The sequence below is a fragment of the Poromitra crassiceps genome (genome assembly GCF_964638095.1).
Source record: "Poromitra crassiceps genome assembly, chromosome: 6".
NCBI lineage: Eukaryota > Metazoa > Chordata > Actinopteri > Beryciformes > Melamphaidae > Poromitra > Poromitra crassiceps.
The window spans coordinates 11,593,512-11,729,669 of NC_139627.1; the positions used below are offsets into that span (position 1 = coordinate 11,593,512).

General features: G+C 44.4%; 3 protein-coding genes and 3 pseudogenes across 6 annotated transcripts in view; 3 read left to right on the top strand and 3 right to left on the bottom strand.

The window, feature by feature from the left end:
• Positions 1–2,158: 2,158 nt before the first annotated feature.
• On the top strand, positions 2,159–2,981 carry LOC310777696 (alpha-1,3-mannosyl-glycoprotein 4-beta-N-acetylglucosaminyltransferase B pseudogene; annotated as a pseudogene). Its single transcript has one exon. The product of its transcript is annotated as an alpha-1,3-mannosyl-glycoprotein 4-beta-N-acetylglucosaminyltransferase B pseudogene (transcript).
• Positions 2,982–10,561: 7,580 nt separating this feature from the next.
• On the top strand, positions 10,562–11,626 carry LOC310777697 (N-acetyllactosaminide beta-1,3-N-acetylglucosaminyltransferase 3 pseudogene; annotated as a pseudogene). The gene has a single exon. The product of its transcript is annotated as an N-acetyllactosaminide beta-1,3-N-acetylglucosaminyltransferase 3 pseudogene (transcript).
• A 2,048-nt stretch (positions 11,627–13,674) lies between these two features.
• LOC310777698 (N-acetyllactosaminide beta-1,3-N-acetylglucosaminyltransferase 3 pseudogene) lies at positions 13,675–14,787 on the top strand (annotated as a pseudogene). Its single transcript has one exon. The product of its transcript is annotated as an N-acetyllactosaminide beta-1,3-N-acetylglucosaminyltransferase 3 pseudogene (transcript).
• A 19,841-nt stretch (positions 14,788–34,628) lies between these two features.
• pum3 (pumilio RNA-binding family member 3) lies at positions 34,629–99,240 on the bottom strand. The gene is made up of 18 exons (XM_083638863.1): positions 99,175–99,240; positions 92,748–92,815; positions 88,285–88,509; positions 84,735–84,894; positions 80,598–80,673; positions 78,341–78,434; positions 77,060–77,126; positions 73,486–73,660; positions 60,669–60,772; positions 59,872–59,950; positions 58,013–58,111; positions 57,842–57,895; positions 55,613–55,693; positions 52,928–53,070; positions 40,793–41,015; positions 39,886–39,973; positions 37,530–37,620; positions 34,629–35,705 (listed from the first exon to the last, which is right to left on the bottom strand). Exons 2-18 carry the CDS (start codon positions 92,812–92,814, stop codon positions 35,582–35,584), a joined length of 1,950 nt encoding a protein of 649 aa, XP_083494989.1. The 5' UTR covers position 92,815; positions 99,175–99,240; the 3' UTR covers positions 34,629–35,581.
• Positions 99,241–105,327: 6,087 nt separating this feature from the next.
• Positions 105,328–106,632, bottom strand: LOC310777699 (uncharacterized protein; the record flags this gene model as incomplete). The annotated part of the gene is made up of 1 exon (XM_083638073.1): positions 105,328–106,632. The coding sequence occupies one exon, from the start codon at positions 106,630–106,632 to the stop codon at positions 105,328–105,330; it is 1,305 nt and encodes a 434-aa protein (XP_083494199.1).
• A 5,264-nt stretch (positions 106,633–111,896) lies between these two features.
• Positions 111,897–136,158, bottom strand: part of nars1 (asparaginyl-tRNA synthetase 1) — a 51,539-nt gene continuing 27,277 nt past the window's right edge. Inside the window, exons 10-15 of the mRNA XM_083638650.1 lie at positions 135,780–135,979; positions 134,363–134,498; positions 131,873–131,986; positions 127,529–127,660; positions 114,393–114,524; positions 111,897–112,628 (exon numbers count right to left, since the gene is read on the bottom strand). Coding sequence (XP_083494776.1) covers positions 112,497–112,628; positions 114,393–114,524; positions 127,529–127,660; positions 131,873–131,986; positions 134,363–134,498; positions 135,780–135,979 — 846 coding nt within the window. The 3' untranslated portion in view covers positions 111,897–112,496. The remainder of the gene's footprint in view (positions 112,629–114,392; positions 114,525–127,528; positions 127,661–131,872; positions 131,987–134,362; positions 134,499–135,779; positions 135,980–136,158) is intronic.

Genomic DNA, 136,158 nt, shown 5'->3' on the forward strand with positions numbered 1-136,158 from the left:
GTCAGTCTGTCTATCTCTCTGTCTGTCTGTCTGTCTGTCTGTCTGTCTGTCTGTCTATCTCTCTGTCTGTCTGTCTGTCTGTCTGTCTGTCTGTCTATCTCTCTGTCTGTCTCACTTCTACAGGTCGGCTATTGAGAGTGTGCTCACTTTCTCCATGCTTGTCTGGTTTGGTCACACAACCACTCAGCACAAGACTTGGCTGGAAAGAGTAGTACGCCGAGCAGCTAAAATTATCGGCTGTAGTCTCCCCTCACTGTCATCACTTTACTCAAAAAGAATAATCAGGAAGGCTACAAAATCATTGCCGACCATTCTCATCCGGCACACCACCTATTTAACCTCCTCGTGACACCAAGACATGTAATGCTCTTTACCATCTCAACCTCGGTGCTATTGATTCAAGATTCAAGATTCAATATTCAAGATTTTTATTGTCACTCCGTGGTACAAGTATCACGTGTGAAATTCTTGTGCTGTGGACTCCGTTTACAACATAGTACAAATATAACAGGGCATATGAGTGCAAAAACAACAAGAGACACAACAAGCAATAAGGCAGTAGAGTGATAAGACAAGTCAGAGACAGTGGCATATTCACTGCACATACTGTAGGTGCACATGTCATGTGCATACTTTAGACGTGCTTAAACATTTTAAATTCGACGTATTTGACGTACAGGTGCAAATAGCATATACCTAATTAAACATACAATTAAACATTAGACATACATAATGGTAGCAGCTACAGTACGGTACAGTACAGCTACTACACTATTTGTGTATGTTAGAGTCTCGTGGCCTGCGGGAAGAAACTGTTCCTCAAGCGATTTGTGCATGCTTTTGGGACCCTGTATCTTCTCCCTGATGGTAACAGGGAGAACAGGCTGTTGTGGGGATGGTTTGTGTCTTTGGTGATCTTCAGGGACCTCCTGAGGCACCGCTGGTTATACAGTTCCTGCAGTTCTGGCAACTCACATCCTGTTACGTGCTGGGCCGCGCGCCTCACTCTTCTTAGCGCCCTGCGGTCCATGGTGGTACAGTTCCCGTACCAGGTGGTGAAGCAGCCAGTCAGCAGGCTTTCAATGGTACCTCTGTAGAAGTCCCTAAGGATTTCTGGCCTTAGCCCAAATTTCTTCAGGCGCCTGAGTCCGTGTAGTCGCTGTTGGGCCTTTTTGACAACAGTGGCGGTGTGACCGGCCCATGTCAGGTCCTGGTGGATGTTGACTCCCAGGTACTTGAAGCTGTCCACCCTTTCCACCACTGTGCCGTTCTGTGTGATGATGTCATAGACATTGTGACATCATCAGTGATGTCATAATTCCTGCTGAGATTATAAAATTGGACAACTCATGGACCAAGCAGAAATGCAATGAGGATTCGCTCTGTCAAATTTGGATTTCTGTTGGCTTTTCTCCTATGTTTCGCTCTCACCTGGATGGTCGCAGACAGGGTAAGGCAGTCAGTGATGGTCACAGACAGGGTAAGGCAGCCAGTGATGGTCACAGACAGGGTAAGGCAGCCAGTGATGGTCACAGACAGGGTAAGGCAGCCAGTGATGGTCACAGACAGGCTAAGGCAGCCAGTGATGGTCACAGACAGGGTAAGGCAGCCAGTGATGGTCGCAGACAGGGTAAGGCAGTCAGTGATGGTCACAGACAGGGTAAGGCAGCCAGTGATGGTCACAGACAGGGTAAGGCAGTCAGTGATGGTCACAGACAGGGTAAGGCAGCCAGTGATGGTCGCAGACAGGGTAAGGCAGCCAGTGATGGTCACAGACAGGGTAAGGCAGCCAGTGATGGTCACAGACAGGGTAAGGCAGCCAGTGATGGTCACAGACAGAGTAAGGCAGCCAGTGATGGTCACAGACAGGGTAAGGCAGCCAGTGATGGTCGCAGACAGGGTAAGGCAGCCAGTGATGGTCACAGACAGGGTAAGGCAGCCAGTGATGGTCACAGACAGGGTAAGGCAGCCAGTGATGGTCACAGACAGGGTAAGGCAGTCAGTGATGGTCGCAGACAGGGTAAGGCAGCCAGTGATGGTCACAGACAGGCTAAGGCAGCCAGTGATGGTCACAGACAGGGTAAGGCAGCCAGTGATGGTCACAGACAGAGTAAGGCAGCCAGTGTTCAGTTCAGGCTTGCTTACGTACCTGCAGCCCATGATTCACCTCCACCTGCCTCACCTCAGACAGCATCCAGACAGCCTCACTCCCAACGTGATCATGGGACAGGGACGCCATGGGGTCTCCTTGGTGCTTGGCATCCCCACAGTGAAGCGGGAGGTGCAGAGCTACCTGTTCAACACTCTGAGCTCTCTGCTCGACGGCCTGACGTCCTCCCAAAGACAAGACCTCCTCATCATCGTCTTTGTTGCCGAGACGAACTCGAGCTATGTGGACAGTATAGCAGAAAGCATTAAGAAGACACTTCCCAGCGAGGTGCTGTCAGGGCTGCTGGAGGTCGTCTCCCCCTCACAGTATTACTACCCCGACTTCACCAGCATCAAAGAGACGCTGGGAGACTCCAAGGACAGAGTCAAATGGAGATCCAAGCAGAATCTGGACTACAGCTTCCTCATGCTGTATGCCCAGGACAAAGGGACCTATTATGTTCAGTTGGAGGATGACATTGTTGCAAAGGCAGACTACTACGACACCATGATGTCCTACGCCACCCAGCAGGCTGCAAACCCGTGGCTCTTCCTGGAGTTCTCCTACCTTGGATTTATAGGCAAGATGTTTCGTACCCGAGACCTCCCGATGATCGCCGAGTTCTTCCTGATGTTCCATACAGACAAACCCATCGACGGGCTGTTAGACTACATTTTGTGGTTGAAGGTCTGCCACCCCACGCAAGGTGAAACACTGCAGGGAACAGAAAGCACTGCTCGGGCGGAGGTATAAACCCTCCCTCTTCCAGCATAAAGGGGTATACTCCTCTCTTTCTGGGAAAATTCAGCTTCTGGTGGACAGTGACTTTTGAAGCAGTCTGTACCAGTGTGACGGCCCCTCTATGTGCTATGTGCTGTCGGGGCCTAATACAGAGTCGCAGGAATGAGTCCGGAAAACATCAAATGCATCGGATGTGTCACGGTGAGTAGATGGTGTGATGAGTGGACCCAAGTGCAGACAACAGCAGGAGGCGGATGATGAGTAAACCAAAAACGTATATTTAATTAAATAAACAGGTAAAGGGAGGTACGGTGGTGCAGTGGTAAGCACTATCGCCTCACAGCTCGAAGGTCGTGGGTTCGATTCCCACCTGGGCCGATGTGAACACTGAAGGAATGCGTGCCCGTCCGCATGTCCTCGAGTGCCCACCACCCGGGTGGGGGTCGGCAAAATGGCCTTTCTGTGTGGAGTTTGCATGTTCTCCCCGTGCCTCCCGGGGGTCTCCTTCATATAGGAACCCCCTTCACAAAAACATGCAACATCCTGGTTGCTTATATGGTTCCTCCTCTGATCGTTAAGGGCGCCTGTTCAGAGGGAGGGGAACTGGTTGGAATAGCGTGAACCTCCCACGTGCTATGTCCTACCGGTGAAGCTTCCTCGGGCAGGTGAAAAGAAGCGGCTGACTTGACTGCCCATGTCTCGGAGGATGCATGGAATCAGTCTCGGCTCTCCCCAGATCGGCAGAGGATGGAGTAGCAACCAGGATTGAGTAATTCAAATGAGCACTAAAACGGGGGATAAAAAATGGGATAAAAAATCGGGAAAAAACATTAAAAAAATAAAAAAAATAAACAGGTAACATAAAGACAGGTAACAGGGACAGAACACACGTGAACTTGATGATGACCAGACAAAGACTCAGAGGTGAACAGGAACCTAAATACACAGAGGGAAGTGATTACACATGGGAAACAGCTGAGTGATTACAAACAAGACACAGACTGGAGACTAACATAGATCTGCTGGACCTAGACAGTGAAACATGAGGAACCTGAGGGACTTGAGACATAGGGAAAGTCTGACAGTCACAATCGTGACAGGATGCTTCAAATAAGGTCTGTGGTTAAAGGACGGCTTTACCGTGGGGAATATGAATATATATCAATCTCACGCCCCTAAGGTTTTAGAATCCGTTGAAATATTTTGAAATTGGAGCTTCACTGCCTGACCTATCAGGCATCTCTCACATTTTTAGGGAAGCCGGATGACGCGTTACGCGTCACCCGGCTTCCCTCCCCGCTTGCGGAACTCGAGCGCCTATGAACTACAAGTCTTGTGAGCCATGGTCCCGCCTCTAGAGGTCCTCCACGCCCCTTCAGAGCTCTCGACGAAAAGCAAAAGGCAGCCATCTTGTTCACCCGCATAGCATACTGTAGCTAGGTTAGCTTTCCATAGCTCCTTGCCAAGAGACCATATCTCTGGAACGGAAGCACCAAAAGACACGGGACTGGCGGCATTGGAAAGCTCGTCAAATTTTACATCTAGTAGTAGGTGATTTGAAGTAACGAAATCAACGCTGAGCAATGTACCCATTTTTACACATTTTTACAGAAAATAGTTACAACATCAGATGCGCGTAACTCCTACGAAAATGCCTTAAAATGCATGAAAAAAAATTTATGAAGACATCTCCCGACATATATACTACCGTTTACATTTGGTGCAATTTGGAGGCAATTTTATTTTCGATTTATTTCTTCTTCTTTGTATCTTTTATTGTCGAAGCCTTCTTCTTCTTCTTCTTCTTTGAGTTTTATGGCGGTTGGCAAACATATATGTGCATTACCGCCACCTACTGGAGTTTGATATCAGCCAAATGCCTGAGGGGTGGGCATGAAAACGAAGGCCACGCGAGCCCAGTGCATTGTGGGAAATGTAGTATTTCGGGTCCCCGCACCCGCCCCTCCCCTCCACCACCCCCCCCCCCCTCCACACAGAGTGGATTTCTGGTGATATCTCTGGCGGGAAACAACCAATTTCAAAAATTTCAACGGATTCGAAAACCTTAGGGGCGTGAGATTTAATATATATTCATATTCCCCACGGTAAAGCCGGCCTTTAACGGAAGCTTATTCAAAACGCAAACCAGTGTTCAGCAGGATCATCTTCACAAATGAGGACCACTTTTATGAGTTTGGGATCTACTCTAATCTACTTAGAGAGTCAACAACCATTTTTTGTGGATTCCTTGTCCCCAAAAATGTAAAAATGAACTAAATGTAGGTGGGTAGTTGGTGATAACAATTTAGGAGCCATGTATGTTTTTGTGTTGCACTTAGACTTAGAATTCACAGTATTTTACATGAATCTGATAGTTGAGGCACGGGGGGGGGGGGGGGGCGGGGTGTCAGTTAGTCTGAGGCAGGCAGAGAAGGGGACAGAGGACACTCACATTTTTGCCATTTGTTTCCATAACTGCCATTGTTTCAAGGATTCATTCTGTTATCCATTCCATATCAATTCCTAAGCAGTTTTAATTTTTAGCTGTTCAGATACTGATAGCTAACACTCCTTGACTGATTTACTGTCCAACTTAATTACATCTGAATTTATCTCGCTTGATTTTAATTTGGACTGGTTGAGTGGTACATCTGTTAATTTAAAGCATGTTTGTGTGATTCCATGAACTTATCCCAGCTTATCGACAGCCCTACCAGAATAAACTGTTCAACCTGATAAGGAGTCATTGATTATTCAAACTAACACCCTTGACACCCTGACGAAGGCACTGTCACCGAAACATCTTGGTGTAACCCATTAAAACACAGCAGAGGAGATCTTGAGTGTGCGACTTCTTTTCTTTATGTTACTTAGAATTTTCATTAGTCTGCACCTGTTCAAACGTTTTGGGTGTGCTCCACTCTCTATACTTTGAATTGATTATTCAAACTAATGCAGAAAATCAAAGTAACACGTTCAACTCCCGACTTTGCAGGAGGCTATATATAAACTGGGTGCTGGAACCCCAAAAACTAAGTCTAATTCAAATAACGAAAAGGACAGAACTCCAAGTTTAAGAATTGATTGGCACAGTGGACGTTTCCAGCAAAAGCATTTCAGCATGGAGTCGCAATTAATTGCGTGTAATTGCCATTACACACCGAAGAAGGGCTTTTGCTCACAACATCCACTGTGTAGCAATAAATTCTTAACGCACGCACGCGCGTGCGCACACGCACACACACACACACACACACACACACACACACACACACACACACACACACACACACACACAAAGCTGGCAGAGCAGACTCTTATAGCCCTCAAACATGATGATCACATCACAGTATGACATCATAAGTGAAATCACCAACCTTCAACAATTGTCAATGATCAATGATGACATTATCATCCATTATGACATCATCACTGCTGACATCATCATCCTCAGTGATGAGATAGTTAAAAGCTTCAACAGTGACATCATCACTGTGGCATCAACCCTCAACAGTGACATCATCAGTGAAATCATCAATGATGACATCATGATCAATTATGACATCATGTCAACTCATCACTGTGGCATCTTCACTGTTGACATCCACCTCATCATCGGCGGTGACATCATACAACAGCCATGGCTTCTCCTGGTGCAGCAAGTCTCTGAGCGTGTGTGACCGATGACCGGCACGCTCCATCTTCCATCCTAATGGAGGGTTGATTGTGCAGGTTGACCAGAGCCTTTACCTGTGCTTCCATCTTTATGGAGGATGGCATTTGCTGGTTCACCAGAACTTTTACATGCACCGAGAGCTCCTGCAGTTATTCGTGAGCAACAAACTTGCGAATAAGAACAAAAGACTGAAGGCTGTTGCTGAAGTAGATCTTAAACTGCATTTACAATCGGCTGGCAGAGCACACTCTTTATAGCCCTCGGACATGACATCACATTACAGTATGAGATCACAAGTGAAATCACTAACCTTCAACAGTGACATGTGAGGTGTAAATCATCGATGATGACATTATCATCCATTATGACATCATTAAAACCTTCAACAGTGACATCATCACTGTGGCATAACTCTCACAGTGACATTATGTCAAGAGTGACATCATCAGTGGAATCATCAATTATGACATTATCATCAGTTATGACATCATCACTGTCAGTGTCGACTAATCCCTGTGGCATCATCACTGTTGACATCCTTGGTGACCTCATCATCACACACAGTGTGATATGTCGTCACCGACGCACACTGTTGTAACAAAAAATGTAATGTGGTTTAGGAAGAACAGACCGTCCGAGGGAGATTTCACCATCTGCACCTGATCTGCACAGTAAAAGATCGGATTAAAGATATAGCGCACATGCGCAGAGTGGGAGCGCCTTGTTATGACGTTGATTTCTTCCCCAGCAGGGAATTTTATACAAACGTTGCTACAACTTTGAAAGCCACAGCCTGTCTGCATTCTTTTCATCTTTGGTAATGATGATAGTGTGATTGAAACTGGGGCGATTCCCAAATGAATCATTGTAGAATTAGCAGAGTACAGTCATGGTCCTGGCAGACAGTTGCAACAGTCTCAACTTTCCACTCGTTGACTTGGGAAAGTTACTGAAAATTGGTAATTAGTTACAGTTACTAGTTACTTCTCTCAAAAGGTAATTGAATTACTTTAAAGTTACCAGTTACTTCAAAGTAATTAGTTACTAGGGAAAGTAACTTTTGCGTTACTTTTAAAAGTCTGCTTCGATTGTTATTAATGCACACATTATGTTAGTGTTGCTGTGCTACAGTGTGGCATTGAACATTCGCTTATTGGGGAGGCTTAAGCCCAATTTATGCTTTGTCTGCCGACACTTTTGAAACGGTCGCCGACAGAAATGAAGACTTGAGTCGACACTTTAAAGTGTCTGCGAGCAGCGTCTGCTACCTGGTGAAATGTCTAGTGTCGCTGACTACGTCACATAATGTCGCGCAAGTCTGATTGGCTATATAGACGGCACGCGCGTGACTTCCTTGTTTTAGTTTTCGCTGAAATGAAATGAATGAGTCCCCGCTATTTGTATCAGCATGTCCTTGATGTATGACTTCGTGAAAATCACCTCCGACGTGGGTTCACTGACAGCATTCCCTCTCTTGGCTGTCTGCACTAGTTCTCTGCCTCCCTCTGTCTCTAGCGTCACGTGACCGTTGAGCCGAGGAGAGAAGCATAAATGCAGCAACATGAGCGACACTTTATTTTTCGTCTGCGACCATGTGCTGAGCGACACTTTCTAATAAGTATAAATTAAGCTTTATAGCCTATCAAGGTCATTAGCCTCTGGGGCTCTGGCTGCAGCTCTCTCCCCGGACTAGGTCTGAGGATCAGAAACTGGGTAATCCTCTGAAGTTGTCCATTATTTTCATGTCCTAAAGTAACTAGTAACTAGCCCAGTTACTATTTTAGTAACTGTAACTGAATTACTGAATTTGAAAAAGTAACTAGTTAGATTACTAGTTACTGAAAAAAGTAGTTAAGTTACAGTAACTAGTTACTTAGTAACTAGTTACTTAGTAACTAGTTACTCCCAACACTGACTATCAATGGAAAGTAACTGAGAATTAGTAGCCTAGTAAATTAATGTTCTTTTATTACTTATTAGTTCAGGGTCATGCTGTCGATGTCTATCCCAGCGCAGCACACATTAGGGTAAAGACGATCAAAACTATGCACCAAAGTGTGTGAATAATGTTCCATCCCTCATTCACTTCATTGTGGTCAGCATTAAAGCTGTTTCACACCGGTGCGGATCTCCGTGCCAATAATCGGCACGGACATTCGCCAAAACTCTTTTAATGAGTTGTAATTTAAACTTGGTGTTCATGTGTAATTACAAATAGTTCATTATGTAACTATAGGGTACCTGTAAAATAAAGGGTTACCAAATGGCCTTTAGGCTACTGCCCATGAAAATAACACTTTCTTCTATAAAAGAACAAGAGTATTGTGACATCACCTGACACAAGAAATCATGCACACAGACAGAAGTTGAGAATTTGTATCTAAGTTTTGACCGCATGATGATAAGCTAACCCAGCTCTATATGGCTATTATAGCTGCGTAGCTAGATAACAGTTGTACCAGGAATTGAGCCCAGGACTTTCCACCAAGCCACCCGCAGACAGTCCCCAACATCTCACCCAAAAATGTACTGAAAGATAGGAAGGCACATGACCTGTAACATCAAGTAGATGTTCTTCTGCAAGCTGGAGCTTGCCCCTGTCTGCCTGCTGTATTTTCATTGTGGTAAACCCAAGATAATTACCAATGTTCTTGTGAGTGTTCTCTGAGTTGCTGTGTTGGTTACATCACTTTATTTGGAGAACATCCCAAAAACAAGACATTAAGTGAAATGGTGGTGTTACATAGGCCAACCTAGCTGAAATTAGCCTGCTGGGCAGGGTGGGAATTACACGGAGGCCATCAGGCCATGGCCTGCTGCGTTGCCCCTCTCTCTGGCTGAGATCCATAAGGCCACCTTGGCTGGGTATATATACTCTGTCAAGCAGAGCCATCTGAACATCTACTGTCATGTGTGTCTATGACAAAGGTTTGCAATCTCTGCATAATGCACTTGTACTAAATTGACTAAAAGACTAAATTGATGGCATCTGTAAATTTAAATTTGCTGCAGGCAACATAATAATCAACAAATATGTTATTTATTTTTATTTGATTGTATTTCTTTATTTTTCTTCTTTTTTGTTTATAATAAGATGATTAGATATTGTTTACACACACACACACACACACACACACACACACACACACACACACACACACACACACACACACACACACACACACATGGGACATTATCCCATGTCCCACATTTTGAGACGATGTCCCACATTTTGATTGTCTCTAGTTTTCAAAAGCCAAACCACTGAGAGAGAGAGAGAGAGAGAGAGAGAGAGAGAGAGAGTGGACTGTTGGTCACGACAAACACTACACTCCTTGTACCCTGTAGTTATACTATAACTACACTCCTTGTACCCCGTAGTTATAGTATAACTACATGCTTATTTGCGGGCTGTATTTTAAAGCGTTACCGCGGTTTTCAATATCTGGTCGGTTGGGAGGGGCGCGGCGCCGAGGAGCACTGTTGGGTTCCTCGCCGATTCATCCTTGACGCTACGCTCATTCGGGATTTCCTTGCATCTGGCTGGGCGCCATGTAGAGGGAGGGGTACTGTTAGATGATGTCATCATTCCTACTACGATGTCGACAGTGATGAATGATGTCATATTTCGGATGTTCCCTCTGGACTGATGTCGTACAAACAACTCCACGTTATGACATCACTGATGAGGTCATAACGCAATGTGATGTCACGTTCAGGCCCTATAAGAATTGGCTCTGCTGACCCTCGGCAGTTCGTTCATAGTTTCCCCAGCTTCGAACCCTGCAGATCCACCTTATCAAGCGCTACAGCATTTCCAGTTATCCTAGTTACCTTGGCCATCAAGTGTCTGCATGTAGACCACCTGACCCCAGCTTAACAGTTGACGTGAAAACATGGTTTTGTTTTACAGCTGCAGAGTATCAAGGATGAAACCGAAGAGGGCAATTACTTTTCTGCTGACTGGAGTTTTCTTCTTCGTCGTCTATCTCTGGATGCATGATGCTGACCATGTAACCAACCACCTCCAGGTAAATGTGAGCAAGGATAGCGGTCAAAACAGGTCAGCCACCATTAGGAGCTCCTATGTTTATTCCTGGCCAAGTTGTCAACAAAATATGTCTGCAGCCAACATCACAGGCTTCGCCTCTCTTCCCGGTCACATCCAAGACTTTCTCTACCTCCGTCACTGTCGCCATTTCCCCATGCTGCTGGACGTTCCTGACAAGTGTGGAGGAGCTGACAAATCTGTGGAAGTCTTCCTTCTGCTGGTCATTAAAAGTTCCCCGGAGAACTACGACCGGCGAGAAGTCCTGCGCAAAACCTGGGCCAACGAGAGATTACACAATGGTGTGTGGATCAGGAAGATCTTCATCTCAGGAACGGCAGGTGCCGGATTCGAGAAGCATAGACTGAACAAGCTCCTGGAGCTGGAGCACCGTGAACACAATGACATTCTGCAATGGGACTTCCATGACTCCTTCTACAACCTCACCTTGAAGCAAATACTCTTCCTGGAATGGATGGGGAGGAACTGTCCGCAGGCTCGCTTCCTCCTAAATGGTGATGATGACGTCTTTGCCAACACAGACAACATGGTGGACTATCTCCAAAGCCAGAACAACAATAACGGTAGCAAACACCTCTTTGCCGGCGATCTGATCCAGCATGCGAGACCCAAACGAGACAGAGGGAGCAAGTACTATATCCCTGTACAGGTGCACAAGTCAGACACATACCCCCCTTACTGTGGGGGTGGAGGCTTCCTGCTGTCTGGCTATACAGCCTTGGTCATATACAACATGTCCAAGTCCATTACCATTCTTCCCATTGATGATGTTTACATGGGGATATGTATGGCCAAAGCAGGACTCGCACCTGTTTCACATGTGGCTGTCAAGACTTTAGGACTGCGCCTCCGCCTCCCCTCTAAGAAACTGGACACCTATGACCCTTGTTATTATAGAGACATTCTACTGGTACACAGATTCCAGCCATATCAGATATATCTAATGTGGCATAGAATACATGACCCTAATCTGAAATGTGCAACTTTTTAAGGCCGTTGGCGTAATGTCTCCGTGGTAAGATGCCTCTCTTCTTGTGGTGAGAGAGGAGGACATCTGCTCAGACTACTCATGGAACTGACCGACTAATCAGTAACTAATGATTAACTACTATATTCACGAGCTGACATTTAGTAATCATTAAGTATTGATTAACTACTCTACTCAGGAACTTAGATACTAATCATTAACTAATGACTACCTACTCATGAACTATGATTAACTAGTGATTGACTAATGACAAATTATTCCTTAGCCACTCATTACCTAACTATTAGTTAATGATTAGTTTACTAGTAACTACTACAGTATTTGTGTACGTTATTGTAAAGATTTGTAATGGCTTTATTAAATACACTTTTATAAGACACTTCCTGGACTCCTGCTTCTATTATTATAAATGTCTGCTCACCGGCCTTATCATTTTGGCTAGAGACACTATTTGAATCATTATGTAGCGGGATGAAGAGTGGTGAAATTCCATTCTATATCAACCCAATCAAATGCATCACCACCTATATTAGAAAGTAAGATCAACCCCCCCCATTTTTATAAATTCCTGCCATTCTGAATATACATATTCAGTAATTATTGCTTTATTATGTGCAAAGCCACCTTGCTAGACTGTTTTGGAAAATGATTTATGAACAAAGCATTCATCTTATCTTTATTATTTTCAAAGATCACTGTGATATCAAGAAGAAGAAGAAGAAGAAGAAAAAGAAAAAAAACTAATTCAAATGCTTTCATTGCTATTTCTAAATTTGAAGTGAAAGCCAGCATCACTCATATTTCCTGTTTGAATTTGTGTGATCACATCTAATCACGTTAACATCCAATATCTGAGCCTACAGCTGCAAACCTTCATACAGTGCAGTTTGTGAACTGCTGAGTGGGCTGTTGGAAGCCAGCATCTCTTTGCCCTGTTGTTCAGGTTGATATTGGGAGTGGACAGTGCTGTGAGATGGTTGCTAAGAGTAAGTAGGGCAGTTTCAGTATAGTTGAGCGTAGCTCTGGTGGCTATAGCGCAGGTATAAAGGAAACAGTGTCGGGCAAGTTAGTGCACAAAGTGTAATTCGTTACTCCTTACTTTTTACTTGGTATCAAAAGTAATTTGTTACATTGCTACTTTATTATTACTTTCGCTACGCCCGTTCAGAAAAAGTGAAAAAAAGTTTAGCCAGCTCCTTTTACAACTGAATCCACTTTATTGGAACAATAATTAGTCAGCAATCAGCCAAGCTGCATACTTTTGATGTATTTGCCTATATATGAAAGTAATGCACATGTAATAATATAGTTACTTTGGAAATTGTAAGTTACTTGGATTAGTAACTGTAATATAATTACATTGGAAATTGTAATCCCATACATTAGTAGTTACTGGGGATGGTAATACAATTTCAGTAACTAAGTTACTGCTAAGTTACTGCCCAGCACTGAAAGGAAGTGTTCAAACTAAATAGCTTACATTTGACAGTATTTTTGACACTTAGGGCTCTATCGTCGTACGGCGCTATCGTTTTGCGCTGCGTTTGCGCGCCTCTTATTGCTATCTTCCCAGCGTCTTAAGCTATCGTTTTTTGCTTGCACCTGTGTTTACCCTGCCTTTTCGACACAAAATGGCCACCGTGAGAAGGGTCTATTTATGATGTCATAGGCATTGTGACATCATCAGTGATGTCACTCGAGCAATTGTGGTTTTTGGGTACATCCGAGCAATTGTGACATCACTGATGATGTCAAGATGTACAAACAACTCCACGTTATGACATCACTGATGAGGTCATAACGCAATGTGATGTCACGTTCAGGCCCTATAAGAATTGGCTCTGCTGACCCTCGGCAGTTCGTTCATAGTTTCCCCAGCTTCGAACCCTGCAGATCCACCTTATCAAGCGCTACAGCATTTCCAGTTATCCTAGTTACCTTGGCCATCAAGTGTCTGCATGTAGACCACCTGACCCCAGCTTAACAGTTGACGTGAAAACATGGTTTTGTTTTACAGCTGCAGAGTATCAAGGATGAAACCGAAGAGGGCAATGACTTTTCTGCTGACTGGAGTTTTCTTCTTCGTCGTCTATCTCTGGATGCATGATGCTGACCATGTAACCAACCACCTCCAGGTAAATGTGAGAAAGGATAGCGGTCAAAACAGGCCAGCCACCATTAGGAGCTCCTATGTTTATTCCTGGCCAAGTTGTCAACAAAATATGTCTGCAGCCAACATCACAGGCTTCACCTCTCTTCCCGGTCACATCCAAGACTTCCTCTACCTCCGTCACTGTCGCCATTTCCCCATGCTGCTGGACGTTCCTGACAAATGTGGAGGAGCTGACAAATCTGTGGAAGTCTTCCTTCTGCTGGTCATTAAAAGTTCCCCGGAGAACTACGACCGGCGAGAAGTCCTGCGCAAAACCTGGGCCAACGAGAGATTACACAATGGTGTGTGGATCAGGAAGATCTTCATCTCAGGAACGGCAGGTGCCGGATTCGAGAAGCATAGACTGAACAAGCTCCTGGAGCTGGAGCACCGTGAACACAATGACATTCTGCAATGGGACTTCCATGACTCCTTCTACAACCTCACCTTGAAGCAAATACTCTTCCTGGAATGGATGGGGAGGAACTGTCCGCAGGCTCGCTTCCTCCTAAATGGTGATGATGACGTCTTTGCCAACACAGACAACATGGTGGACTATCTCCAAAGCCAGAACAACAATGACGGTAGCAAACACCTCTTTGCCGGCGATCTGATCCAGTATGCGAAACCCAAACGAGACAGAGGGAGCAAGTACTATATCCCTGTACAGGTGCACAAGTCAGACACATACCCCCCTTACTGTGGGGGTGGAGGCTTCCTGCTGTCTGGCTATACAGCCTTGGTCATATACAACATGTCCAAGTCCATTACCATTCTTCCCATTGATGATGTTTACATGGGGATATGTATGGCCAAAGCAGGACTCGCACCTGTTTCACATGTGGCTGTCAAGACTTTAGGACTGCGCCTCCGCCTCCCCTCTAAGAAACTGGACACCTATGACCCTTGTTATTATAGAGACATTCTACTGGTACACAGATTCCAGCCATATCAGATATATCTAATGTGGCATAGAATACATGACCCTAATCTGAAATGTACAACTTTTTAAGGCCGTTGGCGTAATGTCTCCGTGGTAAGATGCCTCTTCTTGTGGTGAGAGAGGAGGGCATCTGCTCAGACTAGACTAACGAACGATTAACTACTCTACTCATGGAACTGACCGACTAATCAGTAACTAATGATTAACTACTATATTCACGAGCTGACATTCAGTAATCATTAAGTATTGATTAACTACTCTACTCAGGAACTTAGATACTAATCATTAACTAATGACTACCTACTCATGAACTATGATTAACTAGTGATTGACTAATGACAAATTATTCCTTAGCCACTCATTAACTAACTATTAGTTAATGATTAGTTTACTAGTAACTACTACAGTATTTGTGTACGTTATTGTAAAGATTTGTAATGGCTTTATTAAATACACTTTTATAAGACACTTCCTGGACTCCTGCTTCTATTATTATAAATGTCTGCTCACCGGCCTTATCATTTTGGCTAGAGACACTATTTGAATCATTATGTAGCAGGATGAAGAGTGGTGAAATTCCATTCTATATCAACCCAATCAAATGCATCACCACCTATATTAGAAAGTAAGATCAACTCCCCCCATTTTTATAAATTCCTGCCATTCTGAATATATATATTCAGTAATTATTGCTTTATTATGTGCAAAGCCACCTTGCTAGACTGTTTTGGAAAATGATTTATGAACAAAGCATTCATCTTATCTTTATTATTTTCAAAGATCACTGTGATATCAAGAAGAAGAAGAAGAAGAAGAAAAAGAAAAAAAACGAATTCAAATGCTTTCATTGCTATTTCTAAATTTGAAGTGAAAGCCAGCATCACTCATATTTCCTGTTTGAATTTGTGTGATCACATCTAATCACGTTAACATCCAATATCTGAGCCTACAGCTGCAAACCTTCATACAGTGCAGTTTGTGAACTGCTGAGTGGGCTGTTGGAAGCCAGCATCTCTTTGCCCTGTTGTTCAGGTTGATATTGAGAGTGGACAGTGCTGTGAGATGGTTGCTAAGAGTAAGTAGGGCAGTTTCAGTATAGTTGAGCGTAGCTCTGGTGGCTATAGTGCAGGTATAAAGGAAACAGTGTCGGGCAAGTTAGTGCACAAAGTGTAATTCGTTACTCCTTACTTTTTACTTGGTATCAAAAGTAATTTGTTACATTGCTACTTTATTATTACTTTCGCTACGCCCGTTCAGAAAAAGTGAAAAAAAGTTTAGCCAGCTCCTTTTACAACTGAATCCACTTTATTGCAACAATAATTAGTCAGCAATCAGCCAAGCTGCATACTTTTGATTTATTTGCCTATATATGAAAGTAATGCACATGTAATAATATAGTTACTTTGGAAATTGTAAGTTACTTGCATTAGTAACTGTAATATAATTACATTGGAAATTGTAATCCCATACATTAGTTAGTTAGTTAGTTAGTTATTTATTTTTCAAAGTGTCATGCACCTTAAGGTGCCCAGCCCACATGGGCTTACAAGACACTAGTTTCAAAACATACAGGAGCAAGAAAAAGAAAATGAAAGAACAGAATATGATACATCTCCAAACATGTCAGACAATGAAAGAAAAGATTATACCTCAAACATAAAGTACCATCCTACGCTGTTGGTAGGCATTTAACACAAACTGAGCAACCTGGAACACTTTTTCAGTAAACAGGTACTGAAGTCTACAATCATCAGACATAGAAAACAGATCAGGACCTTCATCAAAAGAAATTTTACAGAAAAGCCTATGTCTAAGATTGTGATATAGCGGACAGTAGAACAGAAAGTGCATTTCATTTTCAACCTCTCCCAGATCACACAGGTGACATTTTCTGTCCTCCTCAGGAATTGAGTGGAAGCGCCCGGTTTCCAGAGCCAGAGGCAGGATACCACATCTCAGCTGGGCACAAACTGACCTCTGAGCTCTGCTCAGGTTAAGGGTGACATAGTGCTCTGGGTGATAAATGTGTTTAATCAGACTATACGTTCTCAGTTTTGGTTTACACAGAACTTCTTCTGACCATTTCTGTTTATAATTTTCAAATAATATTGTTTTAATTTGACTAACAGAACAAGATAATTTATTTCTATATATATATTGAAGACCTGACATATCAAATATCTTTTCAAGCGCACTTGACCAAGAGTAATTATTTGAAAAATCCCAGAGAAAAATTTGTTTAGTAAGTCTGTTATCGGGCATATTAATAAATCTATTCCACAGTCGCACCATGTCACCCCTATGTCGCACTTCACATGGCTCCCATCCCATGTCACCATATACTGCAAGTTTAGGGGCCATTTTATGCACACCCAGAAAACAGCGCATAGCTCTGTACTGAACTGTGTCACATTTTATTTGCTTACAGTAACCCCAAACCCCTGCACCATAATCTAAAATGGGACAAACACAAGAATTAAATAATTGAGTGTAGGTTTTATAACCAAGGTCTCTACATAACTTAACCTTATTAAGCACCGCTCCCAGAGCCCTACCTGCAGAGTCCGACAGAACTTTTACCCCTTCTTCAAAGGTAAGGTGGTCATCTAGTGTGAGTCCTAGGTATTTGTAATGCTCAGTGTAGGATAAGGGTGCAGAACCAAAACAAGTAGTTACTGGGGATGGTAATACAATTACAGTAACTAAGTTACTGCTAAGTTACTGCCCAGCACTGAAAGGAAGTGATCAAACTAAATAGCTTACATTTGACAGTATTTTTGACACTTAGGGCTCTATCGTCGTACGGCGCTATCGTTTGCGCTGCGTTTGCGCGCCTCTATCTTCCCAGCATCTTAAGCTATCGTTTTTTTGCTTGCACCTGTGTTTACCCTGCCTTTTCCACACAAAATGGCCACCGTGAGAAGGGTCTATTTATGATGTCATAGGTGCTTGATGATGTCATAGGCATTGTGACATCATCAGTGATGTCACTCGAGCAATTGTGACATCACTGATGATGTCATATAAATTGTGACATCATTGTGATGTCATCAGTGAGTGATGTCATCATGCAAAGTTGTGCAATTGTGCGCTGCGCATGCCACTGGGGCAGGCGAGGCCATGCAGCAGCCGAGCTGCAGGGCAGGCGAGCGAGCCCGCATAGCGGGCAAGCCTAGGAATCATGAATACAAAACTGCTCTGTTATTGTAACCAGAAAAAATCGCCCCTGCGCCAAAGTTAAAACAATGTTATAAGCAGTGGTGGAAGTAACTAATTAGTGGCCGGGCAAGCGAAGCGGCACGGCCACTTATTGTATTTGCCTGTATTCTTCTTCTCCTGGGAAGTTCGACTTCCCATGCATGAAAACTAACCAAACTTTGCACAAAGGTCCAGTCCCATGCCAAACGTCTTTGACGCAAATTTGGGGCCAATAGTCCTAACGGTGGCACTACAGCGACCGTCTAAAGTTTCAAACTTTGACAATTCATAAAAAATCAGGCATACGTGCTACGGCTTTGCAACTTTCACCGAAATGTGCGCCCAAATGAGGAGAAACAATGCAACCTATGGCCAATTATGAAGTCTCAAGACCGCAAAACTGCAAAAACTGTAAAACTAATTAAACCCTACTCCTCCCACATTTTTTCTTCAAACGACACCAAACTTCAGCATCTGATGATAAGCTAACTCAGCTCTATATGGCTATAGCTGCGTAGCTAGATAACAGTTGTACCAGGAATTGAGCCCAGGACTTTCCACCAAGCCACCCGCAGACAGTCCCCAACATCTCACCTAAAAATGTACTGAAAGATAGGAAGGCACATGACCTGTAACATCAAGTAGATGTTCTTCTGCAAGCTGGAGCTTGCCCCTGTCTGCCTGCTGTATTTTCATTGTGATAAACCCAAGATAATTACCAATGTTCTTGTGAGTGTTCTGAGTTGCTGTGTTGGTTACAACACTTTATTTGGAGAACATCCCAAAAAACAAGACATTAAGTGAAATGGTGGTGTTACATAGGCCAACCTAGCTGAAATTAGCCTGCTGGGCAGGGTGGGAATTACACGGAGGCCATCAGGCCATGGCCTGCTGCGTTGCCCCTCTCTCTGGCTGAGATCCATAAGGCCACCTTGGCTGGGTATATATACTCTGTCAAGCAGAGCCATCTGAACATCTACTGTCATGTGTGTCTATGACAAAGGTTTGCAATCTCTGCATAATGCACTTGTACTAAATTGACTAAAAGACTAAATTGACGGCATCTGTAAATTCAAATTTGCATAGACTACTGCAGGCAACATAATAATCAACAAATATGTTATTTATTTTTATTTGATTGTATTTTTTGTTTATAATAAGATGATTACATATTATGTTTACACACACACACACACACACACACACACACACACACACACACACACACACACACACATGGGACATTATCCCATGTCCCACATTTTGAGAGGATGTCCCACATTTTGATTGTCTCTAGTTTTCAAAAGCCAAACCACTGAGAGAGAGAGAGAGAGAGAGAGAGAGAGACAGAGAGAGAGAGAGAGAGAGATTACGACGATTAATCGATTAGTCTAAAATAATCGACAGATTAAAGGGATACACCACTTTTTCGGGAGTTTAGCTCATTTCCCACCCCACCCCCCCACAAGGTGGGATGAAATAATCCAAATGTGAAGAAATTATATATTTTTTATGTAAATACATAGCCGGAATGACTTTCTAAACAGCGGAAGCGCTCTATACAGGCAAACAAGGAAGTACTCGGTGTGGGGATTTAGTCCGAAAATGACGTTTCATCTAACTATGGATTAATATTTCATCTCGATCTTTTGGCGAGTACCCAAAGCACAACATGTATTTTGCCGTTAATAGATCTGTGCTTTTGGTTATTTTGAATGGGTGTACCATTGGCCTCCATTCTATGGCGATACTTACTAACTTCACTGCATTGACTGTTAGCTCACTGCATACTGCTCGGACAGTGACGGTAAAGGCATGGTGTACCTTGGTCGGGGGATGTGGCAAATGAGCTAAACTCCAGAAAAAGTGGCGTATCCCTTTAATCAATAATGAAAATAACCATTGGGTGCAGCCCAACTCAGCATTGGTGTGCCACATTGTCCCACACAAACATACTCTTTGCCACACATTCGGTTTGGCTTCCGGTCACCCTAACCCATTCTATATATATATTTTTTTTTGAACTTGTACTATAATAATCTTTTATTTTCCTATTTTCTAACCATTTGTTCCTTTATTTTCAATCTTTATTATGGCGTAAACAGGAGGGATTTGGTTGCCACTGATGTAGGGGTAGTGCGTGTACACCCGTGGCCCGGCAGCGATGGCGGGGTTGTAGTACGTTTGTGTGCTGGCGTAACCGCTGGAGGAATAGGGGGTGGAGCTGGCGTAAGCGCTGGAGGAATAGGGGGTGGAGCTGGCGTAAGCGCTGGAGGAATAGGGGGTGGAGCTGGCGTAAGCGCTGGAGGAATAGGGGGTGGAGCTGGCATAACCGCTGGAGGAATAGGGGGTGGAGCTGCCGTAGTAGCGGTAAAGACTGATGAGGGAGTAGTCGGGGTGGAGAGGAGAGAGGGGGTCAGTGGGAGGAGAGAAGGGGTTGAAGGCCTCCAGGCGCGGTGAAGGGTAGCAGTAGGTGCCAGAGACAACGCTGGTGGCGCCATCCTGCAGCGGCAGAGCGCGCCCCTGCAAACACATAATGGGACACGTCAGGAGGATGCGTCGATCCACTGGGTCTCGTGCTGAAATGCGCAGGGATTTGTTTTGGCTCACTGACGACGACGAATAACACTTAAGAATTGTTACATGTGGTTCAAGAATAGCAAAGACATCACACGCACACAGTGCAAGGGGAAAGTCAATCAGTCACACTCAGTCACACACTTGTTCATTTTCATGCTTACAGTATATTGCGTACACATGCAATCTATTATTATTACTTACTCAGTCGCTCATATTCTAACACACTCACAGACCCACCCAACCACCCACTCACTCACTCACCAACTCATTCAACCACCCACCCACCCAACCACCCACCCACTCACTCACCCACCCACCCACTCACTCACCCACCCACTCACTCACTCACTCACTCACTCACTCATACACTCAGTCACCAACTCACTCACCCACCCACTCACTCACTCACTCACTCACTCACCCACTCACTCACCCACCCACCCACTCACTCACTCACCCACTCACTCACTCACTCACCCACTCACTGACTCAACCCACCCACTCACTCAACCCACCCACTCACTCACTCACTCACTCACTCACTCTTTTACATACTAACTCACATACTCTCACTCAAATACTAATTTGTATTACCTCAGACAATTTCACTCAAATACTAATGTATTACCTCAGACAATTTCACTCAAATACTAATTTGACTCGCTCATTTGCACACTCACTGACTCACTCACTCACTGATTTACTCACTCACTCACTCACTCACCCATTTCGCTATCACAACCCTGTAAAAGTGTCATTTGATCAGCCAGGGAGAACGAGCATCCTCTGACAACACAATGTCTTTTCATGTTGTACGATCAATGACTTCGTAAGACTCTACTCTTTTTTTCCATAATGATAAAAAATGCGAAGAAAAATACTTACAGAGGCAACAGCAGAGCTCAGCAGGCAGATCAACATTGTTGCAATCCTCATTTTGACGCTGGACCTGCATAAAAAGTACACTCACTATTCAAACACATGGATGAGGATGTATTCATGTGTATTCATGAGTGGAAAACAGGTTGTTTTTGCATGATTTGGGCATACTTTGTGTTCATGGCGCATTGCGCTATTATCGGGTATCTCAATGTCAAGTTCTTCAGGAACTATACGGTAAGAAAAACAGGCTTGTTTTCAGCTATGACCACCATGCTTTTCTGAGTTTACCGAATTTTGGGAAAAGGTTTCATAAACTCAAGGGTATGAGGTTTCTACCTGATCCCAATGGTTTGTTTAATGCATGTTCTATATCTGCAATATAATCATAATGTGTACTCTGTTACAGTAATATCTATCCGGTCAATGAACAGTTTACTTATTTTGTGTAGTGTGGAGTCCTCTGCTGGCTGACAGCATATTTGGAAAAGATGAAGATGCTAAAAATGCTCATTCTTCCGTCTCCTTTAATATGGCTACACAAAATAATAATGCAATAAAATATAATTTAAACGAAAACATGTGCAGTTAAGTCTTCCAAATGTATTATCACTGTTCTTTTAAATATGTGTATATATATATATATATATAATATATATATATATATGCATACGATTTTTTATTATACCTATAATTGCACATCCTTTAGTATTTTTCATCTCCTTTCTGATGTTCCAGCATGTTTATATTTCTGTCTTAGCTGTGTTTTTTGTTGTATTGTAATTTTTGTCTATTGTGAGTCTATCAACTGTTACAAAAGTGGATCCAGAAGGTGATACACACTGTAATTGAGAAGAAATTAACTGAAAAGGGTCAACGTATAATATTATCAGAGTGTAACTATAAATTCAATTGTTTGTTTGTTGTATCTTTGTCTGAATGTATGTACTGTATGTATGCATGTAAAATGTGCATTTACACAACATACAAAAAGAAGCTTACCTTTAAATGCTCTTGTCATACGGCCCAAGTGCTGTGGATTTGAGTCAAAGTGGTCTGACATGTTATTGATTTGCTTTTTACAGTATAAACACTTTCATCTGCTCAGAATCAGCCAATCAGAGGCAAGACACCCCACTCAGCAGTTCAAATTAAAACATTGTGAAACCACACTAACAGACATCTCTGCCTTCATGGACTCTAAAGACGCATTTCCAAATCTTTCTATTCTGTGGGATTTATCAATCCCGTTACACACATAATAATAAATGAACCGCATGTTTCTCTCAAAGTCTCATTCTTTTTATGTGGTCATTTGTCTTTTATTTTTTATCTTTATTTCACCTTTATTTCACCAGGCAAGTCATTAAGAACAAATTCTTATTTACAGGCTAGGTATAGGCTTAGGATGATATCACACACGCACGCACATGCACACACATTTAAATACTTTTATTTGGATCCAAAGTAAGGCAAATATTAGAGATCACATGAAATACTAGAGAGCACAGTATATAGAACCAGACACTGGATGCATGTGCTTGTAAACATGCAGTACAGTACAGTATATAGAACCAGACGCCAGATGCATGTGCTTGTAAACATACAGTACAGTACAGTATATAGAACCAGACGCTGGATGCAGGTGCTTGTAAACATGCAGTACAGTACAGTATATAGAACCAGACACTGGATGCAGGTGCTTGTAAACATGCAGTACAGTACAGTATAGAACCAGACACTGGATGCAGGTGCTTGTAAACATGCAGTACAGTACAGTATATAGAACCAGACACTGGATGCAGGTGCTTGTAAACATGCAGTACAGTACAGTATAGAACCAGACACTGGATGCATGTGCTTGTAAACATGCAGTACAGTACAGTATATAGAACCAGACACTGGATGCAGGTGCTTGTAAACATGCAGTACAGTACAGTATAGAACCAGACACTGGATGCATGTGCTTGTAAACATGCAGTACAGTACAGTATATAGAACCAGACACTGGATGCATGCGCTTGTAAACATGCAGTACAGTACAGTATATAGAACCAGACACTGGATGCATGCGCTTGTAAACATGCAGTACAGTACAGTATATAGAACCAGACACTGGATGCATGTGCTTGTAAACATACAGTACAGTACAGTATATAGAACCAGACACTGGATGCATGCGCTTGTAAACATGCAGTACAGTACAGTATATAGAACCAGACACTGGATGCATGTGCTTGTAAACATACAGTACAGTACAGTATATAGAACCAGACACTGGATGCATGTGCTTGTAAACATGCAGTACAGTACAGTATAGAACCAGACACTGGATGCATGTGCTTGGGGTACATATCTCAAGAATATCTTACCACACCCCCATGACCACTACCAGAGTACGTCTGCGTTTTTTAATATTTTCTCACGCCATTGTTGCTGTCACACCATTGGAAAGAATGTTTTAATTTGAGTTCTCTCGCCTCACCTGCAACCCACAGCTGTGTTAGTTACCACTAAACTGCACCGTCTGTCATTTTAAAATGAAACGCGAGAGACTGGGTTTGTAGGTACGGTAGATGCACATCTGAATAATTGAAATATATCTACTTGCGAATGGAATTTGCTGCCCACATGCGGAATGATAACCGCTGCATTTCAGCATCTGAAATAAACACCACACAAGATTTGTTTTGATTTCCCATGAGGCAAGTTGAGAAATGAGAAATGACCTATAGTTGTTTGATATATTGACTGATAATAACCATTAGTGTAGTTAGTAGGTAATGATTTTTCCATCCCCGTTCTCACACCCAAGTCGGCAGATCAGGAATCCTTGGCATCACTCCCGCCTCCCAGCCCGTCATTTTCCGACATGCATGGTATAGTCCAATAGACCTCTATAGAACCCCCACATGCATGGTATAGTCCAATAGACTTCTATAGAACCCCCACATGCATGGTATAGTCCAATAGACTTCTATAGAACCCCCACATGCATGGTATAGTCCAATAGACTTCTATAGAACCCCCACATGCATGGTATAGTCCAATAGACTTCTACAGTATATAGAACCCCCACAGCATCTGAAATTGACACCACAGGAGTGTGACAATGAAATAAAATTGTGGCCAGTAGGGGCATTGTGGTCAAAAGTTCAATGTACATTTCAACCGTAAGCCACATTTACAGATTTTCTTATTTAACCCTAACCCAAATATTTTCTCTAACCTTCACCTAAGTTGTTTTAGCTTCCAAAAACCATAACCGTCCGTAACACAAGTTCTTGACGACGGTCTCGTGGTGTGGGAAAAATGGTGAAAAGGAGGTACCATAGTGCATTAAAAAGGGATGCCAAGGGTCCATGACCAAACGTCAGTATATTGGACGTTTGTTCTGATGTTGAGTTGGTAGTGAAAATGTGTTGGTTTTTCCAATATCAATTTGTAACGTTTTTGAAGAAAAATCAACTTTTTCACTGGCTTGGAGCTGTGGCGCCTGCGGTCTCCACTCTCACTTCGTTGTGGGAGGAGCCTAGGTGTTGACATCCCGTGCTCAAGCACACATCACTTAAAGAAGCGGCTGCACTGCTTTAAAAAATATATTTCTGGAAAATCACAGCTGAAATGAAGTAAAATCACTTTTATGGCTTACCATTAAAGTAATACATGATTTTAAGAAATCTTAAAGCGAGGGCGTCTGGGGAATATATCGGTAGATTCCCTGCCTACCAACATGAGGGTTGCAGGTTCGTGTTACTTCGGGCTTGGCCGGGCATCTATACAGGCACGATTGGCTGTGTCTGCGGGTGGGAAGCTGGATTGAGGGTATGTGTCCTGGTCAATGCACTAGCGCCTCCTCTGGTTGGTCTGGGAGGAAAGGAGCTGGTGGAAATAGCGTGATCCTCCCACGTGCCACGTCCTGCCGGTGAAGCTCCCTGCTGTCAGGTGGAAAGAAGCGGCTGGCAACTGTGCATGTGTCGGAGGAAGCATGGTGCTAGTCTACGGCTCTCTCCAGATCGGCAGAGGTTGGAGCAGCGACAGGGGCAGCAGTACAATTGGGGTAGAAAATGGCGGGAAAATAATGAAAAAAAATCTTAAAGCCGATATACTTGCCAAATAATGAGCCCTAAAATTCCTTGGTGAAAATTTGGGTGGAACTGATCTGAAGTGTTTTCCTTTGAGCTTCTCATCCACAGAATGAAGCAACTCCACCATCAGTGTCTAGACTTGCAGGTAAAAGTGTGAAATGAATGTCTTTCAATGTCTGTCTGACTCGTGGTGTGATTGTGTTTAATGTAGCTGCCCTCCAGCAGCTCTATAGCTCGCTCCGTCAGTTGGTCGGTCGCTCGGTTGGTCCACAAAAATGTACCCGCGGCTAGGGCTAGAGCTAGGCTTTGTTTACATGGTTGCAGCTATCCGTGCTTGTTTTACTTTGGCTTTGCTTATTTGTATTATGTAGCAATAAGCAATTCATGATATTTTTAGGAAATTCTGCAAAATAAACAATTTGCTGTGATAGAGGACAAGATTATCATCCGTTTCTAATGATGCACCAGAGATTGAGCCTATGTTTATGGTTTGAAGAAAACGTGACTGCATCATTCCATCACTCTCAAATGGAGAATAAACACTTTTCATTACGATTTAATTGTCGGTTGTCAGTACTTCTCTTGAAAATGCACTATTTGTGGGCTAGATGCAATCGTCATTTCGTTTCTGCCATGCCCTGTGTATTGCTTAAATGACAATAAAGCTGAACTTGAACTTGAACTTAACACTTTATCACAGGTTTTACTTTAACTTATGTAGTCGATAACCTACCTATAACCTACCCCCCCCCCCCAGCCAAATCTATGAATTAAGAAAGAGCAGTCTAGCACAGATACCATCTCAAAAACATTCAACCTCAAATGACACCCTTCCACTAGCGACGAGAGGGTTTTCTCTGCTGATTTGATCTGCTGACATCAAGCTTTGCGATACCTGTGATAAGACCGTCTGATTGCATTTCATCACAGCGTGTTGTGGTTACTTCCTTGATGTGGTGGAGGATGAATCTGATTGGCCAAAGAGAGAGGCTTTAATACAGCCCAGCCACGAGCAGACAGCCAGAGAGCTGTCCTGCAGATCTGACAATCAATCCATAAATCGCTCATTGAAGGTAAGATGACATCTCTGTCGACATTCATTCATCTATAGTGTCTCACTAATGCAGAGGTCCACATTCTTAACGATAGCACTTAGAAAAAAGAGAATGGAAGAGAACGTTATTGTGTTGTTGAAAGATGTCTTTGGGGTCATTTGGCAGAGTGGCCATTGTTGCAAAATATGTATGTGGAAGAGCAGTGTTGACAGTAATGCATTACTCAGTAACGTGCTAACTGCAGTTTTATTACTTTCCCCTGTAATGACTAGTGTAAGGGATCACAATTTCCAAAACAGTAATTATATTACAGTTATTAATCCAAGTAACTGCAAGTTACTGCATTACTTTCTCCAGCGTTTACACAATGCTAACGCCAAGTGTGGAGATAGGTCTGGCTATATAACGTGTAACCTAACTAATTACTTTTGATACCGACTAATAAGTAAAGCAATTTCATTATTTCTTTTGAAGGAGTAATAAAGTAATAAGTCATGTATTACACTTGCCCAACACTGTGGAAGAGTGAGACGTGTGTTTTTTCTCCTGCATCGGGAGTTAAGGGAGCAATTGTGACTCTACAAGCCGTTCTCACTCGGGCCGCGTTAACGCTGGATGCAACGCGCCCGGCATCTTTGTGCACAGATATGACACGCCCACCCACAAGCTGTCACACCTTGGACATATTATGGAACGCACATGGACGGGGTGAGGCACAGGTCAAGTTATGGTCTTCCTACCTTGGAGACCCTAACCCTTAGCCCCCCACCATATCCAAAAACCCTAAACCCAACCAAGTGGCTACCAGTGCCTAAAAGTAACACCCCTCCCCCCGTGCCTAACCCTAAGAGACCCCCTCAATGCCTAACCCTGAGGGACCCTCCCCTCAATGCCTAACTCTAAGAGACCCTCCCCTCAATGCCTAACCCTAAGAGACCCCCTCAATGCCTAACGCTAAGGGACCCTCCCCTCAATGCCTAACCCTCAATGCCTAACCCTAAGAGACCCCCTCAATGCCTAACCCTAAGAGACCCTCCCCTCAATGCCTAACCCTAAGAGACCCTCCCCTCAATGCCTAACCCTAAGAGACCCTCCCCTCAATGCCTAACCCTAAGGGACCCTCCCCTCAATGCCTAACCCTAAGAGACCCTCCCCTCAATGCCTAACCCTAAGGGACCCTCCCCTCAATGCCTAACCCTAAGAGACCCTCCCCTCAATGCCTAACCCTAAGGGACCCTCCCCCAATACCTAAACCTAAGCCCTCTCAGTTTACCCCGCTGTGCATGCCTCCCAAGACGTAACTTGGCCTTTGCCTTACCCCAACAGGTGCACAGTGTTTGTTTAACGTTGCATCTGTGGTCGTATCATATTTGTGCGCAGGGGTCTCTGCCATGGCTGTCTTTGTCAGATCAGCTGACTGGTGATATTTCTGTTTGTTTCCCGTCGTCTGCAGAGAGCCAGCGTCAGACATGAAGACAGGAGCTGTGCTGCTGCTGCTGGGGCTGCTCACTACTGCCTCTCTGGCTGCTCCTGTAAGTTCCTCCCTGAACAACTCCTTCTCACTCCCAACTCCTCAAACATTGACGTTTGGTTGTGACCCCTTGGGATCACTTTTTTTTACGCACCGGTTACCCCTTTTTATGCCTCCGCCGGCGATAGCCAGGCCGTTTCCAAGCTCGTTAACACATTATCTCTGAAACGCCTGACGGCATTTCTTCCAATTTGGCTCAAACGTCGAGTTGGAGTCAAGGATGAACCGATTAGATTTTGCTGGGCAAAGGTCAAGGTCACTGTAGTCTCGCTGGCCAGCCTCCTCTCCCTTCCGTCCGAGGAGTCTGGCGCCGCAGGTCTCCATACAGTAACTGGGATAAACCCTCCCCTGCTCTACTCTGCTCTCCCATTGGAGGCGTCAGTTTCAGACGCTGCTGGATTTCCGCTCCCCGCTTAAGAAGCTCTGTCATTGGCGCCGACCATGTCAATCAGAGTGGCTTCCGCTCCCTCCTCCCTGTGTGTCGCTGTAAATAGTCCCCTGCCGCCTCAGGTAAAACAACAACGCGAACTAGCTCGTTGCTACACGCTGAAAACGGCAAGTTGGATTGTTGGAAACTATTTTCCAAGGGCACTGCCGCTAAGCGCCCCCCATCGCAATCCCACTAAGGAGACCTGCGGCGCCAGACTCCTCGGACAGAAGGGAGAGGAGGCTGGCCAGTGAGACTTGGTCACTGTGACCTCTCAAAAGCCATTTTCAAGCTCATTAACGTGATATCTCAGGAACGCCTTGACAGAATTTCTTCCATTTTGGCTCAAACGTGGACTTGCAGTCAAGGAGGAACTGATTAGATTTTGGTGGTCAAACGTCAAAGTTCAAGGTCAGTGTGACCTCACGAACGCCATTTCCAAGCTCGTTAACACGTTATCTCAGAAACACCTTGACGGAATGTCTTCCAATTTGGCTCAAACGTCGACTTGGAGTCAAGGATGAACTGATTAGATTTTGGTGGTCAAAGGTCAAGGTCACTGTGACCTCACGACCGCTCGTTTCATGCTCGTTAACACGATATCTCACACCTGGACGGAATTTCATCAAATTTGACTCAAACGTCCACTTTGACTCAAGGATGAACGGATTACATTTTGGTGGTCAAAGGTCAAGGTCACTGTGACCTCACAAATGCCATTTTCAAGCTTGGTAACGCCATAAATAACACTTTGAAGGAATTTCTTCACATTTGACTCAAACGTCAAAGTCTGGCCAGACATGGATGTCGACTGCTCACTTGTTGTATATCCGCAGTGTGGTCATTCTAGTTTGTCATTTTTCAACGTGCAGGGTAGTCCAATAGACTAGAACTCCCACAGCATGCAGGGTAGTCCAATAGACTAGAACTCCCACAACATACAGGGTAGTCCTATAGACTTCTAACTCCCACCACGTGTAGGGTAGTCCAATAGACCTCTATAGAACTCCCACAACATGCGGGGTAGTCCAATAGACTTCTATAGAACTCCCACAATGTGCAGGGTAGGCTAGTCCAATATACTTCTATGGAACTCCCACAATGTGCAGGGTAGTCCAATAGACTTCTATAGAACTCCCACAACGTGCAGGGTAGTCCAATAGACTCCTATAGAACTCCCACAGCATGCAGGTAGTCCAATAGACTTCTATAGAACTCCCAGAGTGCAGGGTAGTCCAATAGACTTCTATAGAACTCCCACAACGTGCAGGGTAGTCCAATAGACTCCTATAGAACTCCCACAGCATGCAGGTAGTCCAATAGACTTCTATAGAACTCCCAGAGTGCAGGGTAGTCCAATAGACTTCTATAGAACTCCTACAACGTGCAGGGTAGTCCAATAGACTCCTATAGAACTCCCACAGTGTGCAGGGTAGTCCAATAGACTTCTATAGAACTCCTACAACGTGCAGGGTAGTCCAATAGACTCCTATAGAACTCCCACAGTGTGCAGGGTAGTCCAATAGACTCCTATAGAACTCCCACAGTGTGCAGGGTAGTCCAATAGACTTCTATAGAACTCCCACAACATGCAGGGTAGTCCAATAGACTTCTATAGAACTCCTACAACATGCAGGGTAGTCCAATAGACTGCTATAGAACTCCCACAATGTGCAGGGTAGTCCAATAGACTCCTATAGAACTCCCACAACGTGCAGGGTAGTCCAATAGACTCCTATAGAACTCCCACAACGAGCAGGGTAGTCCAATAGACTTCTATAGAACTCCCACAACGTGCAGGGTAGTCCAATAGACTTCTATAGAACTCCCACAACGTGCAGGGTAGTCCAATACTTCTATAGAACTCCCACAACGTGCAGGGTAGTCCAACACACTCCTATAGAACTCCCACAACATGCAGGGTAGTCCAATAGACTTCTATAGAACTCCCACAACGTGCAGGGTAGTCCAATATACTTCTATAGAACTCCCACAACGTGCAGGGTAGTCCAATAGACTCCTATAGAACTCCCACAACGTGCAGGGTAGTCCAATAGACTCCTATAGAACTCCCACAACGTGCAGGGTAGTCCAATATACTTCTATAGAACTCCCACAACGTGCAGGGTAGTCCAATAGACTCCTATAGAACTCCCACAATGTGCAGGGTAGTCCAATAGACTCCTATAGAACTCCCACAACGTGCAGGGTAGTCCAATAGACTCCTATAGAACTCCCACAACGAGCAGGGTAGTCCAATAGACTTCTATAGAACTCCCACAACGTGCAGGGTAGTCCAATAGACTTCTATAGAACTCCCACAACGTGCAGGGTAGTCCAATACTTCTATAGAACTCCCACAACGTGCAGGGTAGTCCAACACACTCCTATAGAACTCCCACAACATGCAGGGTAGTCCAATAGACTTCTATAGAACTCCCACAACGTGCAGGGTAGTCCAATAGACTTCTATAGAACTCCCACAACGTGCAGGGTAGTCCAATAGACTTCTATAGAACTCCCACAACATGCAGGGTAGTCCAATAGACTTATATAGAACTCCCACAACATGCAGGGTAGTCCAATATACTTCTATAGAACTCCCACAGCATGCAGCGTAGTCCAATAGACTCCTATAGAACTCCCACAATGTGCAGGGTAGTCCAATATACTTCTATAGAACTCCCACAACGTGCAGGGTAGTCCAATATACTTCTATAGAACTCCCACAGCGTGCAGGGTAGTCCAATATACTTCTATAGAACTCCCACAGCATGCAGCGTAGTCCAATAGACTCCTATAGAACTCCCACAATGTGCAGGGTAGTCCAATAGACTTCTATAGAACTCCCACAACGTGCAGGGTAGTCCAATAGACTTCTATAGAACTCCCACAACGTGCAGGGTAGTCCAATAGACTTCTATAGAACTCCCACAACATGCAGGGTAGTCCAATAGACTTATATAGAACTCCCACAACATGCAGGGTAGTCCAATATACTTCTATAGAACTCCCACAGCATGCAGCGTAGTCCAATAGACTCCTATAGAACTCCCACAATGTGCAGGGTAGTCCAATATACTTCTATAGAACTCCCACAGCGTGCAGGGTAGTCCAATATACTTCTATAGAACTCCCACAGCGTGCAGGGTAGTCCAATAGACTCCTATAGAACTCCCACAACGTCTAAAGTCGACACCACGGGAGTGGCCAGTAAGGGTGTTGTGGTCGGGGGGGATGGTCATTATGTTTGCTTTTGGTGCCAGCATTTTCAAAGTAGCCTACATTTCAAAGTCTACTTCAGTTTTATTTATTTGCACATATTTTAAAACAGAAACAGACCAAAGAAAACAACAAAAGAATGTGCCAGGATAGAGACAGGAAACCCTAAGTGGGCTTATTCTGGGTCTCTACCTGATAAATTAAAACCAATATTAATAAGTACACAGTCTCAGTTATTATTGGCTTCTGAGTAGTGCAACACCTGAGCGATGCTGCCACAGCTAAACATTCATTGGATCTCTTTCTCCTTTCTTACAGGTGGAAGAGCCAGGCATGAACGATGCAGTGGAGGTAAGAAAACGGCTATTATTTTTGTTTGTCTTGTATAGGCTATAGTGTCATGGTTTGTGTCTTGGGGGAAAAAAGTATAGGAATATAAAAGTATAGGAATATAGGAACAAGAAAAGCAACCCAATCACCAGATTAAAAGGTCAGCATTGTATACGTTTCTAGCAATCACGGAAACGTGAAATATGAACATTTCTGAATCAAAATAGTGGCGTTTAGGCAAAGCAACTTGTTTGGGTTTAGGCTAGTAAAACAACAGTTGGTTAGGTTAGGCAACAACATCAATTTAGTTGGGTTTTGATGAGAAAGCTGCAAGTCGGAAGCTCTATGGGTCCACCACTCCCACGTGCGACATTGACCTACTTAAACCTCAGACTGTCATTATGAAGTGTATGTTAATTATTAAGATATCTAACGTGCAATGCTACGCATTTTCATTCCGAAATTTCATAAACACATTTTGCATTTAATGTGGATTCTAGAAACATACAGACATTTTAATCTGTCGACTGGGCTGAGAAAAGATACCTTGTTTATCACCACCTGATAGCATGCAGACTAATCTGATGTTTACAGTCAAAAAAGCAGACGTTCCTCTCTTGGTCATTTTTTTGCCCAATCCCCGCGGCACGTACATCTGTTTCAGTTTGTCCACGACACGTACTGTTACATCTGCGTTTCAGTTTGTGCTCATTTCACAACTTTTTCTGAGACCAGCTTGCTTCATCACCTCCCTCTGTCTCCTTCCTCCAGAACCCTCCTCCCATCGGACCGCCGCTGGAACAGACCGCCGGAGGAACGGGCACCACAGGCACCACCAGGACCATCTACTACCCTGCCCCCTGCCCGCAGATGGTCCCGGGCGTCTACCCGGGCGTCAACAACCCCTACACCTACCCGGGCAACGTCCCCTCCTACACCGGTGGCACCTACGGGTACGGCGGATACGGCGGGTTGCCCGCCGGCGGGTACCCCTGGTATTACCCGCAGCAGCCCCAGCCCCAGCCCCAGCCCCAGCCCGCCTACACCCTGCCACCCATCGTCATCAGCCTGCCCAACAACCAACAACCAGCCAAATGAGCACACTGGTGGTGTTAACCAGTTAGTTACAGTAGGCCACGCTACAACTTAAGAGCTGAATTAGCGTGAGGTAGACTTCAAATCATTGTTGAATTGTTTTTGGGCAAACATTGGTAAATAATTGTATCATTCTTGGCATGTCCGATAAAGAGGAGACAATACTTTGAGACCTCTGTACGTTATGAGGAGGAAGTGACGCTACATGCATTAAAATGTTAAACGAAGTAAAGAGAGTCGGGTGTATTTTGTGGCTGTTGTTGTTTTAGGCCAAATATGCGCGTCCATCCACATATAATTCAGCCAGGTGTTTGGAGTCCAAGTTAACAGTTAATTTTCTGCTCAAAATCCTGAGAACTAAACACGCCAGCACTCATTTTCTTACTGCAAGAATACATGCATTACATTACACAGAGGGAATATCCTTTTGACGGCCGCCAGAGGGCGCAACAGCTCCATACATGTGTAGCCCACAGTATACCATGAGTGCCAAGGTCACACCCTCTTCCGGGTTCGGCATCCGCACCAAGGGATTTCATCTGCCGTTTATTTTTGGCAGAAATGTTTTGGGGGAAAAATATGCTTATAAACATATTTTCACTTTGTCAAACCAAGCCATACATACATACTAGGGGTGTCACGATACACTCAGTTCACGATACACTCAGTTCACGATACGATACGTATCACGATACTGGGTTCACGATAACGATACGATACGATACGATTTTAACAATATTTTTTTAAACTTGACTAATGACAATATATGACTGGAAAAGTAGTATTTTATTTGAAATGCACAAATACAAAACATGCTGTTGTGGGAAATTGTTATTACAATAACAACTAGAAAAAACATGAGATTGGAGATAAGGCTTATCTTGAAATAGAATGAGTTACACCGTCACTTAGATTTACTTTGAACTAAAAGGTTTCTCAGCAGTATAAATTCTCATTATGCATCTTCAGTTTTTCTTCAAACTCAAACAACAAGACTTTTCTTAATCTATTTTTTATGCATCTTCAGTTTTTCCTGTCAAGTAGCCTAAACAGTTTTGCCAGAAACTCAATTGAATGGTTTATCTCCTGTATAACTTCTCATGTGTCTCTTCAGAGACTTGTTCAACTGAACTACTTTCCACACAGTGAACTTCAACAAACAAAGACGTTTCTTAGTCTATTTAAAAAAAAAAAAAAAAAAAAAAAATTTTTTTTTTTTGGCGATATGAGATTTCATCTCAACGATACATATCGTGACGTTTTACTATCGCGAAATTTCGTGGGACGATATATTGTGACACCCCTAATACATACGCTGTAATAATCCTACACAATTCCTATAGGGTTGTGTAACTTTGCTGTAATAGGCCATTACTGTGAAAGTTGTCATTGTCATGATGTGATCATCAGTCTTTGTAAACACCCTCCCCCCCAATTTTTTTTTGGATATAAACCATGTCACAAAGAAACCTGGTAAAAGAAAAGTGCCATTTTGTAGCCACAATAATCTTTATTTTGTAAATACATTTTCATTCCAGCTGCACAAACAGCAATTTGCACAGCTTATATAATTATGACTCACAAGTTACAAAATCTTACAAAACAATCGGAAGCAGACATTGTTTTAACCTCTTAAAAAAACAAACTTCAAACTGCCCTTTGACCGGAGCATGTTAAAGCCCCCCTCCACTGTCCAGTCAGCTTCCCGAGCTGTGCAACTGCTGCTGTTCTATTTCAAACCTTCTCATATACATTTGTACATGTGCACATCATCCCATTCTGCGTCAAAGAACTGACGTCGATAAGAACCCAGGCCAAATACGTTCTCCCACTGCAATATCATGGCGGCAGCGCTGTTGTCACAAGCTGGTCAAAAATGCACAAGAGCTTGGTTTCTTGCCTTCAATACTCTTTGTCTGCGCTACAGCTCAGGTTAGGTCGGAAACACCTTAACGTTAGCTTAGCTGCAAACAGCTCAACAACCGGCCAATGGATTTCAAAGCTGATTTCAAAGCTAACACTAGCTGGTTAGTTAACAAGCTAGCTCGTCCTCAGTCAGAATCAAATTGACATGACGTATAATATAACTATGACTACATCCTCCATTGAGTCATACGTCATCAACATCAACTACTTCACTTTTTGAACTTGAGCACAAAATGAGGTTATTTTGTACAGAAAAAAAGGTGGTTAACAGTTTGACTAATGGTCAGGACATGACTCAGAAACACATGACATATCTTTTATCTTACCAAATACACTGGAGGGGGGCTTTAAGTCACACGTGTGTATCTTTTATCTTACCAAATACACTGGAGGGGGGCTTTAAGTCACACGTGTGTATCTTTTATCTTACAAAATACACTGGAGGGGGGCTTTAAGTCACACGCGTGTGTGTGTGTGTGTGTGTGTCTGTGTGTGTGTGTGTGTGTATGTGTGTGTGTGGTGGATGTAGTCTCTACTTGGTCAGTTTCTCCAGCAGGATCTCAGCTCCTTTGTTGTTGCTGCTGAGCTGAGGAGCGATGGACGTCAGCGCCGCCTTCACCTCCGCCGCCACCACCTTATCATCGCTGTTCAGGAGGCTGAACACACACACACACGCACACACACACAAAAGCACGTGCACACGCACACACAAGCACACACACACACAGATACACACAAGCACGTGCACACGCACACACACACACACGTGCACACACAAGCACGTGCACGCACACACACACACACACACACACGCACACACACACGCACAAGCACGTGCACACACACACACACACACACACACGCACACACGCACACGCACACACACACACACACACACAGACAAAACCAGAGAAACTAGTTAGCTTGTAAGCAAATGTTTTAATGCAGATTTAATGCAAATTCCTAATTTGTAAAAAAGTGATTCCTACACAGCAGTTTGTCATTACATTACATTGAGCACTTTGGCTGTATTGTTGCCATTACAAAATGTATTGCTGAACTTAAGAAAAAAGAGAGTTCCTATTACAAGGGGGGAAAAGGTATCTGGTCAAGCTAACCATCACTTTCTTGTTAGCGAATCTGATTAGCACACGTGTGCGACATGCATATGTGTCTGTGTGTGTGCACGTGTGCGACATGCATGTGTCTGTGTGTGTGTGCGCGCGCGTGTGCAACATGCATATGTGTCTGTGTGTGTGCACGTGTGCGACATGCATATGTGTCTGTGTGTGTGTGCGCGCGCGTGTGCAACATGCATATGTGTCTGTGTGTGCGCACGTGTGCGACATGCATATGTGTCTGTGTGTGTGCACGTGTGCGACATGCATATGTGTCTGTGTGTGCGCACGTGTGCGACATGCATATGTGTCTGTGTGTGTGCACGTGTGCGACATGCATATGTGTCTGTGTGTGTGCACGTGTGCGACATGCATGTGTGTGTGCTAGGGCTGTCACTTTTCATTCGAAATTCGAATGCAACTTCGAATGTGGGGGAGGGGTTCGTGTTCGATATGTAAATTGACTGTTCGAATTTTTATTTTTATTATTATTACCGTATTATTATTATTATTATTTTTTTTTTTAATGAACCAAAATTAACCAACTGCTGCTTGCTGGTAATGTTAATCCCATGTCAGAAAAAGTCTCCAGATTTGTCGCGTTAGTCTCTTCTGAGAAAGATTGTCTCCAGGGTCTGAAAAGTTGTCTCGAGTTGGATGCAGCCAAGTTTGTGAGGCAGTGTTGTGACTGTGAGCGTCCAAGCTAACACGTCGGGCTGATGCCCGGTGGCCTGGACTGATTTTTTTTTTTTTTTTTTTTTTAATTAACCAAAAAACTTCGAATATATTCGAACGAATTTCGGGCAATTAAAGTTCGTTCGAACTTTATTTTGGGAAAAAGTGACAGCCCTAGTGTGTGCCTGCATGTGTGACATGCATGTGTGTCTGTGTGTGTGTGTGCGCGTGTGCGACATGTATGTGTGTGTGCACGCGCACGTGTGACATGCATATGTGTCTGTGTGTGTGCGCGACATGCATGTGTGTCTGTGTGTGCGCGTGTGCGACATGCATATGTGTCTGTGTGTGTGTGCGCGCGTGTGCAACATGCATATGTGTGTGTGTGCGCGACATGCATATGTGTCTGTGTGCGCGCGTGTGCGACATGGATGTGTGTGTGCGACATGCGCGTGTGTGTGTGTGTGCGCGTGTGCGACATGCATGTGTGTGTGTGTACGCACGCGCGTGTGTGACATGCATATGTGTCTGTGTGTGCGCGTGTGCGACATGCATGTGTGTCTGTGTGTGCGCGACATGCATATGTGTCTGTGTGTGTGTATGCGCGTGTGTGCAACATGCGTGTGTGTGTGTGCGCAACATGCGACATGCATATATGTGTGTGTGTGTGTGTGTGTGCATGCTGACCTGCACAGCACCATCGCCCCTCTGTTGACTCTGACCCAGCTCTGCAGTTTGTCCATCCCGACTGTGTCCACCAGTATCCTGCCAAACCGCTCTGAGGGTGAGCGAGCACAGAGACAGACAGAGACAGAGACAGAGCGAGCACAGAGACAGGAGAGACAGAGACAGAGCGAGCACAGAGACAGGAGAGACAGAGACAGAGACAGGAGAGACAGAGACAGAGCGAGCAGAGACAGGAGAGACAGAGACAGAGCGAGCACAGAGACAGGAGAGACAGAGACAGAGCGAGCACAGAGACAGGAGAGACAGAGACAGAGCGAGCACAGAGACAGGAGAGACAGAGCGAGCACAGAGACAGGAGAGACAGAGACAGAGCGAGCACAGAGACAGGAGAGACAGAGCGAGCACAGAGACAGGAGAGACAGAGACAGAGCGAGCACAGAGACAGGAGAGACAGAGCGAGCACAGAGACAGGAGAGACAGAGACAGAGCGAGCACAGAGACAGGAGAGACAGAGCGAGCACAGAGACAGGAGAGACAGAGCGAGCACAGAGACAGGAGAGACAGAGCGAGCACAGAGACAGAGCGAGCACAGAGACAGGAGAGACAGAGCGAGCACAGAGACAGGAGAGACAGAGCGAGCACAGAGACAGAGCACAGAGACAGAGCGAGCACAGAGACAGGAGAGACAGAGCGAGACAGAGAGGGGGAATGGGGGAGTGTGTTAATATTTTGTCATCCTTTATAATTTTTCTGTTGTATGCCCATATTCATCTCTTTCCTATTCTTTCTTTTTAGTGGTGTATTATTATTTGACTGTCACCTGACACCGTTCATCACTTCTGTCACCTGACACCGTTCATCACTTCTGTCACCTGACACCGTTCATCACTTCTGTCACCTGACACCGTTCATCACTTCTGTCACATGACACCGTTCATCACTTCTGTCACATGACACCGTTCATCACTTCTGTCACCTGACACCGTTCATCACTTCTGTCACCTGACACCGTTCATCACTTCTGTCACCTGACACCGTTCATCACTTCTGTCACCTGACACCGTTCATCACTTCTGTCACATGACACCGTTCATCACTTCTGTCACCTGACACCGTTCATCACTTCTGTCACATGACACCGTTCATCACTTCTGTCACCTGACACCGTTCATCACTTCTGTCACCTGACACCGTTCATCACTTCTGTCACCTGACAGTTCCGTTCATCACTTCTGTCACATGACACCGTTCATCACTTCTGTCACATGACACCGTTCATCACTTCTGTCACCTGACACCGTTCATCACTTCTGTCACCTGACACCGTTCATCACTTCTGTCACCTGACACCGTTCATCACTTCTGTCACATGACACCGTTCATCACTTCTGTCACATGACACCGTTCATCACTTCTGTCACCTGACACCGTTCATCACTTCTGTCACCTGACACCGTTCATCACTTCTGTCACCTGACACCGTTCATCACTTCTGTCACCTGACACCGTTCATCACTTCTGTCACATGACACCGTTCATCACTTCTGTCACCTGACACCGTTCATCACTTCTGTCACATGACACCGTTCATCACTTCTGTCACCTGACACCGTTCATCACTTCTGTCACCTGACACCGTTCATCACTTCTGTCACCTGACAGTTCCGTTCATCACTTCTGTCACATGACACCGTTCATCACTTCTGTCACCTGACACCGTTCATCACTTCTGTCACCTGACACCGCCCGGGTGGGGTCGGCAAAAGGGCCTTTCTGTGTGGAGTTTGCATGTTCTCCCCGTGCCTCCCGGGGGTTTCCTTCACCAAAACATGCAATATCCTGGTTGCTAATGTGGTTCCTCCTCTGGTCGTTGAGGGCGCCTGTTCAGAGGGAGCGGTTGGAATAGCGTGAACCTCCCACGTGCTATGTCCTACCGGTGAAGCTTCCTCTGTCAGGTGAAAAGAAGCGGCTGGCTGACTGCCCATGTCTCGGAGGAAGCATGGAATCAGTCTCGGCTCTCCCCAGATCGGCAGAGGATGGAGTAGCAACCAGGATTGAGAAATCAAGTGAGCACTAATGGGGGATAAAATGGGATAAAATGCCCCCCCCCCCCACTGGCAGAAAAAACGGCTCATATCCAGTTGTTTCTTAACAAAGACCCCTCATGTTTAGAAAGGCAAAACCTGAAAATATCCTGTTCTCTGTAGCCTGACATGATCCAGAGTCCATGTTTAAAAGGCACTAGAGAGAGAGAGAGAGAGAGAGAGAGAAAGTGTGTGTGTGTGTGTGTGTGTGTGTGTGTGTGTGTGTGTGTGTGTGAGTGAGAGAGAGAGAGCGTGTGTGTGTGTGTACCTACCTTTCCTGCCGGCCTCAGCCAGCATGTAGTCCTGCTCTATGAGCCACTTGAGCACCAGGTGTCCTGCTGGGTGCTCTGCCATGTGCAGCTGCAGAGCAGAGCAGAGACCACACACACACACACACACACACACACACACACACACACACACACACACACACACACACACACACACACACACACACACACACACACACACACACACACGGTATTATAGGCTACTTGAATATTGGGGGGATGTATCCTTTATCTCACCCTGGCCTGTTGTATCTTTGCGTTCGTCATGACACTATATAAGAAGTAACACACATTACATGGAATAACAATTGCCATGACATCTCTCCATCTGTGGCTGGACCCCATCGAGCAACAACCCAGGGATGCTTGCCACACGCAGCACGTGGTCCTGGGCCCAATTTGCCCTCGTCTCTCTCACTTGGACACACTACAGCAGTGATACTCAACCTGTGTGGCCCACGATGGAATTGCAAAAAAAATAAAAATAAATTTGTGCACATGCAAGATACCCGCTGAATAAGTGTCCAAATGTTCATGTCAAATACTCCACTTCTGTTATAGCATTTCAGTCTGGAATATGGAATATCTTTCAATAATCTATGATTTAGCGAGCTGCTAAATTCTCAAATACTGCCGTCTGTTCGCTACCCAGGCACTTATGTATGTACTTAACCTAACTACCGTAACTTAACCTAACTATCCGGTGTGCACAACATTGTCAGACTAAACTCCGGCTGACACCCCAAAAACCTACAATCCGCTACAGAAAAATGTATATTGTTTGTTTATTAACTGGCCCCTGGCCTTCTATCATTTCACGAAAGTGGCCCCCGGGCAAAGCAAGTTGAGTATCGCTGCACTACAGTCTGTCCGACACACACACACATACCTGTCCATCCTTCCCGCCCGGTACTAACTCCTGATTGGCCAGCTGAGCCACGGCGGTCATGGCGGGCTGAAGGTCGCCGCAGGCCGAGGCCAGGATGTCGCTGACGGTGACGCTGGTCGCCTTGTCCATCACCATGGCGGCGGCGTTGTCACGGAGATACTCGAGCAACGGGGGAGAGACCACTTCCAGCAGCTCCTTTCGCCGAAGAGCTGTATCCTTTTTACTGAGGGGGTGAAACGGAAATCAACTTGACTGGGTTGGGTTGTAATATAATACAATCCAAAAAGGTTCATAGTGTCTATAATTTACTTAGATCGTTAGGTTTTCTTCTATATCAGACACAGGTTTTCATTTCTACCTGACATGTTTCGACGGCAATACTTCCGTCTTCATCAGAGGTGTCACTAGATGGTGTGTGACGTGTCTTAAACAGCTGATGTTGTTTACAGAGGCGTGGTCGTCCTGTCAGATTTGACAGGACGACCACGCCCCCCGCTGTCATTTCGCCGTTTGAGAACGCTGAACCGGGATGAGGGGGCTTACATGCTTTCCACCACCTGGAGCAGCGTTCTGTGTCTAATATAGAAGAAAACCTAACGATCTATGTAATATAATACGTTTCATAAAAAGGCCTGGTCTTAGAGTAAGTCATCTGTGTTGTACTGGTGAAAATGAACTGGTCTTAGAGTAAGTCATCTGTGTTGTACTGGTGAAAAGGAACTGGTCTTAGAGTAAGTCATCTGTGATGTACTGGTGAAAAGGAACTGGTCTTAGAGTAAGTCATCTGTGTTGTACTGGTGAAAAGGAACTGGTCTTAGAGTAAGTCATCTGTGATGTACTGGTGAAAAGGAACTGGTCTTAGAGTAAGTCATCTGTGTTGTACTGGTGAAAAGGAAGTGGTCTTAGAGTAAGTCATCTGTGTTGTACTGGTGAAAAGGAACTGGTCTTAGAGTAAGTCATCTGTGTTGTACTGGTGAAAAGGAACTGGTCTTAGAGTAAGTCATCTGTGTTGTACTGGTGAAAATGAACTGGTCTTAGAGTAAGTCATCTGTGTTGTACTGGTGAAAATGAACTGGTCTTAGAGTAAGTCATCTGTGTTGTACTGGTGAAAATGAACTGGTCTTAGAGTAAGTCATCTGTGATGTACTGGTGAAAAGGAACTGGTCTTAGAGTAAGTCATCTGTGATGTACTGGTGAAAATGAACTGGTCTTAGAGTAAGTCATCTGTGTTGTACTGGTGAAAAGGAACTGGTCTTAGAGTAAGTCATCTGTGATGTACTGGTGAAAAGGAAGTGGTCTTAGAGTAAGTCATCTGTGATGTACTGGTGAAAATGAACTGGTCTTAGAGTAAGTCATCTGTGTTGTACTGGTGAAAAGGAACTGGTCTTAGAGTAAGTCATCTGTGTTGTACTGGTGAAAATGAACTGGTCTTAGAGTAAGTCATCTGTGTTGTACTGGTGAAAATGAACTGGTCTTAGAGTAAGTCATCTGTGTTGTACTGGTGAAAATGAACTGGTCTTAGAGTAAGTCATCTGTGATGTACTGGTGAAAAGGAACTGGTCTTAGAGTAAGTCATCTGTGATGTACTGGTGAAAATGAACTGGTCTTAGAGTAAGTCATCTGTGTTGTACTGGTGAAAAGGAACTGGTCTTAGAGTAAGTCATCTGTGATGTACTGGTGAAAAGGAAGTGGTCTTAGAGTAAGTCATCTGTGATGTACTGGTGAAAATGAACTGGTCTTAGAGTAAGTCATCTGTGTTGTACTGGTGAAAAGGAACTGGTCTTAGAGTAAGTCATCTGTGTTGTACTGGTGAAAAGGAACTGGTCTTAGAGTAAGTCATCTGTGTTGTACTGGTGAAAATGAACTGGTCTTAGAGTAAGTCATCTGTGTTGTACTGGTGAAAATGAACTGGTCTTAGAGTAAGTCATCTGTGTTGTACTGGTGAAAATGAACTGGTCTTAGAGTAAGTCATCTGTGATGTACTGGTGAAAAGGAACTGGTCTTAGAGTAAGTCATCTGTGATGTACTGGTGAAAATGAACTGGTCTTAGAGTAAGTCATCTGTGATGTACTGGTGAAAATGAACTGGTCTTAGAGTAAGTCATCTGTGTTGTACTGGTGAAAATGAACTGGTCTTAGAGTAAGTCATCTGTGTTGTACTGGTGAAAAGGAAGTGGTCTTAGAGTAAGTCATCTGTGTTGTACTGGTGAAAATGAACTGGTCTTAGAGTAAGTCATCTGTGTTGTACTGGTGAAAAGGAACTGGTCTTAGAGTAAGTCATCTGTGATGTACTGGTGAAAATGAACTGGTCTTAGAGTAAGTCATCTGTGTTGTACTGGTGAAAAGGAACTGGTCTTAGAGTAAGTCATCTGTGTTGTACTGGTGAAAATGAACTGGTCTTAGAGTAAGTCATCTGTGTTGTACTGGTGAAAAGGAACTGGTCTTAGAGTAAGTCATCTGTGATGACGTAGAATATACGTATTTTTTTATTTTATTCTGAAAGTTGAATTGTTTTTTTTTATTAAATAATGATGTCCTTACTCAGGGTTCGAATTGGACCTTGGTTTTCGGGGGAGCCCTAATTTGCAGATGTTAACAGCTGCAAGGCGGGGAAGGGCAACTGGAGGTCACCGGCGAAAAAGTTTGGCGGTTTGAAGCCAGATTTAGAGGAATATCTAATTTTAAATTAACATTAGGATTAGACTGTTGTGATGTAAAATAACGATATGTATTTTTCCACCCCGAATCCAATGCTGCCATCATGCTGAGTCTCTACGAGTTACAGTTGTGGAGATGCGTCCGCCCTGCCTGCAGGACTACAGGAGAGAGATAGAGGACAGCGGGGGGGTGGGGGTTTCAAGTCACTGACCAAACACTCTATTTCAGTGATTGCTGTCAGAATATAGAGTGAATGCTCTGAATGCAGCTTTTCTGGATTAACGTGTAGAAAAGCCAAGTCTGACTGAGTTCGGGAAAGTTTGAAATATATTGACAGATTGGGACTTGTCGGATCAATAACTCATAAGTGGAAGATTGGTAAAGAACAAAGGAGGCCTCTTTCCTACCGTAGTAAACAACAAGCTACAACCAAAACCATCCATCCTCCAACCTGGACAAATAACACTGGCCTCTGTGAGACGTAGCCTACTTAGGGCCCGTCTAAAAAGTGCAACACCAAAACAAGATAGGCTAATACAAAAAATATACTATACTGTATTTTTCTAAACTAAGTGCAATAGTATAACCAACATGACTATTGATGTGCTGGTGATTTTGGTGAAAGAGCCCTATTTTTATATAGTTTAGTTTTGCCCCCTCTCCCCCCATATCTCAAATTATTCTTTCAGGGGAGCCCATGTCCTTTTCAATTTGAACTATGTCCTTACTGTAAGAAAGGCTCATAGGACAGGACTGTATGCCAATCAAACAGAGAGCTCGCCCCCTTGTGGCCGAGATGTCTCTGCTCCTGCGAATACCGTCATTACCGACAAGAGCACCAGTGAAGTCAATGGCACAGAAGTAGCCAGATGTGGGTTTGTGACTGCAGCCTCAGTTAGAGAGTGACTGAAAACTACTTCATACATCTGACATATTTGACAAGAGTAGTGAGGTATATAGTAATAATATCGCTTGGTTAAGTTATATATGACATTAGGCTTTGACATCAGCTTTTGCTACCGGGATAGCTAATACTATTTATACCTCATATCTCGACATTAACCTGACACTGCACGATGATTTGTTTTCACATAACCATCTGGGAACATCTGGGCTAAGATAAAACTCATCTATAAATGTATACATGAACAGGCACCACGTGGCGGGGGCACTTTAAAAAAAATACCTGGCAGGTGATTGGATGAACCGTCTATCACGGGTCGCTCTCGCTGGCGTGACACCTACAGCCCGCCCATAGCTGCCTCATAGGACACTGATTGGTCTGAACCACTGGTGGTTCAGATTCCAACCAATAGATTGGAGCGTGGCAAGATGGATTTGTCATGTGATCGTGATCTCACGTGAATCCCGCTGCCTCGTAAGGTTAATGTGTCTAGTGTTATAACTAACCTCGTAAGGTTAGTGTTATAACCTGTAGTTGTGTCTAGTGTTATAACTAACCTCGTAAGGTTAGTGTTATAACCTGTAGCTGTGTCTAGTGTTATAACTAACCTCGTAAGGTTAGTGTTATAACCTGTAGCTGTGTCTAGTGTTATAACTAACCTCGTAAGGTTAGTGTTATAACCTGTAGCTGTGTCTAGTGTTATAACTAACCTCGTAAGGTTAGTGTTATAACCTCTAGCTGTGTCTAGTGTTATAACTAACCTCGTAAGGTTAGTGTTATAACCTGTAGCTGTGTCTAGTGTTATAACTAACCTCGTAAGGTTAGTGTTATAACCTGTAGCTGTGTCTAGTGTTATAACTAACCTCGTAAGGTTAGTGTTATAACCTGTAGCTGTGTCTAGTGTTATAACTAACCTCGTAAGGTTAGTGTTATAACCTGTAGCTGTGTCTAGTGTTATAACTAACCTCGTAAGGTTAGTGTTATAACCTGTAGCTGTGTCTAGTGTTATAACTAACCTCGTAAGGTTAGTGTTATAACCTGTAGCTGTGTCTAGTGTTATAACTAACCTCGTAAGGTTAGTGTTATAACCTCTAGCTGTGTCTAGTGTTATAACTAACCTCGTAAGGTTAGTGTTATAACCTCTAGCTGTGTCTAGTGTTATAACTAACCTCGTAAGGTTAGTGTTATAACCTGTAGCTGTGTCTAGTGTTATAACTAACCTCGTAAGGTTAGTGTTATAACCTGTAGCTGTGTCTAGTGTTATAACTAACCTCGTAAGGTTAGTGTTATAACCTGTAGCTGTGTCTAGTGTTATAACTAACCTCGTAAGGTTAGTGTTATAACCTCTAGCTGTGTCTAGTGTTATAACTAACCTCGTAAGGTTAGTGTTATAACCTGTAGCTGTGTCTAGTGTTATAACTAACCTCGTAAGGTTAGTGTTATAACCTCTAGCTGTGTCTAGTGTTATAACTAACCTCGTAAGGTTAGTGTTATAACCTGTAGCTGTGTCTAGTGTTATAACTAACCTCGTAAGGTTAGTGTTATAACCTGTAGCTGTGTCTAGTGTTATAACTAACCTCGTAAGGTTAGTGTTATAACCTGTAGCTGTGTCTAGTGTTATTGTTGAGTTACAGTCACTAATGTGAGTAATAATAATAATTGTCTCTGTATACATGTTATGGTATATCGAGTAGTGAGTAGGAACCTTTGTTGTAAAGGAGTGGTTTCCGGGGGGGAGTCGTTATTGTGGTACAGGATGTTCATGGTGAACATGGCGGTGGTCGCCAAATAAAGCTGCTGTTTAACAAGAAGTAAAGTTGTCTTCTTTTCGAATAACATGGTAGCAGAGGATGGCTAACAACTACAGAGTCCCGCCTGGCTTCGATGAAGCGAAGCCATATGAAAGCTGGAAGAATGAGGTCGCGATTTGGACCAGAGTTACGGAGCTGGAGAAGAGCAAGCAAGCGCTCGCTGTGGTTTTGGCGCTGTCGGGGAGAGCGAGAGAAACGGCGATGGAAATACCGGTAGATGACTTGGATGCCGACACTGGCATGGAGACTTTACTTGCGAAGCTTGACAATTTGTTTCTAAAAGAAGAAAAAGACCGAACATATGAAGCGTATTCGAGCTTCGACCGGATTACGAGAGACGGTAGTGTATCCATGCTAGACTACATAATTGATTTTGAGCAACGTTACTCTCGGATGCGCAAATATAAGATGGAACTTCCTGACGCAGTATTGGCGTTCAAACTGCTTGATACTGCATGCTTGGACACAAAAGACCGACAGTTAGCTCTCACAGCATGTACAGAACTGACTTTTGCATCGATGAAGTCAGCATTGAAGAGGATATTTGGAGAAAAGGCGCCTGTCTCCAGCATGGGAATTAACCAAGAATCAGCATATATGACGGAGCAGCGACGACAGAGGGGCAAGTCATGGCCTCAAAAAGATCAACCAAAAATGCCACTGCCTGGCACAAACCCACTAGACAGGTACGGCCGCAGATCAAAGTGTGCTGTTTGTCAATCCACGTTTCACTGGGCCAAAGACTGTCCACATAAAGGTGAGCAAGTCAAGCTAACTGAAGATGGTGGAGCAGTAGAGGAGGTTAACATCACTCTGTACACAAAAGAGCCTGTCACTGAAGCAGAGATATTTCTGGCAGAGTGTTTTGGATCAGCAATTATCGACACAGCATGCACACGGACTGTGTGTGGACAAGCATGGCTAGATAGCTACAGCGCTGGACTAAGCCAGAAGGAGGTGAATGTTTTGAGGAAAACAGAAACACGCAGTCATAGACCATTCAGGTTTGGAGATGGAAAAGTGGTATTTTCCACTAAAAAGTTAAATATTCCTGCAAAGATTGGAGAGACTAGATGTCATATTGAAACAGAGATAGTCCCAGCTAACGTTCCACTGCTTTTGAGCAAAGCCTCCATGAAAAGAGCAGGGACGATACTAGATATGGAAAATGACAAAGCGGTCATGTTTAACAAACCTGTAAAACTTGAATTTACAAGCTCTGGTCACTATTGTGTGAACATCATGGACAATAAAGAAAAGAAAAATGAGCAGAAAGAAAGCCAATGTGAGGATGAAATTCTGATAATCACAGAAGAAATGAGCTCAGCAACAAAGCAGAAAATGTTGTTGAAGCTTCATAAACAATTTGCTCATGCTTCAGCCGACAAACTCCAGAGGCTTCTGAAGAGTTCAGGCAATAAAGATACAGAATGTGACGCCATCCTTCACAAAATTGTAAGTGAATGTGAAATATGTCAAAGATACAGTAAAACTACGCCAAAGCCTGCTGTTGGTCTACCACTGGCATCTCAGTACAATGAGACTGTAGCTGTAGATCTGCATGAACTTGAACCAGGTGTGTGGTATCTCCACATTATTGATCAGTTCACCAGGTTCAGTGCAGGCAGCGTTCTGACCACAAAGAAGTCATCTGAAATAGTGAAACATTTTGTCCATGATTGGATAAGTGTGCATGGTCCACCTCAGAAACTGTTTAGCGACAATGGGGGAGAGTTTAACAATGATGAAGTGAGAGATATGGCGGAAAACTTTGGCATTGAAATAAAGACAACAGCTGCCTACAGCCCATGGAGCAATGGACTTCTAGAGCGACACAACCAAACACTCACTGAGATCATCATGAAAGTGAAGGCAAGCCACTGTTGTGACTGGAGCACGGCAATGGACTGGGCTCTTATGGCCAAAAACACCATGCAAAGTGTCCATGGCTATAGTCCGCATCAATTAGTTTTTGGACAAAACCCCAACCTGCCCTCTGTACTGACAGATAAACCCCCAGCTCTAGAAGGAACGACAAAGAGTGAATGGGTGGCAAAACACATATCTGCTTTACATGCATCGAGGAAGGCTTTTACAGAAGCAGAATGCTCAGAAAGAATACGGAGAGCGCTGCGGAAACAACTACGTCATACAGATGAAAAATATGAAAGTGGAGACAAAGTGTACTACAAGAGAGTGGATTGCCCGGAGTGGAAAGGACCAGGAGTTGTCATCGGTCAGGACGGCGCAGTGGTGTTTGTCAGACACGGAGGCACCTGCGTTAGGGTGCATTATCTCAGATTGAGAAAAGTGAATACAGAAAATGTGGATCATAACACAAATACCGAAAATGACACAGACCTTGACCAAGGACAGGAGATTGCACAGAACATAGAGGACACAGAAGACAGTGTAACTGAGGTGCAACAAGGTCTGAGTCAAATGGAGCCGCCAGGAATAACCACTAGGGTGCAGAACGAAGAAGAGCATCACACAAATGACAATGCAGGTGATACACAGCAGGGAACAGATGTCACTCTGAAACCAGGACAAATTGTGAAATACAGAGATAAAGACAGAGGTATTTTGCACACAGCTAAAGTCTTGGGGCGTGCAGGCAAAGCCACGGGTAAATACAAAAACTGGTACAACTTGCTGTATATTGAGCCTATTAATGTTGCAGGCACTACAGATTCAACTGATATCTCAAGCGTAGAGAACCTGCATGTAGAAACAAATGTTGATACTGATGTAAGTGATGATGTATTTGTGGTGGGGGATGTCTCTTTTAACTTGGCAAAACATGAGGAGATAAAGAACTGGAATAATAACGGTGTGTATGACGAGGTTAAGGATGAGGGACAGAGGTGTATTTCCACCAGATGGGTATGTACCCTCAAAGAGACACTCACTGGGACTGTACCTAAAGCACGGCTTGTAGCTAGAGGTTTTGAGGAGCTAGAGGTGTCAGAGCTGCAAAAGGACTCACCCACATGTGCTACAGAGTCTCTTCGGCTACTTGTGGCCGTGATTTGTCAAAGACAGTGGCCACTCCATTCTATGGATATCAAATCTGCATTTCTGCAGGGAATGCAACTATCACGTGACATTTATATCAGACCCCCTCCTGAGGCTGAGACTAAAGGGATATTATGGAAACTGAAAAAGTGTGTGTATGGTCTGGCCGACGCCTCCCTGTACTGGTACAACAGAGTAAAGGAAATAGTGTTGACAGCAGGAGGACAAATGTCTCAGGTTGATCCAGCTGTTTTCTATTGGCTAGATCAGGACTATGCGGTGACTGGGGTTCTTGCCTGCCATGTAGATGATTTCATATGGGGGGGCACACATAGTTTCTCCACAACAGTGATACCTCAGCTCAGGTCTGCACTCCAAGTTGGACGTGAAGAGCATGACAACTTTTGTTATGTGGGAATAGACTTTGTGAGCGTAGACAGAAAAGTGCAAATACACCAGGAAACATACATCCAACATATGCAGCCCATACCTATAGATCCTTCACGGGCTGTAGAACAAGACTCAGCTCTTGGTGAGAAGGAAAAAGAACAGCTCAGGTCTAAGATAGGCCAAATCCTCTGGGTTGCACGACAGAGTAGGCCTGATGTAATGTTTGATGCCAGCAACTTGGCGTCAGGCATAAAAAATGCAACTGTTCAAAATATTCATGAAGCAAACAGGATTGTGTGTAAAATTAAGTCCAAGAAGGTAGCACTGAACTTCCAACACTTGGGCAGAGATAGTGCCTTGAAGATTATTGTGTTCAGTGATGCCTCTTTTGGCAATCTCTCTGACGGTGGCACTCAGGGAGGACACCTGATTCTTCTAATGGGGGAGAATGGAAAGTTCTCACCCCTTTCTTGGCAGTCAAAGAGAGTCAAGAGGGTTGTGCGTAGCACTCTTGCAGGTGAAACACTGGCAATGTCAGATGGGATTGACAATGCTATCTTTTTGGCTACTCTCTTCTCTGAACTGACTACTGGGGACACTGAACACATTACACCGATAACATGTGTCACAGATAATCATTCACTGGCTGATGCACTGAAGTCCACAAAGTCAGTCACAGAGAAAATACTTCGCCTTGAAATTAGCAGTATCAAAGAACTTATCCACACCCAGAAAGTTGAGCGAGTTCTTTGGTATAATACCAAAGAACAACTTGCGGACTGTCTCACTAAAAAGGGGGCATCAGCTCTCCTACTGCTTAAGGCGCTTAGTGAAGGACAGTGGGAACTTGGTTAGGAACAGTTTTTTTTTTTTGAGTCACCTGTTTTTGGTTTTCTCATTTTCAAAGCAGTGTAAACTTGAGTAAGAACAAAATTCTATCCTTGAGCCAAATGTTATGACTTGTTGCATTTATGTTTGTTTTTTATACAAGGGAGGCCACATGGCTCTAGTTGAGTACTTGTTATATTAATGCTACTTTAATGCATTTGTTTTTTTGTTTTTGTTTTCTTTTAAGAGAGAGGGAATTTGTTGAGTTACAGTCACTAATGTGAGTAATAATAATAATTGTCTCTGTATACATGTTATGGTATATCGAGTAGTGAGTAGGAACCTTTGTTGTAAAGGAGTGGTTTCCGGGGGGGAGTCGTTATTGTGGTACAGGATGTTCATGGTGAACATGGCGGTGGTCGCCAAATAAAGCTGCTGTTTAACAAGAAGTAAAGTTGTCTTCTTTTCGAATAACATTATAACTAACCTCGTAAGGTTAGTGTTATAACCTGTAGCTGTGTCTAGTGTTATAACTAACCTCGTAAGGTTAGTGTTATAACCTGTAGCAGTGTCTAGTGTTATAACTAACCTCGTAAGGTTAGTGTTATAACCTGTAGCTGTGTCTAGTGTTATAACTAACCTCGTAAGGTTAGTGTTATAACCTGTAGCTGTGTCTAGTGTTATAACTAACCTCGTAAGGTTAGTGTTATAACCTGTAGCTGTGTCTAGTGTTATAACTAACCTCGTAAGGTTAGTGTTATAACCTGTAGCTGTGTCTAGTGTTATAACTAACCTCGTAAGGTTAGTGTTATAACCTGTAGCTGTGTCTAGTGTTATAACTAACCTCGTAAGGTTAGTGTTATAACCTGTAGCTGTGTCTAGTGTTATAACTAACCTCGTAAGGTTAGTGTTATAACCTCTAGCTGTGTCTAGTGTTATAACTAACCTCGTAAGGTTAGTGTTATAACCTCTAGCTGTGTCCAGTGTTATAACTAACCTCGTAAGGTTAGTGTTATAACCTCTAGCTGTGTCCAGTGTTATAACTAACCTCGTAAGGTTAGTGTTATAACCTGTAGCTGTGTCTAGTGTTATAACTAACCTCGTAAGGTTAGTGTTATAACCTCTAGCTGTGTCCAGTGTTATAACTAACCTCGTAAGGTTAGTGTTATAACCTCTAGCTGTGTCTAGTGTTATAACTAACCTCGTAAGGTTAGTGTTATAACCTCTAGCTGTGTCCAGTGTTATAACTAACCTCGTAAGGTTAGTGTTATAACCTGTAGCTGTGTCTAGTGTTATAACTAACCTCGTAAGGTTAGTGTTATAACCTCTAGCTGTGTCCAGTGTTATAACTAACCTCGTAAGGTTATCTCCACATCTCCATTCTTAATCTTGTATTCTAACTTCCTGTTTCTCTTTCACCCTAAGCAATGACATCATGTAAATAGATTACCGTAAGTATTCCTGTTTTTGGAGTTCCTGGAGAATGTACACATCTACAGTATATTGCACATGGATAGCTAATTATATGTGGCTAGCCACATAGCTTGTGACAACTCAACGGCAGGTGTCCATGGTGTAGTTGTTGCATATTAAGCCCAGTAGAGGGCAGCAAACACCATACAATAATGGCAGACTGGCGTTGTTTTAGAGCAGAATGAGAGTATTGGGCAGTAGATAATTCCCATTTAAGCTATCAATGTAGATCCATTTGGATAAATTAAGTAACTGGCCTTAAGTTTATATACCTCTGTTTGATATTGAGAATCATCTATTTATAACCGAGTTTAGTTTTATTCGCATTCGCATTGTCTACTGTCTACTGCAGTGGTTCTCATTCTGGGGGCCAGGGAGCACCACTGGTCCTTGAGGGGGTCCCCATCACATTAAAGAATGATTAAACTTCACCAATATTTCATTTACAGGAGGTTAAGACGGTTGGAGAAGGTAGAAGAATGAGTGTTTTGATTATGGTTTCATGTCAAATACAAATACAGTCATGGAATTCTGGACAAAATCATATCTGACGATACAAATATTCTCAGATTTGGGTCAGAAAGACAAACTCATGAAATGGGGCTCTGTGTACCTAATATGGACTAAATGAGGGGTCCTAGATATGAAGAAGGTGGAGAATCACTGCTCTACTCTGCTGCACTATTGAAAGTTGCTGTGTAATAAATCATTGGATATCGTGTCCTGACAGACGCCCTGGGGCGAACGCCATTTCAAATACCAAAATGCAGTCCTCTGATACACCTACAGTTATTTCTCTTTTCTTTCATCTCATTGTTTCATCACTGCTTTGCATAGAAAACACTTTGAGCTGCTCCTCTGCTTGAACGGAGCTACACATTATACACATATTACTGGTCATTACCTGTGGGGGTTGCTGTCCCCTTGTCATTACCTGTGGGGGTTGCTGTCCCCTTGTCATTACCTGTGGGGGTTGCTGTCCCCTTGTCATTACCTGTGGGGGTTGCTGTCTCCTTGTCATTACCTGTGGGGGTTGCTGTCTCCTTGTCATTACCTGTGGGGGTTGCTGTCTCCTTGCTCCAACACCTTGATGATCTCAGGTAGAAGGTGGGCCGGGTCTCTGGGGCTCAGCAGGTACAACAACACCTTCTTCCCATATTTATTATTGATGACCTCATCAAGAGACGCCAGGATCTCCTGCACAGACACGGCGAGAGACTCATTAAACAAGACTCGAGCTGTGTTTCCGAATGGTTCACGCATTCACTGTTGCCCATGTAGTGTTGATCCTATAGTGAACTAGATGGGGACAGATGAAACGAGTTTCAGACACTACCTCACTCGTCTCCTCCTTTGGTTAAACACGACCGCATTGCATTGTGGTATATGGGAGAAGATGTAGGGTGGGTGCATTCTCTGTTCACTAGAAATTGCTCTGCATTGTGGGTATTTTACAGTGGACTATTATAGTGAATCAAATTAACAGTTAAGAATTCGGACACTAGTGCAAAATGGCCAACACACTACAGTCCACTATTTCTGTCATAGGGAGTGGTTTGGAACAGGGCTTAGGTCAAACCTAGATAGCTGGCCCGCAGTGTGGCCAACTCTTTTCCAAGTCAAGTAGTCATTAGCTTGCTCAGAAGGTTGCCAGACGTCACATGATAATGTGCATATCAATATATAAGGCTGCACTGATTATGCACGCCGCGCCGTAGCCCGTTCTAATATTAACTGCTGACAATTCCAAATGTGGACCCTATCCTACAGTCCCTGCTCTCAGCAGAGGGAGGGGGGCTACACTGTGTGTGAGAAGCGCTGTGGATGACGATAGACAAGACAAGCAAGCAGAGAAAACCACCATCAGCCCTACCAATTTATTTCCAAATGCTTTGGGATTCAACACATTAACACACGAGCATTTCTTCCCTCGGTCAGAAAAAGTCACCAGATTTCACTCAGCTGAGTGGACTGACTGACTCACTCTCTCTCTCTCTCTGTAAAGAGTTAGACTGACTTACTAGTTGGGCTGCACAAAAACAAAAGCCAATCGCAATATGAACTACTTCAATTTCAAAATTGGAGGAAGCTACAGAGTGCAGGCTTTTCAAAGTGGATCATAAAGATGGGGGAAATTGGCCTATAAATTAAATTACCGGTACATTAAAAAAAAAACTAAAAAAACTTTGTTTTCAAACAGAGCACATTTTAAATCAACCTAATCTCAGATTAAGAACTGAGAAAAATCTAAAATGTTCAAAAATGTGTGTGTGTGTGTGTGTGTGTGTGTATATATATATATATATACACACACACATACAGTACATACATAGATATATATATACACACACACATACATACATACATACATACATAGATATATACAGTATACACATATACCGTGATTCTTCCAATAAGCGCCAGTACTTTAATTGCCGCCGGTCTTCCATTTCCCCCCGGGGGTCCAAGTTGATTTAGCATAATAAGCGCCTGACTGTTTTTGCCGCCGGGGCGTTTATTAGAATAAATACGGTTTGTTTGTACTGTATGTTTTTGTGTTGACTAAATTCAGTCACTTACAGTAATGATGACGACGTTTTGGAGGAAGTCAAGCGGAGGTTTCTCCTCCTGTCAGACAGTTTTATATTTTATTTATACACTACATGCTGTAACCGACATGTTTCAAGTATGCATACTGCATTGTTTAATGCTACGGATTCCTGTAGGCAACGTGCTGAGACGCTGTCTAACCGGGAGCGGTGGGTAACTTACGCTAACGTAGCGTAATGTTACAGTTGTGCCTTGTAAAAGTGCATTTCTCTCAGCGGAACATCTATGGATTATACCCATTATACTGGACATGTATTTGAAAGTTGGCATTTACCTATCAGTATTTGGTAAGTCTGCTTGTTTTGTCTAGTGCTGCAGTGCTGGTTGGTTAGCTTGGTAGCTACGTTAGCATGCCTTCTACATTGCTTTGCTGAGAGAGTCTGGCAAGCGAGACTAATAACGTTGCTATGACTTCTTTCCAAAGAAAGAATGTTACTTGTTTAAAATATGGTATGGCTGTTTGGCAGAGGGAGAAGAGGAGAGCAATGAACTGTGATACTGTAACGTAGTTGGATGATGATGATGACGATGAAGGCTATCAGTTGTTTTCGTTCATTCCAGTCCGTTGTACAATACTAGGCATGTTCAAAACTGCCTGTACCTACCCTATTGTGTGTACTAAGTACTATCTCACTGGTTTAAACTGCCTGTACCTACCCTCTTGTGTGTACTAAGTACTATCTCACTGGTTTAAATAAGCAATTTGATACTTTCCGTTTTTGCTGAGCAAACATTTCTGTTCAAAAAATAATAAATCGCCTGGCTCAATTATGTCAAAATGAAAATAACCGCCTGACTCTAATTGCCGCCTGTCTTCCTTTTACCGCCCGGGGTCCAAGTTGATTTAGCATAATAAGCGCCCGGTGCTCTTATTGGCAGAATGACGGTATACATATATAATCAGAATTATTATTTGGAAATATCGTGCAGCTCTACATTCTAGCTGCTGCTACTTCGTGAAATATTGCACAGAAGGCGTGAAAAGTGAAAACAGAATGCGGCGTGAAAGTTCAATTGAATAATTTTGTTTTCCCGAAATCGAAAAACAAATATTCATGATTCATAATCGCGGTCACAATATTTAGCCAAATAAGCGGGACTGTCCTAGATGCCGTAACAGCAAACTTACTGACAACACAGCCTGCTTGACGAGCTTGGTGTCGTCCACACAGTCAAAGATGGCGAGAAGCACCAGGTGGCCAAACTCCCCCTGTGGACCAAACACAAGCCTCATTTAAACAGCTGGAACATTTAATAAAACCATCAATTCATTCATCCATCCATCAAACAGCGTTCTGTGGAGTTAGAGATGATCCAATCCTGACTCAGCCACATGCTTGTAAATTGTGGCTGTTCTTGTTTGTTCTAAGTTTCACAGATTAGCCCATAAAAAAGAACACCCAGGCGTTGAATTAACAGGTGCAGGTCGGATCTGTCCAATTCAGATTTGTGTGTGTGGCTGTTCACGTTATCTTTTTAAAAGTGGCCAATATGAGATTCCAGTGTGAACAGGTCACGGTCCTGAAGTGACCCGCGCGCGGCTGACAGCTGGGTTTATCACCCAAACACAGTCAGGCTCATTGTAAAACAGGCAGGTGATCCGATCACGACGACCACTTCGTTGGTTTGAGTCTTTAGCTTCTTTGAACTTTGAACTCTGACACTGCTGCCACGTTCTGCTGTGACCCCGTTCTGCCATTTCTTTCATACACAGACCGGTTACGATACAACCCTTTTGCTTGCACAGAACCCCAAATAATTATGAGCTCTAAAACTCAGTTGAAGTGGATCCATGTGTGCATCCGTCTGCGCGAGCGTTTGTGTGCCCGTGCGTGCGTGTGCACGTGCGTGTGTGTGCCCGTGCGTGTGTGTGCCCGTGCGTGCGTGTGTGTGCCCGTGCGTGTGTGTGCCCGTGCGTGTGTGTGCCCGTGCGTGTGTGTGCCCGTGCGTGTGTGTGCCCGTGCGTGTGTGTGCACATGCGTGTGTGTGCCAGGGATTCCGTTAGCCGGCAATTCCAGGTATGCAATGCAATAGAACAATGCAATGCAACGGAGCCCCTTTTACACTGCAGGCTTTTAGACGGTATTTGTTGCCGTGGGTCGGCAAATTGAAAGGTCAACGGCTCAAGTGACCGGCTGAAAATATGCCAGATAAATAAATTCCTTATATAAAATAGCCTAATATTGTGTGACCTATAGCCTAAGTGATGTTGCCAATAAGCTACGACTTAAGTAGAGACTTATTACATCATATTTTTTCCGCCCCCCCTGTATGTTGAGTGTTTGTGAAAAAGAGAAATATAGCAGACGCTTTCTTTACTGTAGAGCGCCGTTTAAAAGCCACACAAGCAGCATCAGTCCCGCCGGCCAGCGCTGGACCCGCTGTGAGGAAACACACAGGAGGAAACTGAAATGTCAAAACAGACATCCCTTGCTAGGCCAGTCCTTTTTTTAATCGAGATCATGCAACAAGTAGCCTACTTCAGCCGAGGCCAGCAAGATGGCAGCAAAGACAGAAGCGTGCCTGCCGCCGTCAAAAGCGAAAGAGACCCGGCGTAGGCTGTCAATTTAGCATAGTCAATCAATCAATCAATGGCTCGCGCTTGTTGCCCGACGCTCGTATGATGAGGAGATGAATCAAAATGCTTACCACAAATAAAGCCACATGGGAGCCGAGAACGAGTGCAGGAGAGCTGCCGCAGGTGCCAGGTGTGGAGTGGGAGAGATTAAGGTGCGTAGCCTATTGCTGGAGATTCAAGTTGTGCGCTGCTGCACCGACACTGTCGCACTTATTACTTTTAACTAACGCTATGTTGTTTTTTCATCACGGCAATGTCCAGAAGATATGGGTTCATGAGTGTCTGCAAATGCAGATAGATAGGCTACAGTAGGAGCATGCATGTTGTCTGTTTCAATAACGAAAGCGTCCTTACCGAGAACGACGTGCCGACCAATTAAATATTCTTGCTGCGACATCGGCCTCTTTATGACAATAGTGGCCGGTAAATATTCGATATGGCCGGAATTTTGGAACGTTACCGGCTGCACTGGCCGTCTGGGAAAATGTCTAGCGGAATCCCTGGTGTGTGCACATGAGTCACACCGGCTTGGAGCCGCGACACCTTCCGTCTCTATTCTCACGTCCTTGTGGGAGGAGCCGAGGCTAAATCTCATGCTCAAACACACAGTCACATATAGAAGAGTCTGCACCCATTAAAACTCACTTTTTGTTTTATACGGCTGTTGTTGTTGTTGTTGTTTTTTACCTTGTTTCCTGCTCTGCTAACAGTCAGTGAGGGAGTCGATCGGTCAGTCAGTCAGGGACTAAATGAAAGAATCAGACTGAAGCGGGGACTTACTGTGGCAAACTTCACCATGTATGTCTTCATGGTTTTGATGATGACTTTTCTGTCCTGAAAACAACAAATATGTTTACTGAGGGTAAAAAATATGCACTGTGATGTGGGCATATTTGTGTGTGTGTGTGTGTGTGTGTGTGTGTGTGTGTGTGTGTGTGTGTGTGTGTGTACCTTGGGCGTCCCGTTCCAGAGACAGTGCATGGCCACGCGCGCTCCGTCGTGAGTGTGCGCCATGTAGACCACCGACTCTCTGATGGACTCGATCATCTCCTGCTCCGTTCACAGCAGCCGCACAAATCAACAGACAAGACGATACAGGAGGTGAGAAGATGACCACAAACTCATCAGTGCTCATCACACATGCTGCTCAAACAAACATGCACACACACACACACACACACACATATATATATATTAGGGGTGCTCCGATCCGGCTAAGCCACGATCCGATCCGATTCCGATTCCTGGGGTCACGATCCGATTCCAGAATCGATTCTCGATTCCAACGATTCTCGATTCCAGAATCTAGAATCGATTCTCAATTATGTAGTTTTATATTGCAATAACACACAAAGGTAAATATAACAATGACAAATGTATTAATGCTGAACTTCAAATTCAACTTCTGTATTACAGTCAGGGCCTAAATTCATTTTGCAAACTAGGGGGGAATTCCCCCCTTATGTTCTTCAGATAAGATGGATTTATAGGCTGGAGGGATCTGTAGACTTTGAGAAGGATTTATAGGTTTTGGGGGGAATACATTAACCAGAGTTCTTAAGTGCAAGAGGTGGTGGCACCGTGGCAGTACAGTACACAAATGACATGAACATTTGGACACTTATTCAGCCGGTATCTTGCATGTTGCATTCAGGTGCACTGTAAAAAAAAAAAAAAATTTTTTTTTTTTTTTACGATTTTAAGAATCGATTCTTGGGAGTTTGGAATCGATCCAGGAATCGTGGCATTAAGAATCGCGATCCTTTCAGAATCTATTTTTTGGAGCACCCCTAATATATTAGGGCTGTCAGCGTTAACACGTTAATCGCGATGCGATTAAGGGCTGACCATAACACGCTTTTTTTTTTTTTATCGCGTTAATCGCATGCCGCTATTTTGTCCCTTTGTCGCACCCGTACTTGTAGTCAAGCCGTTCGCAGCTGTTTCCTGTCTGTGCAGGCATGGAAAAGAACAACAGCAATACGCTTCTAAATGGCTCGTTTTACTTTAAAAAAAAACTCCCCAAATGGCACAGTGGACAAGTCAAGAGCCGTAGTTTGCACCTTGTGTAAAACGGAATTAAAATATCACCGAAGTACATCAAGTTTGAGCTATCACCTAAAAGCTAAGCATACCGCAGCAGCTAGCGGCCAGCTAGCAGCCAGCTAGCTAGCGCGAGACTCATCACTCATTCTTCCTTCAGAGTCTCGGATGCGCGGGTCCTCTACCCACTGGGAGGTCGGCTCCAATGGCTTCACGCGATATACACGTTATCAATACACAGTTTCCAATACCGAGCCATTATTCACATGGAAGTGCCAAAGTTTTTAGCTCAGACAGCCTTCTTCGGCTGTTTCATTTTGGGTTTCGACTGCTCCACAGCGCCGCCGCCGGATGTATCGGTTCTGGAGCGTATACTGCACTGTTTACAATTGTGCATTTATTTTCTATTCAAGATACATTTTGTATACATTGTTACCTCCTTTCTACATTGCACTTCTATTGAATTGAAAATAAATCTAAAATTCAAGATCACAAAGTACATTTATCTGCATTAATTTGATTCCCAATCACGACACACTGGTAAGAATTATTAATATCTAATTAAAAATACTTTGAAATGCAAAATAATGGCATTTTAAACATGCGATACAAAGATGCGATTAATCGCGATTAACTATAGTTAATCGCAAGATTAATCGCGATTAAGAAAATAATTGTTTGACAGCCCTAATATATATATATATATAGAGAGAGAGAGAGAGAGAGAGAGAGAGAGAGAGAGAGAGAGAGAGAGAGAGAGAGCTCACTGTTTTCTGCTTGTCGGGTGCGAACAGAAAGTAGTCCAGGAAGACTTTGTGGACCAGAGAATGCTTGATCACCTGTTCTCTGACGACACAAACAACAGCAGCAGCGGTGTTAGGATGCAGTGTGTTTCAGTGTGTGTGTGACTGTGTGTGTGCGTTAGGGTGCAGTGTGTTTCAGTGTGTGTGTGACTGTGTGTGTGTGTGTGTGTGTGTGTGTTAGGGTGCAGTGTGTTTCAGTGTGTGTGTGACTGTGTGTGTGTGTTAGGGTGCAGTGTGTTTCAGTGTGTGTGTGTGTGTGTGACTGTGTGTGTGTGTGTGTGTGTTAGGGTGCAGTGTGTTTCAGTGTGGTGTGGCTGTGTGTGTGTGTGTGTTAGGGTGCAGTGTGTTTCAGTGTGTGTGTGACTGTGTGTGTGTGTGTGTGTGTGTGTGTGTTAGGGTGCAGTGTGTTTCAGTGTATGTGTGACTGTGTGTGTGTGTGTTAGGGTGCAGTTTGTTTCAGTGTGTGTGTGACTGTGTGTGTGTCAGCAGCGGTGTTAGGGTGCAGTGTGTTTCAATGTGTGTGTGACTGTGTGTGTGTGTGTCTGTGTGTGTGTGTTAGGGTGTAGTGTGTTTCAGTGTGTGTGTCTGTGTGTGTGTGTTAGGGTGCAGTGTGTTTCAGTGTGTGTGTCTGTGTGTGTGTGTGTGTTAGGGTGCAGTGTGTTTCAGTGTGTGTGTCTGTGTGTGTGTGTTAGGGTGCAGTGTGTTTCAGTGTGTGTGACTGTGTGTGCGTGTGTGTCTGTGTGTGTGCGCACAAGCCTTACTTCTGTGCCATGGGACTCAGTATCTGCTTCATCTCATCGATGATGTTGTTCAGTTTCCCTGGGTTGGCCTCCAAAACTTTCTCTATGGTGGGACAGACTGGAGACTGGAGACCAGACGTTACACACATCAGTTCAACTTTCTCTATGGTGGGACAGACCAGAGACTAGAGACGTTACACACATCAGTTCAACTTTCTCTATGGTGGGACAGACCGGAGACTAGACATTACACACATCAGTTCAACTTCCTCTATGGTGGGACAGACCGGAGACCAGACTTTACACACATCAGTTCAACTTCCTCTATGGTGGGACAGACCGGAGACCTGTTGGCAAAACTGAACTTTGGATGAACTTTTGCTCCACCACCTGCGAGGGGGCAAAGCCGACTGGAGGAGAGGAGACTCCTATTTAATCAAAATGCTATTCACCAAAGTTTTTCTATATATCCTGTGTGCACTGAAGTCACAATGTTATAACCATATGTCACGTGAAACATGGATTGTATTATATCGTTGAAATGCATTGTGTTGACTGAGGGATGTGAACACGCGTCTATGGACTTCCAAGTGGAAAATGTAATCTCAATATGAATGGATTTTAATTGTATGCTGAAATAGTCTGTGTTACATGCACAAAGTTAGAAATGACAATTGTATTAATGCATTGTTGTGTGCAGAAGTAAGCCTGTTACATAACATGTTTTCAGATGAGAGTGGGAAGAGAGTGTCATTAGGCTCTTTCACACCGGCTATGAAAGCCGTAAAATGCCTGGAAATTAGGATTCGCGGCTCCGATGTGAAAGGCATGAACGCGCGTTGGTGGGTAATTCTTGTACGCCTTTTGTCCCGGCACCAAAGGTTGTCACATCGCCGTATTGGCGGACAACCCGCCTCCACTTGAAAGGTCTCGCAGCGAGCCGGAAAAGGTGCGAATGGTCAGCTCATTCATAAAAAAATTACAGGGGAAATCACCTCATGTATCAAGAAAGTGACGAGTGAAAGTAAAAAAAGTAGACTGATAGACAGACCTATCTCCACACACCACACTTTGCACTGTGCGAGGCAGCGCTTCATACGAATCGCTCATAAGATCGTGGTGTTTTTGCAATGTCAGCGTAGGTAATTATTATGTATATTAACTTCATTACAACTTTGGCATGGCAATATCTGCTGCTTTACCTTAACACAGTGTGACTGTTACAGTTACAACAGCCAACTAGTCCGCTGCTCTCGCTTCAGGCAGCCTCGCACTGTCCCCCTGTCTAGTGCAGGCTGCGCTCGCTGAACAGAGAGCACTGAGGTGAGGTGTCAAGATTTCATCTCTGAGCACTCTGATAGGCTATTGCTTGATGTGTAACCAATCAGATAGCGCTGTGGGCGGGACATTGCTCCAGACACAGAACTACTGTAGGAGAGGATTCTTCCAGGTGCAGCAGCCGCAAATTAGCGCATTTTTTTTTATTAAGTTATGATATCGGCAAACAGCCAATGAAAATGCCGATACAGATCTCCTCAGCGGACTAGGAGAAGGAGGAAAGTCTGTTGTTGAATTTAATTCGTTCATCATACAGTAGCCTAGGCTACACTAACCTATGAAAATATTAATTTGGGCTAGGAGGAGCTGGAAATCCCTCTGCTCGCCTTTCAATCCGGGAGCAGGGGATTTCGCCTGAAAGTACACACAGCACGGGAAAGTGGCCGTGCTGCTTGGCTCTGTGTGAAAGCAATTTCTGTGGCGAGGCTGCCAAGCTTTACCGTCTTCCCGAACTACAATTTTGCGCGATCTGTGTATGAAAGAGCCTATTGAGTTCAAGACCATAGGAGGTGTCCCAGTTGATGGATGTTTTTAGATAAGGATGGTTTAGAGTATCAGTGAGTTCAAGACACCTAAGGGAGGTGGCAGAGTTGATGGGCAGGGCCACCATTAGGAGAGGGATCATGTAGCATCCAATCAGAATTGAAGTCATTGAGTCAGCAAAAACATAGACACACCTTCGATGACAATGACAGATAAAAGGAACGGAACTCAGAGCCTTTTTGCTCTCCTGCACAGGCAGGGAGTCAGACGGGAGACCGTCACTTAGACGCTCTCGAATCCACCAGGGATAGAGCATAGATGCTGTAGGCAGGTCTCATTAGATTAAGAGAAGTTCTGGAATTAGGGTAAAAGAAGCACTGTCCGAGTGCCTGTGCAGGAAAATCCCCCGTTAATACACGGTTGGAGCACAAAGACCAGATATAGACTCCACAAGGGAGAGAGAGGTGTTAGGCAGGCCATTAGATTAAGAAATAAGTTCGGAATTAGGGTAAAAGAAGCACTGTCCGAGTGCCTGTGCAGGAAAATCCCCCGTTAATACACGGTTGGAGCACAAAGACCAGATATAGACTCCACAAGGGAGAGAGAGGTGTTAAGCAGGCCATTAGATTAAGAAATAAGTTCGGAATTAGGGTAAAAGAAGCACTGTCCGAGTGCCTGTGCAGGAAAATCCCCCGTTAATACACGGTTGGAGCACAAAGACCAGATATAGACTCCACAAGGGAGAGAGAGGTGTTAGGCAGGCCATTAGATTAAGAAATAAGTTCGGAATTAGGGTAAAAGAAGCACTGTCCGAGTGCCTGTGCAGGAAAATCCCCCGTTAATACACGGTTGGAGCACAAAGACCAGATATAGACTCCACAAGGGAGAGAGAGGTGTTAGGCAGGCCATTAGATTAAGAAATAAGTTCGGAATTAGGGTAAAAGAAGCACTGTCCGAGTGCCTGTGCAGGAAAATCCCCCGTTAATACACGGTTGGAGCACAAAGACCAGATATAGACTCCACAAGGGAGAGAGAGGTGTTAAGCAGGCCATTAGATTAAGAAATAAGTTCGGAATTAGGGTAAAAGAAGCACTGTCCGAGTGCCTGTGCAGGAAAATCCCCCGTTAATACACGGTTGGAGCACAAAGACCAGATATAGACTCCACAAGGGAGAGAGAGGTGTTAGGCAGGCCATTAGATTAAGAAATAAGTTCGGAATTAGGGTAAAAGAAGCACTGTCCGAGTGCCTGTGCAGGAAAATCCCCCGTTAATACACGGTTGGAGCACAAAGACCAGATATAGACTCCACAAGGGAGAGAGAGGTGTTAGGCAGGCCATTAGATTAAGAAATAAGTTCGGAATTAGGGTAAAAGAAGCACTGTCCGAGTGCCTGTGCAGGAAAATCCCCCGTTAATACACGGTTGGAGCACAAAGACCAGATATAGACTCCACAAGGGAGAGAGAGGTGTTAGGCAGGCCATTAGATTAAGAAATAAGTTCGGAATTAGGGTAAAAGAAGCACTGTCCGAGTGCCTGTGCAGGAAAATCCCCCGTTAATACACGGTTGGAGCACAAAGACCAGATATAGACTCCACAAGGGAGAGAGAGGAGACCACCAGAGCCACATTAGATGGGAACAAGATACATATCGGAGATACACAAGGTTCCATTTAGACAGGTTGGCCATCTCAGAAAAGAAATCGTTAAAAGCCAAGAGTGATACTTAAATAGGGAGAGTATAATGAACTCCATGTTGAAAATTAAGGTAATGTACATTGGATAATGTTGTCATCTATATTGGACAGAATGTAATGGACAAAATAGTATGCTTTGTAAGGAGAAGTGTTAACTTATATATAAAACCTATAAAAACCAAGGATTTTTATTTATTTATTTTTCTTCTTCAAAACATCATTGAGAAGGGTCCACACATCCAATAAGGTAAGAGGCATGATTTTGGGTTCAGATAATTAGCCTCCTCCATGCATGTAGAAATGACAGAATGATCTCGGGCTTCAGCCCGTTTTTCTCACCAGAAAATATGTACTGGGTGATTCTACTATATAGGTTAGTCAATTCTTTCACCCTGGAGGGAAAAAGTGCCGTAAGGCCACCTGTATCGGTAGACTGCCCACCCGATGTTCGGGGAGGAGGGGGTAGAGGTCCTAGATTAAGACCCGGAGGTGGACAAAGGATTAACGTGTTGTTACTCATCGGGGGGAACTTACGTGTCTGCCTTTTACTCTGGGTATTTATAGTCGTATGGGATAGCCTCTATTAGGAAGAGATCCGCTGGTTATCACGGTCTCTCACCTCCGTGATTTGGGAGTGCTCCGATGACGCTATTCTAACTCTCAGGGGAGGGGTCATAGGTCAGAGGTCGCTCGCTAATCATTTCATGGCGCCCAGGACGCGGGGCACGGGGAAGGCAAGAAGTCTTTCCGTGTTAAAATTCAAGAATCCATATATTTATAATGTTGCGCTTTCATACCGCGTCAGACTGAACTTGACCTTGGGTGAGGGAAAACCAGCTAAACTCATCTAAAATAGTGCAAGTCTATCTGATAAACTCAGAAAGAAGCCGCAAATATCGCACCAAGAACTCTCGCGGGGGAGACGGTGGATAATTTGTGGGCTTCTGCCTCAAACCTGAGGAGGATGGAAGTGCAGCAAATCACACGGTATATAGGTAGGAATCCGTACCTAATACAGGGGAAAAGTCCAGGCCAATAAAACGGCCGACTTCGCACTTAGAGTACTCTCGTATTGTATCCGGTAAGAGTAGCTTCGAGATGTACTGTATTTTATTCACAGGGGCTATATAGCTAATAGCATTCAAACCCGCTGATTTAATACAGGTGTGATAAAATTCTCACTAAATCCTACTGAAATCCTCTCAAGTCACCACCACCACGAGTCAAAAGGTCAGAAGCCTAACGGCTGGTCGTAAAGACGAGGGGCGGACGACAGAGACTTGGGGATCGGGGATCCCCCGCCGTATGCGTTAGACACAGTACCCCTCTTAGCATCAGTGAGGAGGGGGGAGATGAAATGGCAGAGCCAGAACTTAGCTCAAGAAAGGACGATGTTGAGCGATGCAGAAAGAGAGCTGCAAAAATATTTGTGAATGTGAAATATGGACATTTATTATCAGCCAGCGCTACCGTTGATAGAAGCGCTGTGCTGTAAATTAACCCTATTAGAGAGGGAAATGCAGCCCTTCAAAGGCACTTAGATGTGATAAGGAATGGGGACGGAGCTGCACTAAAACCTTGAAAGAGGAATGAGAGATAAGGGGGCGAGTGGGAGTAACATTCCAATAAGAGAGAGGGACTCCGAAAGCAACTTTGAAAATGTGGATGGATGGATGGATGAATGGATCTCGCTGACATACAAAAAAGACAAAAAGGAAAAAGAGAATGCATATGATTTGATATGATTTCCAGATAGGAAAATGCACATAGTCTATTGTGATTTTTTGATTTAAGGGAAATCATTGTCAGGATGCCATGTCAGAATGTCTTCCTCCAAACACGCAGCTGCTTAGCCCGCTAGGAAAACAACTAATTGGCACAGTGCCCGGGAGTCGGGGGCACCGAGTAGCTGCTAGAGACCAACGGTGGGAGGGGAGGACGAGATAAGACAGTGACTCTGACACCCAAGACAGATGGGGCCAGCAAAGATGCCTGGCAAGGGGCCAGCTCAAAAAGATGAATATGCCTTCGCACCAGATAGCAACGTGACAAACTACAAATTGAGTATAGAGAAACTTATTGACACAACAGTTCCTCCACTAAGTTAAGGGAAGAGCTGTGAGCCACAGCAGTGGTCACTAGCAGAAAGCTAAAAAACCCAAGAAGGTGAAACTAAATAATAATAATAATAATAATAACAACAGGAAAATTAGTAAAATAAGCTAAGAGTGGTGAGCCACCGACACACGCGACTACGTGGCACGAGGATAATCGTGGAGTCGAAGCGTCAGCATAAAGAGACGCGGCAGGTATGGTGGTGCGAGACTGAGGGGTATCACGCTACGTGTCCAAAGAGTTGGACTAGCGTGGATGGTGTGACACGCGTACCGGGGAACAGAGGTAGCCCAGGTCGCGACGAACATTCATCATGCTTTAGGCCACGCGGGGGGAGCTCGAGTGAAACAGTTGTGTGAATCGAGTATAGGTCCCTCAGGTCTAGTAAAAGGCTGCACAAAGGAGTGCAAAATGTACAAATACAGGGAGGCTGACTGTCAGAAGCATGACAGCTAGTTTTTATGTGTGTGACATGATTCATTCTTACTTTCTACCGAAAGCTGGAGGAGGCAACCCAAATTACCTCTATTGTATATAGATAAGAGCAACAGGCGTACTAGACAATGCAAAAAAGAAGTAGCCTGTTTGAAAATAAATAGTAGGGAAAAGACAAGGTGGTGTAGTAGACCACAATAGGAGCCCGCGAGACTGCTGTTACTTTCTCTGTCATGCTACTAAACACTGCTATGTGTGGATGGACAGAGAGGGCTAAGAGACTCGGGGCTTATAGCCAGGAGGGCTATGGGTTATGTACTATACATGTAGACTGCACTGAAGTGCCTGGCTCAAAGGGAATCCATGAAGTCAGTAAAAAAGGGAGGGCTATTGATGCCTTGCTCATCCTGTAGGGAAGACATTCCATATAATAAGATGGTTTATTGCTGGCAGCATAGGAGGGAGATTAGAATTTATGGGCCACCTGGGCAGCAGGTCAGAGACTCTGGCAGAACGCCCAGGAGATCTTATCAGAGAAATGATTGATAGAGAAGAGGTCTGCAGCAGAAAGAGATCTACTGTAAAAGACAGATCAAAAAAATGCCAAGTGCAAGCCAATCTATATAATATAGTGATCATCTCATTAGTCTATTGATCATCTGCACATAGTATATATAGTATATGAATAAGAAGAAATAAATAGGAATTTACCGTTAAAGCGGTGCACAATGTAATGAGCAAAATAATAGAGTAAAAGTTTACAGTAGTTGGAACGGCTGTGACCCCTTCAAGAAGAGGAGGGGCAGGGGTGAAAGAGATAAGGGGAGCTTCATGAGCAGGACGGTGTGGGAAAGCCATTTGTTCTGAACTAAAGAGCTTGCAGACAGTCACTGACTGTTATTCTGATTTATCGGGCAGTGTTAGGATAATCAACACTTACCCTACCAATACTGAAATGTCTAATAGACCTATTGAACCCTTAGAGGGGGAGGGAGAGGGAAACACAGGCTCACCCATAGAGGTAAGATACTTCTTACCAAGTAATCCAAATTAATTTGAATTTATACACAACAGTAAATAAGTAAGTAAAGCAACACGCCTTCCATAAGAAATAGATGGGAGGGAAAACAAGCTAATAGAGAATACTGTGAAGTCTGTTATGAAATCCCCATGTGGCAACAGGGGAATATAGGGCTTCAGTTATCGGGAGGCGTTAGGCCCCCTGCTCACATCTCTACCTCGGTTGCTCCCCACAGAAGCCAAAGGAGACAGGAGGGAAGCGAAGGTGGAGGGCAGCATTCCAAATGGAAGGCGAGAAGTATACAGAGGAATACCCCCTGTCCGAATCCCTACCCAACAGCACCGAGACGGTCAGTGAGACTGGACAGCCAGATGGGGGACCTGTTGGGGAACCACTTTCCCAGAAAATGGATGCTGTCCTAGCTGAGTTAGAGGGGGTGGATTTGTCAGCTACTCAAGATGGTGATGTGTTAGAGGTAACGAGTGCTGACTATGATCTTGATTTTGGGTTAAAAGGGGTAGATTTGGGCCAGGATAATTCGAGCAAAATAAATGAACAAGGTGGAAAAATGGAGGGAATGCACTATGGAGGAGAAGAAGATATGAGAAATAATGAGAGAAATAAGGAGCACAGAATAGAGCCTAGCTCTACTACACACCATGGAGCGATTATACGAGTTGAGGTGAAAGGTAAAATGAAAACCCCTGTAAGGACGATCAAGGGGGAACCAATAGCTGTACAGAAGAGGGGAAGTGGGGGACCAGATGATAGGTCCATCGTTCTGGAGCAAAGTGGAAATATGAGAGTGGTTATAAAGCAGGGGAAAAGGGGAATAATTGAACAGGAGAAAATAATGGAGCTTTACGACTATAGGGGAAGAAGGTTTACAGACTACCAATTGGAAAATCCATTTAATTGGCTGAAAATAGTGTCAGGCCGGTGGGGAAGAATACCTAAGGAACCCCCTTATTGGGAAGTGGGAGAAGAGCTTCTAGCCAAATGGTGGAATGAATCGAAACTGGGGTGGGGACCGGTAGGGAAATGGAAATGTGGTCCTATTGGCCTATTCCCCAACGTCCAGATGCCAGGCAGAATGCCGTATCCCACTGCGGTTCCTCTGAGAGTCACCCTGCTGGAAAGCCCTTTTGGGCCATGGTGTGAAATCCGAGAGCTGGGAGGAGCAGTGATGGGTCACCTGGTCCCATGGATGCACAACACAGCGGGGGCTCGCACCATGCCGCTGGAGCCACGTTACCGGGTTCCGGATCGCCAGTTCCCCTTAAGCGGTGGGGGAAAGGGGGGTGGAACTCCGGGAGCTCCTCGACCCACAACATCTCGAGGCCACGCCCCATGCCACGCCCCAGGCCACGCCCCCTGGCAAAAGTCCAAGAGGGGGTGTTGGCAAAACTGAACTTTGGATGAACTTTTGCTCCACCACCTGCGAGGGGGCAAAGCCGACTGGAGGAGAGGAGACTCCTATTTAATCAAAATGCTATTCACCAAAGTTTTTCTATATATCCTGTGTGCACTGAAGTCACAATGTTATAACCATATGTCACGTGAAACATGGATTGTATTATATCGTTGAAATGCATTGTGTTGACTGAGGGATGTGAACACGCGTCTATGGACTTCCAAGTGGAAAATGTAATCTCAATATGAATGGATTTTAATTGTATGCTGAAATAGTCTGTGTTACATGCACAAAGTTAGAAATGACAATTGTATTAATGCATTGTTGTGTGCAGAAGTAAGCCTGTTACATAACATGTTTTCAGATGAGAGTGGGAAGAGAGTGTCATTGAGTTCAAGACCATAGGAGGTGTCCCAGTTGATGGATGTTTTTAGATAAGGATGGTTTAGAGTATCAGTGAGTTCAAGACACCTAAGGGAGGTGGCAGAGTTGATGGGCAGGGCCACCATTAGGAGAGGGATCATGTAGCATCCAATCAGAATTGAAGTCATTGAGTCAGCAAAAACATAGACACACCTTCGATGACAATGACAGATAAAAGGAACGGAACTCAGAGCCTTTTTGCTCTCCTGCACAGGCAGGGAGTCAGACGGGAGACCGTCACTTAGACGCTCTCGAATCCACCAGGGATAGAGCATAGATGCTGTAGGCAGGTCTCATTAGATTAAGAGAAGTTCTGGAATTAGGGTAAAAGAAGCACTGTCCGAGTGCCTGTGCAGGAAAATCCCCCGTTAATACACGGTTGGAGCACAAAGACCAGATATAGACTCCACAAGGGAGAGAGAGGTGTTAGGCAGGCCATTAGATTAAGAAATAAGTTCGGAATTAGGGTAAAAGAAGCACTGTCCGAGTGCCTGTGCAGGAAAATCCCCCGTTAATACACGGTTGGAGCACAAAGACCAGATATAGACTCCACAAGGGAGAGAGAGGTGTTAAGCAGGCCATTAGATTAAGAAATAAGTTCGGAATTAGGGTAAAAGAAGCACTGTCCGAGTGCCTGTGCAGGAAAATCCCCCGTTAATACACGGTTGGAGCACAAAGACCAGATATAGACTCCACAAGGGAGAGAGAGGTGTTAGGCAGGCCATTAGATTAAGAAATAAGTTCGGAATTAGGGTAAAAGAAGCACTGTCCGAGTGCCTGTGCAGGAAAATCCCCCGTTAATACACGGTTGGAGCACAAAGACCAGATATAGACTCCACAAGGGAGAGAGAGGTGTTAGGCAGGCCATTAGATTAAGAAATAAGTTCGGAATTAGGGTAAAAGAAGCACTGTCCGAGTGCCTGTGCAGGAAAATCCCCCGTTAATACACGGTTGGAGCACAAAGACCAGATATAGACTCCACAAGGGAGAGAGAGGAGACCACCAGAGCCACATTAGATGGGAACAAGATACATATCGGAGATACACAAGGTTCCATTTAGACAGGTTGGCCATCTCAGAAAAGAAATCGTTAAAAGCCAAGAGTGATACTTAAATAGGGAGAGTATAATGAACTCCATGTTGAAAATTAAGGTAATGTACATTGGATAATGTTGTCATCTATATTGGACAGAATGTAATGGACAAAATAGTATGCTTTGTAAGGAGAAGTGTTAACTTATATATAAAACCTATAAAAACCAAGGATTTTTATTTATTTATTTTTCTTCTTCAAAACATCATTGAGAAGGGTCCACACATCCAATAAGGTAAGAGGCATGATTTTGGGTTCAGATAATTAGCCTCCTCCATGCATGTAGAAATGACAGAATGATCTCGGGCTTCAGCCCGTTTTTCTCACCAGAAAATATGTACTGGGTGATTCTACTATATAGGTTAGTCAATTCTTTCACCCTGGAGGGAAAAAGTGCCGTAAGGCCACCTGTATCGGTAGACTGCCCACCCGATGTTCGGGGAGGAGGGGGTAGAGGTCCTAGATTAAGACCCGGAGGTGGACAAAGGATTAACGTGTTGTTACTCATCGGGGGGAACTTACGTGTCTGCCTTTTACTCTGGGTATTTATAGTCGTATGGGATAGCCTCTATTAGGAAGAGATCCGCTGGTTATCACGGTCTCTCACCTCCGTGATTTGGGAGTGCTCCGATGACGCTATTCTAACTCTCAGGGGAGGGGTCATAGGTCAGAGGTCGCTCGCTAATCATTTCAGACCAGACTTTACACACATCAGTTAAACTTCCTCTATGGTGGGACAGACCGGAGACTAGACGTTACACACATCAGTTCAACTTCCTCTATGGTGGGACAGACCGGAGACCAGACGTTACACACATCAGTTCAACTTTCTCTATGGTGGGACAGACCGGAGACTAGACGTTACACACATCAGTTCAACTTTCTCTATGGTGGGACAGACCGGAGACTAGACGTTACACACATCAGTTCAACTTTCTCTATGGTGGGACAGACCGGAGACTAGACGTTACACACATCAGTTCAACTTTCTCTATGGTGGGACAGACCGGAGACTAGACATTACACACATCAGTTAAACTTCCTCTATGGTGGGACAGACCGGAGACTAGACGTTACACACATCAGTTCAACTTTCTCTATGGTGGGACAGACCGGAGACTAGACGTTACACACATCAGTTCAACTTTCTCTATGGTGGGACAGACCGGAGACTAGACGTTACACACATCAGTTCAACTTTCTCTATGGTGGGACAGACCGGAGACTAGACGTTACACACATCAGTTCAACTTTCTCTATGGTGGGACAGACCGGAGACTAGACATTACACACATCAGTTAAACTTCCTCTATGGTGGGACAGACCGGAGACTAGACATTACACACATCAGTTAAACTTCCTCTATGGTGGGACAGACCGGAGACTAGACGTTACACACATCAGTTCAACTTTATCTATGGTGGGACAGACCGGAGACCAGACGTTACACACATCAGTTCAACTTCCTCTATACTCTATACATTATGTGTGTGTACCTTTAGTTAGCATGTGTATATCTATATACTGTATAGGGATGGGCATCGAATTTCGAATTTTCGAATAATCGTTGTTATTATCAAGGTCGACTTTTATTATTGAAATTCGAAATTCGTTTATTGAAAAAAAAAAAAAAAAAAAAAAATTGTGAGTGAAATGTTGCATTGTCTCCCCTGATTCTAAGTACCGGTATAGTCGAATCACTTGGTTTGAGCAAGTAAAACAATTTTTATAAGCAACCTCCCTCTTCATGGGATTTCATCCGCCATTCATTTTTCCATAAACCTTGCTTAAAATGCTTATAAAAATTGTTTTACTTGCTCAAACTAAGCGATTCGACTATACTTAGAATCAGGGGAGACAATGCAACATTTCACTCACACAAAAAAAATTTTTTTTTTTTTTTTTTTTTTTTACATTTTTAATTTTTTTTTACATTTTTTTTTTTTTTTCGAATTTCGATTAAAAGTCGACTTTGGCCAGCGAATTTCGAATAGTGTTTTTGCTAGAAATGCCCATCCCTAATACTGTATACATTATGATGTGTGTGTGTGTACCTTTAGCTAGCATTAGGGGTGTCACGATACACTCAGTTCACGATACGATACGTATCACGATACTGGGTTCACGATAACGATACGATACGATACGATTTTAACAATATTTTTTTAAACTTGAATAATGACAATATATGACTGGAAAAGTAGTATTTTATTTGAAATGCACAAATACAAAACATGCTGTTGTGGGAAATTGTTATTACAATAACAACTAGAAAAAACATGAGATTGGAGATAAGGCTTATCTTGAAATAGAATGAGTTACACCGTCACTTAGATTTACTTTGAACTAAAAGGTTTCTCAGCAGTATAAATTCTCATTATGCATCTTCAGTTTTTCTTCAAACTCAAACAACAAGACTTTTCTTAGTCTATTTTTTATGCATCTTCAGTTTTTCCTGTCAAGTAAACAGTTTTGCCAGAAACTCAATTGAATGGTTTCTCTCCTGTATAACTTCTCATGTGTCTCTTCAGAGACTTGTTCAACTGAACTACTTTCCACACATTGAACTTCAACAAACAAAGACGTTTCTTAAAAAAAAAAAAAAAAAAAAAAAGATTTTTTTTTTTTTTCACGATATGAGATTTCATCTCAACGATACATATCGTGACGTTTTACTATCGCGAAATTTCGTGGGACGATATATTGTGACACCCCTAGCTAGCATGCGTATATCTATATACTGTATACATTATGATGTGTGTGTACCTTTAGCTAGCATGCGTATATCTATATACTGTATACATTATGACGTGTGTGTGTACCTTGCAAACGATGAATGTATTCCCGTACAGCTCTTCGGTGAGCATGAGCCTCTGTGCGAGCACCGCCTTGTCGTTGTAGGCGTACTCAATCAAGAAGGAGGCGGCGGAGTGGCGAAGCATCTGACGCACCTGACCTCTGAAGGTCTGCATCACGGCCGCAACCAGCTCCTTGTTACTGTGAAGGAGAACACATCCAGCCAGCGCATGGACACGCACACAAACACAAACACATCCAGCCAGCGTGTGGACACGCACACAAACACAAACACATCCAGCCAGCGTGTGGACACGCACACAAACACATCAAAATGAGACCTCGGTCTCAACGTGTTTTTACCTGTTTAAATAAAGGTTAAATAAAAAAATAAAAAAATTGTGACAAAAGCAACACGTGGTTCAGATTTCATTATATGATGCATTGTAGGGCTGCCCCCTCCAGGTCGATTGGTCGATTGTTTGGTCGACGAGATTCACGTTGGTCGAGCAATCGCTGTTAAAAAAAAAATGCAGGCCATGCCAGGCCACCGGGCTGCTATAAACTTTAGTTCCAAGGCCAGCAGTAAACAAACGGCAGCATATTTTCATTTTGTTTGAACAGTAACAGTTTTGTCATAACAGTAATTTACAAATTCCCCAGTTACTGAATGGGCTGCACAAGATGTTTTGTGCAAGCGAAGTGAAGTTGCATTGTTCAAAAACTACCTAAATACAGTTAGTCCACACACACATCCAGTTAAGGTGGACTGTAAGTAGACTGTAACAAACACAATGTTGCTGCAATAAAATGGTTGAAGTCAGATGTACAGACTGGAAAATTGTTCTTATATAAACCAGATGTTGACAAAGTTTTCCTTTGGGGACATAATTTGCAGTTGAAAAAGTAAGAAATCGCAATATATCGAAATATCGCAATATTCAATATATCGCAATATTCAATATATCGCAATATCAGCGATATGGCAATATCGCAATACTATCGTATCGTGACTCAAGTATCGTTTTAGTATCGTATCGTGGGCATCTGGTGATTCCCACCCCTAGTAGTCAGTACACTGCACAAAATAAGAAAAAAAAGTACACTGCAAAAAAGACCCCCTTTCGACCAATCGATTGGTCGGAGCTGTGGTCGATTTCTGGTCGACCAGGATAATCGTTGGTCGAGGGCAGCCCTAATGCATTGTTATTCATTAAACTGGCATTATATAGGATTAAAGCTCCTTCCACTACCGATACTAATAGTCATTTAAAGGGTGAAAATAATACAAGACAGACGTTGCCTGCAGCCCCCAAATCACTGTCCGCCCCTCTGCTCTGAATCTCAAAACTGAATTTCTGAACGACAGTTGAAATGATGCTAAGCTTTGACCACTTCAGAATGAATTGATGAACAGACGTAGCGTAACAATCAGCTCATTAACCCATGAAGTTCGGATAATTTAGTTAACTCCGTGTGTGGGCTCTAGCCTACATAACGTTACCTGATGAACGAGGCAGTCCGCAGTCGTAAAATGTATTTTTCCGCGTGCGTGTGCCCTTTTTACTTTCACTTCACGTTTGCTCAGTGTTTAGACGGATCGCTTGTCGTATTTCAAGCAACGACCATCTTCCACATGATCGATTTTACCGAAGTATAACCATTTAAAATGTTTAACGTGACTTCTGCATCATCTTGCTGTCTCTCTTCTCTGTGTCCTGTCTACCAAGAGTGATATCACGTGTTATAGTGGCTATTTTGCACGGATATATAGGTGTGCCTTGAGATTTTGTCTTGCCCTTTGGTGTACCTCAAGTACAAAAAGTTTGAAAACCACTGGGCTAGTATACAGTATGTCTCTCTTCTGGATCATGGAATAGCGAGTCTAGAATATTTCCATTATTCCATACATGACACTTAAATCTGTGCAAAGGCTCATATATAAATGTTTGCATTTGCACAGATTTAAGTGTGCAGATGATTTTTCTTTTCATTGCGTACTGTTTGCTTCCAACACCTTAACAAAGACCAAGCCGGGTGGAGCGGTAGTTTTTTCCTGCATTATTCCAGACATGACGACATGAGCCTATAAGACTAATGTCTTCTTCATCTTAATCCAAATACAAGCAGAGTTTGTGAGTGTGGGCAGCACTGCAGTAGCAGACATCAGCGGTAACCATTGTGACTGCATGACACTTTTATACCGCACACTCTAAAATAATGGTCGCATAATGCAACCATTTTGGTCGCAGTCTCGAACCCTGCTCCTGTGCCCCCATTCCAGGGGCTGCACAATTCATTGAATATTAATTGTGATCAAGATGTTGGCTTCCCACAATCATGAAAACAAGAAATACAAAAATCCACATAAAAACGGCATTCTATTTAGCAATATTGCTCACGTTTTGTCTTGTGTTGTAAATCCAGCGCACCCCTTTGCCTCACAGTGGTGCACTGTGCCTCTTCCCCAAAGTCTAAACAGGCTGTGGTGCGTTTAGTTTCAGCTCCAGTCCAGAACAGAGAGCTGGTAGAAGATGACAGTTCAAAATCCTCCCCCCCCCCCCCTTTTTTTTTCGTAGTTCAATAAATGCATGACGTTACCAAAGTCAAAGAGTAATCGTTTGAAATAATTGTGATCTCATTATTGATTAAAAATAATTGTGACGATCATTTTGACCATAATTGTGCATAATTTGACCACCAATCGTGCAGGGGGCACGGTGGCTCAGTGGTAGAGCTGTCGCCTCGCAGTCAGAAGGTCCTGAGTTCGATTCTCGCCTGGGACACTGCGGGCGCTGTGGTTGTGTTCCCCCCATATCTTCAGTGCCTACTGCCCAGGTGGGGTATCTCGTCGTAAGGGCCTTTCTCTCTGTGTGGAGTTTGCATGTTCTCCCCGTGCTCCCCCAGGGGGGCTCCTCCGTATATAACCCCCCCATTAAAAACATGCAGAAGATCAGATCATCATCGTCATCCGACCAGTGACGACAACATCCGAAGTCGGTCCCCGGGCGCTGTACGAGAAAGCGACCACTGCTCCTGGCCTGCCCCCCGGAGGAAAGGACAAAGCCAGGATGGGTTAAATGCAGAGGACAAATTTCACCGGCCACCGTCAGCATGTGTGTGTTTGTGGCCCTCCGTGCATGTGTTGATGTGTAACCGTGTGACAATAAAGACGGGCTTGTCCGTCTGAAATCGTGCCCTACCCCGTTCTACATCTAGGTCACTTACATGTACAGTAGATCCTCTGACCAGATGCTTCTCGCTGACTGTCCCATGAACCCGTGTGACGCAAAAGGGTGAGCATGCTTTTTCTGCTGCTGCCCCAAACCTGTGGAATAGCCTGCCCATCCCCGTCGGGTCTGCTCCTTCTTTGGAAACGTTGAAATCGAGACTAAAAACAAATGCTACCTTTTCTCCCTGGCCTTTTGAATCTTTTAAAATCGCGCTCTGCGTTATCATGACGCACATATTTTTGTCTTCCGTCCTCTGTATTATTGTCTGCCTGGTGTTTTTTTTATGCCGTTTAACTCACCTGCTATACATCACTTTGGTCAATTCTGGTCGTTTTTTAAATGTGCTTCATACATAGAATGGACTCACCCGTACATCAGGAGCTTCTTCACCACATGCCGGCCGTACTGAGACTTACACAGAGCCACCATGTCGTCTGTGGGAAACAACAAACCACAGACTGTCAGTACTGAGACTTACACAGAGCCACCATGTCGTCTGTGGGAAACAACAAACCACAGACTGTCAGTACTGAGACTTACACAGAGCCACCATGTCGTCTGTGGGAAACAACAAACCACAGACTGTCAGTACGAGAGACTTCCAACACGCCCGTTGACTGTGAACGTATGCCAAGTGTGGCTGTTCATGTGACAGCGACCCACTGGCATGTTATTGCCTTTTGGATTGATTCATTCTATTGAATACTAACATTTTGTCGTTTTGATTTTCGTATTAATTGTGCGTTTTATTTTTATATATATATATTTTTTTGTTTCTACTCAACAGTCTACATCGGTGGGTTCTTAACTGGTGGGTTGGGACGCAATAGTGGGTCGCGGGGCCGTTTTGAGTGGGTCGTGGACAGGGCCCGAAATTAGAGTGGACGACGTAGCAGACGAAGATGGCAAGTTCTGCCTCCAGTTGAAGAGTTATTTTGTAGGCCTTAGAGTACCAGTCAAATAGTTTTGCCCAGAATCCCATCAGTGAAGGGCAGAAGCAGAAGGCATGAGACAGAGCGCCCTCTGACACCTGAGAAGGGCTGATCTTGTGCAACTTATGCTTAGAATAGTGCAGACGGTGAACAATTTTAAATTGGATCAGCTGGTGTCTGAGCAGAGTCTTGTATCACAGACATGCTCCTAACCCATATAATGTCACATAAGTCAATGCCAAGTTCCCCCTGCCACGCTTCTCTGATCCTCTCAGTAGAGCAGGGGTGGGCAATTATTTTTCATGGGGGGCCACATGAGAAACCCAGAGTGTTGCCGGGGGCCGAACAAACATTGTCATGCCGCAACCCAGGAACTTTGAAGATAGAGAGGACCACAAAAAAAATGTTCTCGCTACCAGAGGGCCAGATTTTGCTCAGGGTTGGGGGCCAGTTGCCCAGGTCTGCAGTAGAGGCTATAAGGAAATACATCAAACTTGACTTGACTGTTGAAGTGCTAAATGGCTTTTATTAGATGTTGTGGCTTTAGTGTTAACTTAGCTGTAGTGTTGTATCATAACACCAGAATTGTGACTTTGATAGCGATAATAAATTTTATATTTAAGAATCTGACACTACTACTGGGACTGGGCAATGCGGTTGGAATCGACCGGGGATCTGTGGATGGGACAGGAGTGGAGGAAAACCCGATGCCTTACCTTTGAGTTGCTCGAACACTTCCAGTCTCTGCTCGTTGTTGCCGAACTGGATGAAACACTGCAGCACCCGCACGGTGTCGTGGGCGAACGCCATCTGGAGCGGGAGAGCCAACCGGGTTAGAGATGTTATCTATATAATACAGTCCCCTCCGAAACTGTTGGAACAGCTAGGCCAGTTTTAGACTGGCCAGGTCAGTCTCCAGACTTAAAGCCTATTGAGCATGCATTTCTATTTGAAGTCTATCTGTTCCTATACTTTTGCTCACCTAAAAATTAGGGCTGGGTATTGGCAAGGACCTCACGATACGATACGTATCACGATACGTGGGTCGCGATACGATTGTATCACGATACATTGCGATACAATACATATTGTGACGCATTGCAATACTCTACATAATTTACTGAAAATTTAAATATAGCTAAAAATACAACACTCTGTGTACCACCCAGGTAGTATAGTAATATGTACATCACTTTATATTGATAAATTAGTGGACAGATTTAGTCAAAACTACCGAGCGTTGAGTGTCTTACTGAACACACTGAAATAAAAAGCATTCTTATTGTGTCACTGAACACACGGCTGTGCAAAAAAATCGATATGGCGATATATCACGATATTTTTATGAAATATCAATACAGTATTGCGGAAAAAAATATCGCGATATATTGCCGTATCGATTTTATTGCACAGCCCTACTAAAAATTGGGTGTTCCATTACAAAAGGTGCTGGGCCCTATCTTCCCAAAAGCGCTAATTTAGCGTTTGCGCTCGTTTAACGCCGTGCGCAATGGAAATTGGGGGCGGACACAAGCGCATGCCTGTGATAATTGTACTGGGCATTGGCTGCCACATGCCAAAGCAGGCGTTTCAGCGCTAAAATGTGGGATAGATGGCATTATCCTATCGTCAGCAGCGCACAATTACTTTGCGCTAAGAGCTTTGAAAAGGACCTCTTACGCGCAAATACCTCTCTGCGCTGGGTGCGCTGCACGGAGATTACCGTTGCGCTCCCAGCGCAGAGGTATTTGCGCAGTGGAAAGTGGAATTCCTTTTGGATGTCATTATGCACAGCCTTGCCACGCCATCAAATTATGCTGCTAAAATTGGGTATTAGCAGACAATTCAGTGAGGCAATCAACTATAACTCACTGAGAAACTGTTATCACATCGCAAAGAGGGAAATGAATTGAGAAAACTTGTTGGACAATGGACATAGGCTATTTACCTTCATAAGCCGGAGGGTCGTTGGCACCACAGACGATCTGTCAATAAGCTCTCTCTGTCCTCGCACGAGTGAGTACACTCTATTACGCATGAAGAGAATTACAGCATATTGCATACAGCCATTGCGAGACGGGAATCTGATTGGTTTTGATTGACGTAATGCCCAGCCTTGCCTGGCCACGCCTGTGAATAAATCTGGTAGTTAAGACCGCCCAAATCCCGTTTGCGCAGGCATTTTGGGGCGCAGATGATTTTGGCACGGCTCTAATTTGCGTCTGCGACTCGTGCCGTGAACGTTTCCGCATCCCGGCCGAGAATTGCATCCCCAACATATTTCGGGGCTGTTTTAACTTAGAAATCAGGGGGGTCACGTCTACCAGACAATTATATCACTTTTAAACAGTTACATTTCTGTATAAATCATTACAATATGCTCCCGTGAGGTGGGGATGCTGCCGGCGCTGGGGTGCAAAACTCGGCATAACACCTGGTGGACGGCGCAAGGCGGACTGTTATCTTCCCTGCCTTAAGGCACGCGCAAACAGGTGCGCAAGCGCTATTAGGGGATAGCCATAACGCCTGTCGGACGATAGGGCCCGCTATCTTCTAAGTTGTTTATCAGATCTAGATGTAAATACCTGGAAATAAAAGCTGAAATGATGATCTCTTGTCTCGTATTCATATTTTATATATATATATATATATATATATATATATATATATGAACACAAAGTTCGCTGTTTCATAAACTTTTGTTAACCGAAATTCCATGCAAAAATCCCATTGCCTTTTCCCCCTACGAACCAGCAGTGCAGGGACTTCTGGGTAAGCCTGCAAAAAGACATCATCCTTGCAGTACTCTATAAATGGTCAGCACAGATGCTACATTATGACATCATGACTCGTTGTTGAGTAGTTGGTGTTAGAAATGCTACCACTTAACTAGAGCTAGACAAAAATGAGAATTCAAACAAACAACAAATCAATAACTGGATAAATCAGAGTATAAAGGAGAGTGAGACTCACTGGTTTGATCTTTCCCCGGACCAGACCATGCAGGTCCTTCATCAGTTTGCTTTTCTTCTCTTTGTCACAGTCTTTCCTGTTGAACAACACATCACCGCTAAAGTCAGTCTGACCTAACTTCACTCACCTGACAGAGCTACAGTAAGTCTGACCTAACTTCACTCACCTGACAGCACTACAGTAAGTCTGACCTAACTTCACTCACCTGACAGCACTACAGTAAGTCTGACCTAACTTCACTCACCTGACAGAGCTACAGTAAGTCTGACCTAACTTCACTCACCTGACAGAGCTGCAGTAAGTCTGACCTAACTTCACTCACCTGACAGCACTACAGTAAGTCTGACCTAACTTCACTCACCTGACAGAGCTACAGTAAGACTGACCTAACTTCACTCACCTGACAGTGCTACAGTCAGTCTGACCTAACTTCACTCACCTGACAGCACTACAGTAAGTCTGACCTAACTTCACTCACCTGACAGCACTACAGTAAGTCTGACCTAACTTCACTCACCTGACAGCACTACAGTAAGTCTGACCTAACTTCACTCACCTGACAGCACTACAGTAAGTCTGACCTAACTTCACTCACCTGACAGAGCTACAGTAAGTCTGACCTAACTTCACTCACCTGACAGAGCTACAGTAAGTCTGACCTAACTTCACTCACCCGACAGAGCTACAGTAAGTCTGACCTAACTTCACTCACCTGACAGCACTACAGTAAGTCTGACCTAACTTCACTCACCTGACAGAGCTACAGTAAGTCTGACCTAACTTCACTCACCTGACAGAGCTGCAGTAAGTCTGACCTAACTTCACTCACCTGACAGCACTACAGTAAGTCTGACCTAACTTCACTCACCTGACAGAGCTACAGTAAGACTGACCTAACTTCACTCACCTGACAGTGCTACAGTCAGTCTGACCTAACTTCACTCACCTGACAGAGCTACAGTAAGTCTGACCTAACTTCACTCACCTGACAGCACTACAGTAAGTCTGACCTAACTTCACTCACCTGACAGCACTACAGTAAGACTGACCTAACTTCACTCACCTGACAGAGCTGCAGTAAGTCTGACCTAACTTCACTCACCTGACAGAGCTGCAGTAAGTCTGACCTAACTTCACTCACCTGACAGAGCTGCAGTAAGTCTGACCTAACTTCACTCACCTGACAGAGCTACAGTAAGTCTGACCTAACTTCACTCACCTGACAGAGCTACAGTAAGTCTGACCTAACTTCACTCACCTGACAGAGCTGCAGTAAGTCTGACCTAACTTCACTCACCTGACAGAGCTACAGTAAGTCTGACCTAACTTCACTCACCTGACAGAGCTACAGTAAGTCTGACCTAACTTCACTCACCCGACAGAGCTACAGTAAGTCTGACCTAACTTCACTCACCTGACAGCACTACAGTAAGACTGACCTAACTTCACTCACCTGACAGAGCTGCAGTAAGTCTGACCTAACTTCACTCACCTGACAGAGCTGCAGTAAGTCTGACCTAACTTCACTCACCTGACAGCGCTACAGTAAGTCTGACCTAACTTCACTCACCTGACAGAGCTGCAGTAAGTCTGACCTAACTTCACTCACCCGACAGAGCTACAGTAAGTCTGACCTAACTTCACTCACCTGACAGCGCTACAGTAAGTCTGACCTAACTTCACTCACCTGACAGAGCTGCAGTAAGTCTGACCTAACTTCACTCACCCGACAGAGCTACAGTCAGTCTGACCTAACTTCACTCACCTGACAGAGCTGCAGTCAGTCTGACCTAACTTCACTCACCTGACAGAGCTACAGTAAGTCTGACCTAACTTCACTCACCTGACAGTGCTACAGTAAGTCTGACCTAACTTCACTCACCTGACAGAGCTACAGTAAGTCTGACCTAACTTCACTCACCTGACAGAGCTACAGTAAGTCTGACCTAACTTCACTCACCTGACAGCACTACAGTAAGTCTGACCTAACTTCACTCACCTGAAAGAGCTACAGTAAGTCTGACCTAACTTCACTCACCTGACAGTGCTACAGTAAGTCTGACCTAACTTCACTCACCTGACAGAGCTACAGTAAGTATGACCTAACTTCACTCACCTGACAGTGCTACAGTCAGTCTGACCTAACTTCACTCACCTGACAGCACTACAGTAAGTCTGACCTAACTTCACTCACCTGACAGCACTACAGTAAGTCTGACCTAACTTCACTCACCTGACAGCACTACAGTAAGTCTGACCTAACTTCACTCACCTGACAGCGCTACAGTCAGTCTGACCTAACTTCACTCACCTGACAGCGCTACAATAAGTCTGACCTAACTTCACTCACCTGACAGCGCTACAGAAAGCCTGACCTAACTTCACTCACCTGACAGAGCTACAGTAAGTCTGACCTAACTTCACTCACCTGACAGCGCTACAGTCAGTCTGACCTAACTTCACTCACCTGACAGAGCTGCAGTAAGTCTGACCTAACTTCACTCACCTGACAGAGCTACAGTAAGTCTGACCTAACTTCACTCACCTGACAGAGCTACAGTAAGTCTGACCTAACTTCACTCACCTGACAGCACTACAGTAAGTCTGACCTAACTTCACTCACCTGACAGCGCTACAGTAAGTCTGACCTAACTTCACTCACCTGACAGCGCTACAGTCAGTCTGACCTAACTTCACTCACCTGACAGCGCTACAATAAGTCTGACCTAACTTCACTCACCTGACAGCGCTACAGAAAGTCTGACCTAACTTCACTCACCTGACAGAGCTACAGTAAGTCTGACCTAACTTCACTCACCTGACAGCGCTACAGTAAGTCTGACCTAACTTCACTCACCTGACAGAGCTACAGTAAGTCTGACCTAACTTCACTCACCTGACAGCACTACAGTAAGTCTGACCTAACTTCACTCACCCGACAGCACTACAGTAAGTCTGACCTAACTTCACTCACCTGACAGAGCTGCAGTAAGTCTGACCTACCTTCACTCACCTGACAGAGCTACAGTAAGTCTGACCTAACTTCACTCACCTGACAGCGCTACATTAAGTCTGACCTAACTTCACTCACCTGACAGCACTACAGTAAGTCTGACCTAACTTCACTCACCTGACAGCACTACAGTAAGTCTGACCTAACTTCACTCACCTGACAGCACTACAGTAAGTCTGACCTACCTTCACTCACCTGACAGCGCTACAGTAAGTCTGACCTAACTTCACTCACCTGACAGCGCTACAGTACGTCTGACCTAACTTCACTCACCTGACAGAGCTACATTAAGTCTGACCTAACTTCACTCACCTGACAGCACTACAGTAAGTCTGACCTAACTTCACTCACCTGACAGCACTACAGTAAGTCTGACCTAACTTCACTCACCTGACAGCACTACAGTAAGTCTGACCTAACTTCACTCACCTGACAGCACTACAGTAAGTCTGACCTAACTTCACTCACCTGACAGAGCTACAGTAAGTCTGACCTAACTTCACTCACCTTTCTCAGCTTTGTGGTGAGAGAAAGTGAAAACAAGCCACATTCATGTGTCGATAACTAAAGAACGGAAGAACGGAGAAACAAACTCTTTTTTCCCATGAAAGTAGAGGCTTTGTTCTGTCTTTTGGGATATTCTGTGTTTACATCGTCATAGAGGAAAATATTCTGTGGGTTGTGGAAAATCACTGAAAATGCTCACAAACCCTGGAGGTGGCTGGTGACTTTTTAATTTCAACTCTGGCGGCGAATGAGTTCATTGGATTTTAGCGTTTGAGTCGAAGTCACTGTGTCACATTACATGGAAGCTATTGAAGTAAAACACGAATTTTCCATAAAACTATTAATATAAAATACAAGAAGCGCTCAAATCAACACGTTAGAACTACATTAAGTCAACAGCTACAGAAAATACATTTGCCGTTATGTTACATTACGTGGAAGGTTATCCACAGAAGATTACTTTACCAATTAATTTCATTACACACAACTACTTTTCCAAAACTTTCAAGAAGGATTTTACCCAATCCATGACTTTTCCACGTTTTCCATGACCGTGTCCGTGTGTGTGTGTGTGTGTGTGTGCGTGTGTGTGTGTGTGTGTGTGTGAGTGTGTGTACCTCCTGAGGTCTCCCCACACATGTTTGCATTGGTTGATGATGTCGAACATCTCCTTCTTCTCTGCCTGCTGCCTGATCTTCTTCAGGTCTTTCTTCTTCTGCTGCCGGTTCTTCTGCGGCTCATCTGCATCTCCCTGCTTCTGCTTCTTAGCCGCCAAACCTGAAAAACACACACACACACACACACACACACACACACACACAGATCAGTGAAAAACAGATGAAATGAAAGAAAGCCTCGATGATCAGCCTATAGGAAACCTGTGGGGAACACACATTTGTTGCCTTGCGAGCTACTTCTGAGGTGACCAGCTCAACAGTAGGGCTGGGCGATATGGCCTCTAAAGAATATCTCGATATTTCTCGATATACACGATATATATATCTCGATATTTTTGAAATCTCTCATAAATGCTCGATTTAACCCTTCAGGGTTCATACACATTTTAACCAATGGATTTCCATGACATGACTTTGAACCAAATTTCCATGACCAAACTGTAATTTGTAAAGTCTCGTGTATACATGAAAAAGTCAGTGAGTAAAAAATATTCTATGTAATGTAACTACTAACAGATGACAATAATTGAAAAACTAACATGGTCATTTAGCACTAAAACACGTTACTAGCCCCAACACTGACGACAACAAAGATCTTGAGTAGGGCTGGGCGATATGGACCAAAAATCATATCTCAGTAGGTTTAGGCTGAATGGCGAAATATGATATATCTCGGTATTTTCTACAAAGTGGGCTAGATTTTCAATTGTAAATTGGGCCGGGCGATATGGACTCTTACAAAATATAGTTACACAATGTGATTTTTGATTTAAAGAAATCATCAGTGAATAATGATATAATGAGTAATGTTAAGTGGGTAAAGACAAATAATAGAACAGCTAGAACAGTCTGTCTGGTAAGCTCAGAAAGTGACTTCACTTTACTGCAGCCTTTAAAACCAGGAAAAGACGAGTATGCAGTATCACGATATTACCATAACAAAATCTAAAACGAGATCTAGGTCTCATCTAGTCACAATATTGGCCAGACCTAACCTTGAGTGCCACGCAGAAACGCTGACACACAATTTGCAGAAAAACATTATTAAAGTTGATTATCAATCTGCTTCTTTAAATGGTGTAGTGACGATAAATTACTTCGTTTTGAGACACGCGCGCGCACACACATGCCCGCACCTCGCTGTGTAGACTTGACTGACTGGGGTTGACTTTATTATGGAGCCGACGGGTTTGGTGCATGTTTTGCAGATAACCGTTGTTTGTTCAACATCGTCCTTGCGATACCCAAACCACTGCCAGATGATGGATCCAGTGCCGTTTCTTTTTGCAACAAATTCGTCCGCCGCCCTCCGGCTCCATTTTCCATACCCATTCTCTACTACTGGCTCTCAGGTTCTTGCTCTCGTCCTCCACGCTGCCTTGACAGAGGCAGAGAGGGGCGGGTCATGCCTTCGCCTAGCCTTCGCCATCATGGGGGAAAACGTATCGCTTGACGGCGAGTGTCAAGGCAGCGGGCGAGTGTCTGTGACGTCGTGTAGTAGGGCTGTCAATCTCCCTCTATAATCAAATTCGAATTTCAGTGCTTTATACATTTTAATATTCGAATTATATTCGAATATTTTAATTAATTTTTTAATTGAATTTAAAAAAAAAAAAAAAAAAAAATTTGGTCTGAGTGAATTGTTGTCTTCTCTTATGTTGTGTTCTGATTCTAAATATAGCTGAATCTTTGGGTTTGACCAAGTAAAACTTTTTCTAAGCATTTTACCAAATGTAGATGGAAAAGTGAATGGTGGATGAATATTCAAAATAATATTAGGCTTATCACAAATAGTCCAGCAATGATGTTTATTTAAGAAAACATGTTCCTTGTACAATGTACATACATTCATTGCATTAGAAAATAGGTCAGATAACCAGAGCTTAGTTAATATTCATCAGTGTTGTATTGGTGCTGTCTGAAATGCTAAAATAAAATAATTGATAATAAAAAAAGACACAGCCTTTGTTTGAGCTCCTTATCAATAAACAAATAAGTAAACTTTGCCAAAACAACAATGAGCCATGAACAACAAAAAAATCAGTCACGTATTGCACTTAAGAGCTATAGGTTTACATTCAGTATAGCAGCTTCAACAGTCAACTTCAGTTAACAATGAATGAACATACATTTTAAGAGCTACAGGTAGGTTTACATCAGTATAGCAGCTTCAACAGTCAACTTCAGTTAACACTCTTTTCTTCAAGTATGTTGTCAGAACTTGTCACTGTTCTAGTGTTCTAAAAAAAAAAAAAAAAAAAATTTTTTTTTTTTTTTAAATAAAAAAATATTCGTTTTTAAAAAATAATAATAATCGAATTTCGTTCATAATTATTAAATTCGAATAATATTCGAATATCAAAATTCGTTTCAACAGCCCTATCGTGTAGCGCGGGCGAGTTTGTCTGACGCGGTTTGACGCGTTTGATGTATGCATGTGATTCCCCCTCCCTTCCACCCTCTGCCAATCTGGGGAGAGCCGAGACTAGCACCATGCTTCCTCCGACACAAGAGCAGTAGCCAGCCGCTTGTTTTCACCTGACAGCGGGGAGCTTCACCGGTAGGACGCAGCACGTGGGAGGATCACGCTATTCCAACCTGCCCCCCCCCCTATTAGTTTTTAATCTGCGGACGTTTGTGAAGACCGCAGCAGCCATGTTTGAGAGGCGGGAAAAAACAACTGTTTACACCATGGTTTACACGCCCACAGCAAGGAGTTGATGGCAAAGTCATGACCCGCCTTCCTCTGCCTCTGATTGGCTAGACTCATTCCTTTCGTCGATTGAATTGGTCACATTATCGCCACAGGGTGAAGTAGGATTCACAAAACAGGATACGCTTACATATTGCATGTGCACCATTGAGTTTACAGCATAGACTGTAAATATAGGGTTTACAGGCGTCAACGCCGTTTTGCGTAGTTTTAACTGACAAATCGTACCAGCGTACACTGATGCCCAAATGCGTGCATGGTACGAAAAATGCGTGCAGGTTGGCAGGTCTGGCACATGAACAACAACAACGCTACATGGACACTAGGGGTGTCAAAAATAATCGATTATAAGATGCAGCGCGATGCGGACGTGCACGATTCTGCATCGATTCACAAATGTCAAAAATCCATTATTAAAATAATAATAATAATAATAATAATAATAATAATCAAATAAAATATAATGCAAGTACATGCAGTTGTTTATTTTAATTATGGATCATAATACAATGCAATTCCAAATGCACTTTTGTTTTAAAAGTAGCCACACAGTGAGAAAAAAGAAAGTGAGAAAAAATAAATCATGTACCGTATTGGGGAAGAAAAGTGATGCATCGATTTAAGATGCATCGAGATGCATCGATAATCGTAATCGAATCGAATCGTAGCCCTCTGAATCGTAATCGAATCGAATCGTGAGGCCAGTGAAGATTCACAGCCCTAATGGACACACACCCTAAAGATTTAAGAAACACCGGCTGATGGCTTCGTTCCTACCTTCTCCTTCCCCTCCTCCTTCCTCTGTCAGTTTCCTCTTCTTCGGGCTCTGCCCAGGTTTGGAGAATTTGTGCTCTTTCTTGCCGCCGCCTCCAGTCTTCCCCAGTTTGCCCTTCTTCTCTGCGTTGCTGTAGGGTTTGAATGGCTTTTTACCGCCCAGCTTACCGCCCGGCTTACCGCCCGGTTTACCACCCGGTTTTCCTCCGAGTTTGGTCCCTATGGAGTCTGGGCAGAGAAGGACACAGAGCCGTTAAAGGGGAATTCAAAAACTCAAAGAGCACAGTAACAGACGGCGGCACTGGGTTCAATTCACTGTCAGTTCAGTCAAGCCAAGATTCAACCCGGGGGAAGAGCGCGATCCTCCCACGGGAGGAGGGGTGTAAATAGACATCGTTTTTCTAACTCTTTATAACATTCTAACTCTTTATAACATAAATTTGTTATAATTTATGTTGTGTTGTTCATTGGCATTGATGATGCAAAGTTCTGCTGTTAACACCAGAACCTTATCTATCGATCTATCTATTATGAAGTACGGCCGGTTGTTCCCGTTCAGAGACTCAGGGCGGTTGCTGCACAATTTTTATTTCAAACTCACAGACCTCTTCCACACTTTCAAATCTTGATTTAACTTTCAGATGTTGCTGTCCAGTCAACGCAGAGTGTTGTCTCGCGCCCGGGGAACTCTGCCACATCACTCTCAAGATCAAGATGATTCAGCATAGAGACAAACATTGCAGTATGTGAGAGTACGGCCACAGACGATGTGTAACCCCACACGCCAAAATGACCAAATCTTGCTCTTCCATGCATTTCCAGACCGATGTAGGAACAGTGAAGATTAAATGATCTAGATCTGGATAGTTTCCTCCTGGTCGTTAGGGGCGCCTGTTCGGAGGGAGGGGAACTCGTTGGAATATCGTGATCCTCCCACGTGCTATGTCCTACCGGTGAAGCTTCCCCTGTCAGGTGAAAAGAAGCGGCTGGCTAACTGCCCATGTGGAAGCATGGAGCCAGTTTTCGGCTCTCCCCAGATCGGCAGAGGGTGGAGCAGCAACCAGGATAAATAAATAAAAAATTAGCACTAATGGGGGATTAGCACTAATTGGGGATAAACATTTGATGATAAAAAGAAAAATAAAATAAAAATATCGGCCGATATTATCGGTATCGGTAATTTTTTATTCCCTAAAATCAGTATCGGTATCGGTTTCAAAAATCCCATATCGGTCGGGCTCTATACAACACACTGTGTACCACCCAGGTAGTGTAATAATATGTACATCACTTTATACTGATAAGTTAGTGGACAAATTTAGTCAAAACTACCGAGTGTTGAGTGTTACTGAACGCATCGATATGGGAAATATCGATACAGTATCAATTAGGGGTGGGAATCACCAGATGCAGAGGCCTGGCATGGCATGGCCTGCAAAAAAAAAAAAAAAAAAAAAAAAAAAAAAAAAAAGTAATATCCAAAAAGGTTCATGACGTCTGACTTAGTTTTACAGTATTAGATATTTCATGTGAAAAGACGTTATTTTTTGTTTTTGTCATACCTGACAGTTTCGACTGCTTTGCTTCCTGCAGCCTTCTTCAGAGACGTCACGTGATGTTGCTGTGACGTATATATGGATGGTTTATGTGGGTTTGGCCATCCCACCTATGTAGGTGGGATGACCATGTCCCCTGCTGGCCATCCATATATACGTCACAGCAACATCACGTGACGTCTCTGAAGAAGGCTGCAGGAAGCAAAGCAGTCGAAACTGTCAGGTATGACAAAAACAAAAAATAACGTCTTTTCACATGAAATATCTAATACAATAAGTAATATCGCGATACTTGGCGTCCAAGTATCGATACAGTATCGGGAAATAAAATATTGCGATATATTGCCCAGCCCTATGTCACACACTGTACTGGTGACCTCTGAAGATCTGCATAGTTACTTGTACTTGTGTACCAGTACTTGTGGCCAGGGTTTCCGTTATCCAATAATGTTATTAAAAGCAGACTACAGCTGATTGACACGCCTTGCTCCAACAACGGACAACAGGCGAATTAAACTTCACAAGTGCAGCTGGGAATATTTGCTTAAAGTCGAACTGAACCTGTTCGTCACGTGCATAATGAGTAGGTTTCAGACTGAAAACATAGTTTGTCTAAGATGACAGGTTGAGAGGCGGGTCATAGTATCATGTCGATGATTTTATTTGACAATTCTGGGGACTGGATTGGGCTTTGGCCAATCCTGGCATGTTCCGCCTCCAAATCGAGTGGGATTCAGCGTGTTGTGGCGCTCCCCTCGGGAAGAGCCTTTTGACGGTAGGAGTGGAGCTCAGCGAGCCGCAGGCAGCCAGCTGCCTTCGTGTTGCCGAGCGGAGAGTGCAGCACGTCGGCCTGGAATCTCCGAAGTGCGACCCCTGACAACCAAGCTCTCGGATGCGCGCGCCATTATCGTTGCTGTAACGATACGATATCCCTGGAATGCGCGTTTTAACGAGCCAGTTACATTTCTTTGCATTCTTAGAGATTATACTTTTTGTTTTTTGTTCATGTTTCTAACAATTGGCCAAGTTAGTAGTTAGTTTATGGGATAGGAATTCTGGCAGATGACAGGCACTATAGGCGCCATTTTCGACTTCATTTGGAAGAGAAAATGATCCAGAAATGAAGATTTGATTGACAGCTGCATGTTGTGATATGATTGGTTGAAATGGGGTAGAAATATGATAGTACAAGGTGACGTCAGCAAACTGTAAATTACTGTTATCAATGAAATCTTGAAAAACTAACTTTGGATGTGAAAAAGTGTGAAAAACTAAAGAAATTAGATTGTTGTGATTTGTTTTGCATACATTATTAAATAGGTGCACTGCATACTAGGGATGGGCATTTCTAGCAAAAACACTATTCGAAATTCGCTGGCCAAATTCGAATTTAATTCGAAATTCGAAAATAAAAATAAAAATGTAAAAAAAATTAAAAATGTAATTTTTTTTTTTTTTTTTTTGTGAGTGAAATGTTGCATTGTCTCCCCTGATTCTAAGTCTACGGCTTTATTAATTAATATAAAAAGCTTCTGCTGTGGATTTTTAGCTCAAACAAGCATTGCACCACTGAAGTAAAGAACATGTTACATGACATTGACATTTTCGAAAATAAAAAACAGTTTTGACAATCATGAGTGGTTCATTAAATATTTAGTAGGCTCAGGTCTGAGTGCCAAAGGGGTGCCAAAGTCACCCCCTCTCCCTCTTCATGGGATTTCATCCGCCATTCATTTTTCCATAAACCTTGCTTAAAATGCTTATAAAAATTGTTTTACTTGCTCAAACCAAGCGATTTGACTATACTTAGAATCAGGGGAGTCAATGCAACATTTCACTCAAAAAAAAAAAAAAAAAAAAAAATCGAATTTCGAATTTCAATAATAAAAGTTGACCTTGATAATAACAACGATTATTCGAAAATTCGAAATTCGATGCCCATCCCTACTGCATACCCAGGTATTCGAACTAAAAGAAAAGAAAAGTCATTCTTGGGTTCAGCTCAACTTTAAACTGGAAGAAAAGGTAAGGATACATTATTGTTAGCTACCTGTAGCCTTCATCTTGACAGCTGAAAGCTCTTGCCAGTGTTCTTTTAATAGGCTACATCCATGCTGTTGTGTTGAGCACTTTTATTCAAAGCAGCGTGTATCAAAGTCCACGCTGCGCTTCACGGAGAAATTCATTAACCCTGAAGCTTGCATTACGGGTCGTTGTTTGAAGCTTGCATTACGGGTCGTTGTTTGAAGCTTGCATTACGGGTCGTTGTTTGAAGCTTGCATTTCGGGGTCGTTGTTTGAAGCTTGCATTTCGGGTCGTTGTTTGAAGCTTGCATTTCGGGTCGTTGTTTGAAGCTTGCATTTCGGGTCGTTGTTTGAAGCTTGCATTTCGGGTCGTTGTTTGAAGCTTGCATTTCGGGTCGTTGTTTGAAGCTTGCATTTCGGGTCGTTGTTTGAAGCTTGCATTTCGGGTCGTTGTTTGAAGCTTGCATTTCGGGTCGTTGTTTGAAGCTTGCATTTCGGGTCGTTGTTTGAAGCTTGCATTTCGGGTCGTTGTTTGAAGCTTGCATTTCGGGTCGTTGTTTGAAGCTTGCATTTCGGGGTCGTTGACCGGCGGTCATAGAAGCATGGCTGGCACAGGGAATTTATGGCAATATCGAGATCATTATTATTATTATTTTTAAGCTCAATAAACACAGCGCAAAGGGATTTTCTTCCGTTGCCAAACGGAGTCCCTTGAGTTCCAGTTATTCATGCATTCAAATGAATGAGCCTAGGTTAGAGTTGGGGTCACAGATGAATGAGCCTAGGTTAGAGTTGGGGTCACAGATGAATGAGCCTAGGTTAGAGTTGGGGTCACAGATGAATGAGCCTAGGTTAGAGTTGGGGTCACAGATTGCACATGGCTTACCTTTTCCTTTGTGTGTGAGCTTCTTCCCAACTTTCGGGGAAAATGTTTTTTTGGGTTTAGCATCCATTCTAGAGAGAGACAGAGAGCAGGCAGAAAAACAGACAGACAGCCGGTCAGAAAGCAGAGTTCCCACACATTTTACATTTCTAAATCCGTCACTTTTTGGCTCATACAGACAGTCAGCCGCTGTTCCTTTCACACTACACAACTGTCTGTCTTGTAATCAGGAGTCTTTAGCCACTTTCGGACATGGCCTCCATACCGGGTTGTGTGCCCTGAGCATGACCCGGGCGATACGTGAAGTGTACCCTTTCAGACATGAGGCATGTCGCTTTCACACATGTGTTGCACCTCCGGGTGTAGAGTAGAGAGGGGGCGGGGGTGGGGGGAGGAGCACCTCCGGGTGTAGAGTAGAGAGGGGGCGGGGGTGGGGGGAGGAGCACCTCTGGGTGTAGAGCAGAGAGGGGGCGGGGGTGGGGGGAGGAGCACCTCTGGGTGTAAAGTAGAGAGGGGGCGGGGGTGGGGGTGGGGGGAGGAGCACCTCTGGGTGTAAAGTAGAGAGGGGGCGGGGGTGGGGGGAGGAGCACCTCTGGGTGTAGAGCAGAGAGGGGGCGGGGGTGGGGGGAGGAGCACCTCTGGGTGTAAAGTAGAGAGGGGGCGGGGTGGGGGGAGGAGCACCTCCGGGTGTAGACTAGAGAGGGGGCGGGGGTGGGGGGAGGAGCACCTCTGGGTGTAGACTAGAGAGGGGGCGGGGGCGTTGTGAAAACTGACCACACAGCTGCACTTCATGCATGGAAGACAGCAGTCTGAGCATACAGGCTACAGCCTTAATGGCACAAAGTGAATCACATTGACATTCAACAAACTAGCACGACATGCAGAGTCTGACAACAAGTTGCTAAAAATACATAATGGACGTTCATCCATATAATCGTTTGCGCATAACGCTAATTAACTAAACAACCCTACAACTACAGTTCAGTCCTAAAATACACCAATCCTGCTAGAAATATACAGAATACAGGAAGCTAGACGTTTTTACCTTCAAAATAAAAGCAATTATTTATTACTTGGTAAACAAAAAAACAGAACAGTCGACTCACTACGGGTTAAAATTGACTTTTCGAAGGCAGGAGATATTCTTCCAGTTTATCTCTGTTCTGTATCTTTCGGATCACACATACAAAAACGTTACACATGCATTTACTTTATTTAATTGCCATTATAACCTTCCCGGAAGTTTCCGTTTTATACTGACTGACATTTTGCGGTTCTGCTGCACGTGTATCGTTCACAAATGATACACGTTCAGTCCTCGGCTGAATCCGAATACACTGTAGTCACTCCTAACTAGGGGTGCACCGATTGCAATTTTGTTGGCCGGTTCCGATTTCCGATTTTTGAATAGTCTGACTTGCCGATACCGATTTTTGCCGATTCCGATTTTCTTTCTAAGAACAAAAATTGACAGCTTACACAAACGTTTTTGTAACTTTGTTTGAAAATTAAGATTCATATAACAATTCTTATCATTTGCATGAAGTAGGACCATCTCACTCAAACACATCTCAAAATAAAAGTGTTCCAGGTTACTGGACAGAGCTTTTTTGTGCAAATACTAGGGATGTTCATTTTGAAAATTTTCCAAAATCGATAATCGGTGAAAATTAACGATCAATTATCGATTATCGATCATATTAATACTTAGAAAATTTTAAATTTTCAATTTTCAATTTTTTTTTTTACAAAATGAATGCCTATGGCAGAAAATACGAAAGAAAACGTGTTCTCCTCAATGAACTCTTTATTTCAATGTGTCTCCTCTCCAACACTCTGCTGTCCCCGGTGCATGCCGGTGTGAATTCCCCATGTTTAAAACAGTTTTGTTGGCACAAAGGCCCGTGCCCAGCCAGAAAACTAGAGACTATATGAAGCTCCACCTCACGTTAGTCGGCTGTGCAATGGAGTGGGGCGAGGAGGAACGAATTCCATCCAAACCTAGTCCAAAAAAAAAATGAACATCCCTAGCAAATACAATGAATACAAAAATTAAATTAAATCCAATAGCCTATATCCCACAGCTACTGTATCATGCATTTACTTTTCCAAAAGAAAACAGGTGCAACAGAACATCAAAATGATCCATGGACAAGGAGTTTATAGCCTGGCTCCAGACCAGTCCTCTTGAGTGGAGGGGAAATTAGTTTATGAGTTACAGTAACGATCTTCAGTCTGAATATCAGGCGGAGTTTACACACAGTCCGAAATTTCGTATGCGTTTTTTTTTATCTGCCATCCGAAAAAAGATCGTCACGCACAGAAAACCTTGCACACTTGTGAGTCTGATGCATTTTTATTATTATGTCCGTCGTTCTATTTGCAATACGAAACAAATAGTCTCTCCTGTATCCACGTTACAACATGACTGACAGGCTGAGGCAGCAGCGCTGATGTGGAATGGAGAAGGCAGGTCGGGGAATGGTTATACTGGACACAATGCTCACGTTCTAGGGGTGCACCGATCACGTTTTTTGCCACCGATCACCGATTGCCGATCACCTATGAGAAATATCTGCCCAACCGATCATCGACCGATCACCGATTACCGATTACCGATCACCGATATATATATATATACGCCCTGGGGTGTCCGTAAAAACACGAGGCAGGAGACAGATGGGAGTTCAACCGTTTAGTTGTCAGTTCTCTTCAGTACAGTACAGCAGTATAGGCTCTTTACAGCATTATGACAGGAATAGTAGGATTGTGTGTGGTCTGGAAAAAGGAGGCAATAAAATATACAAACAGGTCAGTAACCAAGCTTGCTGTTATATAGGCCAATTATAGTGATAATTAACAACTAATAATATATAAATGATAATTAGGTAAACTGTAAGTCAGTTACTCTTAAACACCAGTCTTGAACCATGACTAAAGCCAAAGAGCTCCCACTCATAGAACCGGGGTTATGCACAATAACCGTCATACATTGGGATCCGCATCGAACGAACATCAAAACGACCCGCCCATCGAGGCCGAGTTACAGTGTTATAATTAGCAGCACTATGAGTGCGATCTACATAATGGTGACAGGGTTACATGACGGGAGAAACAACAGAATCACAAGCTACACACGAGCTAAACTCCATCTGAGTAGTGGCATTAATTAGCGCAACAGACAATCAAACCGCAAGTGCACGCCTAAACAAACGTTATTGCAATGATTGCAGGTAGATCGATCTAAAACCAAAAGGGAATGCAATACAGGAATATTAACATAATAATGACTTACTGGTTGGTCATATACGCACACATGGAAGAAGGGGATTAGAACATGTTCAACTGATGTCCAAAGAAAGGAAGAAAGTCCGTCTGAACGGAGCGCACATCCACATACTCAGCCGCACACTTTCGCTTCCTTCAAAGTGCCCGCGGGAACATCAATGCTTGCGTGGAAATTGTCTGTGTGTGCGCGTGCACTACCCCGACTACCACAGTAGCACCGTGTCAATCTGGGACTTTAATACACACGGACTTAACAGCATGCAAATGCCTCGGTAGGCGGGAGGACTGGAGGTAACTTCTCTCTGCTGAGGCTGCTCTAATCACCAGCTGATTTGTGTGATTCAAAGACGCAAGGGGTGTGTTGACAGTCTGGTGCGGTGTGTGCATGGAGGTGAGTACACTGACGAAAGCAAAGCGTGTGCTTTGCAACACAATGATATAAACGTTAGAGCACAATATGAAAGTTAAACGATAGACATTGAAGACATGAAAATGGGCTGCCTCATGTTTCTCACGTGCAGCATGATCGGCTATGCGATCGGCAACATTAAAGGAATATCGGAAACAGCAGATCACATATTTGAGGTCCAAATCGGCCGATACAGATTGCGTGTCGATCGATCGGTGCACCCCTATCACGTTCACCTCGCCAAGCCAGCTGTGCGCTGTGGCCGGGTGCAGCAGCACTGCTTCCCGGGTAGAGAGAGCAGAGAGAGAGGGGCCAGTGAGGTGAAGCGAGCCGCTCAGACTGGACTCCAGCCGAGCAGGACTCGGCCGCACCTCTGTCTCCACGGCTTATTTTCGACTTGCATGTGTGACAAACTGTGAAACGGTGAAAAAATTCCACAACGAGGAAGGTATGGTGGCGTGTGTGGTGTGGTGGCTGCCTGTCTCAGTGCTTTGGGGTGCGCGCACGTCACGTGAAAAAGGGGGGGAGCCAACCGGCACACAGAATCGGCTATGTAGACTGATCGGCGCAGGTCACCGGTCACGGCCGATCAGCTGAAAATCGGCTATTTCCGGTCACGTGCCGATCGATCGGTGCATCTCTACTCCTAACTCCTTTTCCTACCTTTTCCTTGACCTCACCGGAAGTAAAACGTGCAGTGTTTTTTGTTTTTGTTTTGCCCCACGTAGGCTACATCATTAAGCTTCTCTGGGGTCAAAACGCCACTGGTGACTGAAACATTAATTTGTTAGCAAGTAGGAGGAGCTTAATGTAGCCTACGCGAGGGGGGGGAGAAACACTGCGTGTTTTACTTCCGGCGAGGTCAAGGAAAAGGCAGGAAAATGAGTTAGGAGGAGGGACGATTCGGATGGAGCCCCAAAGTTTAGAGCTAAAACACAGCCTTCTTCGGCCGTGTCATTTTAGGTTTCAACTGCTCCACAGCAACGGATGTATCGGTTCAGTGCTCAGTGGTGGTGAGGGTGTACTGCAGTTTACAATTTTGAGCATCGGCTCCGGCATGTGAATAAAGGCTAGGTATTGGAAACGACACACTATTTGGGAGTGCCATGGCACCCAAAACTTGGATAACAACATTGTCTCGGGGGTGGGTACAGTTTTATTGTGAATTGATAACGTGTATATCGCATGCAGCCATTTAGCCGGGCTTGCAGTGGATATGGGGGGTCCGGACCCGAGACTCAGAAGGAAGAATGACTGATGATGAGTCTTGCGTTGAGGCTAGGAGCGCGCTAGCCACAACGTGACCCGACTATACTTGTGCTGAATTTACAGCAGGGTGTGTTTGATGTCACTATCTTGGTGAGCAAACAACACATGCAGTCACACGGAGACGGCCGCTGTCAGTGATGATCAACGCAAATCCAGCGCACCTGGGAAGCAAAACATGTCATGAAATACTCAAACTCCCCAAGGTTCCTGTCGGCACTAGGAAGCGTCTCCACTCATAAATACGGCACAGGCTGTGGAAAGACTGCTTTTAAACGGTTGTTTCACGCAGCAGTATCATTTTAACCGCTCCGGCTAATTTACTGGCTTCAGTAGGAGGACTATCATATCGCAGGTTGCATATCTTAGGATCTGCAATCGGACGTCGGAGACGGGTAGGAGAGCGTTTTGAACAGCCTTTCGGCCCTATTGCCTATTGGAACGCTATGTGACCCTAATACTGCACGAGTCGAGTATATATTATATCAGTGGTTCTGAAATGTTTTCACATGACGGACCGCTAAACTGACAAAAATTAAACCACGGACCCCCATTTGATAGGATTTTGTCCCACGGTCCCCCATATGGCCTAAATGGCCTAAATGGTAAATGGCCTGCATTTATATAGCGCTTTTATCCAAAGCGCTTTACAATCAGTAGGTACATTCACCCATTCACACACCGATGGCGGCAGGCTGCCACGCAGGGTGCTGGCACACCATCGGGAGAAATTTGGGGTTCAGTATCTTGCCCAAGGACACTTCGACATGCAGACTGGAGGAGGCGGGAATCGAACCACTGACCTCTTTTATCCAAAGCGATTAGTGAACGACCCGCTCTACCTCCTGAGCTACAGCCGCCCCATATGATAATAAGATTGATGCTTTTAGATGTTTTATTACAGAAAGTGTATAAAACCCATGATCAAAATAGTCCTTGTGTTACTTATGAATGGAATTATAGCGAAAATAAATCGCTATTTGGCTGGGGACCCCCTGGAACCCCCTCAAGGACCCCTGGGGGTCCCCGGACCCCCATTTGAGAACCACTGTATACACAAAGTACAGTAGTAGGGTCACGTGGGGCTAGGAGAGCGCTTTTATTTTCACAGCTTGTAAGGTTTGTCAATTACACAACGAGTTCTAGTTACATTGAAACTGTCATTTTAAAACATATTTTCAAACTTGTGTAACCTAATTGACAAACGTTACAAGCTGTGAAAATAATCAAATTAGTTTACTACTCTTTTCTCGTTACTTTCTGATGCGTAGAAACACTTAACAAGTAACGTTACAGCCTACTGACCAGTTTTAACAAGCTATAGCATAGCGACATAGGACAGCCAAAATCTCATCGTTATATACACAACACAATATAAACAATGCGTGTTAACAAACGTTATGAAAATATTGACAAACACGATGTTGCTCTAAAACCACCACCACACTTATAAACAATATTACTTACATGTTAGAAATACACACACGTTTCTCTTGCACCGTCGCGTCCCATGCGTTCTATGACCAATACAAGTTACGGCAGAAGCCAACTAATCCGCTGCCGTAAAATTCGGGTCGTTGCGACAGCAAGTCAAGTTAGCAACAGAAAACATGAAAATGACAGGAAAGATTGCGATTTTGCCTTCAAAGTAAAATCGCCCGACTAGTCACATTTTAAATCTAGAGAAAAAAGTTGGGTCAGATTACTTTGAAATATAATTACATTATTTTTGTAATAAATATAGACTACATAATCCCTTGGATTTCAAAACAATTAGGCTATAATATAATCTGAATACTTTTGGATTACTTTTGCATTACTTCAAAATCAGACATTGAAAAGAGTACTAAAAATGGATGCAGTCACAAAAATTTGAGTTGCACATTACTCTTTTTTTTCTCTTTAATCATCTCAACATTTAATCAACAAAATAAAACTAATATTGCAACCCGTTCTCACTCCGAGCGCGTAGCATATTGACGCTTTGTCCCGTCCCTTGTGCGTCCCTTGTTACTAACATGGTACCCTTGAGCCACACATGAAACGACTTGGGCTTTCCGACTAAACTCAATGCAAACCCATAGAAGTAATCTTTGACGCTTATTGCAACTGCTCCCCCATTAGCCTAACTGCTCCCCCATTAGTCAACTGCTCCCTCATTAGGGTCTGGAGGAGCTAACCTCTCCCAGACCCTAACCCTAAACCTAACCTCTCCCACCCCCATGCCTAAACCTAACCTCCCCCAGACCCTAACCCTAACCTCTCCCACCCCCATGCCTAAACCTAACCTCCCCCAGACCCTAAACCTAACCTCTCCCACCCCCCACGCCTAAACCTAACCTCCCCCCAGACTCAGCGTGGTGTGGAGCGCAGCATTGCTTCAGCGTGGTGTGGAGCGCAGCATCGCGGGATGGCAGGGGACTGTATTGAGAAAGGGAAACCACACCACTGACTGTCCCCCCCACAACTGAGGTCTCGAGGGTGGGGGGTGAAAATTGCCATAGGCTATTTTAAAGATGTAATAAAAAAAACACACCCGCCAGGCACTGAATTAAGCGGTGCAGACAGACACCACTTAACCAATTTGAACTAAGAAAGAAGCAGACAATTGCTCGAGTGTCATCATTGATGACATCACAACTGCCTGATGACAACACAGTCGAGGAATTGCATGGCATCATTTTCAGTTGAGTGATCACTTCACACACACACACACACACACACACACACACACACACACACACACACACACACACACACACACACACACACACACACACACACACACGCTATTCCTTATTGCCTCGATCCAGACCCAAATCCAGACCCAAATCTCAGGTGACATGACAGTTGAGCAATTGCAAATGCATTCAACACACACACACACACACACACACAAACGACCCGACTGACATCACTTCCGTCACAAATTGTGACTAAGATAAGGTCACAGTTGCCCGAGTGACATCACAGTTGGGCAATTGCGAATGCATTCAACACATACACACACAACTGCCTGAGCACACACGCACGCACGCACGCACACACACGCACACACACACACACACACTCACGCACACACACACACACGCACACACACACAACTGCCCGACTGACATCACTTCTGTCACAATAGTTGCTCGAGTAACATCACAGTTGTGCAATTGCAAATGCATTCAACAAACACACACATAACCCATTTTAACTAAGAAGAAGACAATTGCTCCAGTGACATTACTTATGATATCACAACCCATAAACCTAACCCCCTTCCAGGTGAGTTTACAGGTGACTACAGTACATCTCGTGCTCCTACAAAGTCACTTATAGAAGCGGTTGCACAGTTTAAAAATGTAATCAAGCTTCCTACTAATCTCATAATAAGAATGAGAAATGCCTGCGTTGTTGGCAACTCTCTGCCATTGGTGAATTTGCTGTCCAGAAGACCCGCCGTTCTTCAACAACCTTCTCGCATCCCCAGTCAGCAGGACTCTCCACTACCGGCTGACGCTGGGTTGACTGACCCCATATGCAGCCTGCCTGACATGCAGCACGTTTGGTGTGTTGAAGCAGAGCTGCTCTTGTTGGAGGAATCTCCTCATACTGCCTCTGCTTTCAGGCAAACAAGTGTGAGTGAAAACCCACTAGGAACCATGGGCTGGATAAGGGCCGGACTCTCAGTGGTCCAGCAGTCTTCTCCATCCTGTTCTTCAGTGAACTGCAATGCAGTCTGAGGACAGGGAGGGAGATTGAAGTCTGAGCAGGAACACGACTGATACGAGATAGGAAATGACAAGTCAAGTCTAGCTTCATCCACACTGACAGCTGTGCTCGATCTATCATACATACATGAGGACCACAAACTTCTCCAAGATCTCCAGATCACCATCATTCCGTATGGGAGGGCACTGACTTAGTTTGCTGAAGATAGGAGAAACCTCAGGGAAAAATTTGCCAGGTTTGCCAGGCAGTCTTTTTGCCTTTATTCCGAAAGGCTGATATGGTATCACAACCTGTAAAGGCATGAAAGAACAATATGCCTTTGGTATTTTATTTTCAAAGTGATACATTCAGGTATGGGATACAGACATCCAGTGTCATTTAAGTCCCATGTGATCTGTGCACCTTCCGGCTAAGTATAGCCTACATGAACGAGTCATGTATAGCCCCCTTGGCTCGGCTCTCCCATGCTGGCACACTCTGTCAATTCAGGTGCAGCTATCTAACTACATTAACTTACTATTATTACTAGCTAATTGATTGGGGGCTGTTAGACAGCATTTCACTAACACTAACCTAAGCTATATTATCACTATTAATCAACAACTACAGTATTAGTAAAACTAGAGTAGAGTAAAACGAGTATTTGTGCCAAATTTCATGCTTGTATCACAAAGTGAACCATTCTTCTGAAATATATATACAGTATATATATATATATATATATATATATATATATATATATATATATATACTGTATATGTATACATACATGCTGATGCGCTTGCATCTGGTGAGTTTGGACAAAAGTTACTAAAACAAAGATAAGAGAGGATCAGGGGCTGTTGAGCTTGGTAGTCAGTTGAATATTGTCTTTGTTAACCCATTGATACCTGATGCAGCATTTGCGTGTATATCCCTCATTTGTGTGTGTATCCCTTTAAGACCGCGAACCGCGTCATGCGGTTCGCGGTCTTAAAGGGATACACACACAAATGCTGCATCAGGTATCAATGGGTTAACAAATGTTGCAGCTCACATGAACCAGAATAGCTTACTGGCTTGGAGATGTCTCAATATGGCAGAAGAGGGAAAGCCAGATTTGGGCCATACTACTAACTGATTTGTGGTGATTTTGTAGTGGCAGCTGGTTTATTGGTGTGACTTAAGAAGAGCAAAGTATTAATTTTTTAACAAAATAAATTATTTTAAATAATATGCAGATTTAATGAAATATATATTCCTTTTTTTCAGATGTTAGACAGCAAAACAAATTAAGTTACTGTTAATACCCAGTATAAATAGAGGATTATACATCATGTTTATCAAGTAATCAGACAGCCAAGTATATTCAACTAAACAGAGGCAGAGCCACCATTCTTCTTCTTGTTCATGGCCATAGATCAGTGGTTCTAAACCTTTTTCATATCAAGGACGCCTCATTTAGTCCACATTAGACCCACGGATGCCCATTTGATGATATTTTGTCTCCGACCGAAATCTGAGAATATAAATATGATTTTGTCAAGAATTCCAAGACTGTATTGGAGGTACCGTAGAGACGTAACAACTATGATCAAAATAGTTATTATTTTACATTTTCTAATTGTGTTGACATCTCGCAATGAAGTTTGCCAATTCCTCAGTTTGCTGGGGGACCCCCCGGAGCCCCCTCAAGGACCCCTGCGGGACCCCACGTTGAGAACAACTCCCATAGATGTCACGTGTTTGACCACAGATGGACGTGTGACGTGTGACATGACGTGACGTGACGTGGCGTGGCGTGTGACGTACCCATTGGTTTGTGGAATCCTGTTTCGAAGCCTCCGGTTTGCCCTTTTGACCACCGCCATCTTTGTTCTCCCACAGCTCGCACGAGACCAGGGATTTCCCGCAGAACCACCTGCTGTTGGTCCATTATCGGCAAACTGCATGATCAGTGGACAGGCGACCTAATGACGCCATCTTTTTTACCATCTCTTTGACTCTAAATGGGTGAGTTGTTACCATCTATTTGACTCTAAATGGGTGAGTTGTTACCATCTATTTGACTCTAAATGGGTGAGTTGTTACCATCTATTTGACTCTAAATGGGTGAGTTGAGAGATCACCCTCGTACAGTTGTCCTGAAAGGTGAAACAGACCAAAATCATTTTTTGAACCAGGCTGTAAACAGGTTTAGTTATGCTGTAAACCCGGGCATTTTAACATGGGGATCAATGGGGTCTGACCCGCTTCTTCAGCCGGCCTCAAGTGGCCATTCAAGGAACTGCAGTTTTTGATACTTCTGCATTGGCGTCAGTGCAGAAGAAGAAAGCTGCCCCTTGATCTTTACCCTTTCTTGTTGCCACTCCCACAAATCTAGTCAGTCTTTCAGTCTCTGCCCCGGCTGGCCCCTCCCCTCCCCCCCAGGCTTCAAATCATGGCCGTCGAGCCAAAGTGAAACGTCACTTCCTGCTTTCTCCCTGTACCAGCGCTGCAAAAAATATGAATGGCGGTGGACGGAGAATAAGGTTACTTTTTTGATCCCATTTGAATTGGGCCACGAGGTGCCAACGCTAATTTTGTCAATTTAAAACATAACTTTGCATGTCAAGAAAGTCACAGTTTGTCGTCAAACTGAAACGTAGGGGTTAGTTTCGTATAAAAACTACATAGCTCGTGGAAGCTCGCGGCATGTCGCCGGTCTTCAGCTTTGCCGGGAGAGAAAGTGACGTCACTTAGGCGACAGTGTATGTAGTCTTTCTGATTTATAACTTCTAGTGCAACAGTTTGGCGACAAACTGTGACTTTCTTGACATGCAAAGTAATGTTTTAAATTGACAAAATTAGCGTTGGCACCCCGTGGCCCAATTCAAACGGGATAAAAAATGTAACCTTATTCTCCGTCCACCGCCATTCATATTTTTCGCAGCGCCGGTACAGGGAGAAAGCAAGAAGTGACGTGTCACTTTGGCTCTCTATTGGGGGCTATACAGCTCAACAGTGACCACCAACTTTTTCGCAGTTCTGGTTCCACAAGAGAATTCCCTGTTCATTTTCTCCATAGACATTTCCAAAAATCCTTCTATAAAGAGTTTTAAGCCTGGAAGCAAGCCAACCAGCCAGCAGATGAATCGTAAGTGACCAGGAAACATTTAACTTGGAGCATAATACTGTATATATATCATTTTTATGGCAGTTCTTTTACACTTTTTTCTCCTCTAATGGGGCCGTTTTAAAGTGAGGCACAAGGTTAAACAAATTAATCATCTTCTTGTCTGCCAACTATGATTCCCATTTTGTGTCAATTAATTGAATCTGTGCCGTAAGCAAAGGAAGCTTGAAATAAAGAACAAGCTCAAATAGTTTCTGTCTTCCACCAAATGCGCACCATTTTGTGTCCAACTAAAGGTTTTTGAGGCTGCTCTCTCAACAGTTTTGTATGGGTGTGAGGCTTGGTTAAAAGTGCCCGTAACCCATTGATACCTGATGCAGCATTTGCGTGTATATCCCTCATTTGTGTGTGTATCCCTTTAAGACCGCGTACCGCGTCACGCGGTTCTCGGTCTTAAAGGGATACACACACAAATGCTGCATCAGGTACCAATGGGTTAAAGTCTGTTCAAACTCTACATGACTGGAGTGAAATTCATACACCTTTGTTTTTGTTTTCCTTTAATGCATTGTGAGAAAGAATGAAAGTGCTGCATACAGTGGTACAATGAAAACTCATCCATGTTCAAATACAACAAGGCGGGCGAAGCGTTTGGTTAGTATGACAGCAGCAAGCAGGTACACAGTGCCATCTAGTGGAGCCATATCGATTTGACCGAGCAGTGCAATAAGCAGAAGGTTGTGCAGAAGATGACAAGGGGTCAGAAAGTAGATGTCCTTCCAAGGTCAAAGGTTGTGGTGATGTCACACAACAGCACCCGGGTCGACCTTGTCAGGGTAAAGCAGGAAGCCGGAGAAGGTGCTATCATCCTCGTTGCTGGAGTACACACCGTTCCAGTCCCTCAGGGTCTCCAGCCACACCTGGTCGCCCTCAAGCAGCTGCAGCAGGATGAGGTTGGAGCCCTGGTCAATGTCCTGGCCGTACAGCGAGTCGCGTGTCTTCAGCTTCCGTACCCCGTTCACCACCAGGGAGGCGCGCAGGGGCCGGTTCCGCACGGTGATGTGGTACGTGAACAAGTAGACCCCCGGGTGGGTGACGTTGAACTTGGCGAGCGCCGCGTCCCAGTGCCCCTCCCCGTTGTAAAATATCTTATCGAACCTCACGGGCAGGTTTGGCGGCGGGAAGGACTTGCTGGGGAACAAGCCCACGCTGAAGGCGGAACGGATCGGCTCCGCGTTTTCACCTGGCAGGCCTTTAGGGCCACGGGCCCCGCGTCCGCCTTTAGGACCTCTCTCCCCCTTCACCCCTGGGAGACCCCTCGCACCCGGGGAACCCGGGGGCCCTCTGGCCCCGGGTTCCCCCTTCCCTCCCAGAGGCCCTTTCTCTCCCGGTGCACCGTCAGTTCCACTCACTCCCGGGGTGCCCGGTGCACCTAAACCCTCGCCCTTTTCACCTTTCGGGCCCTTTATCCCGGCTACCCCAGGGGGACCCTCTTTGCCCGGAGGTCCAATCGGTCCAGGCTCTCCTCTTGGTCCCGGGTCCCCTTTCAAACTGAAGCCACGTTCACCTTTGTCTCCTCTGGGGCCTGGTTCACCTTTGTAATTACCGGGCAGTCCTTGTTCACCTCTGTCACCTCTGTCGCCTTTGAGTCCGGGGGCTCCGGCGAGCCCTTCCATGCCTTCAGGACCTACGGGCCCTAGCTCGCCCTTCGGCCCCGGCAGCCCCGCAAGGCCCCTCTCCCCCGGCAGGCCCGGCGGGCCGGCGCAAGCGTTGAAGATGCATTCTTTGTAGTCGAGGGTAAAATTGGCAAGGTTCGCCTCAGGGGGGAGCGGCACGGCGTTTGTGTGGAACCCGGTGGGGAAGGCGTCCATGGCGTAGGTGGTGCTGTCCGTGGGCAGCGAGTAGGCATCCATCAGGATGTCAGTGGTCTCCGTGTGCACGGAAGGGGCCGGGGTCGTGGTGGTGGTCCGCCGAGGAGGCTTGGCTCGGGGAGGCTTGGTCGTCTGACGTTTGGCTGGCCAGCGTGTGGTTTTGGCGCTGGAGGTCAGGGTGGCCATCAGCACCACAAGCAGTGTGGACAACAGAAAGACCAGGCGAATGGACGGCATGCTGAGGGGCTTGGCACAGTGTAGCTCTGCTGATGATGCCGACTCTTCACTCCATCCCCTCCAGTCGGTGATTGATGCGGTCTTCTACGTTCCTTATATTGCCCCAGGTAGTCGCACTTACCTGCCGTTAAGCCAATGAGGGAAACGAGGGAGAGAAAACACTGGGGGCATTGGTTAGTAGGGGGTAGGCAAGAACATATTAGGTGACTCCTAAGGGATATGAAATGAAGCAGGTTGCAATACAAGGCGACTGTATTCTTTCGTGATATGGGGGTATTGATTCCAGGGCCCAAGAGCACTCATTGCGGAGGTGCTGTTTTGAGACACATGCTCGCTTTGTACACAAACAGGAGAAAAGACAAGGTGCACAGAGATGCACATGTACTGGATGTACTGGAGTAATGGAGAACATCTCACATGTGGTGATTACACCATCTGGAGTGACTTCAAAGCAGAAAATGTCTCACCGCAAACCCAATGGGAGAAGGATCAATGTCCCAAAACGGACCGCATGGCAACATTGATCTAACCATTCACCTCCTTCAGCGAACAAACAAAGCCTCCCATAAAACCGAACGAAACCCAGCACCACCCAACTTCAAATGTCTCACAATGCATTCTGGGTATGATAGGATTGACCTTTGACATTCACTCTGAATGGCTGCTAATTTGAACCCCCTCTGGTTTATCGCCGAGGTTCCACCCAAAACTGACCTGGAAAATGTGGTAAAACCATAGGTGAAAAACAAAAAGAGGCACAGGATCGACACACAAATCAAACTCAAATCAACTCTCAATAACTGTCAAACGACTTCAAAACCGTTTACAGTTTGAGAGTTGAGTTAATGAGTTATTAATTTGAGTTAGTGTGGACCAGTGATGTCACTGGTCCACACTTAAACACTCAATAACTGTCAAATTAAATGACAGACTTCAAAACCGTTTACAGTTTTCTGATATACTACTGATGTTCTAATGATACAAAGCTGGTGGAAAATGGGCGGAGTGTTCCTTTAAGTAAAGTTGCGATCATGTGAACCATCTAAATTGTATATCCTTTTTAACACGTCAAAACATATCTCAATATGCTTTACTGATATTGTACAAACTCTCGTAAACGGACGAGCCCGTCTTTTATTGTCACACGAACGCCACGATACATGCATGCGGCCACAACACACTCATGCTGACGGTGGCCGGTGAAAAGTGTCCTCTGCATTTAACCCATCCAGGCATGTCCTTTCCTCCGAGGGGCAGGCCAGGAGCAGTGGTCGCAATGACCATAGACTGTATATATAAATGACACTATCTTATTAAGTATACCTTGTCTTATGTGATAATTGCGGGGGTTATATTGTCAGTTATTCACTTATGGTGCACAGCCAATTGGCATACTAATAGATTTTTTTTAAAATTGAAACCGTGCTGTAAGCAAAGAAAGCTTGAAATAGGAAACAAGCTAAAATTGCTTCTGTCTTCCACCAAATGTCCCTATTTTGTGTGGTTTTTTAGGCTGCTCTCTCATCAGTTTTGCATGGGTGTAACTGAGGCTTGGTTAAAAGTGCCCTTAAAAGTCTGTTGAAACTCTACATGACTTGAGTGAAATCCCTACTTAGGGTGAGCTCTATTACATCTAACCTACTGTAACCTGCCTGTTGGAGGCAGGGCCTTAGTTCTTACTGAGACAAAAGCCATCCAGGATTTTGACCAAGATAAAGCAGCATCATGGCATGCTTGATGAACCCTTGTGGTATGTTCTAATCTAGACATAACTAGAAAAGAGAACCAGGTCATGAACCCACATTGATCTGATATGAGAAACAAGATCGTATTGAGAGTGACCACAGGGAGATGATTGAGAAGATACGATCTAAAGAGTGAACAAGACATAAGAGCTACAAATCCATCAAACCAGAGATATGAGATCCATCCATTAGGGCTTTCACAGACTAGTCGACTATAAAAAAATAAAATAAAATAAAATAAAATAAGATAAAAACACTTGTCGACTCTCAGCTCTGGACCATGGTACCAGCGATCACTCTCACTAACACTAGGTTATACAATTTGCCATTGAGCTTTTCCCCTCTGTACACGTAAAGCATGGCTTTACTGATAATCAACCCACATTGTATCATTCATAATCTTGGTAATATACTGTAAGCACATGGGCAGTGTTTACCTTTTCTCTCTGTTTTCCTCACAGAGATCTCACATTTCCTCCTCTGGCAAAGTGCTCCGTTCTGATGCGTTTTACGTCACAACGGAGTTGCGGAAGTTCTGCTCGAGATGCGATGTAATTGAACTACATTTTCCAGTAGCTTGCTGGTAGTTCAACTACATTGATATTTGCGTAGTGAGCCAACTACTTTTTGGTCATTTTTGTGTAGTTTGACTGCTCAAACTACAATTTTGGGCAATAAAATTAAAGGAATATACATATTTATTTGACCATAACTGTTGAACCAGAACCTCCTTTGACAGGACTGCCTCTTTTTCTTTCACCCTGAGTGCTTTGAAGGCAGCACAGACCATGAAGAAGCGAGGATCCCACTAATGTTACTATACTTCTTGACACAAAGCCAACACTGCCTCTGATTGGCTTGCCCTGATATTCTTACACTAACCTTAACCAATCCTAGTCAAGTCTTTGCCGTTTGTCTGATCAAACAAAACCCAGAAGAACCCAGATTTGTTTACAACAAAATTACAACATTGAATGTATTGGGCGTCAAACTCAATTGAAAGGCATATTTTTGCTGGCATAATACTTTTTTGTAGGCGATTGTTTTATTTCATATATCAATGAAAAAGGGGAAAAGCAAGCACACTCACAGAAAAAACAGTTGGTGGGTGCACGGCTCAAAAAAGTCTATGAAGGAGAAGAAATGCCAGCACTCTCAAAATGTCCTTTTGTTAATTTAATTGAAGCAGATGGCAGGTACAAACGTTTCGACAAAAGTCTCAGGAAGACTTTTGTCGAAACGTTTGTACCTGCCATCTGCTTCAATTAAATGAACAAAAGGACATTTTGAGAGTGCTGGCATTTCTTCTCCTTCATTTCATATATCACACATACATTGTCAAATCAATTGAATGTTGTTTGAACTATACTTTTTCTGCGTAGCTTGTAGTTTCCTAAACTACATTTCTCGCAGGGTAGCTTTGCTGTAGTTTCCACTATGGCGAAGTAGTCGGTAGCTTCCAAAGCTATGCTTTCAAAGTAGCTTCCCCAACACTGGTTATTGTTTACCGTATTTGTATTTTTTAAGTATGCGCACATCCAGGAGAATCCCATTGAGAGCCTTAAAGGGGAACTCTCAATAACTGTCAAACTAGATGAATGACTTCAAAACCGTTTACAGTTTGAGAGTTGATTTGAGTTAATGAGTTATTAATTTGAGTTAGTGTGGACCAGTGATGTCACTGGTCCACACTAACACTCAATAACTGTCAAATGACAGACTTCAAAACCGTTTACAGTTTTCTGATAGACGACTGATGTTCTAATGATACAAAGCTGGTTGAAAATGGGCGGAGTGTTCCTTTAATGACTTGCAGCTGGGGAGTTTCTGCAGGAGGATTTTTCTCCGTGAGGTAAACAGAGAGTGAGAGAGAGAAGATAAACACTGCCCATGTGCTTATATTACCGAGATATGTTATTACAAAGTGGGTTGAATATCGGTAAACCCATCCTTTAAGTCGCTAGACATTATACTCTTAGCTGCACAGTGAAGTGAAGACTGTTATTTCTCTGAAAAGTGAACACATCTCCTCGTTGGCGCTCTCCTCGCATGGTTCTTTGCTTGCATCCTCTGTGGGAGCGACTAAGACGCAGGGGAAAAGACAAGTGAAGGAAACGTGGACAGAGATTTAGGATGCACCCAAAGTCACGACTCGGACTCGAGGCTTGAGTACAGAAATCCTTTATTGCCTGACGGAGCAGAACGGCCCCTTCACATCCTCCAGGACATTACATTTGTACTGCATCAATCAGAGAAAGGTTAAACTGCGTACATCCAGAGGTTATTTCATTGATCGTTCACACTCCAGAGTCCAAACACTTCACCGACCAGCGCTTCTCTCAGGAGAGAATCCTCAGACTTAAGGAAAGCGTGTTGGTGTCAGACATGTCTTTAGTTTGCACTTTTTATTGTCGTATGGACGTTTTGAATTTGAATGGGGACGTCGTTTTTTCACCGGTGAACTGTCATGCTAGTGGAACAAGTTGATCCATTTCTGCTCACGTTGCTCTAAAATGGCTTGTCGGCACCGTTGGCGTTTCTCATTCCAAGTCAGTAAGGAATGAATGACGTGTCGGAGTGATGTAAGATTGAAGCTGTAACTGTCACGATTCAGTCTTTGCGTTTGTCAGCTGCTAGTTTTGTGATGCCATGTCTTTCCCCCCCCTGATTATACCCCATTTTCGCCCCCAATTGTACTGTACTTGACCAATTTGCCCCCCCTGGTGCCCCGGTCGCTGCTCCATCCTCTGCTGATCTGGGGAGAGCCGTAGACTTCGACTTCACCTTCACCTGCAGGACGTAAGCACGTGGGAGGATCACGCTATTCCCACCAGTTCCCTTCCTCCCTGACCAGGCGCCCCGATTGACCAGAGGAGGCGCTAGTGCAGTGACATACCCCCCAATCCAGCTTCCCACACGCAGACACCAGCCAATCGTGCCTATATGGACGCCCGACCAAGCCGGAGGTCACACCGGAGGGGGTAAACCTCCGCCCCTCATGTTGGGCAGGGAATCTACCGCTACACTACCCGGACGCCCCATTGGTGTTGGTTTTAATCACAACTTACACTAAAATGCAGAGATATCAGAATTCAGGACGTCTGAGAAATCAGGATTCATCACAAATCCAAGTTGAAAAATAGTATATCTACATACTGTACATAATCTGAAAACTTGTTTTATAGTGTGCATGTAGGAATGCGGCACAAGCCGCGAGCCTGCAGCTGCTCGTGCCTCTTGGTTTCAATGCAGAGCGCTAACAATGCTAGGACAGTTACCCACATGCCAGCGGCTAGTCATGCCACTGTTTCAACATGCTAACGCATAGTTAGCCACGAGTTAACAGCTAGCCATGTCATTGTAGTTTCAATGCGGAAGGCTAAAAATGCTGATACACAGCGAGCCACAAGCTAGCGTGTTTTTTGTTGTTGAGAAACGCCAACGATGCTAACACACCATTTAAGATTCAATGACTATTGACTATCCCCCCCCCCCCCCCCCGACAATGCAACCATGAGATTTAGAAAACATAAATGTAGACCTTAAAGTATAAATGATTTTGACTCCATTGCAGGCAAATAATCTCTAACCATCACAGTTCGAACTCGGCTCAACACCCTGCCTGAAGTAACGCTCAGAAGAATCTATCTGATCACTTCTATTGTGAGATGTGGAGAGTATTTTCACATGACTTCATTACTACCGACATCATGATGTGAACATGTTATATTTCTTGTTAACCAATGAGATCGCCCGCCCCCCCCCCATATGAACATACAGTATGCTATGCGGACCTACAGCTCCCAATGTAGATCTGAGTAAAGTAGATCCACACTGTCCATCAGTGAGATGTCATATTCAAACACTAACAGGTGCTAAAGCTAAGCCAGTACGAAGGACAGCAGAGTGTGTGTGTGTGTGTCTGTGTAAAAGGAATAACATAGCCTACTGACAGATATGGAAGTCACACTTTGTGTATTTATTTTAAGACCGTAACAAGACACGTCATGGCTTACTGAACGCTGCCAAATGCCAGATATTCACAATTTGTGGGAGAGAGACTAATGTGGGGAGTGTGTGTGAGAGAGTGTGTGTGCGAGAGAGAGAGAGTGTGTGCTCTCATGGCCGGCAGCGCTGTATGAAGCGTGGGTACAGACACACGTCTCTGATGTGGTGTCTGTTCAGCAGCCAGGTGAGGAAGCGCTCCAGACCCAGACCGTAGCCGCCGTGAGGACAGGTGCCGTACTTCCTCTGAAACACACAAACACAGTCAGACTCCAGTCACACTTTGAATTGCTTGAGACTTGACTTCATGCATGAAGAGAAGACTTGAGACTTGACTTGTGTTCTGGTGACTTGAGTGACTTTGACTTGTACTTTGACGACTCGAAAGGGTTTCTAAAGTCAGTCTAAGCCTGTTCTCCAAACTGGTCCCCGCCGGCCACCTTACACTCCCTCTGACCGTCAGCCAATCAAATCAAAGCAAAACAACGGCTTTGCGTCTATCTAACAGGGTGCCGATTGGCTGTCTGCTCTGCTGCTCGACACGAAGCGGTGGCGTCTAAACTTCCTGGATGTTAACTAGGGATGTTCATTTTGAAAAATTTCCATAACCAAAAATCGGGGAAAATTAACGATCAATTATCAATTTATTAATAATAATATTTTTTTAATATACCGGTATATATATATATATATTTTTTTTTTACAAAATGAATGCCTATGGCAGAAAATACGAAAGACAACGTGTTCTCCTCAATGAACTCTTTATTTCAATGTGTCTCCTCTCCAACACTCTGCTGTCCCCGGCGCATGCCGGTGTGAATTCCCCATGTTTAAAACAGTTTTGTTGGCACAAAGGCCCGTGCCCAGCCAGAAAACTAGAGACTATATGAAGCTCCACCTCACGTTAGTCGGCTGTGCAATGGAGTGTGGCGAGGAGAAACGAATTCCACCTAAACCTAGTGCGCATTTTTTTTTTTTTAATAATAACAAAATCGATAAAAATTCCACATGATCGATTCCATTCCTTAACGATCAATTATCGATTTTTGATAACGGATGAACATCCCTAATGTTAACTAACAAGAGTAAGACCAAAAGTAACAATCTAAACATGAAACACACAATAAATAAACCAATTAAAATCAATAAATTAGTCTATAAAATAATGACAAATGCAAATGTGACCAAAGGCCAAAGTGATTCTTTAAATGTCTTCCTTCCATCGTGACGTCACCTTGGGTTCCCGTAGAGTATTTCCCCTTTCATTTTCCTCCTCACGTTTCAAAAAATCCTTATCTAAAAGAGTTTTAAGCCTGGAAAGAAGCCAACTGGTCTTCGAGAGAATCGTGAGCATAAAACATCTGATTCAGAGTTGAATAAAACGTGGAAAAGTGTGTACGTATTAGATTGGTAAGAGTGAAGAATCTACTCATCCCATAAATAATCCATCCCAGCATTTCTGGCCAATCAGATTAAACAAGGATGATATCTTAGAGACTTGTGGTTTTTCTACAGGAACATTAGACCATGGTTTCACCACTGGTCTTGTCTACCTGGGCTGGTTACGCCATTATGCCTCACAATCCAAATCTCAATGAGAATATGAAGGGGAAATACTCTTCCGGGAACATTGACGTCACGGAAGTGTCACATGACTTCAGTGCTACCTGGTGTTAAAGGAACACTCCGCCCATTTTCAAACCATTCATCATTCATCTAGTTTGACAGTTATTGAGAGTTGATTTGAGTTAATGAGTTATTAATTTGAGTTAGTGTGGACCAGTGATGTCACTGGTCCACACTTTAACACTCAATAACTGTCAAATTAAATGACATACTTCAAAACAGTTTACAGTTTTCTGATATACTACTGATGTTCTAATGATACAAAGCTGGTTGAAAATGGGCAGAGTGTTCCTTTAAGTGTCCTGCTCTACCCATGGAGCTACACAGGGCCACTGAACAGTGAATACACACACACACACACACACACACACACACAGAGCTCACCTGGTCGGTGTACCAGTAGTAGGGAGTGGGGTCGATGCCCTCCCTCTTGTATCCCTCCAGCAGCTCGTCAGAGTCCCAGATACGCATCGAGCCGCCCACAATCTCACCTACGTTGGGCATCAACACGTCAACCTGCAACACAGACGGCAACCGGGAACAGGTGGTGAGCCGGTCAGCTGATCAGCTTGTTAAATACACATTCAAGCTTTCCTGTACCATGCCAGGCCTCCAGCATGCTAACTGTACCATGCCAGGCCTCCAGCATACTAACTGTACCATGGCCAGGCCTCCAGCATACTAACTGTACCATGCCAGGCCTCCAGCACACTAACTGTACCATGGCCAGGCCTCCAGCATACTAACTGTACCATGCCAGGCCTCCAGCACACTAACTGTACCATGCCAGGCCTCCAGCATGCTAACTGTACCATGCCAGGCCTCCAGCACGCTAACTGTACCATGGCCAGGCCTCCAGCATACTAACTGTACCATGCCAGGCCTCCAGCACACTAACTGTACCATGGCCAGGCCTCCAGCATGCTAACTGTACCATGCCAGGCCTCCAGCATGCTAACTGTACCATGGCCAGGCCTCCAGCATACTAACTGTACCATGCCAGGCCTCCAGCATGCTAACTGTACCATGGCCAGGCCTCCAGCACACTAACTGTACCATGGCCAGGCCTCCAGCATACTAACTGTACCATGCCAGGCCTCCAGCATGCTAACTGTACCATGCCAGGCCTCCAGCATGCTAACTGTACCATGCCAGGCCTCCAGCATACTAACTGTACCATGCCAGGCCTCCAGCATACTAACTGTACCATGCCAGGCCTCCAGCATGCTAACTGTACCATGCCAGGCCTCCAGCATACTAACTGTACCATGCCAGGCCTCCAGCATGCTAACTGTACCATGCCAGGCCTCCAGCATACTAACTGTACCATGCCAGGCCTCCAGCATGCTAACTGTACCATGGCCAGGCCTCCAGCACACTAACTGTACCATGCCAGGCCTCCAGCATACTAACTGTACCATGGCCAGGCCTCCAGCATGCTAACTGTACCATGGCCAGGCCTCCAGCACACTAACTGTACCATGCCAGGCCTCCAGCATGCTAACTGTACCATGGCCAGGCCTCCAGCATGCTAACTGTACCATGGCCAGGCCTCCAGCATGCTAACTGTACCATGGCCAGGCCTCCAGCATGCTAACTGTACCATGGCCAGGCCTCCAGCATGCTAACTGTACCATGCCAGGCCTCCAGCATACTAACTGTACCATGCCAGGCCTCCAGCATACTAACTGTACCATGCCAGGCCTCCAGCATACTAACTGTACCATGCCAGGCCTCCAGCATACTAACTGTACCATGCCAGGCCTCCAGCATACCAACTGTACCATGCCAGGCCTCCAGCATACTAACTGTACCATGCCAGGCCTCCAGCATGCTAACTGTACCATGGCCAGGCCTCCAGCATGCTAACTGTACCATGGCCAGGCCTCCAGCATGCTAACTGTACCATGGCCAGGCCTCCAGCATGCTAACTGTACCATGCCAGGCCTCCAGCATACTAACTGTACCATGCCAGGCCTCCAGCATACTAACTGTACCATGCCAGGCCTCCAGCATACTAACTGTACCATGCCAGGCCTCCAGCATACTAACTGTACCATGCCAGGCCTCCAGCATACTAACTGTACCATGCCAGGCCTCCAGCATACTAACTGTACCATGCCAGGCCTCCAGCATGCTAACTGTACCATGCCAGGCCTCCAGCATACTAGCTGTACCATGCCAGGCCTCCAGCATGCTAACTGTACCATGCCAGGCCTCCAGCATGCTAACTGTACCATGCCAGGCCTCCAGCATACTAACTGTACCATGCCAGGGCTCCAGCATACTAACTGTACCATGGCCAGGCCTCCAGCATGCTAACTGTACCATGCCAGGGCTCCAGCATACTAACTGTACCATGGCCAGGCCTCCAGCATGCTAACTGTACCATGCCAGGCCTCCAGCATACTAACTGTACCATGCCAGGCCTCCAGCATACTAACTGTACCATGGCCAGGCCTCCAGCATACTAACTGTACCATGCCAGGCCTCCAGCATACTAACTGTACCATGCCAGGCCTCCAGCATACTAACTGTACCATGCCAGGCCTCCAGCACACTAACTGTACCATGCCAGGGCTCCAGCATACTAACTGTACCATGGCCAGGCCTCCAGCATACTAACTGTACCATGCCAGGCCTCCAGCATACTAACTGTACCATGGCCAGGCCTCCAGCACGCTAACTGCATCGGTGCATTTGCTCCACTCTGTTGGGATTTTGAATGTGATGCACAGGAAAAAAACAAAAACCTGATCCCTGGGAAACAAAATGGAGGAGAATCTAATTTGTGCAGAGCTGTTTGACAATTAGTTCTGATTGATACTGGGACCTCCTGAGCACAGGTGGGACAATATAAGATATTATCGCTTATCACAATAATAAACACTCAGGGATTGTGGTGAATTTCCATTAATTGTATAATCGTGAATATCGTCACATGAGAATGAATTTTGGCCTGAGTCACAAGTGACTTGAAAAAGCTGTCTAATACCTGTTTTACATCAGAAGTCCCACTAGTACAGGTGTTTTTGTTACGCAGGAAAGCAGCAGGGGGTAGCAGCAGCATCGCCTTTTAAACTTTTATATCACACTCTGTCTCAAGCCGCGTTTCTCCACCGCTGCGGGCTGTCTCTTCCCCCTCCCTTTTCCCTTCTCTCATGGCTGCCCTATGAGCAGTAGTGTCAGGCCAGCCAAAACAAAATGAAAACTTGCGGATAAAAATGTCAAACTAATGTAATTTAAACAAGTAAATTTTCTCTCGGCAAGAAAGTCAAATTTCAGCATGTGGGAACAACTGAATCTCACTGACTCACGCTGGAAAAGGGGCGGCAACTCACGGAAAATCACGGGTTGGACCACTGCCAGGATTTCCACCTCACTTGCAGGGTCGCTCTATCGGGTAAATGGCGCGGCTTGGAAGCTTTTAGACTGAAGAAAATGCCACTAATTTGTATAGTGGGCTTTTTGACCAGTGTAAAAAGGGTTTTACTTGGCTCACTAACAAGTCACAGTCCTATTGTTGTACCTGTGCCTTAAAGGTCCCATTCTGTGCAAAAGCTGTTTTTACTTGTAAATGCATATACTGTATACTGCTGTCATCCCTCCCTGTAATGAGTGGTCACAACCTCAGAACTGCCACAGTTGGATTTGTCCCTATCCAGCTTCCCCCTGCAGTCTCCTTCAAGCCACGCCCCCTAACGCTCTGTTCCCCAGACGGGGTATTGGGACGTCACGATGGTCCTCAAGCATACTGCGCGCGTCTCTCTCACACAAGCTACCTGCACCATTTTGTCTATAGCCACAAAATTAACACTTCTAGCTGGAGCGACGCCAACTGTACGTGATCCAGCAACTGCGGAGGTGCATTCGGTAAGTCTAGGCATTTTGAGATGTCCTCTTTAGCTTAGCAACCGTTAAGTTAGCGATAGCTCGTTGCTAACGTTAGTTGTGGACACAACCTAGCGTGCTGGTCCACGGACGCTAATCTGATTGGCCGCTGGGAGCCTGGGGCGGGCTCTCCCTCAGCGGCCAATGGGAACTGTTAGTTCTGAATATATTATAGAAACAGACCATTCTTGGGAAGCGACGAGATGAGGAAGTGAGAACTCCGTCAGAACGAACGGGGTTGCTATATTTTCGACAAATTAATCCAGAATCATGTTTTATGAACCAGAGACACATGTTTTTAAGAGGTTACAGCTGCACGAATTGGGACCTTTAAGGCACAGGTAGAGTGACAGTCACTCTACCTGTGCCTTAAGGTGACAGTCACTCTACCTGTGCCTTAAGGTGACAGTCACTCTACCTGTGCCTTAAGGTGACAGTCACTCTACCTGTGCCTTAAGGTGACAGTCACTCTACCTGTGCCTTAAGGTGAGTGAACCTGTGCCTTAAGGTGACAGTCACTCTACCTGTGCATTAAGGTGACAGTCACTCTACCTGTGCCTTAAGGTGAGTGAACCTGTGCCTTAAGGTGACAGTCACTCTACCTGTGCCTTAAGGTGAGTGAACCTGTGCCTTAAGGTGACAGTCACTCTACCTGTGCCTTAAGGTGACAGTCACTCTACCTGTGCCTTAAGGTGAGTCACTCTACCTGTGCCTTAAGGTGACAGTCACTCTACCTGTGCATTAAGGTGACAGTCACTCTACCTGTGCCTTAAGGTGACAGTCACTCTACCTGTGCATTAAGGTGACAGTCACTCTACCTGTGCCTTAAGGTGACAGTCACTCTACCTGTGCCTTAAGGTGACAGTCACTCTACCTGTGCCTTAAGGTGACAGTCACTCTACCGGTGCCTTAAGGTGACAGTCACTCTACCTGTGCCTTAAGGTGACAGTCACTCTACCTGTGCCTTAAGGTGACAGTCACTCTACCTGTGCCTTAAGGTGAGTCACTCTACCTGTGCCTTAAGGTGACAGTCACTCTACCTGTGCCTTAAGGTGACAGTCACTCTACCTGTGCCTTAAGGTGACAGTCACTCTACCTGTGCCTTAAAGTGACAGTCACTCTACCTGTGCCTTAAGGTGACAGTCACTCTACCTGTGCCTTAAGGTGACAGTCACTCTACCTGTGCCTTAAGGTGAGTCACTCTACCTGTGCCTTAAGGTGACAGTCACTCTACCTGTGCCTTAAGGTGACAGTCACTCTACCTGTGCCTTAAGGTGACAGTCACTCTACCTGTGCCTTAAGGTGACAGTCACTCTACCTGTGCCTTAAGGTGACAGTCACTCTACCTGTGCCTTAACTCATTCAGGGCCAGTTTAGGACTGCCAATATTTAGCACAGGCCAAAGATTTTCATAATTGTTGGTCATCTTTCAAGACCCACAGTAAATTATCTATTAGCACCAGAGTGATTTGCAATACCTCAAAATGAAGATGTACGTCTCTGGGTTCACCAGGAAAAAAAAAGTGAGCTTTTAGCATGTTCTGTACTCTACTTATAGCCATTTATATACACCCTGTTTTCACCCAAAAAGTCTGTTTGAGAAGAGAAACAGGAGAAAAATGCATTTTTGTAAAGAAGACAATCTCAGTCAGATCTCGCTCTCAATTCTTTTATTTTGAACTGTATTGACATCAGACATGTAAATACTATTCGTTATGATACAAATGACAAAAAAATAATAATATATATATACACATGAAGTGCTTTTTTTTACATTCAACAATGCAGTTTACTCAGTGTGAGTGTGAATGTGTGTGCGCGGGGCCCATGTGTGTCTCTTTAGATTACATTTCGTCATTTATTATCCAAAGCGACTTACAATGTCACATTGTCAACATTAGTGGAATCAACTGTGGAACATCATCTACACAGATACACCCTTGCAGCAGTAGAGTAAAACATCAATGTTTTTTGTTTGTTTTTGTTTTTGTTTTTTTGGGGGGGGGGGGGGGGGGTTTGGGGTGAAGAAGGGGGGGGAGATGCTAGATGGGGGGAGGGGGTTTGGGGTGGAGAAGGGGGGGGGGGGATGCTACATCAAAAGGGTTAGTTCAGGAGGGACTCAAGTGGAGCTTGAAAAGGTGAGTTTTTTTTTCAAAGGTGGACTCACTGAAAACTAAAATAAAAAGTTGAGAAAAGAAAAGGAGTTTTCAATCTTCGGCGAAAGATGGGCAGGGATTCGGCCGTCCTGACCTCAGTGGGGAGTTCGTTCTACCACTGAGGGGAATTTACTCTATGTCACAATATATCGTCCCACAATATATCGCGATATCAAAACATGACAATATGTATCGTTGAGATGAAATCTCATATCGCGAGAAAAATAAGCTGAACATGGTGGCACTGATCTGCATCTGATTGCATGCTCGCTCTCCTTTTCATTGCTTTGTTTGAACAGACGAGGGACGTTACAGACACTGAGGATGAAAATGGTGAAATTACTCAAATTAGCGTGAAGGATGCCCCCTCAACTTACAAATCGATCGCAAAAAAATCGTCCTGACCTCAGTGGGGAGTTCGTTCTACCACTGAGGGGAATTTACTCTTTATGTCACAATATATCGTCCCACAATATATCGCGATATCAAAACGTGACAATATGTATCGTTGAGATGAAATCTCATATCGCGAGAAAAATAAGCTGAACATGGTGGCACTGATCTGCATCTGATTGCATGCTCGCTCTCCTTTTCATTGCTTTGTTTGAACAGACGAGGGACGTTACAGACACGGAGGATGAAAATGGTGAAATTACTCAAATTAGCATGAAAGATGCCCCCTCAAATTACAAATCGATCGCAAAAAATATCGTATCGTATTGTTATCGTGAACCCAATATCATCTATTGTATCGTATCGTGAACCTAGTGTATCGTGACACCCCTAGTCTTTATAGTTCAGAGTGTCATGGTAGACCTCAAAGCAGGGGACCCTGCACAAGGGGATGCGGCAGAAGTTGCACTGGAAACGTGTCTCCTTTCTCTTGTCGTTGGTCTTACACACCTTGCATCGCTTTGCTGGGTTGTCATTGTTGGGGGTGGGGTCATTCCTGACAGGGAAATGCTTTGCCAGGTTGGCAGACAGCCTACTCGGACGGTCAGCATATGGAGCTCTATGGAGCTTTGTGGCAGTGGTCCACGCCTGTATCAGACTCTCCTGGAATGCATGCATGGTCTGTACTGTGCCCTGTGGGTTTTTAGCTCTGTACAGGACGAAGGCGTTGTGGAGGCAGATTTCGAACATGTACATGACAAATTTAGTAGTCCATTTATAGGATTTCCTGATGAACGGATAGTACGAAATCATTTGATCGAGCCTATCAACACCGTTCATCGACTGGTTATACTCTATCACAGAGACAGGCTTCTCCTTCACCACCTTCCCCCTCACACCTTTCTTCCATGTCAAGACCTGTCTCATCTCGTCCTGGTGAAATGTGGACACCATTCTGACAACATTTGTGTCCCGCCATGCCAAGCACAGCACCCGGTCAGTGTGGAAGGCAATTCTGCCCCCTGGTTGCAGGGTGGCCTTCTCAGCATGGTGTACAGCTGGTGGTTCTCCTCTATGCTTTCGCAGTGTGCCACATACATGTGTCCCCAGATTTAGCAGGATATCACACATGGTAACAGAATTATAAAAGTTATCCATATACAGTTTGTAGCCCTGCTGTTCCAGCCCCAACAGGAGACCACACACTGTATCTACAAGAGATTTACCGTCTCCACAATAAGGCATCAAATTATAACAAAATCCTGTCTGGGACTCACATAACACATAACTTTTGATCCCGTAACGCACAGGTTTCTGTGGGTTAAAAACTTTGAAGCTCAATCTGCCTCTCCACAGTAAAGTTCCTTCATCTATTGAGATGTTCTGGCCTGGCTGGTAGAGTTCCTGGAACTTGTTCACTAGCATATCTAAGACTGGGCGGACTTTGAACAACCTGTCATCCTTGTTTCTCACTGCTGTGTTGTCAGTAAAATGCAGGAAACGTGTAATGATCTGGAATCTGTTTCGGGACATTGTCTTACCAAAATAGGGGGTCTCCATCACCTCGCTCGTGGACCAGTAAGTCTTTAGGTCAGGCTTTACAATGAGCCCAGTCAGGAAGAGGAGCCCTAGGTAGGCCTTCAGTTCTGGGATGTCAAGAGGTTTCCATGCCTCGAGCCTCACACTTGTTGCGCCAGCCTCAATTGTCTGCTGTGCATACAGGTTGGTCTGCTCAACAATATACTGGAGCAGCTCTTCAGTGAGGATGAGTTCTAGGAAGTCGACCGGCTTGTCCGACTCCAGCGCAGCAGCACTGTTCAGCAGGCCAGGAACAGCAGTGAACGGGATGTCCTCCGGCTCCCACGGCACCTCATCCATGCAGTACCATTGCTGCTCTGGATACAGGATAGGTGTTATAAAAATATAGAAATACAAATACATTACTATAGCACACTCACACACACACAAGCTTGTAGATCAGCTATATTGGGCAAAGAGGGAAAATGAACATACCTTTGGTGTCTTTCTTTTTCCCCTTCTTCTTGGGTTGCTGTCCCTCCATTGGCTCTCCATCTGCACCACGGCCTGTAAATAAAGAAATACATACATTACAATACAATTTACAACACACACACAACATGTATAATTGTGAGCTTGTAGATCAGCCATTTTGGACAAAGACACAAAAGAGGGAAACAAGATCTTACCTTTTGATCTCGGTTGTTTACTAGATGTGGGCTCACTGGGTTCTGCAACACTCGGCTCGTCCTCATCTGAAATAAAAGCAACATATCCTCAGTAAACTATATAATCACATTTAGTACAGAGAGACAGTGTATTGTACTAGTGTCTCAGTAAACTATATAATCACATTTAGTACAGAGAGACAGTGTATTGTACTAGTGTCTCAGTAAACTATATAATCACATTTAGTACAGAGAGACAGTGTAGTGTCTCAGTAAACTATATAATCACATTTAGTACAGAGACAGTGTAGTGTACTAGTCTCAGTAAACTATACGATCATAGAATGCAGAGACAGTGTAGTCAGTAGTCACACACACACACACACACACACACACACACACACACACACACACACACACACACACACACACACACACACACACACACACACACACACACACACACACACACACGACATCATTACTGGGACTTTGTGTGAGTGTGATGACATCATCACTGGGACTTTGTGCGTGAAGCTGGTACTGGTACTGTCTGTACAATATGCATATATATAAACAACAAAATTACTCCTTACCACGATCATCGGGGTCCTGTCGCATTGGATTCCAGTCCTCCTCGCCCTCGACATGGACAGCTGGCGACGGTGTGACCATCTCCTCTTCAGAAGAATGGGAGGTTGATGGCTGAGAGTCAAAGTCACTTTCAATGTAATCCCGGGGCGTCTTTGCACGGCGCAAATGCGCCCTGGAAAATGGCTCTTCCTGGGGAATCATGTCTGTTGTTGTGTTGCCCTCGATCTCCTCCTCGTCACTAAGTTCTGACTCAGTCTCGTCTCGCAAATGCGCCCTGGAAAATGGCTCGTCCTGGGGAATCATGTCTGTTGTGTTGCCCCCGATCTCCTCCTCGTCACTAAGTTCTGACTCAGTCTCGTCTCGTTCGAGCTGGGACACAGGAGGCTTGGGTTTGGGACCAGGCGCTGGGACCGGATCGATGGTGGTCACGGGTGTGACAACCGCAAACATCTCATCCAGTGTGCGCTGCCCAGCAGCAAGGCCAGCAGCAAGGCGAACAGCTCGGGCACCGCCGCGCCGAGGGGCGATGTGGTGTTTGGTCTTTCCTTTTGACTTCACCATGACTGACTAGACTATGACTACTACAACTAACTAACTAAACTAAACTACAGACTATACTACAACTAACTAACGCTAACTAAACTGACGACTATAGGCTACTAGCTACTGTAATCTCTTCAACTTCAACTTCAACTCAACTCAGCACACTGTCACAACCGTACACAATGGCGTCTCTTTCCTACTCTGCAAGGAGGAAGCGTTTCTCACGGCTTTTGTCTTCTTGCCACCTCCCCCATTTCAAAAAAACAGCTGCGGTATGTGTTTGATCGCGTGTTGTCGGCTACCCTTTGAAGGCAGGGACCTGTGTCTGTGTGACAGGCTGGGCAAGTGTTTGCTGCAGGCGCTGCACCAATAAAAACAAAAACACGTCAAAGACGTCATTGGCCCTCTGGGCTATTCCTGATAACACGTCAAAGACGTCATTGGCCCTGAATGAGTTAAGGTGACAGTCACTCTACCTGTGCCTTAAGGTGACAGTCACTCTACCTGTGCCTTAAGGTGACAGTCACTCTACCTGTGCCTTAAAGTGACAGTCACTCTACCTGTGCCTTAAGGTGACAGTCACTCTACCTGTGCCTTAAGGTGACAGTCACTCTACCTGTGCCTTAAGGTGACAGTCACTCTACCTGTGCCTTAAGGTGACAGTCACTCTACCTGTGCCTTAAGGTGACAGTCACTCTACCTGTGCCTTAAGGTGACAGTCACTCTACCTGTGCCTTAAGGTGACAGTCACTCTACCTGTGCCTTAAGGTGACAGTCACTCTACCTGTGCCTTAAGGTGACAGTCACTCTACCTGTGCCTTAAGGTGACAGTCACTCTACCTGTGCCTTAAGGTGACAGTCACTCTACCTGTGCCTTAAGGTGACAGTCACTCTACCTGTGCCTTAAGGTGACAGTCACTCTACCTGTGCCTTAAGGTGACAGTCACTCTACCTGTGCCTTAAGGTGACAGTCACTCTACCTGTGCCTTAAGGTGACAGTCACTCTACCTGTGCCTTAAGGTGACAGTCACTCTACCTGTGCCTTAAGGTGACAGTCACTCTACCTGTGCCTTAAGGTGACAGTCACTCTACCTGTGCCTTAAGGTGAGTCACTCTACCTGTGCCTTAAGGTGACAGTCACTCTACCTGTGCCTTAAAGTGACAGTCACTCTACCTGTGCCTTAAAGTGACAGTCACTCTACCTGTGCCTTAAAGTGACAGTCACTCTACCGGTGCCTTAAGGTGACAGTCACTCTACCTGTGCCTTAAGGTGACAGTCACTCTACCTGTGCCTTAAAGTGACAGTCACTCTACCGGTGCCTTAAGGTGACAGTCACTCTACCTGTGCCTTAAGGTGACAGTCACTCTACCGGTGCCTTAAGGTGACAGTCACTCTACCTGTGCCTTAAGGTGACAGTCACTCTACCTGTGCCTTAAAGTGACAGTCACTCTACCTGTGCCTTAAAGTGACAGTCACTCTACCGGTGCCTTAAGGTGACAGTCACTCTACCTGTGCCTTAAGGTGACAGTCACTCTACCTGTGCCTTAAGGTGACAGTCACTCTACCTGTGCCTTAAAGTGACAGTCACTCTACCTGTGCCTTAAAGTGACAGTCACTCTACCTGTGCCTTAAGGTGACAGTCACTCTACCTGTGCCTTAAAGTGACAGTCACTCTACCTGTGCCTTAAAGTGACAGTCACTCTACCTGTGCCTTAAAGTGACAGTCACTCTACCTGTGCCTTAAAGTGACAGTCACTCTACCTGTGCCTTAAGGTGACAGTCACTCTACCTGTGCCTTAAGGTGACAGTCACTCTACCTGTGCCTTAAGGTGACAGTCACTCTACCGGTGCCTTAAGGTGACAGTCACTCTACCGGTGCCTTAAAGTGACAGTCACTCTACCTGTGCCTTAAGGTGACAGTCACTCTACCTGTGCAACAAACAAAAATCCCAAAGCATCCAATAACGGGATCTGCTGGCCGAAAGCAGTAGGGCTGTGGCGATTCACTTATCTCCCGATTCGATACTATCACGATTCTTGGGTGCCGATTCGATTTATATTGCGATTCTCAAGTATTGCGATTCTACGATTATTGCGATTCGATATTGCGATTTATTGCGATTTTTGTTTATTTTTTTCTTTTATTTTTTCAGTTTGTTTGCTTTTTTACACTAGATTAGAACATGGGAAAAGTTGAATCATACACTAGAGACTGTATATTATATATCATGAGTAGGGCTGGGCGATATAGTTAAAAACAGGGGCGGACTGGGATCATAATTCAGGCCGGGCATTAGATACCAAGCAGGCCAGGCCGATATGGGCCAACGCGCGTGAAATTTGGGCCGTTTGAAGCCAGATTTGGGCCGTTTGAAGTCCAATTTTACAATGAGATGCACCCACTTTAACCCTGAAGTGTAATTATTACTTCAGACTAACTAATAAAGTAATAAAACCACTAGTAAACCAGTAGGCGGCGCCTGGCCTGCTGTTCAGTGAGTGGCCTGACTGCAAGCACCCAATTTTTTTTTTTTTTTTTTTTTTTTTTTTTGCGATTATCGATTCTGGAATAAAAGATCGATCCAAAAAATCGTGACATTAAAAATCGCGATACTTAGGTGAATCGATTTTTTCCCCACCCCTAGAAAGCAGTATTCTCTCTTTCTCTCTCTCTCTCGTCTGCTCTAAACAGCCGAGCTGTGTTCTGTGTTCAGAATGGTGGTCACTCATTCACTTGCTCACTATTCCCCATGTAGTGTTTATCAGATAGTGAACTATATGGGGAACGATCAAACGACTTTCAGACACTACCTCACTCTTCTTCTCCTTTGGTAAACAACATTGCATTGTGGTATATGGGAGAACATGTGGGGTACATCTACAGGTTCAGCTCATTCAGAACGCTGCAGCCCGTCTGGTATTCAACCAACCCAAATTCTCTTATGTCACTCCCCTCTTCCAGGACCTCCACTGGCTTCCCATCTCAGCTCGCATCAAATTCAAGACACTGGTACTGGCCTACAGGGCTGCACACCAGTCAGCTCCCCTGTACCTGCAATCTATGGTCAGGTTCCAAACCTCTCACCGTTCCCTCCGCTCCTCCACCAGTGCAGGACGCCTCGCCCCTCCTTCGCTACGGGGGCTCAAAAGTCGCTCATCCCGATCTCGACTCCTCTCGTCCCTGGCACCTCAATGGTGGAACGAGCTTCCACCTTCGGTCAAGATGGCTGAATCACTGCCGATCTTTCGGAAAAGACTAAAGACGCACCTTTTCAGGCTCCATCTGGGCCCTTCTTGATCTAACTTCTTTCTCTCTCTTTCAAAAAAAACAACAACTACTAACCTAAACTAAACTTGTACCACTGTTCCCTCAGAATTTGTAGTTGTCACAGACTGTGTGTTGCATAGTGGATTGCTCTATTGCTGACAAAAATGTGTTATTGTAAGTCGCTTTGGATAAAAGCGTCTGCCAAATGACGTAATGTAATGTAATGTAATGGGTACATCTGCTGTTCACTAGAAATTGCAGTGCATTGTGGGTATTTTACAGTGGATTATATAGTGAATCAAATGAACAGTTGAGAATTGGGACACTAGTGCAAAATGGCCAACACACTACAGTCCACTATTTCTGTCATAGGGAACGGCTTCCAACAGGGCTCCGGTGTCTGGGAGCTCTTTCCTGCCGCACAGGAAGTGATGTGGTGCACGTTTGCTGTTTGGAATCAGCAGAAGAAGAAAGAGTGTGTTGCATACCGACTCAGTGAGGCGGCGGTCCTCGGGACAGCGCTGCATGTAGAAGGATTTGATCTCAGCAGGGAAGCGACAGAGCAAGATCGTCTCGTTCATCGAGTCGGTCATCACGCGCTCTGGAGCCTCAGGGATATCCTGAGACAGAGGGGGAGAGGGAGGGAGGGAGAGAGCAAGAGGGAGAGAGAATGAGAGACAGAATACTTAAATTAATACTATACAATCTAAAATGGAAGCTAAAAAGACTTGTTGGTGATGTCGGAATTGAAGCTTATTCTACTCGGCACCATTCATTCCCTTTATCTCCTTTATGTAATTGTCCTTGGTCGAACACAACGTGTCAGAGGTGAGGTTGGTACCACACTGAAGCGAGAATAAAGTTAAGAGTAAAGCCAGCGCTGCCCCCTTGTGGTGAGTCTGGAACTCAGCAGTCCGGCAGTGACCTTGCCCAATCTCGAATATGACCACGTTTACTCCAGGTGACAATGAACAGAGAGATGTGAAGCACAAGTGAAGGAAACAGGATGAACAGAGAGACGTGAAGCACAGGTGAAGGAAACAGGATGAACAGAGAGACGTGAAGCACAGGTGAAGGAAACAGGATGAACAGAGAGACGTGAAGCACAGGTGAAGGAAACAGGAGGCATTGTCATGCAGTGAAGGTGTGGACCAGTGATGTCATTCATGCACAAATGACTTGAACTCAAATCAACTCTCAATGACTGTCGTCAAACTAAATGAATGTCTGCAAAACTGTTGACAGTTTTCAGATATCATGTGTGAGATCATGTGCAAAATAAATCAGCGTTGTTCATCGGTGAAGTTATTTAAATCGGAGTAAATTATGTTATATCAGACAGACTTCTCTTCTATATTAGTCAGGGAAAATGAGAAGCGTGCACATTTTCCATTTGCATCACACATAGGGGTGTCACAATATATCGTCCCACAAAATTTCGCGATAGTAAAACGTCACGATATGTATCGTTGAGATGAAATCTCATATCGCAAAAAAAAAAAAAAAAAAAAAAAAAAATTCAAAAAATAGACTAAGAAACGTCTTTGTTTGTTGAAGTTCAATGTGTGGAAAGTAGTTCAGTTGAACAAGTCTCTGAAGAGACACATGAGAAGTTATACAGGAGAGAAACCATTCAATTGAGTTTCTGGCAAAACTGTTTACTTGACAGGAAAAACTGAAGATGCATAAAAAATAGATTAAGAAAAGTCTTGTTTGAGTTTGAAGAAAAACTGAAGATGCATAATGAGAATTTATACTGCGGAGAAACCTTTTAGTTCAAAGTAAATCTAAGTGACGGTGTAACTCATTCTATTTCAAGATAAGCCTTATCTCCAATCTCATGTTTTTTCTAGTTGTTATTGTAATAACAATTTCCCACAACAGCATGTTTTGTATTTGTGCATTTCAAATAAAATACTACTTTTCCAGTCATATATTGTCATTATTCAAGTTTAAAAAAATATTGTTAAAATCGTATCGTATCGTTATCGTGAACCCAGTATCGTGATACGTATCGTATCGTGAACTGAATGTATCGTGACACCCCTAATCACACAGCAAACAAGGCTAGCTTGAAAGCTAGCATATGGCCGGCACGGGAAAGCGTTGATGAGCCTGTTGTCAGCCAAGGTGGCCGGTCGGTTAGAAATTGTACCTGCCATGATGCACTTTTTTTTTTTACCAGGCAGGCAGATTTTGTTACCCCACTTTTGTGTGTCTGTCTAACAACTAATTTAATGGCGGGTGTTAATTACTATATGATGAAATCTTCATTCTACCATCTCCGCAACATTGCCAAGATCCGGTCCTGCCTTTCTCATCCTGCTGCCGAAACACTCATCCAACGCCTTCATCTCCTCCCGTCTCGACTACTGCAACTCACTCCTCTATGGCAGTGGTTCTCAACTGGTGTAGCCTCAGGACCCACTATTTTCCTTGTCATGAAGTCGCGACCCAAATTTCAGATTTTTTTTTAAACCACTCAAATTTATTGCACAAAAAACAGCGCATTAATTTAAACACACAATGCCTTCATGCACTGTTATAAACCTCAAATGAACAAAAAAGTGCAACAGAAGTGCAACTAGGGCTAAAAACCAATTGAAATAAGGCAGACTTGAATTACAGGCCTATATGTTTTTAAATTTAAACAAGTCAAACTGGTCATGCTCAGAAAGTCTTATTTGAACTCTATGAAATATGAAATAAAAGGCACTTATCTTGAATTACATGCCTATATGTTTTTAACTCATTGAGTGCCAGCCACTTTTGGAGGACGGATGCTCCCAGTGCCAGAGTTTCAGAGCGTTTTCAGTGATTTCTCGAGGCCCACAGAATATTGTGTGATATTACTATGTAAACACTGAACACGCACAAAGAACGATGAGACTCTATTCTATCATCTGCAAAAAAAAGTTTATTGATCCCATTTTCCGTTCTTTAGTTATGAGCCGGAGAAGATAGCTTGATTCATCCAGAAACAGCAATTTTTTTCTAGAAGCTGAGATAATTGGCCTTTTGTGAAATTAAACATTTCAAGCACATCACTGACTCTGAAGCTAATCTTTTCTAATGTAGTCACACCTCAAAAATAATTTCCTTCAATAAAACAGTGAAGGCCAGGGAATTCTGTTTGGCAGAATAATATTTTTTAGCTACAACCAGCGCTGGCCCCTGCGTGCGCTGCTGGTTGCAGCTTCTTGCTGGTCTTCATTTGCTGCTGGTGGGCATCGGATATTCTGGCTTGCGTTTGTCAATCCTGTCCTGCTGCCTGGGTCTGTCTGGGTGTTGTGTGTGTGCTGCTCTGCGTGCCCCCCCCCCCCCCCCGCCCCGCCCCGCCTCGCCTCAACTGCACACTCCTCCTCCTGTCTGTGGTGGCTCTCTGCTGAGTTTGCTGTGCGCACAGTGAAGGGTGCTAGACATCCTGCTTTTTTACAGCGTTCCGCGTGTGTTTGTCACCGGCAACGATGCTTCCAGTTGAATAATAACAACTCCACGGTGTGGATGTGCGGATTTGCTGTCGCAACCGACACGGAGCGGCTCAATTGTGGGAGCAGATTGGCTGCTGCAGGCACAGCTGCAGTAACGTGCTTCAGCATATCGATGCATACGGATGCGATGCGATTTCCGTTTCCATAACGACTTCTTCTTTGTTTTTTCCTTGCCTTTCTGTTATGTGGAGAGCACTGTCGCCACCTAAGGGTTCTGTAAAATAGGTTAGACACATCCAATAGCTATAATATTTGTACATCAGAGGCAGAAGGCTTTGATCGACGCCCCACCGTCAAAAAACGCAATTGACGAACATGTCCGTCCTTGGCACTCTACGTTACTAATTGAAATGACGAACATGTCCGTCCTTGGCACTCAATGAGTAACAAGTTAATAATAATAATAATAATAATAATAATAATAATAATAATAATAATAATAATAATAATAATAATAATAATAATAATAAAACAAGTTAACCTGGTCATGCTAATCCAGTTTCAGTAGTCTGAATTTAACTAATATGAAATAAAAAGGAATCACAGGCAGGCTATATGCTTTTTAGTTAAACTGGTCATAACTTTTAATTAAACTGGGGCCATGCTAATCCAGTTTCAATCATCTGAATTGAACTCAAATTAAATATGAAATGAAAAGGCAGACTTCTCTTGAATTACAGGCAGAGCATATGTAGCCTGGGTAAACCCATCCCCCACGTGACCTGCTCTCAGACCTGTTCTCAGTCACTAGTGACTGGGAACTGAGAGAGCAGGTCACGTGGGGGCTGGGTTTACCTAGGCTAGAGCATATGCTTCAGCTTGTTAAACAAGTAAAACTGGTCAGGCTAATCCAGTTTCAATAATCTGAATTTAACTCAAATGAAATATGATTTTTTTTTTTTTTTTTGGCCAATGTCCGCGACCCACCTTTGGGTCGCGACCCACCAGTTGAGAAACGCTGCTCTATGGCATCAACTCCACCCAACTCCAAACTGGTCCAGAACGCAGCCGCCCGACTCCTCACCCACACCAAATCCTGGCACCACATCACCCCAGTCCTAAAACAGCTCCACTGGCTTCCAGTCTCCTCCCGGATCACCTACAAAATCCTCGTCATCGCGTACAAAGCTCTCCACCAACTGCCCCCCCCCCCCCCATATCTCACCAACCTCCTCTCCCCCTACCAACCCTCCCGCTCCCTCACATCCATGTTGGGGTTTTTCTGTCACCATTTGGGGACAGAAAAACCCCTCCTCTAACAAAAAGACTGCCGACATGACATTAGAGCAGATTATTGATTAGAAATAAAAGGCACACACACACACACACACACACACACACCTCTCCAAACTGGTAGTAGGTGCCGTCGTCTTTCTTGATGTCGTGCTCCTTCAGCCAGTCGATGGCTTCAGAGTAGTTCATCCTCTTAAACGGCCTCTTGGGGGGCTTGAAGTCCTGGAAAATAAACACACACAAAAAAATGATGGTTTTACTGCTAGTAGTGTGTGTGTGTGTGTGTGTGTGTGTGTGTGTGTGTGTGTGTGTGTCTGTCTCAGTGTGTGTGTGTGTGTGTGTGAGAGAGAGGAAGCAAGAGTTTATTATTAGGGCCATATGATTTCCGCAAAACGGAATCATGGAATGTGTTAATCAAAATTGAATCAACTGTAAAACATGGAATTTTGCAGAATTTTCCATAATTTGACTGAAAGTTTTAAAAGTAGGTCTAATTATCCCAATAAGAAGTACCGTAATTTCCGCACTATAAGCCGCGACTTTTTCCCCATTTTTCGGCCCTGCGGCTTATATAACGGTGCGGCTTATCTATGGATTTTTCCAGCTAACGGCCACTAGGGGACCTCCTAAATCTATGGATTTTACAGGTTACACAGCTTCATCTGCACATCATTTGGCGGAAATCAACCGGCATCACGTGATCGCACGGCGAACATGGCGCTCAGCTAGACAGCTGCTACACCAGACCAAACAATATGTTTTAGCGATCTGATCTAAAATGAATAAGGTGACCAGAACCAACTGAATAACTTTAAAGAGTGGGGCGAATGTCTGCTGGAAGAAGCACAAGACTGAAAACCAGTAAGCAGAAAGAAAAAGACGAAGCAATCACCGCCATGAATGAGGAAATGACTCACCTGCTGGAGGCTGGAGATACCCGGCTTGGGCTAAACTTTTACTCCGTGAAACACTATCGATTAAGTCCGACATCGCTCAGAGGTTTGAGCAGCTTGAAAACAAGTTTGAAAACGTGCAGAAGTCCATCCACTCACTCACTAAAGAAAATAAGGCAACCGTGAACAGAGTTTCTAATGCGGAAAAGCGCATCAGCGCACTGGAGGACAAAAACAACACAGTGAGTCCGAAAATGGATAAAATGCAAAAACAAATCGAAACCCTGCACACGCAGGTTGATGACTTAATCAGCAGGAGTAAAAGAAATAACATTCGCCTGATCAATGTAAAAGAGGGAGCTGAGATTGGTGACATGGACGCTTTCCTTGGCAAAATCCTGTGTTACATCCTGGACCTGAAGGAAGGCGAGAAACCACCAGAGGTGGACAGGGCACACCGGGCGCCTCGGCCACGTCCAGACCCCGGCCTGCCACCGAGGGCCATCTTCATCCGCCTACTCCGCTGGCCCGACCGTCAACTCATCCTCCAGGCTGCGGGGAAGAAGCCCCTCACCTGGGAGGGTACGCGCTTTTTCGTCCGGCAGGACCTCTCCGCGTTGGTGCAACAGAAACGCGCAACATACAACAGCATCATCGAAAAGGTTAAAGTCAATGGATATCGTTTTGGCGTACAGCGGAGGCGGAACGAGCTCAAAGTGAAACTGCCGAATATCTTTTGAGTTGGACTGGTCAATAGTACTGTGAGTAACTAAAAGAAAAAAGAAAAAACGGAATTCTCTCTTCTTTAGCACTCTTTCTAACTATAAATCCACTTCTGTTTTAATTTCCTCTCTTGCCCTCTTTTCACCACACTGTATGACACTGTATGACACTGTGTGCACTGTAAAAAAAAACACAGGTGGTGTTGTGTTATGTTATTTTGTTGAAATGTTAATAAATGGGAGCTTCCTCAAACAGCCATCTCTTTCCCGACAATCCCCTCTGTGCACGAACCCTTACATATGGTAATTAAACATTAAAACACCTGCGGCTTATAGTCCGGTGCGGCTTATATATGTAACAAACAGGCAATTTTGCTGCTGCAGCTTATACTCAGGTGCGCCTTATAGTGCGGAAATTACGGTATATCTAATTATCGTACTCGCCTAACTTATTTCATAATTGTAAAATAGGCCTTACAGAAATTATTCCGTTTTCAATTGGGGTGTTTTGGGGGGGGGGTCGGTCTTGCGTGAGACTCTGGGACCCTTACTGCACCTCACAACTTCACCTTGAGAAACCTGTCAAAGTCTGTCTGAGACAGCCAAGTCGTCAAAAAAAGAAACAATATCACTCCTAAAAATGGGAAAAACTGAATTTGTGGGAAATAAAATGTATTTCATGTGGCTATATGTTTTATTTATTATGATGATGCTCTTATAACATTGGAGGAAAATGAAGCACTGCCCATTTGGTATCATTTGCTCATTTCCAGGGAAACGGGCTTATTGTGGGACATGGAGCCCACTTGTGAAATAAAATGATTTGTTTTTTCACTACAACTGTGATTGTTTTGTACCCATAAGATACCACTGGTTATTAAAAAAAAAAAGAGTACAAGTTTAAACAATTGCGGTCTAAATATATTACATTACAATATTGGATATGGTTGAAATGGGCCCAGAGTTTAATAAGCAGCACATACAGGGTTGAGGTCGTAGAGCAGTGGTGCAGCGGGGGACTTGAGCACACGGTCCACCACGTCGCACACCAGGTCCTCCAGTCTGTTCAGCAGCTCCTCAAACGTCAGGAAGGGACATTCTGCCTCGATGTGGGTGTACCTGCAGCACACCAGAGAACAGGTTCTCATCTGACGGCAGTGAGAAGCTGAAAGGCCAAATCTCTCTTTACCTGGACAGTCATCACGGCAAAAGGGTTTTGGTTTCAACCACCATTGACTTGCACTAGCATTGCTAACAAATGCTAACATAGACAATATACTATACTGTATATCGTATAATACTGATATGGTGATATGAGACCACAAGATCATCTGGGATTCTGTTTATTGTGATATTGTGAAGTAATTTCAATACTCTTTCTTCTTGGTCTTACAGGCTGTGTTACTGTAACTCTCTGAACTTGTCTGCTGACACGCGCGCACACACGCACATATTACTAATTTACCAATGATCATTCATCATATTCACATTTTTCTTGTGTGTAAATACTCAGTCACCCAACATATCATCACATTATCGATATTGATGCATTCGCTCTATTGTGATATTTTGATTCCGTCAGTATTAAGGGCAGTTTAGAGTCCGGCGATTTATCATAGGCCGACGGGCATCGCTGAACGTGACGTCCGTTCCAGTATCGCTCAACGCTGATTTTGGACACCATTGCTTGTAAAAAGTATAAACAACTAGGCGATAGGAGAACGCATCACAGAGGAGCAGAGCAGGATGTGTTGTGATATTTTCACATGGATTAATGCTGGACGGACAGACAGAGAAGCTGCCAGTCAAGGTGTAACGTTACCGTTTTGATCGCAACATTACAAAACTGTCTATCTGCTGCTTGCTAACATGCTGTGTGATTATCCATGCTAACGATGTGGTAGCTGTTACTTACCGTCTGTGTTGAGAATGTCCGCTTTCCAGGCATTTGCCTTTTGAACAGCATCTTTATAATCTGCCCGGTCGTTAGCCCAAAGGCACGGGAACCGTGTCCTTGTGTTTATTAAGTTTTCAACAAATATGTGATCTTCTTCCATTGTTAATTCAACTAGCTAGCTAACTAGTGGCTTCAGAAACTGCAGTAGGAGAGAAACACATTATGGTTGTCATGACAACAAAGCTAACGATGGGGTCAAAGTTGAATCCAGATGAAGTCTTGACGATGGTCGCAACGTTCATCACAACGATGGCATATCGCCCGTCGCTGGAAGTATAAACACTTGTCGTTATCACCAACGATGGAATGTGATCATGGTCGGTCGCAACGACCATAAATCGCTGGACTCTAAACTGCCCTTTACCCAGATCTATGCAAAAAAAATGAATATAATAGCAGACAGGATTAGCGTTAAGACATGGGAGCGTGTCGGCGCTGCTCACTCGGACAGGTGTCTGCGCGTGCGGGACTGCTCGGCCCGGTAGGACTGGGCGATGCAGAAGGTGTCTCCCAGCGCGGGGATGCAGGTCTCCAGGTAGAGCTGGGAGGACTGGGTCAGGTACGCCTGCTCCCCAAAGTAGTTCAGGCTGAAGAGCGTGGAGCCGCCCTCCACCTGAGTCTGCACCAGGGTTGGGGGGGTGATCTGGGGAGAGAGACAGAATAAAAAAAACTGTTAAGAGAGAGACTGTCCTGTCATTCTGGAGCCGCGGGTTTGAGAGCCGCAACAATGAATGGTAGTGATGGATGATGTGCTTCTCTCAGGATGTGATTTGATAAAGTCCGGTGACAACAAAGGGCGACTGTGCAGAATTCTGTTTATTT

Coding starts and splice junctions, on each gene's coding strand:
- pum3 (XM_083638863.1), bottom strand. CDS start 92,814: ATGGATGCTAAACCCAAAAAAACATTTTCCCCGAAAGTTGGGAAGAAG. Junction 73,661..77,059: donor AAGAAGCTCCTGATGTACGG/GTGAGTCCATTC, acceptor TCTCCTTCACAG/TAACAAGGAGCTGGTTGCGG. Junction 58,112..59,871: donor CACCCGACAAGCAGAAAACA/GTGAGCTCTCTC, acceptor TGAACGGAGCAG/GAGATGATCGAGTCCATCAG.